Raw genomic sequence first — 141,546 nt, 5'->3', positions numbered from 1 at the left:
GGCAAGAAACAATGGGCAGACTATGACTACAAAGAAATTACTCATAAGAGATTTTCGAAAGGAAAAGAAAAATAAGAAAGCTCATGATCTTGGGTATATGTCTTTTCCAGGAAAGTAGAAATATTGAAGCAGATAAGGATATAAATGACCACACAGAAAAACTAGAGAGGATGATTAAACATTAAGGAAAAAGGAGGAAATATGAAAACAAGTTTAATTTGATTATAAGAAATATTCAGCTAATTTAGATTTTGTGAAAACTTTTGTTGGGAGCAAAAAAATAACTGTAAAGCAAGTAACAGTCACTTTAAAAAAAATGAGGTCTCTAAATATTCCTTGGAAGAGAATCAATCAATCAGCATTTATTAAATGCCTACTATGTATTAGGGACTGTGAGGACAAAGCTGAAAATGAAACCCTTGCTCTCAAGGAGCTTACATTCAATTTGGAAAAACAATATGTATATAAAAAAAGTGTATACAATGAATGTTAATTGAGTGAGGAAGGCACTAGCAAGCTAGTAGGAATCAGGAAGGATGGTGGAGAAGTGCACTTGAGCTTTAAAGGAAACTAGGAATTCTTAAGAGGCAAGGAGGAGAGAGGGCATCCCAGTCAAGGTAGATAGACTTAACAAAAGCAAGGAGATGAGGGATGGACTTAAATCCAGTGTTCTATCTACTACCTCAAAATTAAAGATAATATAATTATCAACATCGACAAGCACTAACAAAATTATGCTACAAATCACAAAATGTAAGAGATCGATGGTACCCTGGAGATCATTTTGTACAACCATTATACAAAACATTTATACAAATCAGTTATACAAACAATGTTGTACAAGCACAAAATTATGCTACAAATCATAAAATGTAAGAGATCGATGGTACCTTGGAGATTATTTCACAGATGATAAAACTGAGACCAAGAAAATTTAACTCCTTGAGCAAGGTCACATAGCTAGTCAGTGGCAAAGATTTGGAAGACAAACTGCCTGACTCCCAGTGATGTTTTCTTTCCATTGCACCAAACTGCTTCCCTTACTCAGTGCCCTATCCTCTATGTGGAAAGTGTACATATAATCATAAAATAGAACCATCGTCTCATAATCTTGACTTCTCAGAAACTAATGTTTGCTACAGTAAACCTAAAGCAATAGTTAACTAACAACTTGGCTTGTTATTTTAGAATTAAAAAGACCTTTGGGAGATAACTTGAATGTACTGCTTGTAATGGCTGGCCTGACTCCTTCTCTGTATCATTGCGTTTTCCACAGATGGGACCAATTAATGACCGCCTTTGAACTTAGATCCACTCTAGGACACAGGTCCTATAACCAGTACAACTTATAAGCAGGGAAAAATATGATGGCTCAGCATTGTCCCTCTCAGACCATATATCCTCATCCAGCTAACTGGCTTCCTTACTCCTTATGACCAAGCCCCTACTTTCTTTGTTATGTCCACTAAAAGGCCCATTTATTTTCCCCTTAGCTTGTTGTTCTAATTTGGTACCTTCCTGATGCCCTAGTTCCTCAATTAATCAAGCAGGTCTATTAGGTGCTTATCACTGCCAGGTAATATTCTATGTACAAGCAAAAACCAAAACCAAACAACCCCAGAGAAAAAATTAAACTGTCCCTGGCATTGCAGAGATTACATCCTAACCTCCAGGGCTGGAGTCCTAATTCTCATGAAATCTCTCAAAGATAGGAGTTCTAGGCTCCTCAAGCTTAAATCTAATGGTAGAGTCTCCACTACATCCCCAAATCCCTTCCTATGATTTGTTGCCAAAATCTGACATCCACCCACTCGTCCCGTTGTCCTGTTGTCTATTGCTAAGTTTTTTCCAGATTATTTGCCCTACCTCAGCAAGTCAGTCTAGTTTCCAAGTCATAACTGGAACTTCTTGCCAACTGAATCTTGGATGCTTCTAGAAATCTCTTAAAAACTATCCATGGAATTTTCATTTATGCCCCTTTTTTCCTTCTTTCCTCCCTTGTTTCTTTTCTTCCATTCATCCTTCTTTCTTCCCTTTTCAGTATACAGGGCATTCCAAAAGTCTGAATGCAATTTTAAGCTTCAGTAATTTAAAACTGCACTAAGATTTAACAAGCAGAGACATTCAAAATTATTTTATTAAACTTTTCCAATAATAGTCATTATAGAATCTATGTATTTGAAGGCACCATGAAGAATCTGATTAAAAGCAATCTTTTTCATCCGATGTTCTTGTTCTTATTTTCTTTGTTTTTCTATGGCTTCCTCTCTTCCTTAATTTTCATTAGTTTCTGTTCCTGCCAGGAGCAGCATTAGGGAGTCCTCTGACACTGGTAACCTGATTGAACCCCCTGACAAATTACTGAAGAAAGAAAACTAAATCTGGAGAGAGGAGGTTTGCACAGGACTTTGTACTGTAAGGCTCTGTCCTGAATGCCTGGGATCTCTTCCTCAAGTGGTCCTTTCTGGGTTGTCTCCCATGGCCAAGGGGGCACCTCTCACCCACAAAAGTCTCCAACTCTTAGACTTGGTTCAGTCCTAGGGGATATCTCACCTTTAAAAGAGGAGCAAGCTTCTTCGTACATTCTCCTATTAATTATGCTTCCCACCCCACAGTCCCAAAGAAGATCTTAAATAAATCTGAGGGATGTGTCCTATCTAGGGTCTTTCTGAAAGGAATAAACAGTTTCTTTTACAAATGTTTCTCAACATACTAAGTAATTATTGTTTGTCCTTTGTTTCTTGAAAATAATTATTTTATATATACAGGATGTATATGAGTGCTTATATTTTACATATACAGGGTGATTCTTGACTTGGTGAATTATAGGGCAGAGCTCACAAAAGTCATAAGTTTTACTCTTTCCTTCAGAGTCATCAAAGTCTAGAGGCAAGCAAAAGCCAGGACAACTGGCAATGGCCCCAAAATGTAATAGATGACCCTGATTTTTTTGATGTCTTCTGAGCCTCAGTTTTTTTATCTATTAAATGGGATAGCACTTGCAATTCCTTCTTTACATGGGAGAGGCAAATGGGATGATGCATGTCAGGTGATTTATAATTATAGCGTGCTGTCCCAGTATGGGAAAAAATCCAACTTACTGATAGTTTTGAAGCCATTGGCTACCCTCAACCCGATTTAGCCTGTCTGCTCAGATGTGGCCCCTTCACATGCTGCAGCTTCTTTTTTTATTTTTCTAATCAAACAAATATAATAACCTTATTTTTTTATTTCCTTTTTTTTCTTTTTTTATTAAAGCTTTTTTATTTTTTTTAACTTGCATAAACAATTTTCAACATTCAACATTCATGTGCAATTCTTTTATACATATTTCCACAATTATCATGCTGCACAAGAAAAATCAGATCAAAAAGGGGGAAAAATAAGAAAGAACAAAATGTAACATGTTATAGCTTCTTAGTGCCTAGGTAAGAGCTTCGAGCCAAGCAGAGAGCAAAGGTAAAAAAAAGCATCCCTGAAAAGGGCTCAGCAAGCCCTCATACCACATCCTCATACAAAGTAGTAGATATCACTGTAGGGCAGGCACTTAATTTCTTCACCACAAAAGAAATGCCTAAAACTCAAAACATTAATGATAATAAATGTAAATTAATGCATATCTAAAATATAAATTACAACCAATTACCTCTATTTTTCTCTTTTAGAAAAGATTCTAAGAAGACTTGTAGAACTACTGAATAAACATCCCTTTCTGCTAAGTTAGCACTGAGTAGTAATTCAAGGTTCATATCTTATGGCAAGCCAAAGGAAACATTAGGCTTTAGCCATTCAGCTCCTGAATTCTCCAAGCAATGGTGCTCTTCTTCTCCTGAGAGTTGCCCCCTTCTAGTAACTGGCACCTGCCTAAGCAACTACCAAATTCTGAAGTTCACAAAGTAGCCACCAAGTCCAGAAATCTCAGAATCGCTGTTTGGGCATTTGTTCCCAGGGGGAAAGCTACAGAGATTTAAAATCCAGTCCCAGACTCACCTGGGCAAGCACCTATATTTTTTGCCATGTGCAGATAGACACCGTAGATATTAGGGGGGTCAGGGAAAGAAATACTCTCCTTTTTCAGAAAGTCCAAAAGAGAGCCATCATCAGTGATGTCCCAACAAAAGGTCACCTCAAAGGAGAAGAAAAGTCATTTTCTATTTTCAGCAGCTTATAAAGCAGCTGCTCTTTCCTAATCATCTGGAACATAGCACTTCTCTTTCCCCCATCATGAGTAACAAGGGACCAACCAGGAGTCCTGATAGTACATATCCTTTTGCAAGGAGTTTAAAAATATAGACCCACAAGAAAAAGCCAAGCTTATTCTCATGAGCGCTTCATGAGATGGCTCCTGCTACAATAAGTGTATATGTCTTTACAGGTCAGAACCTCGGGCACTAGTGAAGAAACCATTTGTCCCCTTATGTCCTCGAGGGAGTAAGGATCTCTTGGGGATTAAAGGGAAGAGGGAAGGAGAACCTGATAACTTTTATCTATCTACAAGTAGACAAAATTAAGCTGTAATGAACTAGTCATGTTATAAGAGATAAAACTACTGCCACATTAGACTATCTTGTAAGAATATAATACTGAGATTCTCTTCTCTCAATCATCAAGGAAAATTACATAGGAAAAAGACAGTATGGCCTCCTAATGATCATCTGCTGTTAAAATTAGGAGTGTTTTTCTGAGAGATCATCTTGACAAAAGACAGATTGAGATGAGCAGAAAGCTTAGTTGTATTTTTGTGGTTTTTTGTTTTAAACTGCTTTGTTCTATTGCTTCTATTGCAGTACACTTGTATTCATGCATCTCGTTAGAATTTTGTATTTATCACTTTCTAGCTTCTCCATAACATGGATCAGCTGCTAGTATTCCAGACATTAAGTGAGAATCAAGAGAATAAAAAAAAAAATAAGATAGTTACTGTTTCATTTTGCTTAGTTTACTGTTTAGAATTGGATTAAGTGACCTTTGGGCTCCTTTCCAGCTCTACGATTCTATGATTTTATGATATATGAAATTTATTTTCATTATTTAGTGAGTGAATTGAGCATAATCAAGGGTCACCAGAAAACTGGCCTGAAGTCATAGTCCCTACTGACCTTTTTTTCTTTTTCCATCTATTAAAAATATTTCTGTAGTAATTCTATAGTTCTATTAGTAATTATAGCCTTCTAAGGTGATCCTTTTACATCTTTGTTGTTTCCTTCCCCACCCAATATACATACAAAAAAAAATGAGCTGGGGGCCAATAAGCAAGATTTATTTATTAATCCCTCCACTAATCTGGAAAATCATTCCTGGGAAAAGATGCTTGCTCTGTTATCATTTCTCTGCCTCACAGGCTTGAGTTCAAGGGAAATATTTTATACCTATTTTTACAGATGAAGAAACAGATGCAAAGAAGTTGATAACTTTCCCTGAGTCACATAATTGGAAACTGTTAGAGATAGGATTTGAATTCAAGTTTTCCTTCCATCAAGTCCATCCCCATAGCCACTGTGCCATGCTAACATTCTATGCACCAAGCAATAATTAATGAGCATTACATACACACACACATACACACACAGAGCTGACACTGTGCAATACAAATGAACTTTGTTCCTGCTCACAAGAAGAATACAATCCAGTTGAGAGGTTAAGCTTTACAAACACAGAACTTACAAGGGATCTTGAGGATGATATAGTCCAAATTCTTCAGTCTACAGATGGGAAAATCAGAGCCACTACGAGCAAGCCTTAGCCCACCTCTGCCATTAATTATTTTTTGATTGTCTGAGATCCTGCAAATAATTAATGGCAGAGTTTAAGCTAAAACACAGGCCTACTGACTCTAACCAGAATCCTTCCCAATGCACAAACTAAAAAATGAAAAAATGTAAAATGAACCGATAATTATGAGCCATAGACAATAAGTAATGGAGTAGTGAGGAGCCTCTGAAGCCTCAGTGCTACCAAACACCCATTCCCACCACTCTTAGACATACTGGATGCCTGAGGCCTTTGCTGTTCCTTAATTGTTTCTGCTGTCAGTCACCACTTGTGGCTGAGTATTAAATGGCCATGCTTATAATGGAGAATGAAATAAAGAACTGCTTTTAATCATTGTGACTTGCTTTTTTTCCTTGAGAAATTAACTGCTTCTATAAGGCACTGACCCTCATCAAGAGATTTATTTAAAGAGTAAGGGGAAAATTGTCAGCATTGTCCCTGGCTCCATCAAATTTATTAGGCCTTCTTCATAAAAGATGTTGAAATTTTGATTTAAAGAGGAAAAAAGCCAAGAGCTCACTGCTTTTCTAGAAGAACAAATCTACAAATTTTAAGGTGTTTTCCTTAGCATTTTGTCTAGTTAAATTTTATAGTATTACTAGCAGAATAATTGAAAACTCAGAAACAATTTCTTGGCATGATGAGACAGGCAGGAAGGGAGGAAGAGAAAGAGGGAGGAAAGAAGGAAGGAAGGAAGGAAGGAAGGAAGGAAGGAAGGAAGGAAGGAAGGAAGGAAGGAAGGAAGGAAGGAAGGAAGGAAGGAAGGAAGGAAGGAAGGAAGGAAGGAAGGAAGGAAGGAAATTTTTAAAAAGAGTTAACAGCCAGATAATTTTTTTTTTGCAACAAAAAAAAGATTAGCCACTAAGAGGTGGGGGGAATTATGATTTGAATTAACCCTCATTGAAAAAACTATGGCTATTTAAAACATCAAGATATGAATTATGCAATAATAAATGCAGCAAACCCAGAATACTGTGCTGGGCACACTCTAGTAGGAATATGGGATCATGAAATTCTCCATTAGAGAATGAAAAAAAAGAAAAGAAAATATTTAATCATAAAAGCATAGATATATAGCTTTAAGGAAGCTTGGAATTCATCCGATCCAGGCCCTTTCCTCTACAAATGAGAAATCTGAAGCTTAGAGAGCCTGGCCTGGGTGCCCAGGGAATGGACTGAACTCACACATGGCACCAGCTCAGTAGGTGTCCATCCACAGATTGAAGAGAATAAGACATTCACAGAAGGTATCCCACATGAGGACCATTCCCTCAGCTTTGTGCCAGGCTAAGTATTCAAGGTCCAAGCCTTGTGTCTGAGGCTCTGGTTGATTAATGCTAGAGCTGTCCAGCAGCAGATGTGGTTCTAATGCCCTGATTTTGGATTAACAGATTAAGACAATTCAAGTATCCACTCAGCCTGGGATTGCTCTATTATCAAAGGAAGGTCCTGAAGTGACATTAACTGACTTGTGTCAATCTGTTTCCTTAATGCTAACACAATTCAGCTCAAAATTTCAATAATGTATTATTTATATTATTTATAATTATTGCTTAATAAGTATGACACAATGCTAGATGATACAAAGAAGAAGATAGTGTCTGCCACAAGAAGTTGATAACCTGATACAATAGTAAAGGCTCTGCACAAATAACTATAACATAAATTAGAATGTAATAAGTACATAATGGAAATCAAACAGACTGTGAAAGCTTAGAGAAGGGAGAGATCACTTCTATCTAAAGGTACCAAGAAAGTAGTAAATAGAATTTGACCTATTCTTTGAAGAAAAAAAAAAGAATTCTAGCAGTCACAAAATGTGCAGATAAACCATTCTAGACCCAAGTTCCACATATGCAAAGATTCCCTGCTGTTCCTAGAGAATGTCCCCAACTGGTGATTTCATTGGTAAAGGAAACTCCCTGGAATATAGACTAGTATCTGCTATAGAAATGAAAGCCTTAACTACTAGTCTAGAGCCCAGCTTCTTAAATCGTGTTTTGTGGTCTCATAATCAAATGTGGGGGTCACAAAATTATGATTTATCATCAATAAAGGTTTGATTTATATACCTATTTTATATACCTTCATATCTGGGATCATATAAAAATTTCTCAGACAAAAAAGAGTCATGAGTGGAAAAAGTTTAAGAAGCTCTGCTCTAGAGCATTGAGAAGGGACTTGCCCAGCCTTGAACTCAGGAGGACCCGAGTTCAAATCTGGTCTCAGACACTTAACACTTCCTAGCTGTGTCACCCTGGGCAAGTCACTTAACCCCAGCCTAAAAAAAAAAAAAAAAAAAAAAAAAGAGAGAGAGAGAGAAGGGACTTGCCTAGAGTCCTAATGGTATCAATCAGTGCTAGTCTTGCACCAGGAACCTCCTGTCTTCAAGTCCACAGTGCCATGCTGCAAAAGTTCAGAAAGAGTAGTAGTAGGTAAGGGAAGTTAAGGAAGGAAAAATGGGGTTTTGGTTTCTAGCTATATTGGGAGAAAAAGGAGAACGAAAAATAGATGGTTATTTGCTTGGGGCAAATAGGATGATAACTCATGTCAGAGAAAAGTCAAAGCTTCTCAATGCTTATTTTCTTTGTTTTCTCTTTAAGTAAGGAAGACCTTTATACAAGAAATAACAGAACAAATTGTAATGTCCAAGATGAGTAAGATCACAAATTGGAATCTATCTACAAATATCATTCCAAATTTCAAAAAAGAGACAGGGACAGCTTGTGATCTCTATTTCAATTCATACAAAAATACTACAAAAGATCACTTAAGAGTTGGAAAGTGTTGAAGAGGAGGAGGAGAAAGAGGAGGAAGAAGAGGAGGAGGAAGAGGGGGAGAAGGAGGGAAGAAGAGGTAGAGGAGGAGGAAGAGGAGGAAGAAGTGGAGGAGGAGGAGGAAGAGGAGGAAGAAGTGGAGGAGGAGGAGGAAGAGTGAAGGAGGAGGAAGAAGAGGTGGAGGAGGAGGAAGAAGAGGTGGAAGAGAAGGAGGAGGAAGAGGTGGAGGAGGAATCAATTACAAAAAGTCAATTAGAACAGATCATGCCATATTAATCTCATTCCCATTTTTTAACAAGATTACTAAACTAGCATAGAATGGATTAGACAATGAGATTAATTCAGAAAGGCTTGAATGCCCAAATTCAAAGATTAGCTGTTAATTCATTGTCAATATGGATGGAGATTTATAGATGTCCCAGTGGTCTGTGCTAGTCTCTATGTTCTTTAAGATTTTTGTCAATGATTTAAATAAAGGCATAATAGTTCATCACATTTACAGATCAGTTTGATGGATTAGAGCAACAGATTAAATCTAGTAAGGTGAAATTCAGCAATCTAGCACTTGGATATAAAAAGTCAACTTCATGGGGCAGCTAGGTGGCGCAGTGGATAGAGCACCAGCCCTGAATTCAGGAGGACCTGAGTTCAAATCTTAACACTTCCTAGCTGTGTGACCCTCGGCAAGTCACTTAACCCCAGACTCAAAAGAGGAAAAAAAAAAAAAAAAAAAAAAAAGTCAACTTCATAAAGTTAAGATGGAAGAAAGCATGGATATCAGTTTTAAAGTTTAAAGGGGTCTGGGGTGTTAGTGAGCTCAAAGTTCAATATTAGTAATGTGATATTACAGGCAAAAATAATTATGTGATCTTGGACTGCAATATAAGATGTGGCTTCCAGAACAGGGAGGTGATAGTCACAATGTACTTTGTTCTTAATAGATCTCATCTGGAATTTTGGGTTCAGTTCTGATCACCAAATTAAACCTGGAAACTCTCTAAAGGAAGTTATTTGTAATGATGAAATGCTTTAGATCATGAAATATTAAAATCATTTGGAGGAACCAGACTTATTCAACCTATATGAAAAAAGATTCAGCAGGACCATGATAGTTATTCTTCAAGTGTTTAAAGGGCTGTCAGAGGGATGTCATTTGTTCTGTTTGCCCTCAAAACACAAAACCAGGATCTTCAAGTAGAGGATGAATGATCACTGACAGGCATGTCATAATAGAGATTGGTTTTGTTTATGGGTTTAACTAAATGGTCACTGAGGACACTTCTATCTCAAATGCTATAATTCTGGGATTTAGTTCTACAATTTCTTTGTTTGCGAATAGCTACCAAATTATGAATCTTATCTTCCCTGCTAGATTGTAAGCTCCTAGAAGGTAGAGACCAAGGCTTATTTATCTTTGTTTACCCCAAACTACATTGAATAGTCTTTCACATAGGATCATAGAAACAGAGATTTAGAGCTACAAGAGACCTTAGAGTCCCAATTATGTTGAAATACATTTATCAAAATATCTTAAAAATAAGTCCATAGACCCCAGCTTAAGAATCCTGGCTATAGACAGATCATATTATTTGAAAAGATAATAGCTCCTCTGTCACAGTTCCATGACTTTTGGCTACAGAGTTCTATGATCTCTTGCACAGGAATAACCAAGATAATAAGGGAGAATCAAAAACTGTTGTTAGCAATAGAGCTATTACTGACATATACAATACCGGGAAGAACATTGGCACAGAACTATAGTGGAAGAGTCATGGCAGATTCTAGACTTGTGTAATCTATTATGTACAAATTTCAGGTAGGGTTGCCAAAATAAAAATGCTGTCCATAACACGTCAGGAGGAAATAACTGACTTCTGCCTAAGCAAGATAAATACTAATCACTTGACAACCTTCATCTCAGCTGACTCTCAGTTAATTAACTATTTTTCCTCTCTCTATTTCTCTGTGACCATAATATATATTTAGTAGGCCAGACCAAAAAAAACCCAAAAAGACAAAAAAAAAAAAAAAAAAAAAAAAAAAAAAAAGCATCAGTTCCATGTGCTTCTGTGTGTAGGCAGCCCCAGAACAGAATAAAAGATTCAGGGCTATTACCACAGCTTCCACTTGCTGGGTCCTCTGCTTGGCTGCCATGGCTTCCTTAATGAGATAACAACCTCTAATAAAAATCATTAAACATTCAAATTTTAGAATATTTCTATGCTTTCTGTCTTGATTTTTCCTTGATGTGTAAATTGATATTTAAGCAGCAGATGGTATTGTGAATCACAAAGCTAATCAAAGACAAGATTGGGTAATTTTAACATTTGGGGGGAAAAAATGAATCGGAGAATTTTGGAAGTGTTGAGCTATTCATAGAATCTTAGAGTCAGAAAGTAACTTAGAAATCTAGTCCATCCTCAGCTCATTGAAAGAATCCCCTCTATTCAGAAATGCTTATAGGTGTTCATTCAATCTCTCCTTAATTCCCCCCCCCCCATTGGCAGGAAGCTAATCACCTTATAAAGTAGCCCATCCAATTTTGTTGTTGTTGTTCAGTTGTTTAATTTGTGTCTAACTCTTCATGACCTGATTTTGGAGCCTTCTTGGCAAAGATGTTGGAGTTTGTTATTTCTTTCTCCAGTTCATTTTACAGATGAGGAAACTGAGACACATAAAGGTTAAGTGACTTGCCCAGGGTCACATAGTTAATGTCTGCAGCTGTATTTGAACTCGGGTCTTCCTGACTCCAGGCCCAACACTTTTTCTCCTGTTCAGTTTTGTTCTGAAGGTCTTTCCTATGCCAATTTAAATTTTCTCACAACAAATTTTAAAAAATCTGACCATATGCCAAAGCAATTTTTAATACAGTAAACATTAAATTTGAAAGAGAATGTAGGATGCCCATGTAGCATTTTGCATATATTTCCAAGCATTCTAATTCTTCTCTCTGGAGCTACATAGAATGAGTCTAATTCCTCTTCCCTATGACTGCCCTTTAAATAAATTCAATGTATTTAAATGTTATTTAATTTAAATACATTGAATTTATTTAAATAAATTCTATTCAACTCAGGAATAATTTATTTAGTATCCACTATGTTCAAGGGAATGTATGAGTATTCAGGGAATACTAACACCTCCTTTTCAGAGCTGCTCATCCACCTTGATGTCTACCTAAACTGCCCAACCTCTTACCTGTGGCTTTAAGAAGCTGTAGCATGTGCAGGAACTATATGTTGTAAACTACTTGAGCCAATGAACTGAACCAGTTTGAGCGTGGCCACAAAAGCAGCTGAAACAGGTGCCCTTAGTGCTTGGTGAGCCATCAGAAACACGGAAGTCATCCACTGCATTCTGAGCCATCCCGGGTTGATTTGACTTAGTTTTACACTGGACTTCAATGACTCTAGAAGAGAGTGAGACTAATGACTTAATCCAACTACCTCACTTAAATCCAATTTATGAATGAGACAAAAGACATCAGCCATAACTATTTTATCCTCCTCAAAAGAAAGTGAGATTAAAAAAAAAGAAAGAAAGAAAGAAAATGAGATGTGCAAATTTGGAGACCTTTCTACTCCAAATGTCCACATGGACTGTTTGTGCCTGACCCGTAGTGGAGTCTTCTAGGCTCAGTTTGATCAGCCACAGTTGGACATACTGTACCTTGACCCCAATATAATGATGTCATTTTTCAAGTATGAAGGATAACAACCACCAGTCAGGTGACAAGCATTTATCAGGCACCTACTATGTGTCAGGCACCAAGCTAAGCTTTAGGGATACAAAAAGCCAGTCCCTATGCTCGAGGAGATTGAATTCTACTTGGGAATTCTTCTGGGTCAGTGGCTAATAACTGGTGTCAAAGAGATAACCAATTGTGTGTTCCCCATCACTCGAATTCAGATTATTATGTGTTAAGCCACATCAGGGAAATAAAGACTGATTGATCCTACATGCAACACAAGACCTAAAGAGATTTTATTCAGGGATATTCAAGAATATGACAGATGGACTTTGGACAGATTACAAGTGCAAGACACAGCTGATGAAGGACCTGGGCCAGTACAGGTACCTCTAGCCCAGGGGGCAAGTTATATCCTGGTCACTAGAATCTCTGAAAACATGGGGATACAAGCACTGACCTCTATGTGAATTTCATGGGACAAAGTAGAAGTGAAGGCTTAATTGTCCAATTCTATCATCTCTGATGTGCTACTTCTGAACTTTGCTTTAAATTCTCCAAAATTACAATTAATGGCATTTGATGACCTCTTTTATTCCAGTTTTCTTCATAGTTCATCACTGGTTACATATTTCAGTCTGTTCACATCTACCATTTGCCTGTCTATTGTCTTCTGTAGAGTATTCATTTTTAATTCTACAGAGAATTTTATATGCCATGTTTCACTGGCATACAATGACATTAGTATTAAAAAGGGGGATTAATATGAAAAAACATTCTGCATGATTCTATGTGTATATCCTATATCAAATTGCTTGATGATTTAGGGAGAAGGGAGGGGAGAAAATTTAGAACACAAATTTTTAAACACACAAAGAAAACAATGAATATTAAATTGGTTTTTACATATAGCTGGAAAAAATAAAACATTACAAAAAATTGGGTGATTGACTTGTAAGGGAGTAGTCTAAAAAGCAATTATACTCTCTAAGGATGACTAGCGGCAAGAAACAATGCTAAGTGGAGCCTCTGGCTTCAGAGGCAACTATGGAGGAAGCACTGGGTTTTTGAGAGGGAGTCATTCTCTCTGGGGAAAGAATTTAATTTCTCTCTCCTCTTCTTCCCTATCAAGGTCAATGTTGCAAAAACATATTATCCAAATTAGAGACACATACCAGCAGGGAGAATGCTCCAGAGAATCTGTGAGATCTAGTTCTGGCTTTTAGGAGTTAGGAACAAGCCCAGGGAGTCCAAAAGTGCCACAAAGAATATTGGGACCCTATAGAGCTAAAGGCTATGTGTGTTTCCTGGGCTATGTGTGTGTCTGTTATTGTGCTTTATGTATCTCCCCCAGTGTCTACTGTATGGTTATGAGAGTATTTATTCCAGTTTTATGGGGGAAAGAGCATTTTGTAGCTACTGTTATTATGATGTCATCTGAGTAAATACCTTTGCTTTAAGCTGACTATTATAGGTAAACATATCAAGGAGAATCTATAAACTATAATTTTAGAATTGAAGAATAACTTGAACCTAAAAAGAATAAGAGTAACATGATGAGGAGCAGTTACATAAAGTGAAAAAAAGACTTGGAGTTTTTGTCCTTATCTTGTCTGGAGAAACTGACAACCAAAAACTGGAGAATTCTGGAGACTCTTTGCCTGAAAAATTGCTCAACTGGATGAATATACCACAAGGCATAGAGGACCAAGGAATAGCATATTATTGGAGAGAGTGTAATAATTGCCATCCTGCCTTCAAACTTTTGACTGAAAGGGATTAAAGCTTAAGGAATTAAGCAGAGTTCCAATGATCTTGTGATGAAGAGAGCTATCTGCACCCAAAGAGAGGACTGTGGGAACTGAGTGTGGTTCACAACATAACCTTCTCACTTCTTTTATTGTTGTTTGCTTGTATTTTGTTTTCTTACTCATTTTCTTTCCTTTTTGATATGATCTTGTGCAGCAAAAGAATTGTATAAATATGTATAAATAAATAGATAGATAATATATATATATATGTTAACATGTATAACATATGTTGGATTGCTTGCCATCTAGGGAAGGGGTGGGGAGAAGGAGGGGAAAATCTGAAACACAAGAATATGCAAGAGTCAATGTTGAAAAATTATCCATGCATATGTTTTGAAAATAAAAAGCTTAAAAAATAAAAAAATAATTACTTTAATCCTAAAAATGTTTTTTTAAATTAAATTTTAAAAAAGGAATTAGGCAGGAGCAGTCACAGGAACCTTCATATTCAGGACTGATAAAACTTTCTTTTATAAGATTTTGAATTGAGAATTTGAAGAAGGAAGTGAATCTTAGTATACTGAGTGCCATGTATATATTTTTCCAGATTTCCTGTAGGGGCCATAAGTTGAAAGAGTGGGAAAATTTCTCAATGCAGTGGTACTGCTGGGTCATTAGAATCTTTTATACAAATGTTAGTCATTTATTGTGAAGAAAATCTACTATAAGCTTTAACATGCTAATAAAATTAGGTATTGGGGTAGTTGTTATTTTTGTTATCCACTTTTTCCTCTGGATTGACTAACTATATGAAGTTAAACAAAAAAGAAATCACTTTAAACTTCAGTTTATGTACCTATCTCATATGGTTGTAATGAAATTACATTGTCCAATTTTGAAAGACTTTAAAACTAATCAATGTAAAAAGTGCTATCTATCTCCAGAGAAAGAACTTATAGATGCCCATTAAGACATACTATTTTTATCTTTCGTTTTTGTGTGTTTTTTTCCTTTTTTTGGATTGTATCTTCTTTTATAACATAACATAACTAATATGTTTTGCACGATTGCACATGAACAACCTATATCAAATTGCTTACTCTCATAAAGGAGAAGCAGAGGGAGAGTGGGAGAAAACCTGGAACTCAAATTTTTTTAAAAATGAAAGTTAAAAATTGTCTTTATATGTAATTGGGGAACATTAAATATTTTGTTAAAAAGAAATTTCATCAATGCAATGAACAGTCATAATTATGACTGGTAGTAAAACAAAAAAATGCCTCTTGGGAAAGAGGTGGAGGGCTATGGATGCTGATTGAAGTCTTCATTATTTGGTGTGACCAATGTGTTGATTTGTTTCACCTGATACATGTATTTTTTAGTAGAGAGGGTTCTCCTGGGGTTAGTCACTGGGAAGCAAAAGTGATGTATTAAAAAGAAAGTAGCATCAATGAAACACCTAAAAGGAGAATAAGAAGTTTCTCATGAAACGTTATAGAATTGTGAGATTGTAACTGTTACTGTTATGGCTGAGAAGCACGGACTCTGCCTGGAGGTACCCTGCTCCCGCTCTTCCTGTGGAAGACTCTGAGAGCTTTGCTTTCTGTTTGTCCCACCTACCAAACAGACATTGCCCTCACACAGCATCTAAAATTCTTGCAAATTTAAATTTGCTGAGATCCTTGAGCTCCTTTCAGAGTTGAAGCCCCGCAGCAACCAAGACTGCCAGTTTGAGGGCAGAGGGGAGATAGCGATTACTACTTAGTTCTCTAAGAAGAAGGATTTTGACAGGGCAGCAGAGGTTTCCTAGGCAACAGCGACTTGGGGGGCACCCAGCTGGCTTCCATGATAACTGGCTCTGACAGCTTTGATTGCAATGAGAAGGTTTATGGCCTCAATTGGCTCCCTCAAATTGAACCCTCCCTCCTGGGGTTACTTTATTTAGAAGTGTTGTTTGGATGCAGAGCCTGAGATGCTGTGGGTGCTGAGATAAGAGTTCTTTGTGCAGTTTGATTTGCTGGGGTTCCTCACAGAATCCCAAAAAGTAACCATAGAAGAGTCTCAGCCACTCTGAAATGCAACCTGTATCAGAACAGGAATCTTTTAAAATCTTTGAAAAGTGTCCATCCACTTTCATCTGTCTCAATCAATACCTCCCAAGCTAACTGCAATAATAAGGATGTTTTCCCTTATATGGAGCTGGTTTGATTCTCTGTAACTTATACCTATCTTTCTTAGTTCTTCCTTTGAAATATTTGAAGACAATGAATAGCATATTCTAAAATTTTCTCTTCCTCAGACTAAACATCCCTAGCTCCTTTAATTGTTCTTTCTTTAGTGTAGTTTGTTCCAATTATTGTGTATTGGCTTTGATCCTCAGAGGACACAGGAAGGCTAGAATTAAGAATAATGGTCAGAGAAAACACTCCTTTTCAACAACCCAAAAGGTGATTCTACTCATGGACATTACTACATGGTTAATATCAAAATCTGATTGATTATATACTTTGAAACCAAAAGTGGAGAATCTCTATACAGTCAGTTAAAACAGCCGGAGCCATCTCCACTGAGATTATGAGCTGCTTCCTGTAAAATTTAGACTTAAATTGAAGAAAGTAGGAAAAACTCTATAACTGCATAGGTATAACCTCTATAAAACCCCTTTTGAATATGAAGTAGAAGTGATGAATAGATGTAAGGGATTTGATCTGGTAGACAGAATGCCTGAAGAATTACAGAGATTTACAATATTGTACAGAAGATAGCAACAACAACAACAAAATATCCCAAAGAAAAAGAAGAGCAAGAAAGCAAATAAAAATAGTTGAGGAAAGCAAAAGAGAAAAGGAGAAATAGAAAGATAAATTTAATTGAATGCAGAATTCCAGAGAATAACAAGGAGGCATAAGGATTTCTTAAGTGAGCAATGCAAAGAAATAGAAGAAAACAGTAGATTGGGGAAGGAGAGAGATCTCTTCAAGGAAATTGAAGAGGAGAATGTTTTATGAAAAATGGGCATGATGAAAGAAAAATGGTAGAGATTTAACAGAAACAATAGAGATTAAGAACAGGGTGATAATAATACAGAAGAACTAAATAAGACTTAATATCACTGATAATCTTGATGGTGTGGTTACTAGATCAAGAAGCTTACAACCTATAAAATTAAGTCAAGTGGGCCTTAGGAAACATTACTAACAACAATAAGGTGATAGAATCCCAGCTGAGCTATTTGAAATCCTAAAAAATGATGCTGTTAAAGCACCTCACCCTACATGCCTGCAAATGTGGAAAACCTAGCAGTGGCTACTAGATTGGAAAAATCAGTTTATATCTCAATTCTAAAGAAGGGCAATGGCAAAGCACAATTGTGCTCATTTCACATACTAGCAAAGTTATGCTTAACATTTTATAAGTTAAACTTCATCAATATGTGAACCAGAATTACCAGAAGAGCAGGCTGGTTTTTAAAGAGACAGAGGAACTGAAGATCAAATTGCCAACATTTGCTGGATTATAGAGAAAGCAAGGCATTCCAGAAAAGTATCTACTTCTATTTTTTATTTATTACATTAAAGTTTTTTGACTGAGTGGATCAAAACAAAATGTGGCACGTCCTCAAAGGGATAGGAGTATCAGATCACCTTACTTGTTTCCTGAGGAATGAGGGTCAAGAAGCAAATTAGAACCAAACATGAAATAACTGGTTGGTTTTAGATTGGAAAGTATAACAAAGATATATAGTGTCACCTTATTTATTTAACTTATATGCACCATGTGAAATACCAGGTTAGATGAATCAAAATCCAAAATTAAGGTTGTCAGGAGAAATATCAACAATCTCAAATATGCAGATGATTACATTTAAAGATTTTAAGTCTTTTGATGAGGATGAAAAAGAAGAGTGTAAAAGTTGGATTGAAGCTTAACATTAAAAAAAAACAAAACTAATCTCATGGCAACTGGTCCCATTCCTTCTTGGCAAATAAAAGGAGAAGAAATGGAAGGAGTATTAGTTTTTTATTCTTGGGTTCAAAGACTACTGCAGTTGGCAATTGAAATTATGAAATTGAAAGATGAATGTTCCTTGGAAAGAAAACTGGCAAATCTGGGCAGCATACTAAAAAGCAGTGATATCAACTTGATCAGAAAGGTCCATGTAGTCAAAACTATGATTTTTCCAGTAGTAACATATGGCTCTGAGAGTTGGATTATAAAGAAAGCTGAATGCTTCATAACTTGAATTATAGTGCTAGAGAAAAACTTTTTAAGAGTTCTTTGAACAGTAAAGTCAATACTTTAAACAATTCATTCAGGTTATTCACTAGAAGGGCAAATATTGAAGCTGGAGTTTAAATGCCTTGGTCACATAAAGAGAAGACAGGACTCATAAAATATCATAATGTTGGGAAATATTGAAGGCAAAAGGAAAATGGGATGGCAGAAGATGAGATAAATAGTATCATGGAAGCAGAAAACATGAACTTGAACAGACTTTGAAAGATAGTGAAGGGAGTAGTGTGCTATGGTCCATAAGATCATGAGGTGAATAAATGACTGAACAACAACTCTTGGCTTAGGTTCAAGCAAATTACTTTTTTAGGTAGTACACAATCCATGGTGGTGGACTGAGAGAGGGGAGTGGCACAAAAGTACTTCCTATTGATCCAAATAGTGTTTATAATAAGAATAACTAACTTTAATAAACTGACCTACCTAAAGCTTTATGAACATAGATACTGAGAGCTTGAGATTCTGTTGTTCAATCATTTCAATTGTATGTGACTCTTTTTGACCCCATATGGCTTGCTATTTCCTTCTCCAGCTCATTTTACAAAGGAATAAACTGAGGCAAACAGGATTAGGGGACTTGTCCAGAGTTACACAGCTAGTAAAGTGTCTGAGGCTGAAGTCGAACTCAGGAAGATGTCTTCCTAACTTCAGGCTGAGCATTCAATCCACTTTATCACCCACCTGCCTTAGCACTCTGAACAAAGCACAATCCTTTCCTTGAAATTAATTTGAACATAGTTAATGATGAGTATTAAAGAGAGCTCTCTGATTTTGGTTAAATCAATCCAGTTTTCTCACCTGTAAAAGAAGGAGATGAGACTTGTTAACAACTAAGGTGTCTTTTGGCTCTTTTTCTTATCTTTTTTAAAATTAATTTTATTATTATAACATTTTTGACAGTATATATGCTTGTACTCCCTTCTTTTCCGAATTTTTCCCCTCCTTCCCTCCACTCCCTCCCCCAGATGGCAGGCATTCCCATACAAAATATGTTATAGTATATCCTAGATACAATATATATGTGCAGAACTGAATTTTGTTGTTGTTGTTGTTGCAAAGGAAGAATTGGATTTGGAAGGTATAAATAACCTGGGGAGAAAAAGATAAGGTGCTCACAGTTTACACTCATTTCCCAGTGTTCCTTCTCTGGGTGTAGCTGATTCTGTCCATCATTGATCAATTGGAATTGGATTAGCTCTTCTCTATGTTGAAGATATTCACTTCCATCAGAATACATCCTCATCTAGTATTATTGTTGAAGTGTATAGCAATCTCCTGGTTCTGCTCATTTCACTCAGCTTCAGTTCATGTAAGTCTCTCCAAGCCTCTCTGTATTCATCCTGCTGGTCATTTCTTACAGAATAATAATATTCCATAACCTTCATATACCATAATTTACCCAACCATTCTCCAACTGATGGACATCCATTCATTTTCCAGTTTCTAGCCACTGCAAAAAGGGCTGCCACAAACATTTTGGCACATACAGGTCCCTTTCCCTTCTTTAGTATTTTCTTGGGATAAAAGCCCTGTAGTAGCACTGCTGGACCAAAGGGTATGCACAGTTTGATAACTTTTGGGGCATAATTCCAGATTGCTCTCCAGAATGGCCGGATTCTTTCACAATTCCACCAACAATGCATCAGTGTCCCAGTTTTCCCACATCCCCTCCAACATTCATCATTATTTGTTCCTGTCATCTTAGCCAATCTGACAGGTGTGTAGTGGTATCTCAGAGTTGTCTTAATTTGCATTTCTCTGATCAATAGTGATTTGGAACACTCTTTCATATGAGTGGAAACAGTTTCAATTTCATCATCTGAAAATTGTTTGTTCATATCCTTTGACCATTTATCAATTGGAGAATGGCTTGATTTCTTATAAATTAGAGTCAATTCTCTGTATATTTAGGAGATGAGGCCTTTATCAGAACCTTTAACTGTAAAAATGTTTTCCCAATTTAATTTAAAAAACAGAAACAAAAAAAATACAACCTTATAATTCCATTCATAAGTTTATCAATGCCAAACACCACTGTAAGCAACCATGAGGGCAACTACCTGTAGGGAGGAGATTGTGACTTCAAAATGTAATCAATCAACAATCCAAAGTGACTTCTATAGGCTAGTCACCATACTAAGTGCTGGGAATATAAGGAAAAAACTCCGAGGGCTTAGAAACTGCATGCACGTTTACATATGTGTGTATATATACATACATATGTATATGTTATATACTGTGATTTGAAAGAGTGAGAGTGGGAGTGAAACAGGAAAGGGAGAAAGAAAGAGAGACAGAGATAGAAATACAGGGTGACAGGGAGAGAGGGAAGAGGAGGAGCAAGAGAGAGAGAGAGAGAGAGAGAGAGAGAGAGAGAGAGAGAGAGAGAAGAGAAGAGAAGAGAAGAGAAGAGAAGAGAAGAGAAGAGAAGAGAAGAGAAGAGAAGAGAAGAGAAGAGAAGAGAAGAGAAGAGAAGAGAAGAGAAGAGAAGAGAAGAGAAGAGAAGAGAAGAGAAGAGAAGAGAAGAGAAGGGAAGGGAAGGGAAGGGAAGGGAAGGGAAGGAGGGAGGGAAGGAGAAAGGGGGGGAATAGAAAGTTAGCTGGGTTCTGAAATCCTAAAATGAGCAATCAGTAGTCCCAGAGATACATGTAAATCTCCAGATTCACTTATAGTTCTGATTAAGAGAACTTTCTTGGCAGACACCCCAATTCAAAAGTTCTGTCTTAGTCCTTTGCACCCAGACTCTTCCCTTGCACTAAAAAGGGGAGAAGAGAGGGTATGATTACTTTTTTTTTATCTCTCTCTACCTCTTGTCTCTGTATGTCTCTCTGTCTCTCTGTGTGTCTGTCTGTTTTTCTCTATCTTTATCTCTCAATCTCCTCAATTTCTTTATCTCTCTCAGTCTCTATCTCCCTCTCTGTTCTCTCTTTCTCTATATATATCTGCTTCCTTGTAGTCCTCACTGATTTATAGCATGGCCATACTGAGTATCCAGTTTCTCAGGCTAAGATGATTCTCTAGAGAATCTTCCTTTCTTTCAGTGCTATCTCCCAGAGTGTGAATTAAATGCAAAATCATCTTCTGGGTGTTTGTCTCCCTTTTCTGGTTGCCACTCTGCCTCTCCACCTTCACCTAGTCTTTCCTCTTTATTCTTTTCAATTGCCAGCTCTATCAAGTATCTCCTATATTCTCTAGGCCACATATTTTGTTTCACCTATTTACTCAAATTTGGAAGAGATGGGAAAGAAACAAAAATTTCACCTATTTTTACTCAAATTTGAAAGGGATGGGAAAGAAGCAAATGTTACTTTAGATGAAGTTAAAACTCATGTGTGAGATGATTGTCAAAGTTAGAAACCAGCTTTTCCTGTGAATCTGTTCCATTATCTAAACAGGATAGGCAGGCATGGGATGGGGGTAGATGTAGCTTTAGCTTTGATTTTGTAAGAAGTAAGAAGATTGAGAAATGAACAAAGCGTGTGGCATTCTCCCTAATTTTCCTTCCCTCCGGACCACAGCCCCAAACTCTTAATCCCTCTTTTTCCATCCCCCCCCCCACAAAAAAACTTCCCACAATCATCTAGACTGCTATAGTGGAAAAATCTTTTAAATGTAAGTTTAATAACCTGGGATCAAATCCAAGATGCAGCGTTTTTTTGTGTCTGAAAACAAGTCCCTCCTCTCTGAATTTCAAGTTCATAAACCTCAAAAAAATGATCTTGAAGATGCTTTTAAGCCCCAAATCCTATGATACTGACATATAACTCTCATTTGCTTCAATAGTTTCAGAGAGAAAAAAAGGTGAACTTTTCACAAGACTTTTAAAAAGGAAACATCCTTTTGTAAGACCAGACATCTTGATTTTTGATTAGAGGAATATGATCTCGCTACCTAAGGTCGTCCCAATCTTTCATTAACTGTACCCCTCTAAGGTCAAGGTCTAGGAATCCCTGTGTTCCAGGACCAGTTCTAGGACTAACTTGTTATATGATTTTGGGGCTACTCTGTTCAGTTTCTCTGCATACTGTGTGACTTAAAGGATTGTAGTGAACATCGTAGAATCCAAATCATAAGTTCCAGAGCTTCCCTGACCCAGATGTTAAATGATTTGCGAAAGGTCACAGGTCCTCTGACTCTTCAAAGGCTTTTTCAAAAATAGGTCACGCAAATGGAATTGTATACATGAAAGCATCTTGTGAATTGTCAAACGTTCTCTAAAGATGATGTGATTGCCAGCTACTTTATTCAGAAACAAGTCCTGGGATAAATGAGCTGTGAATGAGTGAGTTACCCTTAATTACTTTGCCTGCCAAAAGAGCAGGTAGGGCCACTGCAAGCTCCAGACCCCAGTCTCTCTCAGTCCGATCTAAAGACCAGAAACCACATAGCCCTTTTCACGGTACCCTGACCCACACAACTCTGAGAACAGCAGGTATTTCTGCTTAAGCATAGGATGCTACTAGTCGGTCCTAACTTGTCCCGCAGCGCCGTCTGGTGGTCAACGGAGAGAACATGTTAAAATTTTTGTAAGTAAGGGAATAACTCAGAAAGGACTTTTCAGACACATAGCACAGAATCTTAGACCTTAGAGATCACCTAGAGCACCTCCTTCATTTGACAGAGAAAGAAACCAAGGCACAAAAAGGGACAATCTTGTCCTAAGGTAATTACAGCAGGGAAGTAGTAACTCTAGCCCTAAAATCCAGATTTTTGATTCTTTGTACTGTACTAAGCTTGATCACTTTACCTTTACTTCAATTCCCTCACCTGTAAAAAGAGCTGGAGAAGGAAATAGCAAACCTTTCCAGTATCTTGGCCAAGTAAACCTCAAATGGAGTCATGAAGAATTAGACACGACTAAAATCACTGAATAACAACAACGAAAAGCATTGGTCAGCATCAAGTAGGTTGTCTTTAGTGGTCTCATTCAGCTAGAATGGAAAGGGACATTAGAGATCCTCAGTCCATTACTCTTATTGTATAAATATGGAAGCCAAGCCCTACGGAGAAGTTACTTGTCCAAAGTCACACAGAAAGTTTTAGAGCAGGACTAGAAGTCAGACCTCCTGACATATAATAAATATGTGCTCTTCCTGTTATAGCACAGATTATAAGGGGCACATTGGTTGGAAAACTGGATTTATGATAACTTGAGGGCAAGGTATCCCTGGGAGCAAACATCTGGGGGACATTTTCCCCAAACCCTAAGTTGGGAGAGGAGTGGAGTGGATAATGGCACTCCCTAGTCCTTTAAGGGGGAAAGGAAGGAAATAAGCATTTATGTATCACCTACTGTGTGCTAAACAAAAATCTCATTTGATCTTTACAATAATTTCACAAGATAGGTAATTTCACAATTTTATAGATGAAGGAACTGAAGCATGCAGAAGTTAAGTGTCTTGCCCCGGATCATATAGCTATTAAGGTCTGAGTTCAGCAATGCTCTATCTATTGTGCCTCCTAACTGCCTCAAGAAGCAGGCTATAGCTGTTTTAAAAAGAAGGTAATCAAGCCAGTTAACAAATGATTACATTTTTCAATTATTTTAATTTAAATAATGAATTTAATATTAAACATCAACACAATTAATTAAACTTAATTTGCAAATATTTAGATAGTGAATCAAAACTAAATATACAATTTAACTGGTGTAAGAAACTCCCTCAATCAAAGCAGGAAATCACCTTCTCAGCAATTTAATTTTCTGGAGTTACTTTAGGCCACTAAGCTGTGAAAAGATTTGTTTAGAATCACACAAGCAATATGTGTCAGAGACAAAATTTGAATTCAGGTCTTTCTGGTTCAGGCCAGCTTTTTATACCTTATGTAAATTTGTTTCTCAATAATAAAGACCTCAATTAAACTGGAAACAGAAAGGACTGGCAAATTAACAACTCTATCTGTGAATGATCTCTGGGTATAGGTGTCGAGTTTATTTAGTTTATTCCAATAACAAAACAAAATTCTGACAACTATTACATGTAAATTCATAAAAAGATTTTGCAATCACTTTCTCTAATTCCCTAGCAGGGGTCTTCATTCTTTCTTTTTTATTTTTCCTCTTAAATGATGATGATTTTTTTTTTTTTGCTCCTCTTTGCTTTATTTCAAAAAGTCATTCCATATTTTTGCACTTACATAAAAATCCATTCCTTTATATTCCTCATATTGTTCATTGTGGTTTCATTGTAGTATTCCATTTATTTTGCATTATGCTGTGATGCTTACTTAGTAAGTAATGTTGTTTGGGGATACCATTTACTAACAGATACCTCAGTGGTTATGTACTTCATACAATACCAGAGATTTTAGCAAGACTTTTAATAAAGTATTTTCTATTACTTTTTTTTTGGTAGAAAACATAAAGATATATGGGCCAAACAATAGCCAGACAATAAACATTTGACACAATAAGTGTTTTAATTAACTAGTAATATTTTCAGTCATATGTGACTTCTTGATTCCATTTAAGGTTTATTTTTGTTTTTTTAAAGACATTGGAACCCTTTGCCATTTCTTTCTCTAGGTTACTTTACAGATGAGGAAGTGGAGGCAAGTAGGGTTAAAAGTGATTTTCCCAAGATTACATAACTAGTAAGTGATTGAGGCCAGATTTGAACAAGTCTTTCTGGTTTCAAGCCCAGAGTCCTATCTCTAGCTGACCAATAATAAACTTATGTAAATTTGAAAAAGTCAAAGTCAACAAGTTGATATTAATACTCCAATGTCAATTTGGAAAGAAGTCTTATGGCACTGAACTGTAATCAGGAGGACTTGAGTCTAAAACTGGTCTCACTTACTAATTATTTGACTCTGGCCAAGTCACCTAAATCTGATTGCCAAAGAAGGAAGGAAAGAAAAAAGGAAGGAAGGAAGGAAGGAAGGAAGGAAGGGAGGAAGGGAGGAAGGGAGGAAGGGAGGAAGGAAGGAAGGAAGGAAGGAAGGAAGGAAGGAAGGAAGGAAGGAAGGAAGGAAGGAAGGAAGGAAGGAAGGAAGGAAGGAAGGAAGGAAGGAAGGAAGGAAGGAAGGAAGGAAGGAAGGAAGGAAGGAAGGAAGGAAGGAAGGAAGGAAGGAAGGAAGGAAGGAAGGAAGGAAGGAAGGAAGGAAGGAAGGAAGGAAGGAAGGGGAGGTGATGGAAACAAAATTCTCAGTAACCACATTTCTTGTTTGGAAACTAAGCAACCCAAAGCTCATTTCTCAGGGCTGATGACCTTGCCTACACTGATGGATTCAAGAAAACTGGCAAGTTTACAAATTAAGGGGAGTTAATAGAGATCCCAGAGAATGAGTGGAGCTTTCTGTTCCTTCCTGCTACCCCTTCTATGAAGGGGGAAAGGGTGTTGCACATCCTTATATTTGAAAGTGAACTGATAAGGCTTTCACCTCATCTCTCTTGTGTCACACACAGTAATTATCAATTTTAGGTTTTAACAGTGATAATCACTTCAAATAACTTAGTTAACAATCTTAGAATTTTCATAAGAAATAGTCACATAGTTTTAGCTGTAACTTCCTCTTAACTCACAAGCAAAGGTGCAAATAGCTAACTTCCTAAAACTACATTTTCTGAGTTAACAATAAAATATTTTAGTTTTTCAGTTTATATTCTAATAACAACCAGGTTACTGGACAACAAACCCAATCTGCATTCTGTAATCTCATAAGAATCCATTACATATCAGTATTCACTGGATCTCATCTTTCAGTAGTGTATTCAAGTGATAGGATTTTCTTACCCGGAACTATTACAACTCTAAAAGTTTTCAGGAGGCTTCTACACCTCTTACCTTAAACAAGTTCCCCTTTTCGTTCAGAGGAAAATTAAGACAATTCTTAAAATTCACAGAGAACATAATCTATCACAAAAAATGGATAGGAATTTTATGTAATTAACAGTTAAGTTTCCAATTTTAACACACATACTAATTTAAAAGTTATTTTTAAATTAACCAATATTTTAGTGAGATTCCTTAAATTGTAACTAGATTTTTCCATTCAAATAAGTTTGCCTTTTAGTTGTTTCCCAATTCACACAAGCTTTTTTTCTCTTTTTGTGAACAAAAAAAGAGTTAAGTACTAGCTTTTGCTTAAGATATGGACTTTTACCTTGAGATTTTCCTTGCCATGCTTCCACAAGCCTGAGAACCGATAATATAGTTACTGGTTCCTTGGTGGCTGGAGTTTTTAAAGTGGCAACATACTGTTTTCCTAAAAGTTCCCAAGCTCTCAAATCCCTTTCAAACCATGCTCTTTTCATTCCTGCTTTCTCACTTACCTTTCCGTATACATATCCTTTTAGTGGACTTTGATTCAAACCCCTTTGACAACTACATGATTTCTTTCTTTCCCTCCGATTTAGACATTTATGCAGTTGGGCATCTGTTTCTAGAAGGTTTGTAACTGGGGAATCCAGAAGTAGTGTCCAGGCGGGGAAAGACATGACTGAGCAAATCACCCAGCCCCAGGGCTCCCTGCTTAGTCTTTGTGGTGAAGTAGCCTGAACTGTACTGAGATCTGACAAAGGTTAAACTGTGATCCTACAGTCAGTCTACTGGGATTCTCTGGTTGTGCAAGGAGACTTCTTCCCCAAGTCTTAACCATGGGTCACCAAGGTGCCACTGACACTCATGTCCCCCAACTGCCAATTAATCTTTGTCACTGTTGTCACCAAGATTGGTCACTGTTGTCATCGCTTTTGTCACCTATGTCACCAAGATGCCACATTTGTCACCTCAGCTTAAAAGGTGCCATATTTGTCACCTACACAAACAAGTTGCCACTTTTGTTTCTGTGGTCACCAAGGTGCCATCTTTGACATCAAGATGCCAGATGTGTTCCCTATGTGACCAGGATGCCACTCATGTAACCAAGATTACAATATGTCACCAAAATTCCATTGTAGTCATCTGTCTTCAAGATGCTGCCTTTGTCACCAAAGAGACACATTTTTCAACTATGTCACCAAAGTGCAACTTGTAAAATATCTCAACAAAATGCCACCCTGACCCACAAAAATCCACTTTGGCCATTTAATGTAACCAGGTGCCACCACTGAAACCAAGCTCCTACTTTTTCACCTTTGCCATCTAACCACCGATTTGTCACTTAATGTCACCACAAAGCCACCCTGGTAACCTAGTTGCCACTTTAGGTACACCTGTCCCCAAAGTGTCATTTTTGTCACCTCTTACATTAAGATGCAACATTTTTGTCACCTGTTTCAAAGTGACATATTCACACTCCATCTAGAAGTTTCCAAATGTGATAATCCAGAATAAGGTTTGAGAAATGAGGATCCACATGTTTCCAAAAAGTCACTTTGGTCACCAAGATGTCATTTTTCTCATGACACGTTAAAAACAAAGGGGTTGTAATGGTCACCTTTGTCAACAAGGAGCAACTTTTGTCACCTGTAACACTGAAGTGCCATTTTAGTAACAAAAGGATGGGCTTTGCCACCAAAATAACTCCTTTCTCATCAGTGTTGCTACTGCACTCTGCCACTTTGTCTTCCAGACTCTATAGGGATATCCCCTTTCCAATCAGACTCCCAGCCTACACTCCCTCCTGAATAAGACAGCAGCCCTCGGAAACTTTCCTTGACTGATCTTCAAAACCATCCCTAAACACTCCTTAATAACCCCCTCAAACGCTCCCCAATCCCACTGCTAAATGAGCGCCCGAAACAGCACTCTAAAAACTAATGCCAGTTGCTGATTCTGACTTCTGCTTCCGCTGCCCTCCAGTCCCAGCCTCCTCTCCATCCTCTCCGTCTCCACCTAGCCCTAACCGCTCACCTTGACCGCATCCTGTCAGCCAGAACTGTCCCTGACAAGAAGCCTGAACTTGACCTTAATTGGTTTTAGCCAGACTTTCCAGGTGTCCACTTTTCAATCAGATTCTCAGCTTCAGCCTCTGAACGCTCCTCCTGCTTCATCTCTGCTTCTCCCGTAAGAACCACACCTTCCTCCATGTTCCCTGATTAACCCTAAAAATCACCTCCCTCCACCCCCAAACTCCACACCTCTATCACTCTAACTTTATCCCTCATTTGAACCCTCCCTGTGAACAAATAGAAAGAAGCCCTCGGCTCTTCCCGGAGTCTTGTTTCTTGTTCATGATTGCTCTGATGGCTGCTTTGGTTCCGTGTGGGGAGCAAATCTGGAGAGGTGAACATTTTCTCACCTACTCTCCATCTTTTCAGAATCTTCCCTTGGAAGTTTCTAGAAATGGGGGGTGAGGGGGACTAAAATGTTCTCGAGAGGGCGCCCGGATAGTGCAACCTTGTCACGGGTTGGTCTGGATGGAGAATTTTCCACAAGTGGGGTTTGGATCCAGAAGCTCCCACAAGTGGGGATTCCTTTGGAGGAGGTTCTGGAACTTGGGGGTACAGATCTAGATCTACTTAAGAAGAAACCCCAGGCTGTCCCTGAGAAAAAACTTCCCTTCCCTGTAGCTGAGGGCACCTCCCAACTCAGCCAGCCTCTGAGCTCCCCACTTGCTGCTTCTAGGGAAGTAGGCTGGAAGGGGTCGACTATTCAGAAAGGTCACCAGTCTTGAGATCTTTCTACAGGTCTTCTCTGGTTGTCCAACCAAGAGCCTTGTTTTCCTCCCAAGTCTTCCTCCAGAATGCCCCTGACACCTTCTGTCACCCATCTGACAATTCATCTTATGTCTCTGTTGTCACTACTGTGCCACTTTTGTCACCGATGTCCCCAAGGTGTCCCTTCCATAAACTTTGTCAACAAAATGCTACCTTGGTCTACAAGATGCCCCTTCAGTCCACTTTGTCATCAAAGTGCTACTTAGGGTCACCAAGAGTTGCCTTGCTCACCAAAAAGCCTCTCTGGTCCTATAAATCACCAAGGAGCCACTTTTGGCACCAAAGAGATGCTGATGTCACCAAGATGCCAGCTCTGCCATCAAAATGGTTTTCTCACCTTGGTCCCTGAAGTGCCACTTTTGTCACTTGTGTCACCAAGGAGCCTTCTTTGCCAACAAAAAGGCACTCTTGTCACCCGTGTCACCAAGGTGTTGCCTTTGTCACCAAAGTGCTGCTTTTGTCACTAAAAAGCCACCTCTCACAAATGCCACTTTTGCTACCAAGATGCCACCTCTGCCCCCCAAATGATACTCAGCTCACCTTTGTCACCAGAGTGTCACTTTGTCCCTAAGATGGCACATTTCTCATTTTTCATATTTGTCACCAAGATGTTGTTCGGTTGAACCTTTGTCACCAAGGTGCCACTTGTGTTACTTATGTCACATTGATGTCCCTCAGGGCACCAGGATGTCCCTCTTATCACTCTCACCTCTGAGGGGCCATTTTGATCCCTTATGTCATCAAGGGGCCACCCCATTGTCACATGTTACCAAGATGTCACTTTTGTGACCAGATGCTCTATTTGTCATCAAGTTGACACATTTGTTACCTTTATTTGAAATGCTCCCCATGATCCCCAAAGCCATTTCTGTGACCCAGATGTCACTTGGACCATGACACCCTCAGCACAAAAAGGTAATTTTTGGTCACCTTGTCACCAAAGTGACAAAATGTTCCTTTTACTACCAAAATGCCCCCTTTGTCTCCAACTGTGATGCTATTGAATTCTATGCCCCCAAGGCAGTACCTTTCTCCCCAAAACACCACTTTGATCAATTAGGTCACCAAAGGGCCTCTTTGTTCACTTATGACACAATGGGCCACTTGGCCCATTACTCCTGGATCCACTTACTCCTGGATGCCACTTTTATCATTATGCTGTTCCCAGTGCCATTTTGGCCACTCCTGCCACCTGGAGGTTTCCCTATCTGGCATTGAAGAGTCAAGCTTCTAGAAATGGGGATCCCGTTATAGAAATGTCTAGATTTTGGAGGCTGGATATACACCCAGGCTGTATCCAAGGGGATATTTCACTTAGGTGCCAACTTTATCACCATAAAGTTGCTTTTGTCATATATATTACCAAGGTGCTCCTTTTGTCTTCAAAATGCTACCTCTTTCACCAAAATGCCATTTTGTCATCAAGATCACACCTTTGTCATCAATATGCTGCTTTTTTTCACTTTTGTCACCAACATCCCACTTTTGTCATTTTTGTCACCCTGGTATCACCCATATCTTTAATGACATAAGAATGGGATATGGCATGCATACAGATAATGGTAGTACACAATATTGCATCATAGTTCATTAGAGAACTTCAGATTTAATAGTGGTCCCAAATATATGTTCCCTAGAAGGAGATCATTCATTATGAAGCTGGGAGTTAACAGATTTTATGGAGGAGTTGATCTTTTAGATGGGCATTGAGGGTTTTGGAGGAATTTAAGAGATTAAAGTAAGAGGGAAAATCAGTGTGACATAAGATCATAAATAGGTTCAAAGGCACCTTAATTTTTTGGCAGGCTCTTCATTTTCCAGATAAAACTAAGTTCTATAGTTTGTTTTACAATAAGTTTGGTCAAGAAAAATTGCATGAAAAGTGTGGAAGAAATTCTGTACTTAGAAGTATAAAAAATTTCAGAAAAACAGGATTTTTCAATCTTTATGATCATTGGTTCTGTCTACTTGAATTTTTCAACTCTTTTGCATCCTAAGACATTGCCAGGCAGTGAATTTTCCTGAGGAATTTTACTTTGTTTGGTATCAGACAAATATGAACTTACCCAGTCTAGTCCCAGGATATCCAAATACATCGAAAGCAAGGGTTAAGTCCCTTAGGGCTAGACAGGGGAAAGAGAGGAAAGTGTAACAAAGACCAACAGCATCAGTGCCTTCTCTTGAGGTCACAGGAAGATCAGTTTCTCATCCAGGCATTGACCTTAGGAGGTTTGGACCCGCCCTTAAGACCATCAACTCCTTTGGGTTAGAGAGTTTGCTGTGACAAACACAGATCTGAGCCATAGCAGGAGGAAGGAGTTGTCTAGAGTTAATTGTACCCTAATGATGTCTGATGCAGACTGAAGATTGATCAGATCCCTAACCTCAAACCTGCCTAGCTTCATTCTTAGTTCAGGTGCTACCTCCTCCACATGCCCTTTCCTTCTATATTCAATTGTTAATTTTCCCTCTATTTTTAAATCTCTTTGTATTTCCATATTAGACATACAGAAACATAGTGGTAAAGTAGAGATAATGCCACGCTTAAAGGAAATGCACAATTTGAAACTGGGGCTTCTGTACTGTAATAATCTGTAAAGTAATAAAATAAAAAAATAATCTATAACATGAGAGGGACTAACTAAATGATCTTTAAGGGCTCTTCTGGGGTGGCCAGATGGCACCATAGTGTATAAAGTGCTGGGTCTATGTCAAATGTAGCTTTAGACACTTACTATGTGATCCTGGTCAAGTTACTTAAATCTGTTTAACTCAGTTTCCTTATCAGTCAAATGAGCTGGTGAAGGAAATTGCAAACTACTCCAGTTATCTTTGCCCAAATAGGTTCACAAAAAGACAGACATCTCCAGAGATCTATCATACCTAACTTTTCTAAGTATTCTATTTTCCTCTCTTATTTATTTTGTAGTTTGGTTTATCTAGTTCTGAGAGAGCAAAATTGAGATCTCCCACTGTTATAGTTTTGCTGTCTATTTCTTTTTGCTCTCCTAATTCTCCCTTAGAATTTCTATGCTACACCACTTGGTGCATATATGTTTAGTATTAATATTACTTCATTGTCTATGCTACCCTTTAGCAAGATATAGTTTCCTTCCTTATCTCTTTTAATTAGATCAATTTTTACTTTTGCTTGATCTGAAATCAGGATGGTTATCCATGCTTTTTTTATTTCACCTGAAGCATAATAGATTCTGCTCCAGCCTTATACCTTTACTCTGAAAGTATCACTCTGCTTTAAATGTCTTTCTTGTAAACAATATATTGTAGGATTCTGGCTTTTAATCCAGTCTGCTATCCACTTCTGTTTTAGGGAGAGTTCACCCCATTCACATTTACAGTTAAAACTACTAATTCTGCACTTCCTGCCGTCTTATTAACCCCAAATTATACTTTTCTCTTTTCTTTTCCCCTTTCCCTCCTCCCCAGTATTTTACTTATGAGCATTACTTGCTTCAAGCAGTCCTCACCCTTTAGAGTCCCTTCCCTTCTTATACTTTTCCTCTATATCTATATTCCCTTCTATTTAGCCTACCCCTTTCCTTTTCACTTTCCTTTTCCACCTTTCAATAAGGTGAGAGAAATTTCTCTGTAAACCACATATATTATTATTTTCTCTTTGAGCCAAATCTGATGAGAGTAAGATTCACGCAATGTTCATCCCCCTCCCTTTTTTCTCTCAAATATGACAGGTTTTCTTTGCCTCTTCCTGAGATGTAATTTCCTTCATTTTACACCTCCCCTTTTCCCTTTTTCTGGTACAATCCCTTTCCACTTCTAGTTTCTTTTTTATAACAGTGAAATCAAATTATACATGCATTCTCTATACCCATAACAGAAATACAGTTCTCAAGAGTTATTTTCTTTTTGCCTTAAGCTTCTTTTGAGTCACTTATTAAGATCCTAAGATATTAAAAACTCACTCAGATAAAGAAGCTGAAAGCTGTCTGGCTCAATCACAGTGGGACTTGAAATAACAATACAGAGATCTAAGACTAGGTTTTTTTCTTCCAAATTCAACTTTTTACTCCATTTATACATGTATATGTATAAATAAATGTGTTGTGGTTGATATATATATATATATATATGTATGTGTATTGTGTGTATATAACATATAGTCTAGTATCACTGTTTAATATGTTTATTTCTATTATATATACATACATAATAGCTGAGCTTGTAAAGTCAGGCTGTATGTATATAATTAGAAGCAGACACAAGGATTATATGTATGAGTAAAATGAATCTGACACATTTGAAATTATTGAACAACAAAAATATAATGTACATATATGTATATATATACACAGAATCACTCAAGTTTGGCTTTATAAACTCAAAACTGATCATCTTAGAATTATTAAAACTGGGACAGATTCTCAGGGACTTAGTTCAATCTTTTCATTTTTTACTTGCCCAAGATTATTCAAGATAACAAACATCACCTTTTCTCAACCATTTGCATCCTATCTCGGGTCTCTCTAAAGCCCTGATAAAAAAAACTGTTGCTATCATCCCTCCCCCTTTACTCCCTTTCTCTGAACTTTGGCTTCCTCATTTGTATGGCAAAGAGAATTAGACTAAATAAATGTATTTTCCAAGACCCTTCCTCCTAGCTCTAAATTCCAAGAAAATATTTGGCTATATTCAAGATTTGATTCATTGCTTAGCCACGTGTTGCATTTTCTAGAAAACCTTCCCATGGTTACACAAGTAGTAATCAACTGAGAACATGAACCCAGTTACCTTCTTACTTCCAGAAATGAGAGCCATAGCTAGAGGGAAGTGGATAATGATAGTAAGTAATGGGGGTGAGGAGTGGAAGTGGTGATGTGCCTGGGCTTAGCCAGAGGGCATTAACAGAACACCAAGAATAATTCATTAAAATAGGAAGTTACTTTTTTTTTTTAGCTTATTTTTTCTGTTCATTGTGCTTCCTCATTAAATGTTTTCCACTGTGGAATGTGTCCTAGATTGTCTCCCCAGCTCAAATGAATGTTTTAAAAGGGTGATTGAAGAATACTTAGTCTACCAAATGGTTCCACAAAACATTTTTGTGCTGCTTCATTCAAGAGAAAAAAAATTTATTAATTTATCTGCTGAATTTTCTTTGTATTTTGCCAACAGGCGGCAACACTATTCCCCATCCCTTCCCCCACCAAAATAGTTTATTTTAATGCCTCAAATAAACCAGCAAAACATTTAGAAATTTTCAAATTTTATTAAGAATACTTTTTAAATAGTTTTAAATAATTATACAAAGGATAACATCTTCCCTGGGTTAAACTGTGACAGAGAGCCTTGGAATAACGCCTGCTACAGAATTTTTCATTCAAACAATTTATCATAACTATTTCAACAAAGTAGTATTAGTGCTGGCTGTTAGCCAGAACCAGAAAATAACCTCCTTAAAACATACTTTTCCAAGGGCACAACTTCACTCTTCAGTGTTGGGCAATCCACAATGAACTTTTTTTGTCCCTCAAAATAATTTGTAAATCATCCCTAGCTTTCGAGTATAGAAAATTTATATTGGTCTAAATATAGGCTGTTCCTCTCCCCCAACCTCCCAACAAGGTCACATCCCTAAAATGAAAACAAAAAAAAAAAATTTAAAAGCAACAAATCCACAGGCAATACACTGAAAAGTAACATCAATAGGGAAAGTTTTGGGGCCTACATTTGTATTGATTCAGCACCTTTCTTATGAGGGGCTTTTTTTTATATGAATAGGACAGAAGAATTTTTTTAGCAAAAACATTGTATTCAATGATCCATTTCTGAGACTATTCAATGCCCAATAGGCCAGGCTGGAAGCAGATAGGATGGGGTTGAGAAATGGTTTAGTGCTCTCTCTCTCTCCTCCATAGCTCCCAGGCTAAGCTGAAGACCTGTGGTCACCAAAGTCAATGGTTTTCCATTTCTTATGGGTAGGGACACGGTGTTCAAGTACCTTTGCATCTCCACCCTAGCATAGCACTAAGTCAGGGGTCAGCTCTTTGCTGGGAAGCATGACACTCAATCCTGAGCCCTTGGGATAGCTGGGGAGAGAGCCCCAGAAACCCTTGCACAAGAACTTCTGATGTAACAGTGCTCTGAGAATGTCTCACACTATGCCTTTTCCCTGGCTACTTCCAAGTCAGAGAAAAAGCACCACATTCTGCACTGGGAAGTTCTGTGAAGGAACCAGCTGGGCACTGGCTGAGAATAGCTATAACAATTCATAAAGGACACTCCTCACAACTGGCCAAAGGTTACGCGCAGTTGCCCTTCGGAGCTTTCCCGGCATTTTTCCAGGGATGTCCATTCACGCAGTAAGTCATCAAAACGAGCCCATCCTGGCCAGACAAAGCTATCCGGTGACTTTAACACACCACATTTGTAATTTTCTGGTTGGTTTAATTTTGGGAGACAGCCTCCTAGAATGGGAAGATCAGGAGTGAGAAGACCTGGTTTCTGGTATTAGTTCTATTAAATTTATTTCATGACTTTGAGCAAATCACTTCTATTTTCATTGGCCCATTTTCTCTAAAATAAGGGGGTGTTACTACATTTAGTGACTACGATTGATTTCCTCCAGGTCTAGCCTTCTTACTTCTAGATGCTAACGTTCCCTTTTAGCTCCAGGGATCTGTGTTCCATTACCCCACCCCAATATATTTTTAATTTGGTGAATTTAAAATTATCTAAAATTCCACTAAATTAGGGTTTGTTGTTTTGAAACTCTATTAGGATTCTCCTCGCTACTTAAATTGCATTTTCTCAAGGACATTCTCTATTATAAAAAAGTATTTCAGAGATCCCCCCGAAACAGGTTTCCAGATTTGTGCTCTTGCAATGCAAACACACAGAGCAGCTTCTCTTGGCACCCTTCTCGTGCCCAGCAGCTTGAAACTAAGACTTTATAAAAACATCCAAAAAGGGGTACCCTAGACACCAGGCTGAAGGGGTGCAGACATTGCCAGACACCATCTCATGCGACATATTTGTGCAAAAAAAGCCCAAATACAACTTGCCGGCAACAACTAGCCATACTAGCCGTCTCAAAAGATTGGGGTACGGGTAGGTTTGTGGGGCTTTTTGCTGTTTTTGATTGACCAACAATTGGTCATATTCTGAAACAGAAACGTGCCTGTGGGTCCAACTCCCCCAGAGCTGCAGATGGCGCGTCCTCCGGCTGAGAGCACAGGAAAGTGGATGGGAGCCGAGAACCGGGGATGAGTCTCGTTGAAGCGGCTTCGCTTCCCTTGGGCTCCTTTTCTTCTCTGTGGGGGCACGTGCAGATGGAGCATCTTGCTACGTGGCTTGAATTGTCCCAGATAGAGGGCCCCCGGCAAGGAGATGAAGCCCACCCGGCTGAGGCCCGAGATCCAGCTTCATGGCTGCGGATTGTCTCCCCCGAAGACAAGACCCCCAGCTGTGGGCGCCCCCACCCTGAGCCCAGCCACTCCCCAAGCATTCACAGGGCCCCAAGGAAGGAGTCGAGGAGACCCTGGGAGGCTCCTTCCCTCGGCCTCGTCTCCCCCCACGTCACACAGTAAGAAAGCACCCCCCAAGGAGACCAGTAACTTTGCTTTTCTGTCTTTGAACTACAAAATTTTATTTCCATGGACAGCCTGACCAGTTTTTGTGACTATGTACATAAAAGAAACTATAAATACAAAACATACTTCACAAATTACCTACAGTATCAGGATGAAGGTGCAGACTGACTTCACAGATTAAATAAACCTTGTTCTATAAACATACTTGGAAGATAACAGTATTTTCACTTCTAGAGAAAGGGGAAAGGAAGCCAGCAAACAGGCTCATGGCTTGCGGGCGGCTGAATGTGCAGAACAGGAGAGGCAGCCAGCCCCCCATTCCCATCTGGCTTCCAGGTCCCTCCGATGTGAAGCCAGTCCTCCTCTTCATGTTTCTGCAGACGCCCAGGATCTTGTGAAGGCTCTGCCGCGCCCAGGCCACAGCGATGGCTCCCGCCTCGGGCCTGGGGCTGAGGTAGGGATCCAACATTCCCCAGCTTTTTGGCTACTTCTAGGCTGTAGAGGCTAACAGCAACCACTAAAACTATCAAACATACACGTGTAAAAGATCCTAAAGACATGCACTGCATGCAGACTGGAGAGGATTCTGGAGCCCTCAAGGGTCACCGGTATTCATCTTATTCAGTATCACTCTATCGTGAAGAGGTTAGTAAAGACTGATGCGTTACTGTCTGGACTTGTGAATTTTATCCACAAGACACCTGGCTTAGCCTGGGGAGGTACAGGTTCTGGGCACTCAACAGAATTCTAGAACAGAACACTCAGGACAGAACTCAGAACCATGATGTCCTATCAAATAAAAAAAAAAAGGCATAGGAGTCTGTCGGTGACACGAGGGGATGGAGATTCAGCATGGTGCAAGTTCACTTACAATTTACCAAAGATTTTTTTCTTTAAAAAAAAAAAAAAAAAAAAAAGGGAAAAAGGAGGTGGCCAAAAAAGCTCCCTTCTTCCCTGGGCTCAGTTGTTTCCCTATCGCTGTCCCGCGTCTCGGATCCTGCAGGCCACAGCAGTGATGAGCGCAGCGCCCTTCCCACTGCCGTCCTCGGACTCCAGGAAGGAAACATCACATTTGGGAGCCAGTTCCTTCACTGTCGCATGCATGACTTTTGCAAAGCTGTCAAAGGAAAAAAGACACTCAACAACCTCTTAGTCAGGCCCTGGCCCACGACACCTGCAGTGGCCAGCAGAGTCCAGACTTTTCTGTGAATCTGCCAGGAGACGCCTGGAGCCTCTGGGAGGGGCTGAGACCGATCTCCATAAGCTCCGGAGGCCACAACTGACTGTTAAGTCTCTAAAGTCTCACAAGCAGATGGTTCCGACACTGATTGTAAACGTTAGGGCAGGACCATCACGGACCACAATGAAGGTCCAACAGGGCAACCTGGTGCAGTAGCTGCTCCACCTGGCAACCACTCTGCCTGGGCTACGGCAGAAAGGCCGCCGTCCCTCCAGAGCCATTGTGTCCCCGTAACTAACTCGGGGGATGTCTGCAGAGAGTGGAGACAAGCAGGACGCTCCGTGTGATCCTCACAGGCAGAGTGGGCAAGGAAACCAACGGCACAGCCCAATTTCAGGCAACAGGGAATGAGCCAAGGAACAGAGGGGGCAGGGAGTAAAGGCAAAAAGGGAGGCCCACAAGCGAGAGGGGCCATTTCCTGCTTGGTTTGGTGACGACCAAGACCCCGTAATACTTGGAACTGCCCCCCCAACAAGGCTCCCCCGCAGCTCTGTAGGCGCTGCCTCCCACTGGGCTCTCTGAGGGCAGACTCTCGTTCTTGTGGCTTTCTATCCCAGGGCTTAGCGCAGAGCAGGCTCCAGACAGAAGCTCATTGGCTGTGAAACAGCGACAGCTACTGATACTTCAACCAGGCACCAGCTGGTACCAAAACCTCAGACAGTTGGTCTTTGAGGGAAGGTGAGGGTAGGAAGAGGGAAGAGGGAAGACGGGGGAGATGAAATGAAAGAGGGAGGAGCTGTGGGGAGGAACTTACTGAGGGTGCAGCTTGTACAGAGTCCCATCGACTCCCACGGTGATTTTGAGGGTGTCCAGCTGGCGGTTCTCCCGAATTTTGTCCACCACAGCTGCCATGCCTGCACCACAAAGCTGCGCCGCCCTTCTCGCTACAACAGTGCAGACCTCTTTGACAATGATACTGTCATCACAGGTGCTCTCTAGTCCCAGGTGCCGCAGGATGGTACGGACTTGAAGCAAGGCCAGGCAATCACTAGGATGGGACAGGAAAATTAGTAAGAATTGTTAAATTGGTTTTGAATGAATAACTAAGTTAATAACAGCAGCTAAAAGCTAGCACTTATATGATACTTTATGTTTTTTAAAAGTGCTTATATCCATTTGATGCTCACAACAATTATGGGAGGTTACCCCCATTTTATATAGAAGAGGAAAACTGAGGCAGACCAATGTTAGTTAAGTGACTTGCCCAGGAACAAAGTCATTGGGTGTCTGAAGTAGCACTTAAACTCAACTGTGCTCACTTCTTGGTGCTCTCTACATACTGGTTACCATCACGTAAAGTAGAGCAGGACAGAATGCTATACTCTGAGCACTGACTGGTCACCTCTAAAATCAAGGACCTAGATTCAAAACCTACCTCTTAAACTTATTGCCTGTGTGACTTCAGGCAAGTCATGTAATCAGTATAAGCCTCAGTTTCCTCATCTGTAAAATGAGGGGATTATGTCATTTTCCCTCTCAGATTCTTTCTAGCTTCAGCTCTATAATTCCATAAACTCAGAAGAATTATCAGGCCTAAGTGGCATCTTGGATACCTACAAGTTAGCTACAGTTTCTACTGTTAGTTCTCTTATTGGCATGCTTTGAAGATCAACAACTTCTTAATTCTTGTTGTCCTCTGTGTAAAATTAAAGGACAATAAACCAGAATCCTTTTTAAGGACCCAATTTCACATACTCACTATTAAAAAAAAACAAAAACTATTTTTGAACTCAAGACACAGATGTCAAGGAAAATTCAAGGAAAAGATCCATTTTTCCTTAGAATATTAAGTGAAAACTTTTTAAATAACAGCTTCAATATTCATCCTTACAAACCCTTTCAAATTTTTTCTCCCTCCTTACTCCCCCACCCTCTCTCCCTTAGACAATAAGTAATCAAATATATGGTACACATGTGTATATATATATATATATATATATATAACTACTGTACATGTTTACCATATATATAAATATATATATATATATATCGATATTTATCATTCTTTATAAGAAAAATCAGATCAAAAAGAAAAAAAAAAAAGATTACAAAAACAAAAATGCAAACAAACAACAAAAAAAGTGAAATTACTATATTGTGATCCACATACAGTCCCAGCAGTTTTCTCTGAATGTGAATGGCTCTCCCATCACAAGACTACTGGAATGGCTTAAATCACTTCATTGTTGAAAAGAGCCAAGTCTATCACAGTTGATTATCACATAATTTTGTTGTTGCTGTATACAATGTTCTCTTGGTCCTACTCACTTCACTTAGCATCAGTTCATGTAAGTCTCTCCAGGCCTCTCTGAAATTATGCAGCTGGTCGTTTCTTACAGAATAACATTCCCTTACATTCATATACCATAACTAATTAGCCATTCTCCAACTAATGGGCAGCCACTCAGTTTCCAATTCCTTACCACTACAAAAAACACTGCTACAAATATTTTTGTACATATGAGTCCTTTTCCCTTTTTTATAATCTCTTTGGGATACAGGCTCAGTAGAGACACTGCTGGATCAAAGCGTATATGCACAGTTTATAGCCCTTTAGGCCTAGTTCCATTTTGCTCTCCAGAATGGGTAGATTAATTCACAACTCCACCAATAATGTATCATTTTTCCCACATTCCCTCCAACATTTATCATTATCTTTTCCTGTCATCTTAGCCAATCTAAGTATGCAGTGGTACCTCAGGGTTGTCTGTCTTAGCATTTCTCTGATTCATTAATTTAGAGCATTTTTTCATATAACTAAAAATGTCTTAATTTCTGTGTCTGAAAATTGTCTGTTCATCTCCTTTGATCATTTATCAATTGGAGAATGGCTTATATTCTTATAAAGTTGTGTCATTTCTCTTATGTATTTTAGAAATGGGGCTTTTATCAGAACCCTTGAATATAAAATATTTTCCCCAATTTTCTGCTTCCCTTTAATCTTGTCTGCATTGATTTGGTTTGTACAAAAATTTTTAAACTTAATATAATCAAAACTATCCTAAATAAAAATTTCTAAGATAGATAATTAGCAAACTAAATTAGAAAATTATTATTTATTAAAGCAAGTCCCCCCCAAAATTTACTTTTTTAAAAAATGGGAAAGCTAGAAGAACCTTTTGCAATCATTTACCAACTTTATTCCCTTCCCAATTTTTCATGTGCAAAATGGAAGCCAAAACAAAGAACATGATTTTTCCACTGGTTTCCTTGGGGTCAGACGACGATAGGGGAGGATTCTGATGAATATAAATCCCAATTTCCTATAAAAATCTTGTCTGATAATGTCATTCCCCTGCTCAAAAATCTTCAATGGCTCCCTAACATATCTCTAGGCTAAAATATCCAGCCTCGCATCTTCCTCCACACACACAACAAACTGGCTCCAAACAAGCTTTTCCCAGTTATATTCCCTATCAGTTCCCTTTACATACAGCTTTTCAGTCAAACTAACAATTTCCCAAATAGAAATTTGATCTCCCCTCAATTTGTCTTTGCAAAGACTGGTCTCTCATTGCTTCCTTGTCTGTCTCCTCTTGAAATCCTTCAGCTTCTTCAGTTCATAAATCACATCTCCTTTGAAATCTTTCTTTGTTTCCTCTAAGCTTCTAATTCTGCTTCCCTCTTCCAATTACCTGGCATTTGCTTACATATTGTACCACAACCTTCTGGTAGAATGTAGCTGCCTTTGTAACCCCAGAAAACAGTTAGTAAAAGAACACAGTTAATAAAATGGAGCATTGAATCAAGTGGACTTAAATGAAGACTGCACCTTGGCCAAATGGTTAATCTACTCCAATGCCCAGAAAGCTCTCTGTACATGGCAGCTTAATTTTCCTGGTTTGGATTCTTTTGTAAGGAGCTAGCTGAACCTTTGTCCTTCAGGCTAGGGATCCCCGCCCTTCCCAGCCCAGGCCCCACTCTTACCTCTCAATCTGAGACAAGAATTTGGTTTCAAATATCCCCCTTGTCTTCAGTCGTTCTGAGATTCGTCCACGGAAGAGCAGCCCTCGTTTGGTGAAGTTGATAAGGATGTTGCGTACAATCTCTCCCAGGTACATGCCGCTGATCATCTTCTCAAACCTTCAGGAGGAAAATAAGGGCATCAGTCTTCAAAAAATCCCGGTGGAGGCAAAAGAGTTTATTCTACCTGGTTCCCTCCAACTGCCCCATTTTATGGAATAGGTTTCTTTCCCAGAACCATAGCTACCAGGACTTTACTTCAGAACCCAATTGATAGCCACCTAGGAAGGTGATCTGGTTTCCTCTCATACACTAATAAGAATTTTGAAGACAGGGACCATGTTATTATTCATCTTTGTATCCCTAGCATCTAGCAAAGTACCTTACGAAATATGTGCTCAACTCCCTTTGGCTTTTATCATCTACTCTTATTCCTCAAAATCTCATTGTTGGGTCCAATTTTTCAGAACTAGGATGAGATCCATCCCCTGAACATCTTTATGAAAGACCATTATTAAAAATCAGGTTATAATCTAATTTTTCAAGACTTTACCTCTGTTTTCCTGGGTTGAGTGAAAGTTCATCTACAGCCAAGTCAAACTCAGTTTGGATGTCATCCAGGCTGCCATTATCTCCAAAAGCACCCCACTCCATGTTGACACACATCCGCCCTTCATCTCCTTCCACCAGCTCTATGTTGTGCATCTCCTCCATGTAACAGGCATTAGTACCAGTACCTATAAAAAGGAGTGAAAAGAGAAAGGAGCCTGAGCTCTCTTCCTGGCTTTCCCCACTTAAGGTCTGAACCTCTTTCCACAGAAAGGGACAACGTATTTTGCCATCTTACCAACTATGAGTCCTACTTCACACTGAGGGTCTTCATAGCCACATGTCATCATGGTTCCCACGGTATCATTCACAACAGCAACGACATCCAGATCAAATTCCTGCAGAAGCAAAGTGAGATGCTCAGACCCAAAGGGTCCCCCCTTTCCCATTAAAATGTTCAGATCTTTTTTATGCAATGTCAAATTATAGCTCTACCTACACTGCTTCTTTTGGAATTCCAACCATTAAGGACATCAGTACTGAGGCCTCGCACTGTTTGTATAACTTTATGCACTATTTCCCAACACCAATATAGACAAGTTACTCTCTCACTCTCCTCCTGACCTTTTGCATGCCACCATAAAACAGTTTATGCTCATATGCAGAATATGGAATTTAAAAGCTGAAAGAGATATTAGGTTATAAAATGGAAGAATGTTGGTTCTGAGCAGGACCTTAGAAAATAGAACCCTAATCTTGGAATGTGCTTCTGCCTATCTCTAGTCTATTGTCTAATCCGTGGTCCTAACAAGCCACTTTACTTCCCTGACCATTCCCATGATTTCTCCTGTTCCTGAATCCTTATTATAATAAGGATTTTATTTTGCTAAACACCTTCTTACTTTTAAATCACGAGGGTGAGTGTCACCATTGCGTTGTCTTAAGGAGAGAAACCAATGTATTTTAATGGCAGCCATAATTTAAAAAAACAATTTTTGCCATTGTTCCAAAAAAGCTGACATATATCCCAAAAAGTTCAGTGCAATAGTAAGCTATTAAGAATTAAAGCTACCCTCTTTGTAGTGGCCAGAAACTGGAAACTGAGTGGATGCCCATCAATTGGAAAATGGCTGAATAAATTGTGGTATATGAATATTGTGGAATATTATTGTTCTGTAAGAAATGACCAACAGGATGATTTCAGAAAGGCCTGGAGAGACTTATATGAACTGATGCTGAGTGAAATGAACAGGATCAGGAGATCATTATATACTTCAACAACAATACTATATGATGATCAATTCTGTTGGGCGTGGCCCTCTCCAACAATGAGATGAACCAAATCAGTTTCAATAGAGCAGTAATGAATTGAACCAGCTACACCCAGCGAAAGAACTCTGGGAGACGACTATGAACCACTACATAGAATTCTCAATCCCTCTATTTTTGTCCACCTACATTTCTGATTTCCTTCACAAGCTAATTGTACACTATTTCAAAGTCCAACTCTTTTTGAATAGCAAAATAACTGTTTGGACATGTACACATATATTGTATTTAATTTATACTTTAACATATTTAACATGTATTGGTCAACCTGCCATCTGGGGGAGGAGGTGGGGGGAAGGAAGGGAAAAAAATTAAAAAAAAAAAAAAAAAATTTACCAACTTTCACTGATAGAGGAAATTCTCCCACTTATGGCTTCCATATACTAATGAACATACAGTCCAATCTCTATATTTATTACTATTTATAAAATTATACACACACAAAAGAATTAAAGCTACACTGGAATGCCATGTTTATATCCCAAGGTAACTTTAATTCTTAATAGCTTAATAGTGCATTGAACTTTTGGGGACACTCCTTACTTCAGTCTGAATTATATGTAAAGTGTTTTCCTCAATAGAAAGAGACTATTTCTTTTTTATCTTTGTATCCATCTCCAGAGCCTGGCACAGAAGTGGAACAGTAGACACTTAAGTGCCCATAGATTAGCAACAATACTATAGAATAAGTACCATGGTACTATTATCCCCATATTAACCAAGGAAGAAGCTGTGGTTCAGAGGCTAAATGGCCCTCGGTGTCCACGGCATGACCAAAGTACAGATTTCTTCCACTCCGAGTCCAGAGTTCTTAGCATTACAATACACTGCCTCTTCCTTGATAGTACTGACACCGATTACAGGTATGACCACGATTGTTAGGGCTCCTATGATCTCTATTTACTGGGTGACTGGATGATTCCCTTTCAGCTCAGTCCTAGGCCTTTCTCTTATACTTCTGTATCTCTCACAAAACTTAGCATGAAAATGGTGCTCAGAAACAGATTCCTTTTAAAGCTATAACAAAGACTGATGTCACAGGGTAAATCTGTGTTAAAGACAAATACTGTGAAGGAGCAAATACCCTTCTTTCTATTACATTCAATTCCAGAGGTCCTCTTACTTCTCTCTTAGACCCCCTACTTCCTATCATAAAACTCTCTGGGGGAAAAAAAGGAAGTGGCTTGGGACAGTTAATGAAAGAAAAGAGTTTTGGAAATAGAGACACTCAAGTAAGGCCTGCTCCTAGTGCTGGTTTCTTCTGGGTAACTTCACAACTATCTACTGAAAAAACAGCGAGAAAAGAGATCATGAAAAAGGGAAAAGGACCCACATGTGCAAAAGTGTTTGTGGTAGCCCTTTTTGTAGTGGGAAGAAATTGGAAACTGAGTGGATGTTCATCAGTTGGAGAATGGCTGAATAAGTTGTGGTATATGAATGTTGTGGAACTTTAGTGTTTTATAAGAAATGACCAGTGGAATGACTTCAGACTGGCCTGGAGAGATTTATGTGAACTGATGCTAAGTGAAGGGAGCAGAACCGGAGATCATTGTACAGGGCAACAAGAAGATTATATGATTATCAATTCTGATGGGCATGACTCTTTTCAAGAGTGAGGTAATTCAGGCCAATTCCAATAAACTTGTGATGGAGAAAGCTATCTGCATCCAGAAAAAGGACAGTGGGGACTGAATATGCATCAAAACATAATATTTTCATGGTTTTTGTTGTTTGTTTCCTTTCTCTTTTTTTCCCTTTTTGACCTAATTTTTCTTGCGCAGCTGTATAGAAGCAGCTATGTATAGAAGAATTGCCCATGTTTAACATAAATTTACTGTCTGGGGAAGGGGGAGGGGAGAAGAAAGAGAGAGAGAGAAAATTTGGAACATAAGGTTTTGTAGGGGTGAATGTTGAAAACTATCCTTGCATGTATTTTGAAAATAAAAAGCTGTTATTTAAAAAAAGGAAAGAAAAAGTGGTGAAAAAACCAAGAAAGGAAATGGAATGTTTTTTTGAAATATACTTCTTCTGGAGCTGGACCTTTCCAGGATCAAAAAAAAACAAAAATAAGAAACACCAAAATTTATTCAGCAAAAAGAAGTTACCATAAGTATAAAAGCTCTAAAAAGGATGGAAAACAACCCTGCAAAAAATACCCAAACAAATTAGACAAAAGTCCCTTATAAATAAAAATTATCTTAGCAGGACTTTTGGCGATTTAAAAAAAAAAAAAATTTGACACAAAGCAGGTACCCACTCTGCCTGAGGACTAGTTAAGCAAAATGTGTGTGAATGCAATGGAACACTATTATGAAGTAAGAAATAATAAAAATTAGAAATTCAGAGAAGCATGGGAAGATCTGTATGAATTGATGCAAGGTACAATAAGCCAAACCAAGAGAATAATATATACAATAGCTACAATTATTAAAATTAAAATCAGCCATTTTCTGATTCATTCATGACTCACACCTCAGAGTCCTAGAGAACAGATCATGAAACATGTCATAACTCCCTCCTCTTCCCTGAATTTAAAGGCAAAGGATTATGGAGTGAATAATATTGTCTAATGTTATTAGACAAGCTTTCTTAGTCATATTTGGAAATGTGGATTAATTTGGACTGTGATGTAAGAACAAAAGGTACCAAACACAAGTTAAGCCAGATTATAAATAGAAACTTAAAATGGGCTGAACATATCAAATGAATTTTTAATATCTCTTTACTGACATTTTTTGTTGTCTTATTCCCTAAATAAGAGAACATATCATTAATTTTTTTGTTAAAAGAACATTAAAAAAAAAAAATCTCACATTACAGGCAATATTCTATACCTATATTAAGCAGTAGGAGTAGTTATTGAGATGATAAATTGAGGTAATTTTTTTTATAACTGTGTATCATATTCATAGCAGTTTTAAACTATCATTTTTAGTTTTTACAAAAATGCAAACAGGAAGGAGGAATGTGAAAGCCTAGCCCTTACTTCCTCATAATATTTAAAGCCATAAGCAAAAAATTATTTGATGCCACGGAAATGAAATAACTTATATCCTAGTACCCGGGATAGTCAACATCTAATAATAGCTGAGCCAATCTCTGATGTTAAGGGAGATCCTCAACTTGAGGAAAAGAGAGGAAAGGTCCAAATCAGTTTTCTAAGGGAACATCAAGCAGGAGGCATTATAGATAGTCTCAGAACTCAAAAGCCAGTAGACTGATACAGAAATAAAGAATCAGTGGCTGGAGTGGAAAATGAGTGAAGCCAGGAAATTTTAAAAGGAAGACAATGAGGGAAAATATAACTAAATGATTGGTTGAGGTAATTTGCCTCCACTAATCTTTAGCCTCTCATGGCCACAGCATTCTTTCCCAAACTTACTTTTCTATTAGCACAATCATGTATTTAGACCAATCCCTCCTAACTCAGCTGCACCTGGACAGTCACCCACACAGTATGGATCTACTCAAAAGTGAGCATGTGCTTGCAATTAATTGACAACAGAAACCTTAAAAGGTTCATGAACCCACATCCTTTTTATGGGAGACATTTTTTTCTTCATCGATTTCTATAGAAAATCTCCCGGGGGCTTCTGGTGTAAAAATGATCCTGTAGTACAATGCCCAGATCCATGCTTGTAGGAACGTATGGGCACGGAGGACGGAGGCACTGGTGAAACCATTCCTACCTCTCGCCGATGAATAGCTTCCTTCAGTAGGACGACCACATCCTCTCCCTCACAGCCAGTTGCTTTGAAGCCCTTTGTCCATTTCAGGAGAATGCTCTAAAGAAATATCAGAGATGAAAAAGAATAAGAATAGAACAGCCTTAATTAGTAAAACCCAGGGACTATTTAGGTCAGGATTCTATCTCCAATAAGCTTACAAAACACCTCTTAAGGGTAAGGCTTCTTGTTCTCAACCTCCCAAGTTGAAGACATGTCCCAAATAGTTTCATTCCCATTTAAACTCGTTATTTGTTGTTTTTATCTATCTATCTAACTTTGCTTGAAACCATATTTTCAAGTTAGACGACTCAGCAAATAAGTACCTTTCAAAATCTGCCACATAAAGCACTATTGTATTTATCTTCAGGACACCCAGGAAGCAATTTTAAAGCTACCTTATAAACTACATTGTTTTCCCTCTAATCCTTTTTTTGCTTTCTCACCAGAAAACTCTAGCCAAGAGAACTTTTTCATCTTTCCTCTTAGCCTCTTGGTTTAGGAAACTGAAAAGAAGCAAGGTTTCAAATGGAAACCTTCCTACTACATAGATCTTTATCAAAGGTCTGGTCTTAGGTTTGTCAGAAGCACGTAAGAATCTGAGAGAGAACAGGGGATAGTGCACAATGACTCCAGGACTAATGATTAAATACCTAAATAGAGCTTTTGCAGAGGCAGCCTGTTTTTAAGAACTGGCTGGTTCCAGTCAGGAAAACCTAGGTTCTGATCAAACTCTACTCCTGACTCTCCCAGACTTTCTCTATGCTGCCCCAAAAACCTCTTTATCCAGAACTCTTTCAGAAATCTCCTTTGCCCCTGTAGCCTCTCCCTCAGATTGGCTCATTTCTCCCAGAACCTCCATTTTAAGAACCAACTATGGTTTCCTTCCTCTCCAGGCTTCAATTCTGACCCTCTGATTTTCTCTTCAATTTCCCTCCCTTAAGAGGGTATCTTCATCAGGCTTTTTAGGTGTTGTCTTCTCCCATTATAACATGAGTTCCTTTCAGGGAGGGACTGCTGAGGTCAGGGCCTGTTCAATACAGTGCCTGACACACAACCAGTAGTTAAATCAATGCTTGGTGTGACTTGATACCTACTGGCTATGTGAACCTGCAAGCAGTGTGGGTCAACTTAACCCTCTACATGTCAAAGGCATTAGAAGAGGGAATTTCCTCATTGGGCATTGCTGCACTAATAAAACCAAGTAAAGAGCCAAACTAAAAATTTAAAAAACAAAACCAAAAACAGAGCATTTGCCGTGGAAAGCTACTGTTACAGGAGGAAATTGGCCAATATGCTTCTGCAGCAGCAATATTAGGAGCTTTGATGTAATAGCTAGTCAAGTGAGGTCCAAGTTCCAAATCTGTTACATATCTTCAATGTGTGAACCTGAGCAAGTCACTTAACCTCCATCAGTCTCAAAATTCTCACCTGTAAAAACAACAGCAATAATAGCACCTCCCTCACAAGGTGGTTGGGAGGACCAAATGAAACAATATGTGTAAAAAATGTTTCAAACCTTAAAGAGCTACATAAATCATGAGCTCTCCCCTTCCTCTTCCTGGGATGAATGTCCTGGGACATGGGAAGAAACCATGAAGGCAACCTGCATCAGTAAAGAGAGTCCCTGACCCGCCAAGAAAAGCACAGCTCTCTAGAAATGCACAAGTGTCTTAGAAAATGTAAGTCACCAGGGAGCCAAAACATGTAGGAACAAAGACAACCTTAGTGACTGATGCTGCCCAGCCTTGGGAATTACTTCTCACTCTCTAAACACAAACTTCATTCTTAAGTTTATTTGTAATTCAATTTTCCATGGAGGACAAGTCATTGGAAAACCTGTCTTTTGGCTTCTCCAACCCCACCCTTGAAGTATGGGCTGAAGAAACCCATGGCCTGGAACTCTCTGGATGACTATGACTAGAGTGGGGCTCCAGTGAGGAAGATGACTCTACAGCCAAAGGTGAACACCTAGCCGATTACTTAATTATTGCCTGTCTGGAGGTAAGACAATATTTGGAGAATTCAATTACAACAGTCAATGCAGAAAGAGACTTCATGTGTGTTCCCCAGCCTTAGGGAAACTGCTGGTCTGGAACTATTCTGTCAATGTGCATCAGCTACGCTGCCACAAAGTTGCCCTGAGAATAAATTCCACTGATTTGAATGGATCCCAGCTAGCTTGCCACGTCCCAAAGTCTGCCATGTTGACAGACTTTTGTGTAAACAGAAAAGGCTTTAAAACCTCCAAAGGTTCATGAAAATATTTGTCTTGATATCAAAAAGCAAAAAATCTGAGTAGAGCACCAGATAGCAAACTGGGCCCAAGAGTGACTTTCCATGCGGCCTAAACTGAATGACCTAGGAGACTACTTGGTTTGCTTCCATATTTTTAAGGTAAGCACCACAGGATACAATGATTCACTGGTTGGAGGCAGGGGGAGTTACACAGACAACTAAGTCTAAGCCACAGACAGACTTCTCCAGGGAGAGATGGGAAGAAAGCAAGAGTAGAGGCCAATGGATGATAATTAAAGAGTCTTTCATCTCTGGATGTCAAAGTCCTTTACAAACTTCAAAGCCCAACCCTCTCTTACTAGGGAGTTTCCTTGCCTCCTTTAACAAAGGGTTGGGGCAACAGGGAGGCAGGGAATGAACTGTATGCTTTGCCCAAGGCCACCCACGAATCAAGGGCAGAAAGCCAACCAAATCCAGCCTCCTTCACAGGGGAGCTCTGTTTCAAGTGTCCTTAAGGACGAAGAGGAACAGAAAGCCTGAACTAGAGCATCTTCCTGCTTGTTAATAAATGTGTGTGTTAAAATTTATTGTGACTCCTTGAATTATTTAGTGGATACTGGATATTGGAAATCTAAGCTTAGATTCTACAAAACCTGCACTTCCTACCTACTAACTTTATTGTTTCTTTTTTCTAAGAACATTAATTACTACACCTTCAGAGGCAAGATTTCTCCTCTACCATTTTCTCCTGCTTTCTTGGCTGGGTGCCTTTTCTGTGGCCTTTCTCGTTTAGAATAGATGCTTTCATAAGCAGATTATACAGACAGATTAAAATATTTATTAGATTTAGATATATAGAGTCCCCATTTAGAAGTGGCAGGAGGGTTTGGGGTGGAAATAAAAGATCTTCATTTTAAAAGTATTTCTCTGAAATACTAAGTATTGCACTGTGCTTATTAGGGTGAGTGGCACATAGTAAGCAATTAATAACCGTTTATTGAGTACCATTACTCTCAGTTTTTAAATGTAAGCACCGAGGCCCAGAGAAGGCTAATATCAGCCTCAGCCAAATTTATCTGCTGACAACACCCCGATTCATAGAATCCCTGAATATTAGCTCTAGAAGAGGTCTAAATTTAGAGAGCTCTAATCTCCTCATTTTATAGATGAAAAGCTAAATCCTAGAGGGGGCAAATGACTTGGCCAACATGCCCTATCCATTTGCTTTCATCTCCATTCCTTAAATATGACATTTCCTGCACCTGGCTGGCTGTTATTCCCATTCCACATGGCTTTGAATAGTTACCAATGCATTTTTCTCTAGGAACCCTTCTTAAATTCATTTACTTCCTCTTCTCCATTTCATCAGCATCCATGAAATCATTTACTCTAAAATGTTACAGTCTTTATTCAATTTAATTCAAGAAACATTTGTTGTCCATTTGATCTGGTACCTGGCATATAGTAAATCTGCTATACTATACTATATATACTATATATATATATATACTATACTAGCTTCTAAGAATATTAAAAAAAACCTTCAAAAAACCAAGATACCCCTGTCCTTCTGTAAGCTTTTCTTTGACTAGAGAAGATTCTTTGATTATCTCATCTCTCCAACAAGCCTTTATGAGATTTTCAGAAAAGGAATCATACTTTGCACCTGGATTTCCTTTGATGGAATCTGGCATAATATTCAAATATCAAAGGCACTCAATTAATGTTCATCCACTGCTTGATCACAATAGTTCATCTATTAAGAATCTGATAAATTTCAACTCAAATCAACTTAGCATCTAATCCAGGGGTTCTCAAACTAAGGCCCGTGGGCCAGATGCGGCCTGCGGAGGACGTTTATGGGGCCCGCCGGGTTATGGCAAATGGGCTGAGGGGCAGAGACAGAGTGTGAGTTTTTGTTTTTACTATAGTCCGGCCCTTCAACGGTCTGAAGGGCAGTGCACTGGCCCCATATTTAAAAAGTTTGAGGACCATGATAAAATCCATCTATTTTGGAAATGAGCTTAAATTCTAGGTAAAGCTTAAGTGAATCTCTAGTACTAAATTTCCCCATTCTATAAAATGTGTACATGGGTGAGTACTTATGCAGATACACATATATCCCCTTGGGAAACCAGATGAAGAGGTATAAAATACAAAGGATGGAAAATCTGCAGAAGAAGCCAGGCTAACCCAGAGAACTGTCCATAGCTAGCAGGTAATGATTCCCATTTCTTCTTAGCTTTAAGGTTCACACAAAGCAGGAAGTACAAGTTTTAACTGGTTTACAGACAAGGAAATGGAGATGAAGGGAGATGAGAAGGAGATGCATCTCTCCTGTTTCTAAGAGCTCATTTTACTGCATTTCAAAATAACTTTCTTTAGAGAGTCTAGATTTAACATTACAAAGGCAGAAAAATTAAGTTTCCCTGAATCACACTGAAATCACTTGCAGACACATTACCTCATCAAGGCGGTTCTGTTGGCAGGGGAAAGAGAAGGTGAATCCCAGAGGCAGAGAGACCCCTTTCATTCCCATATACTCCAGGAAGTCCGCGATGCACTGGACAATGTGGTCGAAGAGCTGTTGATTTGGAAAGGAGCATGTGGGAAGGCGTCATGGCTAGTACCATACATCTCCAAAGTTCCTTCCAGATCTAGCATTGAAAGGGGCCTTGGAGGTCTGCTAGTCCAAACCTTTTGTTAAGTCCACTGAGCGGTAGTGACTCATCCTTGGTAACCTAGCTAATTCATAGTGGAGCTGAGATTCAAACCCAGTGTATTATGTATCAATCTAGATGATTTTCCCACCATCCCACTGATCTAATTCATGGACTGGGTGACCACCTTGTTATTTGAGATATAAATGGCTTTTCTGGGATTGAGAACTCAAGGGTTGGAGAAGAGGGTATTGGGAAACCAATCTCCTAGAGTCTCTTACTGTCTTGGGGAATCAACTTCTATATAAAGCAAAAAGAAATAGTCTAGGACCCTGACACTACAGTGAAAACTTCCTAGTGACAAACACCTCCACCCAAGTAGTGCCAGGGAAGAATAACTAACTTGTTGCTTCCCCAGATTTAACCTGGCCTTTGAGTTGGAACGGGCTCCCTCACCTCATCCCCAGTGCCATGCATAACCTCCTGAGGAATGGAGTAGATCTTGTTATGCATCTCTACGCCTCGTCTCATCCCATTCCGCACACGCACCAGCAGCACACGGAAATTCGTCCCACCAAGGTCTAGGGCCAGGAAATCACCTTTCTCTGAAATGGAAAATAATAAATGATGCTGATGACAAGAGAGAAGACCCTTTGGTAGTGGGATCACTCTTCAAAGCAATTGAACCTCATTTCCTATTTGTTCTTCACACCAGCTCAGCAAGGGAGCTAGAGGAAGTCATTGAACAGTCAAGTCAATTGAGATGTTCAGAAAAAGCAAATAACCTTTTCATGGATGTCACCAATTTAGTTCCAGAATGAGAGGAGTATAAGGGCAGATAACCAAAATTTAGAATAATCAAATAACTATGGACACTAAGAAAACACAAAATAAAAGCCTAGAACCTTAAAGATTTCTGGAGAAAGTACATTTAGTGCTAGAATTGGGAGCAAAAAGGTATAACTTATTGATGGAGAAGCACAGTGGGGACTATTCCTGACTGGTGTGGGAAGCACCTAGTAACCCTGAATTTACCTGAGGCAATGATTTTCCAATTTTTTTTTCAGAATCTTTCTGCAACCAAATCCTGGCCACTTGGTCTACCAAGTCTACCATGGTCTACCATGCAGTATCATTTGACAAAAATGATATACTTGTCCCCTACCTGTACCATCAGGTGTTGCACACACATAAGTGGGCAGCATCTTGACAGAAGCAGCAGCATGTGTATCCTTGCCCAAGCCACGTTCTATCTCCCTTTTCATCCTCTTCTTCACTTCCAACAGCTGATCGTGGCTCAGATTCAGAGCTTCCAGGGTCTTCTGTCGAGCCCGGTGTTGATTTGCTAGACGGTAAGCTACTGCTGTCACCATGGCAGCTCCTTTGCCACTGCCATCTTCTGAGCGGAGAAAGCGAACATCACAATCTGGCACCAGACGTCGGACAGCCTTGTGAAGACGTTTGGCAAAACTGCAAAAGAAAAGATGGAACAGAGTGACTTGGGGCCTGTCTTTTGGTACATCATTAGAAACGTGCCTGTGAAAATTGTAAGACACTGAATGACAAAATCCTCCATGGGTACCACAGACAGCAGAGACACCATTATCCTTCTCCCAAGGGAAGGAGAAGAAAATCACCCTACCCCAAGTCAGTAGCTGGCAAGTGTCAGGTATACAAAAGCTCATCGACACCATTTCATAGGTCTGGAGGATTCACCATGAAATGCTAAAGGAAGGTAGATGTCACCTTCAAAAAATCTAGAGTTGGAAAGCAATCTCAGCTCATATTGTACAAATTTCTCATTTTTCAACTGCAAAAAAACAAAGGCTCATGGAGAGAAAGGTATAATGTGCTCATGGCTTGTAGGAGCAGCCAGATTTGAATGAGGCCCTTTAATGAGACTCAGTGCTGGCTGTTCTACTTTCCACTGGAAATCTTTGAGATCTCTGTTCACCACCTTGGTAATTAACTCATCAGATTCTAAATACATAAAGCAAATCTGAATTGGAGAAATAAAGAGCACATGTATAATAAGGATTTCATCTTATAACAATCTGAGGGGTCTTAGAGGTCATCTAAGCTATTTTCTTCATTTTATTGAAGAAACTTAAGCTCTAGGAAGAAAGAACCTTGCCCCAGGGCAGATTTGGAATTCAAAGCTTCTTACTCTGAACCTAGGTTTGTTGTTTTCCTACTACAGCAAATGCTTGGGAATTGTATACTCTTAGTGGCTGGCCCAAGGACCAAATCTAGCCATTACTGGGTTTTGTCCAGCTCCCACTAAGAATGATTTTTACATTTTTAAATGGAGAGTTCAAACTTTGGACCTTAATTTCCTGACCCTTACCTTAGTCCAAAGTTTCTTAAATTGTAGGTCACATGAAATTATGATGTATTAGCTGTAAATATTTGACTTGTATACCTATTTCATTTATCTACATGTATCTGGATTCATGTAAAAATGTCTTGAGTTAAAAGGTGTCATGAGTAGACAAAGCTGGAAGACAACTTGTCTTAAGTCTTTTTATAGAAAAAAGGCCCAAAGGAATGTGATTCAGCCTAGAGATTATCAAAGGTAGAGGTAGGACAAGAACCGGGCTTTCCAACTCCTAGGCCACAGCTATGCCTTCTCTACTCCCAGCCTCTGCCCCGCACCAAGGAGACCAAGCCTTTGGTTCCCCAGGCAGACTTACTGTGGATGCTTCTTGTAGACAGAGCCATCAACTCCAATGGTGGAGCGCAGCCGGTCATCACCTTTATTCTCCTTGATGCGCCGGAGCACAGCGGCCAGTGTGGACGCACACAGGTTGGCTGAGCGGGTGGACACAATCTGGCAGATGCGATGGGTGGCCACACAGTCCTCCTGGGATGGCTGCAGGCCCAACCTGGTCAGAACCTCAAGGGCTTTCTTGATGCCATCTTTTTCCCTGGAGGGATTGAATAGTCATGGAAGCAAGGGGGCTGCTACATCCAAAACATATGTGAAAGGGGCTAAAGCAAATGGTAGCCAATGAGAGGCAGGACTTGGGATCATAGGGCACAGACCTAAAGATGGGAGGGATCCTAAAGGTCAACTAATCCAATCTCTTCATTGGGGCAATGGCCTTATTAAAGATCCCATTGTGACTACTTCAAGCTCTCAAGACTACCATGTAGTTCCTTCATTGTAAAAAAATTTTTAAAAAAATTTTAAAGGACAGCTAAGAGTGCTCTTGGGTAATAAAACTGTCCTCAATTAGCCAAGCAGACTTAGGGGCTGCTACTCAATACAGGAGGACTTATACTTGAATTTTCAGCTTGGGAGGAACTGTCAGACCTTGTACCCCAATGATATAGCCTTAGAGAATGAGAGACCAGAACTAGACATGATCCAGATGGTATCTAACCAGAGGGCCTGGAATTTCCAGGAAAAGGTCTAAAAACACTTCTGGAAGAACTACAAATTTGGACCAGCCCTACACTTTACAGGAAGCAAATTAAAAAGCTCATTAGTTCAACTGCAAATAATAATAAATAAAACACTTCAAGCCTAAAATGCTTTCCAGATTTTTTTCCCTTAACAAAGTGGGTTAAAATTAAACCTAAACCCTTCCTCGTATATCAAGGATTTGTAAATCAATTAGCTATTTGAATTAAGGGTGATCACCAAACTTATTTCTTATCTTAGACACCTGTTTTCCCCATCATCTACTAGGTGGGAACCCAGCCAAGAGAAATGCTTACTTTGACAATTCAGAAGGGGAAAAAAATAGGAAAGCCTTGGTTTTCAATCTTTTCAGGTAAATGGGTAAAAAAAGAAGAGTATTCAAGAAAGGAATGCAGTAACTGAAAAGTTCAACCCAAATTGTATTTTGTCACAGTACTATGTTGTTATAGGATGTTCTGAAATGTTAACTCTAAGTTACATTTTAACACATTACAATATTTTCAAAATTCCATAAATGTTATTTCAAACCATCTTGAGGTAGAAAAAGAAGCTTGGTTTATGCTATTTTGGACTTTTTTTTTTCCTGGGATAGAAATATTTGTATAGAAATACAAGTGTTTCTAGAAAACCTATCTCTAAAACCCAGAAAATGGTATTTTTTTTCTTCAACAACAGCTACAAGACCTAAATCTCCATTTTGGGGAAGTAAGAGATGAGCAATAGTAGCAGTAAGGCAGTTATATCAGATTTTTTTTGGACAATACTCAACTTGTTATATGTTTTCCCTCTACAAATATCTACTATAAGATGAGATATTACCCTCAAAAAGCAGAAGAGGAAAACAGTAAAGAGGGAAACTTACCCTTCAATATCAGAAACATCCTTGGTCTCAAAGCGGCCCGTGGTGAGAAGGTCAGGACTCAGTTTTCCACCAAAGAGCAATTCCTCCTTGGCCATCTTTACCAAGATGAGTCTGACTAATTCCCCCATGTACATGCCACTGATCATCTTCTCAAATCTGTAAGAAATCCCAATGTGTAAAATTTATTAAAATCATATCAATTACAAATAAGTCATATTATATCATGGTTAAATTCATGTAATATCAGTTCTAATATTATGATTTGTAAATATAAAAATACCTTAACTATAAGGTATTTAAAAGACAGGATCATCTGGCCCTTCTATTTACAGGTTAGGGAACTGGAGCCCAGAAAGATTATTTGTTGAAGGCTACACAGCACTTGATCTTGTTCTACCCACTATACCTTGCAATCAAGTATTTATTCAGCACCTAATATATACTCAAACCAGAAGCATATTTAAGTATTAAATTACATAATAATGACAAAAGCAACTACACCCAACCAAAAGAAAATGAATTCTGGCAATTATAATAGCCCTGTTTGGCCCTAAAAAAAAAAAAAAAAAAAAAAAAAAAAAACTCTTGCTTCTTTACAAAAGTATGAAACACTGACTTTCAATGATAATTTTGCTGAACAATTTTTCTTCTTCTTAATGACAAGAAACTGCTTTCTAGAGGGGGGCTTGAAAAGAGCTATAGTGAGAAATGTTTTTTAAAAGTTATAAATAACATTTAAAATTTTTTGGTCCTGACAGTATCTGTTATTAGTACTGAAAAGAGAAAGTCAATGTAAAAAGGGGAATAAAGGGAGATTGCATGGAAGAAATGAAGTGATGAAAGACCTGGACCATGATCTCATTCAGAATAGAAAAGGAAGAATTGAGATAAAATTAATAAGTCTCATCGATTGATTTTAGCTATGTAAGGTGATAAAGAATGAAGAGTCAAATATAACTCAAGCCTGATTGACTGGGAAAAGGAGCAAATAATAAGGAATTTGAGAGAGGGTGACAGGAAGACAATGAACTCAGACATACTATTTTGATATATCAATATAAAATCCTGCTGGATATATTCTATAGGATAGATTAAAGCTCAGAAAGATGCAAATCCAAAGGAGATATAGGTAAGGAGGCCAAACTGGAAGTACAGATTTGGAAATCATTTCAAGAGATGAAAGTTGAAGTCCTAAGAATGGATGGTATCTAAGGAAATGATCATAAACTGAGAGAAGAGAACCTAGAAGTGAACAAAGTGCCAGAACTCTGAGTATACTACAATGCCATGAAAGTAGAAAAAGGAGACAAGGAAGAAAGAAGGGGTCCAGGTCAGAGAGCAGTCAGGACTTTTAGCCAATCCTTTCTTCTTGTGCATATAAAAAAGGCAGGTTGAGGTTTATGGATAGGAAGAGTCACAGGATTTAGACTTGGAAGAAGATTAACCAGTCTAAATTAACTAATTTAATTCCTTTTTTTTTTTTTTTGTGGTTGACAAAATTGATGCTCAAAGATACTGACTTTCTCATAGTGCTACTGATGGCAAGAAGCAGGGCTAAGATTAAAACCCCGGTCCTGATGACTCTAAGTTTCTTCTCCCTGATCTACACTGCTTCTTCTCATGTCAAGCCAATCAGACTGCATCACCATCACTGACTGACTTTTTCATCCCACAATAAGAGTCACTGTCACCTCAGGCTTTTAACATCCGTAATACCTGAGTACACTCTGGCTGTATCAGGGAACAGTCATGGAGCAGGGACACAAGTAAGAGAATCTCATTTCTCAACACTAGGTGCTGCTATTTTCCATGTTTTAGAAAACATTCTATTCTGGGCAAGAGTGAGCTCTTTGAGGCCAGAGACAAAGCAAAGATGTCTTAAGAATTTTACAAGGGAGAGGATACCAAAAGTGAATTTCCAGGGATCTGCTTATGCTTATTGGAAAGTGGGAGAGACCAAGAAACTGTTCAAACAGGACTACTGGGAAGAGGACAATTCTTCAGGATCTAACCAATTTGGGACATTTATTATAAAAGTGATTTTGTAATCACACACCAAAGTGATCTGGCAGCCCACTGGCTGAAGGAATCCTAATCCAAGCAACAGTAAAAAGTGCCAATGGACAATACAAACACTTTTTGGCCCATGTTTTCTTCTTGGAGTATAGTCAATGTGCTGCCAACTCCATCCCAAAATTATATTGTCATTAATGGCCCAAAGATACAGGGATCATTCTGAACCTTCTCCCTTCTGAGCACATCATGTTCCAGCTTCCATTGGACCATTAGCTTCCACTAATTCCACTAGTATTGTAGCAATATGGGCTATATTTTACAAAGAAGGAAGTAACTTGGGGAAGAGTGCTAGAATAAGGATCTTGATCCAAAGTCTGCATAATTACTGTGCTACCTGAATGAGCAGGTCAATTCCCTTCTCTAGTTCTTAGTTTCCTCATCTATTAAGATAAGGCTATTGAACCAGCTGATTCCCAACAATCCTTCTCCCTATCTCTAAAAGATCTTAGCAAATATATCCGACAGTAGGCAAGCTTAGTGTTAGAAGGAAATATATAACAAATTCTGTCGTAAAACAGAATCCGTTAATATGACAAATAGTGGTCATACACCAATTTCAATGTTAGTATAATGTGTTTCCTTAAAGCAAGAAGACCCCAATAATATTCTCCTCAGAAAGCTTCCTCCCCCTACCAAGCAGACAAAGATAGAAGTTTGAAGCAACACTGGTCATAAGCATGCAAGCAATGTTACTAAGGAAGGGCTAAATATGGGGCAAGACTGTTTTAATTTATAAATTCTAATTTAATTCAAATTTTTCTTCCCAAGATACCAAAACAAGGCAGTACTTTTTTTTTTTTTTTTTTTTTTTTAATTTTGCCATTGCCTCCTCCATTGACTAAAAGACATAGAATATCCTTTATGCTGGAAAATCTCATTTACTTGAAATGAGGACCCAAAGTCACCATTGGATCCAGGGTAAAGAGAAACTTAGGTTAATCTACTCTAAGCTCTTTATTTTATAGACAAGGCAAATGAAGGGAGAAGGCAATGAGTTGTAGGAGGTAACCCAGGTGGAAAGGCAGAAGACCAGGACTTGAACCCAGGGGTCTTCTGATTCTTAATCTCATGCTATTTCTAGTATCACATACTTAGGCTTTTCAAAGAATTTAAGGTGAATGAAAGAGCTTGCAAACCTCGCATGTGACTGCTACATACTACCCAAGTAGGGAAAAAATAATTTTTGGTTATTAAATACAAAGAGATATTACCAGATTTTTTTTTCTCCTGGATTTTGGTAAACAGGCTCTGAAGGTAATTCCAAAAGAAGATAATTTCTAAATGTAATACACATAGCTCCAAGAAAACTTGTTTGGTTTTTTTGTTATTTTTTTAAATATTCCTCTCTTCATTAAAATAATAAAGACTAGAAATGGGGCATATAGCTTACATTCTCCTTTCTCCTTTAATCCCTGTTGCAATATTGGATGTGAGATGGGATGGGGGCAGAGACTGGATGGGAGAATATATTAAAAAGTGCCTTCTCAAGGGCTACTGTGAAGAGGACAACAACTCTTCAGGAGGTAACCAGTTTGGCACATTTATCATAAAAGTTGTTTTATATTCACACACCAAAGTGGTCTGACATCCCAATGGCTGAAGGAAACTTGGTCAATCCAAGCACCAGTAAAAAGTGCCAATGGGCAATACGAATTTTTTTTTGTCCCATGTTTCCTTTGTACATAGCATATACAAAGTGTATACACACACACACCTTTTGTAACTATAGTATATGTGTTGCCAAGTCCACCCCACATCCTACAAAACTACATCATCATTAATGACCCAATTTTAATCTCCCCTCTCCCCCCGAGTTTGAAAACTCAAAGCAAACTACTCACAGTTGCTTGCCAGGATTGAGTGAGCCCATATCAATCTCCCTGTCAAACTCTGTGCGGATGTCATCGAGTACTCCATCATCTCCAAAGGCACCCCATTCCATGTTGATGCACATCCTCCCTTCATCTCCTTCCACCGTGTCAATGTACCTCATCTCCTCCATGTAGCAGGCATTGGTGCCAGTCCCTGGGCAGAGAGAAACATAGATGATTAGTGCTAGAAAAAAATCAACTAGTCAAACTTTCTCATTTAAAAGAATGAAACAGATCTAGAGAGAGAAAGGAACTTGCCCAAAACCATAATTAGTAAATAATACCAATATTTAGTAAATAAATAATTAGTAAATGCAAAACCAAAGGATTATGCTTAGTACTCTGCCTTTATTTTCTCCAACTATGTGATCGGCCACTTGGGAAAGAATGGTTTTTTATTATGTCTAATGTATATGTTACTAGTTATGATGAAAAAGTCTTACGCTTTCATAGTTTGAAACTGCTCTGACTTTTGGAACCTTCTGTTTTATCTTTCATTCTCATAACCTAAGCACATGGAATATACTTAATATTCATTAACTGATTATAGAAAAAGAATGAATGCCACAGAGGAACCTTGCTGCTCCTCCAGCTATTAGGACATTACCCTCTTAGATCGACTTCCATTTACTTTGAATGTATCTCATATGCATACTGAAGTATGTTAGCTCCCTAATTAGAATAAGAGGTTGTCAGGGGCAAGAACTAATTTTTTACCTCCTTTGTATAGTGTATTACTTGGCATACAGTAAGCCCTTAATTAATCAGATACTATATAATTCCCATCAGAAAGTATCCGATGAAAATATATAGTATGTTTAGGGACTAAAGAAAATGTGATTTTTGGACATAGTAAATTACTGGATACTACCGATAAGTAGTTGGTCATTTGTTCTGCCTAAAATATCCCCCATAAGATTGCAAGAAACACCTAGCAATGTGGTATTAAATATTCACATAGTACATAAAATTTACATAGCTTTAAAAAAAAAAATTAAAGAAGCCTTTCTTCAAAGTTTCTTGAAGCAAGGTTTAACATCCCAAAGAAAGTATGGAGAATTTTTCAAGACAGTGGAAGCAGTAGGGTATTTCTACTTTCTCACCCAACTGAGTCCAAAAAAGTCATCAAAAATTACAATGAATTAAAGTTTGAGGAGCAGATGAGAATTACCAATCCTGACTGTACTCTGGTGGAACTCACCCACTATGAGACCGATCTCGCAGTTTTGGTCATCATAGCCACAGGTCATCATGGTCCCCACAGTGTCATTCACCACAGCCACAATATCAATATCAAAGTCCTACAAAAATAATTAAGAGACAGAGATGTGCTGCTTTTAAAGCCACCTTGACAGCAAGCACCTTCAAAGATAGAGAGACAGCATCAGTGCAGAAGAGCTAACATGGGAGAGGAACAATTCTTCTCCCCTAGTGCTCACAAAAGGAGTCAGAACACCCGAGTCTGAATCCTGATTGTGCCCATTATTGTCTGTATGACCTTTTCTTCATCTCCTCTAGGCTTCCATCACTTCTATAAAATGGGGAGGGCTGGATCTTTTGGTCCCTTGCAGGTCCAGATTAATGAGCCTATCATTTTAAGAACCTATGCTGGAAAAAAATTTCATATATTTTCTTCTAATAGCTCTTTTCCCAATCTCCACACACACACACACACACACACACAAACACATACACACACACACACCCTCTTTTTAGTTTTACAAGTGAGGAAACTGAGGTGTTCCTCTCATTCCTTTCAGGACTTCTTACTAACTACCTCTTGCTACAATTCTCAACTGCTTTGTCTTGTCATTGTACTGAGAAAAACTCTGATCTGCGTCTTTCTGTCTCTCCCTTCTGAGTACCAAGAATGAGGATGAATCTAAGAGATCATTTTATTTAAAACCCTCATTTTATAAATCTGAGATTGAGATTGGCATAGGCTAAGTGATTTACCTGTAGTCACCTATGGTTTAAAACACCAGAGTGTTCAAGCCTTCATAAAAGCATCAATGTTACTAATCAAATCATTAGGATATAAAGGCATCTGGTTTCTCCATGCCATATAAATATATATTTATAAATATGTAATCTCTTAAACTCATTTGGAAATACAAAAGTAATTTACTATGTTGAAACATGTTCTACAAAAATTCTCTGTGAAGGATATGGAGCCTCTCATATTCATATTGGGTGTTTGCGTGGGTATGTGCAGTAGGATTCCAGAAGCAAAGAAAAAGCTTTATTTTCCTGTTCCTTTATTTTCTGACCATAATACTCTTTTGGAGAGTGCTTATCACTCTCTCATTCTCCCCACCAACCTTAAACTCACCCCACGCCTTTGGATGGCTTTCCGGATCAGGGATACCACATCTCTCCCTTCCACACCACTGGATTTGAACCCTTTAGTCCATGAAACCAGGTAACTCTGAAGAAAGAAAAAAGAGAATGGATGGACAAGAGTACAGAAATAAATACTCCAAGGTCAATGCCCTCCAAAATAAGTAGGAAACCTGAGGCAAGAGATGCTATGTTTAGCGAAATACTTTTTAGTAACTAGAACAGGGATGATGTCCTTTGTAGCACGAGTATGCTGGGATCCAAGTAAAATGGCAAAGAAAGAATATGGAAAAATGAGAGAAAGAAGGACTCCATTGAGACTATCTTTACACTTGCTACAACTTGGAGTGGGCAGATAATTAATACCTTACTTGTTTACTTTAATACTTGGATAGGTCTCACTGATGTAGGCACACTTTTCTAGTCCTGCAGAGAACATCCTTCTGATCCCATCTTCCTACTCTTTCAATATTGTGGGTACACCAATGTAGCACTCAGGGCACCCCATCCCATCTCACCCCTGAGTGATAGCCTGGCTCTTTTTCCAGATCAGATGTGTCTTTCCTCCCTGGTGAGGTCTTACTTCCTGACAGAAGAATCAAAAGGACAGTAGAGGAAGTGGGAGAGATCATGAACCCATAAGATAAAAACTCATGTAGAAGAAATCTTGCTTTGACTCCTGGTATCTTTACCCAGGGGCTTCAATCTAAGAATTCTCTCCCATTAGCCAGAATATAAATTCTTAGGCTTTCAGATAAACAGACATTTTATGTACATTACAGATGGGGAGAAGGTGCTTGTCTTTTCCCAGTCCTACCCAACCACCACAATTTCCTCCTTTTCTTCCAGGTCCTTTCTTTTCTACCTCTTCCCCACTCCTGCACCCTGATATGTGCTCTCATGCCAAAAACTGCAAACATGCTTGGGAACTTTTCTTACCTCATCCAGTTTGGTCTGATGGCATGGGAACGAGAAGGTAAATCCCAAAGGGAGTTTTTTATTCTTAATCTGTAGCTTGTCCATGAAGTTGGCCAGGCATTCAGCAATATGGTCAAACAGCTATAAATACATGAGGTTGGCAGAGTAAAAAGGGTTATTTTGGTTCATAGGATATCCAAATGGAAATATCATTTAGTTCAGCCTTTTCATTTTAAAAAGGAGGTCATTGAGGCTCAGAGTAGTGGAGGCTGGAGTCTTTTTATTTGGAAACCCAGTGCTTTTTCCACCATATCTTCATAACTATTCAAATAATCCATGTGAATCAGAAAGAATGGTAGCTTTGCCTCAATTTTCTTATATTATACAAAGAAAAACTACTACAGAATTTCTAGGGAAAAAAAAAACTTTGAACATGTCAAGTTATTCATAAAGATATGAATTAATCTGGACTATCCTTTGGTGATATTATCAAAATAACTTTCGGTTAACTGAAAGATTGGTCTGACATATTGTGGCAGCTCTTTTTTTCTTCTTCTAGCCTCATCCAATCAGTTCTCTTAGTGCCACTAAGAAACATTTATGGCAAAGCTGCTGGATAAGTCATTTTTTTTTTGCTGGCACTGCTTTGGTCCATCAGAAGACAATATAATCATGCATTTTACTTCAGGTTTCAGGGAAATGGCTTCAGGTGTGTAGAGACCAATCTCTTCACCTTCAAAAGGCCATAACACATAAGGAAAGGACTCCTAAGCTTGTCCTAAAGGCATAGTGCCGTATCATATTCATTCACTCATTCAAACATTTGTCAAAGGATCATTGATTTAAGAGCTAGAAAGGCTCACAGAAGCTAAGAAACAGAAATCTATTTCAGCTGCCTTGATGAGAAAACTGAGGTAAGGGGCAGTTAGGTGGTACAGCGGATAGAGCACCAGCCCTGAAGTCAGGACGACCAGAGTTCAAATTTGAACTAAACATTTAACACTTCCTAGCTGTGTGACCCTGGGCAAGTCACTTAACCCCAATTGCCGGGGGAGGGGGAGAATCTGTATTCTATAGAAACTTAATCTTGCTTCTGATCTCAGATAATTCATCTTTGTGCCTAAGTTTTGTTTGTTTGTTTTGCTGAAGCAACTGGGGCTAAGTAACTTGCCCAGGATCGCATAGCTAGGAGGATTAAGTGTCTAAGATCACATTTGAACTCAGGTTCTCCTGACTTCAGAGCTGGTGTTCTAACCACTGAGCCACCCAATTGCTCCAGCATGCAGAATTCTATGGTGGTCTCAAAAACCATGTTTGTTCATAGAAACAAACAACTCTAATATACAACATTCCAGAATCTAGCTGCAGTGGTAAGGAAGGGACTGATTATTTGACAAAATAGTTCTAAGAGGCCCTAGATACATGGATCCATACAAACATAATTATGGAATTGTACCCAAGGTATTTAATCACAAAGATAACTATAATACACAAATTCTGTGGGTTACTTCATGGGGGGATAGAGTGGCTATGACACCGGAAAGAGCAGGGAATTCTGATTGGCAACTATTGATTGAGCAATTCTTTCCTGTAATATCTGTGAGAAACAGCACAGAGGGTCAGTGGGGCTCAAGTCTTTCCCCTGAGGGTTCCATAATTAGCTGTGTTGTGTGATCATGTGTGAACTACTCTTCTAAGACTATGAATTATTGCAACATTTTCAATTCTTTGTTACAGGATATTTATTTCAGGTGCAGTTACTTTTAGCACAAACTATAGCATCACGTGCCAATTGCTAATGTGTAACCACAAAGCCTAAGGAGAAACTGGGCTAACTAAGTTATCTTGAAGTTTCTACTTAAAGATAAGAAAGACTGAAAAACTCAGTAAGGCTTTCCCTTGTTTACAAGACTGAGACTCCCTTTTCTTGAATCCAGGTAAAAGCTTAACTAAGAGATAGAAGTCCTAATAAGGATTCATGCTTGTAAGCATGGGTCACCCCTGAGGTCCCTTTCACAGGGGGTCTTGCAAGTGTCTACATTCTTTTGGGATGATGGATTTTGAACTGGAAGCATCTTCCGGATCCTTTATTTCAACCTCTTCATTTTCCAGATGAGTAAACTAAGGTCACACACAGATAGTGTGCCAAAAAGAATGTCAGTCCATGTTCTTTTACTTCAAATACAGACTTCTTTCCATTATATCACACAATGCTCAAACTGTGTTTATCATTGCTCTTTCTGAACCCGGTCACCTCTATGCTTTATATGCCCAGTATTTTTATCTTGCCCGCCACGGGCTCTATTAAAAAAAAGCAGACATTTAAATATGGTTTGAAAATAAACTGAGTGAGATTAAAGCAAGCAAGACTAAATTGAATTCTCCCTTCCTACCATACCCCATTCTTCCTATAGTAGAAAGCATTTTGATAAGGTTGCCAACCAAATAAAAGGTGCAGCTAAATTATGAAATTCTCTCTCTCTTTCACAGCAGCCCTATAAAAGCCCTTTTCTCCCTCCTAGCTCAACTCACTTGTATAATCATGGGGGTATAAATCCCTTAAGAAAGAGGCTTAAGGATTCACCCTAACCAATGGCATATGCACTTCAAAAGAAGGAAGGAGAGGGGGTGGAGGGGGAGAACAGTGAAATAGATTAAGTGAGGTGGGAGGGAAGCACCTGAGGGTGATTGAACTAGTTGACTCTGAGGTCCTACCAGGTCTAAACTTATGATCCCATCATCTAACAAAAAAGGATAAATGAACAAAATTGGGCAAAGCAATATAGATAACTGGTAACTTTAGGAAAGGGGGGGGGGGAGGAAGTAGAATAGTTTTTAGTAGGTCAACCTATTCAGGTTTTACAGAATATCTAAAATACCACTTTCTACAAGAAGTCTTTAATGATCCCCCTCCATGCTAATAGCTTCCCTCTGAGAGGTCTCCTATTTACCCAGAGTATATATATGCATAGTTTTATTTTTTATGTTATCTCTTCCATTAGACTAAAAGCAATATTGACTTTTGCTTTTCTTTATATCCCTTGCAATTAGCACAGTGTCTGGAACAGGATGGGTGCTTAAATGCCTGTTAACTTGGCTCATCTAGGCTTCCTTTATCTGAGTGCTCTTCCTCAGCCCCCTTTGCTGGCTTATAATTCACTTTATTAAAACTGTGGGCTCTTTAGAGAGTTGGAATTGTCTTTTGCCCTTCTTTGTATTCCCAGTACTTAGCTCAATGCCCCATACAGTAGTAGCTTAATAAATGCTTCTTGACTGGTTGGGTCTTTGGAAAGAAGAGAAGGGATGAAGGAAAACGAAAGAGACAGCAGGAAGGTTCTAGAACAAGGGCTGTACCCTTCTCAAAAATTACAGATTTCCAATAACTGTCATAAAGAGGCCACTAATATGTGAAATGACCATTTCTGCTGTGGTTCTAAGAAAAGCCTTTTTAGGAAGGAATTTTCTCTCCAACAAAAAGGGTAAGATATCAAAATGGGAATATTTCCTTTTCTTTCTTGTTCTGAGGATCTGACTATTTCCCTCCCCCTGCCCAAAGACTCTAAATAGTTACTGTGTGGTTGAGAGTCAATCTTTCTAAGGAAAAGAACAATTCTGTGATGGAGAGAAATTTCAGCAAAGACTCAAAACCAGTGGCCAATTTTAGGGGAAAGAGCAGGAAGAGAGAAGCTATAGATCATCTGAAAAGCAACTAAAAATAGTGGATGATAAAATTATAAATTATAAACAATTATAATTATATATACAAAAAATATTCAATTAGAAGAGACTTGATAATTTAATTCAACTTGCTTCCTTTACAAAAAGGGAAAAAAAACCTGAGATCTAGGGATGGTAAAAGTATTTGCCCAAGGTCCCAAAGGTAAGAGTGGGGATTCAAATTCAGTTATTTAGGCTACAAATCTAAGATTCTACCTTGTATTCCACAATGCTAGTGGAAGAACAAAAGAGCCTTTTTTTTTTTTTTAATTGTAAGCATGGATAACCAAGCACAGTAGCAGCATACTACTAAAGACTGAACATACTCAGATGACTGTTAAGACTAAATAAGATATATATTAATGAGATGCATATTTGTTTTGCTGTGTAGTAATTAGGTAATGGTAGGCAATTCACATTAATGACTGTAATTAGCATTACCCTTTTTTTTTTTTTAAAGGTGCCAGGAGGCTGGTTCAAAAAGAACTTTTTTGCAAAATCAAAATCACTTTTTATTTCATTTCTTCTTGCTTTCTAAATTCTCTATACTCAGTATTAGTAATGACCCCATTTAGAATTAAGCATCTGTCCTTCACAAAGGCTTCATCCTGATCTTCTGACAGTTGCCCAGGGCTAAGGTTATCTACCCTCTCTGGAATAGGGAGTCAGAATTCACAGTAAATTAGTTGCTGCCTGATAAGATTATGTGGTCTTTTTTTCCTGAAATAAATTATTTAGAAGCTAAAATCAAATTCTCCTTTATTTACACTTCCTTACATTAGCTAAGAAGCATTCATTTTTGAAGAAATGAGGTTTTTTTAAAATCTAGTTCCCCCACCACCATCACAAAGCCCCAGTGGTACTAATTTCTGATAAACTGTCCATTTTATGAAGGCAGGGACCAACCTAAACTTTGTATCTTCACCAGTCCCAGTTTAGGACTTAGCATACTCCATTCATTCCCTAAATCTAATTTCACTTCCAATTCAACTGCCAGAAATTCCTCGAATAACAACTAAAAGCTCTTCATTTTAAAAGGAAAGAAAGTTCCTCCTTTCTGAAATAGCCAGGAGGTGACCTGTCTCCAATGATTTCAAATCTAGTACCCTTTCTATACCTAGGTTTTTGTATTAACCTTTGCATGAGATTCAGAGGTTGGAGAACATTAAATAGAATATTAAAGTTGGGAGACTAGGATTTTTCTGTTCACAGCTCTGGTTTTTAAGCTTTAGAGTAGATGAGCCACAGGTGAGATAAGGGGTTATAACATGTAATTTACTAGTCTGTATGTTTGGGGGCAAACAAAAAAAGGGACAACTGAGGCGCAATGACAAGGTCCTGAAAGTTCATGCTCTTTGGCTTTCCCAAAGAGAATGACATCTTCATCCCAAAGAGAACTTTGGAAACCTGCTCAAAGAAACCTACCTGGGTCCCACTGCCCCTCATAATAGCTTCTGGAATGGCATAGATCTGGTTCTCCATTTCTACTTTCTGGAGGCCATTGTCTGTTACTTTCACTCGCAGAACTCGGAAGTTGGTTCCTCCAAGGTCCAGAGCAAGGAAGTCTCCGTCTTCTGCAAAGAGGAAAAGAAAATGTGGCAATTAGAGTAAAAACAAAAATACATTTAAGTAATTGTATACAATATATTAAAGAAAAGGAAAAAGAATATATCCAAAAAAGCTTGAACTCCATTTGCCTGAAAAGTCTCAGGGACCAGAAACTTACAATACTAACCACTTATAATTTTGTTGGGAAGAACAACAAAGTCTTTGTGATATATCCAGGCCTTTAAGATAGCTCTGAAAAGTGGGTATGTAGCCTGTGCTTGCAAATTCCGAGATGAAGCTCATTGAAGCCCAGGAAGTTCCCTTATTGAACAATAGTTCTAGTTACTTGGGAATGTCTTCTATTTACAGAATTAGAGCTATATTCTCTAATTTCCAGACAAAGGCTCCAGGTTTGTCCTCTAAGGTCACATAAAGCACTATATGGGTTCTCCTAAAACTTAATAAATATAACTGCCTATAGGCATCCACTGAAATATATAGGAATTTTAGGGCAAGTTCAGAGTTTAAACAAGCCAATTGTTTATTGTCTTGCAGGAGAAGCTTGGCCTGTATTCAGACCAATTCAGAAAAGCCATGTGGTCAAGTCCCTTAATTTCTCTGAACCTCAGTCCATTTTAAAATTAAGTATTTAAATCTCTATATGTGTAATAATCTGTAACAATATTGATAAATTTACATGTATATAGCACTTGAGAGTATGTAAAACACTTTAATCTGGTCTCCATAACTCCTAGGTTGCCATCCTCTGGACACAATCCAGTTGAATACTGACTCTAATACTCTTGAAAAGGAATATTGACTGGTACAGAATAACTATTCGATCTCCCTTGATGTGGATACCACCTTGTATTAATTAACACAACTCATGGCATTCTTTTTTTTTTAATTTTTAAGCATCCACATTCTAATGAACTCATAGTCAGATAAAATCCCTAGGACCTATTCTAAAGGGCTGCATATTGAAGCCAGTTCTTCCATGGTCTCTTAATTGTGTAGGACAAATGCACTTTTTTTTTTTAACTTGGTCTGTGGCGCCAGCCTGTGGAAATCCCTCCCAGATCTGAAACACATGATAATCTGTAAGTATGCTATATAGATTGTAAAGATCACAAAATTCCAGGTACTCTCCTTTAACCCATGTTTGTAATCAACCTAAATATTTGAGTTGTAGGAAATAATTCAAAGACAACCCACCTCCCTAATGACTCTATCCCTTGTGACAAGAGTTAGGGCAGATGTCAATGAGAACTTTCCAACACCTGAGAATTTCCTCAGGCCTTCCCTTTTCTGCCTGGAATTGTTCCCTACCCAGATGACCTCTTCAGATTGAGGTTCTCTGATGGATACTCGACTGCATTTGGATTACTGCACTATCACCCAGCCCACCTTGTGTCAACAGAAGTCATGCCAAATATTTTGTAATACCACTATGTCCATGGAATTCCTCTATCAAAAGGAAAGCAAATTCCCAAACGTGTATCTTTAGCCATGCCTCTCTTTAGCGATGCTAAAAGATAAATACTTGCTCCTTTTTCTACCCCACAGACATCTCTTCCATGACACATGCTCTTCAAATTTCTCCTAGCTACACTTAAGTGGTCCTCATGTACCACAGTCTTCTTTCTCTCAAGCTGTAAGAATAGGCTCTTTTACTCATATGATCTGTGAATGTATTTACATATACATATACTCATATACACATGCATATAGAAATGCATCTGTATGTATTTTTATACATCTGAAAAGATCAAGACACCAAGAGACCCAACTTGCCCTAGCTCCAAGCCCAGCACTCTGTGCACTACAGCACTAACTAGGTCAGGAACCACCATGGAATAGAAGCAATTTATGTTCTGGTATAAGAAAGAAATGAAGAGACAAGGGGAGTAGACATTAAGGGAAATTTTATGCTTTACAATTTATGAGCTACATCTGATTTAGTATTTAAAGTTGTTCCAGAATGGGACAGGCTGAAGCAATAATCCATCAATCCTCTCCTAAAAGATCTTTGAATTGAACTTAACTCATTATTAACTCACTACACATTACTAACTCATTGCAAAGTCCATGTCATAAATACAACCCCACACCAATGCATAGTACAATATTTTTCCAACATGGTAACCTAAATGTTTGTAAATCGAACAGAATCACTAAAAGTATAATGATGTTTTTGAAATGTCACGAGCAATTACTAATTTTCTTCAAGAAAGAAAAGTATGCAGCATTGTGAGACTCACTGAAATTTCAGAAGACCCAGGAAGAGTCATTCATATATGAATAAATATCGATTAAGCATCTTCCACTGCACTGAAAGGTATGGGAGATAGAGAATTTAGATTAGTCATGGTCTTTCCCTCTCATGGAGCTTAGAATATATTTAGGTGTAAAAGATACAGTGATAACAGATTAAAATAAACTGAAGAGGCCAAGGTTACAGGCTCCATTCCCATCAATAACCTTAAGAGCACAGAAGAATTTCCCAGATGGAGACAGAAATCCTAATCCTGCCCAGACAAATCTTTTGAAAAGCAGCCAAAAAGAGAGTGCAAGGAGTTCCACACAATCCAGCCCCACTGCTGAGTACTACAGCAATCCACTACTGGACCTAAACTCACGAGCACCAGTTCATGAGCAATTCTGCCTCTCAAAAAGGAAGGAGAACCAGTAGGTCATACTTCCTGATAACCACCATCTGAGGGTGTGAGCTGTACAATTATACTCTTACTGCAAACCACCCTTTATTCTTGATTTCTCCAATAAGGAACTTCCAGAAGGGAAGGTTCTTGTCATAAAAAAGCCTATTTATGTGACTATTTATAGTAAAGGGGACAGGAAGTAAAAATGTTATTTGAGTTTATAAATACAGAACAGATTTTGAGAGTACCTGATGGGGATGCTAGCAGCCCTGATACAGCATAACTGGGGAGCAATCACAATTTGCCTCTTCAATCAACAAATAATTATTAACTGCCTTCTTTATGCTAAATGCTGGAGATTGATACAAAGGATGAAGCAATACCTCACAGTGTTTATAGTCTAATAGAAAAAGCTAAGTACATGTAAAAACAGAGAGAATATAAACTAAATAAATAAAAATATGTATAGAGTAGTTAAATACATGATATTTTCTTATACTGTCTTCCCGAAACTTCCTTAATTTTAGTTTTCATCCTCAGTAGCCATTAGACTAGGCAGGCCTCCTTGACAGAAGGGATTGTCATTTGCCCTTTTTATCTCCAGAACTTTGCATGGTTATCTGGCACATAACTGCTGAAGAGATCAGAAAGGAAAGGCTTCATCTAGAGTTGAGTTGCAGCAGATCCTAAGAGGCAGAAATAAGGATAGCCCCATGCATTCCTGGCACAAGGGATAGTCATTCTATTTTGTTTCCCACTGTAGGTTAATGTATTTGACCAATATCTAAATGCCTATTTAGAGCAGACACAAGAGAGCCCCAATAGTGCTCAGTACCACAAAACATAATAGCTTCTCAAAAAATCCTTTTTTAAAGACTTACTGAATTGAAGATTTGGAGAAATCTTAAGAGCCAGCTATTTCAATGCTCCCAAATGACAATGCTGCCTGCAATCTCCCTAACAAGTGGCCACTCTTTGGCTGAAGGACATCCTGGGAGTCGAACTGCTCTCACTATACCTCCTCTCTCAAGGCAGCTTTATTCTCTGCTATGGAGCCCTAACCAATGGCCTCTGTGAAAATAAATCCTTGGCCTAAATCTAAACCTCTCTATAATCTAGCTCCTACCCACCTATCTTTCTAGGATCATTTCCTACTGCTTCTCTTTACATGTGACACCTAGGTAGTACAGTGAAAAGGGCATGGATCTGAACTGCAGAAGATTCTTTTTTCGTGAGTTTAAAACTGGCCTCTGCCACTTAGCAGATGTGAGACCCTGTTTGTCTAGGTTTCCTCATCTGTAAAACTATCTGGAGAAGGAAATGGCAAACCATTCTGATATCATTGCCAAGAAAATCCCAAATGGGATCATGAAGAATAAACAATTCCTTCATATCCTCTTCATTTTAGCCTTGTTAGTTATTCTCTGTCCATGTTGTTCCATCCCCTGTTTCTGTGACCTTCTCACAAGTGTCCCACATCTGAGGAGCCTACTTTCCTTCACTTCTGCCTTGAGGAATCCCTAAAGTTCTATCAAAGCAAAGCTCAGCAATCATCATCCTATCTGACACTTTTCTGGATTTTCCCCCTGCCAGTTATCAAGATCACTTAACTATTGAAGGGTCCAGACCCAATGAAACCCAGGTTTTCCATCTCCTAGACTTTTTGACTACCTGTCATTCATAATTCACGATGATTTTCTACTGGCAAACTATGGCAATACTAGTTATACTACATAATAACTGACATTACTCTAGTGGGTTAAAGTTCACAGAATACTTGTGAGAGTAAGTAATTATCAGCATCAACATTTTACAGAGAAAAAAAAATGAGGTTGTATAATTTGCTCAGTGTCACAAAGCTAAGAATGTGACTCAAACCTGAATCTTGTGAAGCTCTTTTCATTTGCCATCCTGGCAAAGAATTTAAGCACTATGAATTTTGCAGATGAAAGAGATGAAGACAGACTGAGGATCCCTTCAGCAGGCCTCTGGAATATCAAAGAGCTTTCCTAAAGTATCACTTATTGGTTCTTTCTCGTCCTCTTTAGCTCAGTTCATGTCAGAAAATTATAACAAAGTGAAAAAGGACTCTCAATCAAATAACAAGTTTTTTTGGTTTTGTTTTTTTTTTTTTTTTTTTTTACTTTATCATTATGAAAAGAGCTCAAAAGCCAACCTGACTCCCTGAACCCCTTCCTCTTGCTAGGCTGAGGAATATTATGGCTTGGAAGGCTCTTAAGTTGCACTCCTATGACTGGTCTTATCTAGTTGATAGGAAAACTGGGGCTAAAACTCAGATGCCTTGATTTTTTAAATACTAGCCATTGGGAGCAAGAAGAAACCTTAGAAAATATATAATAATTTAATCAGAAAGTTCTGCATCTCCTAATCCGAGCTCTTCTTACTATATTATACTACCTTCTTTTTGGAAAAAGACAAAAAAGACTGTACTAGGACTACATTATGGATGGCTGAGAAACAAAAACAAGAACAGAAGAATGCATAAATTCTTCTCAGAAATGCAACTGACTTTGCTCAAGAGTGATCTAGATTTGACTTCTATGTCCTGTCCGCCACTCTCCATTCTGGCATTTTAAAGACACCTTTCAAGGTCTCTGAAAGTCCAGGCTGACTGTGGAAAACTTGGGACTCATCCCCATGTGACTATATATTTTTTTCTTCTTCTCATCCCCCTTCTCCTCTCACCCGCACTGGCCTGAGGCAACATTTCTGAGTATTCCAGTTCTGAGTTTCCCTGGGTAGTTTAGGCCCCAGTAGGATTCTAGGAAAGTTGCACACTGGTCAATTAAATATCTGTCATGGGGGATAACAAATAAAAAGAAAGACAAACTGCCTCTATCAGCACTCTTAATTTCTGAACACAGTCAATGTGCTGAGCCAGCTACTCTAGAGGGATTAAGGTGGCTGGGGTTGTCTTTGTGCCAGGGTGATGCTCTCACGAGGACAGGAGTCCAAACTAAACTAAAGCTGGGCTCATTTAGGAATGAAACAGTCCCCAGAGATTCTGGTCAGAAGTCATTTTCATGACACAGGTCAATCGCCTAGACCCTCCTAAGCCAAAGAATAGGGAATAGTGGCCTTGGTTTATCTGATGACAAGAAAAACCAGTGAATAATTAATTGTTCTCAATAATCATTTCAATACATTGTAGAATCTTAACTTGCACAAGAAGGTTGTATATGGAATCAGGAGAGCTGGGTTTGAAATCTGGCTTAGGTATAAGCTAGATGACAACAGGCAGAGTCATTCAAGATTTCTGAGCTAAGTCTCAGTTTCCTCCTGTCTAAAAATAAGGAACAACAAAATTTGAAATTCTTACTTTACAGGGCTATTATGAGGAAAGAATTTTGCAAATCCCCAATCACCAAAGAGTTCTTAGTTGTTATTATATCCTCCTTTCTATGACTTCCCTCTGCACCCCGATGTCCCCAAGCTGGAACATTTCTTCCTGCAACTGGTTTAAAAGAAGGTAATGAGATACAATGGAAAGTACTTTCAGAGGAGTCACTTGCCCCTGAATGACAAGGTGACATAAGCACATCTTCATTTTCTGTCATCACTAAATAACTATTGGCAAAAGATGAGCCTTAAGATGGGCCTTAAAACTTCACTAAAGATGAATTTACTTACTCTGACTTCTCTTTTACAAAATGTGAGATTCCCTTCTCTTTTCCTCCTCCCTGACTCATAACTGGACTACGATAGCAATAAAAAAGACAAGGGTGGATATGACAAAGCTTTAATAGATTACAAGGGTTTCCATGGCTATTCAGTAGTTGTTTTAAAACATGAGGAATTGTAGAAATTCATTAAACTATGCATACCCTCTAATCCAATAAAACCTACTATTAGTCCATCTCTAAAAGAAATGGACCTATATATGCAAACATATTTGGAGCAGCAGGTTTGGGTTTTTTGTTTTGTTTTGTTTTAGTAGCAAAGAATTGGAAATTAAGGAAGTATTAATCTATTGGACTGAATAAATTATGGCAACATAATAAAATACTACTGTGCCATAAGAAATAATGAAAAGATTAAGTCCTAGAAAGACCTATAGAAACTGAGGCAGAGTAATATGAGCAGAACAAGAACAAATTACAATAATAGCAACACTATAAATTCAAACCACTAATTTCTGATGAACTCAATCAACCCTGATTCTGGAAGAAGATGCTGTTATTAACCTAAAAACAGAAAAGCAATAATGTAGAATGAGACATGCCCAATGCCAGAATTTTTTTTTTTTTGCTCAATTTATTATATGTGTTACATATTAAATTCCCCTCATTGGTTTGATATTGGAGAAAATTGATTTTTATTCAATGAAAATTTTTAAAAAAAATTTTTTTTAAATGCAATGGGTTACAAGGTTACAAATTGCAAAAGCCTCTGAAAAAGGCCAAGGAATTCCTTCAGAAATTATGGTTTTTCATAATTTCCAACCTGCCCCAATTTTGCTTAATAATAATGACAATTACATATCACTTTATATATACATTATCTTTCCTCCTAATTCTCTAGGCCACAGTTTCTTTATCTATGCATGAAGGCTTTCTATATTCTTATCATGATTCCTTTCATGAAAGAATTACAATTTATTGCACAAGAATTATAAGGGATTTTTAAAAGTCAGCTAGACTAACCCTATTATCAGACAAGGAAACCGTGGGGACCTAGAGTGGAAATCACCTACTATGGGACACAGACAACTAGTCAATGAAAAGGACAGAGCCCCCAAGTCCTGTGATTTTAAACATTTATCTCTTTTTCCATTAGACTAATATTGTATTCATAGGATGGAGGGAATATCACAGTAGACAGAGGAATGGTGATGCAATATGTGAGTTTCCTGAGAAGTAGCTGGCATCAGGCAAATTTTCATTACCTGTATTATGAACCTATCACTCACTTCTCCCTAGACTGTATGCCTTTCATGATGGAAAAATTTATCCATAAGCTTCAAGTTTATGAAATCAGATTTAAGTTTGGTTTAAGATTGCTAATTTAAATATTAATAAAGGGAAGAAGTTTTAGACTATATATAATTCTAGACCCTGAAATAAATTCCTGAGGAAAAGTGATGTAGAGTCAACATTACTAGACTGTAATTACAAGAAGTCTTTCACAAGACCACTTAAGTATGGTCAATTCTATGTGGTCCTGGGCAAGTCACTCAGAATTCCCGAATGTTAGATTGGAAATGAGTTACGAGTTCAAGTAATCCTGTGATCAAGTTTCTTACAGTGCAGGAGAAAAACCAACCAACAAATGGAAATAAACCTATATGTCTAACAGCTGAAATATGACTGCATAAATTACAGTTAATGGAATATCAATTATATTAATTAAATGACTTAATTATCAAATATTTATTTTAAGTTATTATCAAATATTAATTGAATATAATGTTCAATATGCTAAAAATTAATGAATTCAAGAAAATACATAACAAGCTCTATAAAGTTATACAAAATGAGATGAGCAAAACTGAACTAAGCACTGATCACAGCTACAAAAAAGTAAACAAAGTTAAAGATAGTGGGCATAGGCATTTTAAATTTGCTGTTCATTAATTAGTTGATCCTACTTTGTTAAATGATATTTTTCATGTAAAATTCTATGTTTATTAGTTTTCTTCATTAACATTTCCTGTATATTAACAAGTGGCTAACAAAGGTAACCCAGGAAATCTAAACTACATTTATATGTACATGTGTATCCATATAATATGTGTATATATACAAATGTGTATATGTATATAGAGCTCTAGGAGATATGATACACTGAGGCATACTCAAAACCTCCCAAACTTTACATCACAAAACTACTCATACTTTTTAAAGCATTTCCACACACATGGACAGGTAAGATACTACTTAATTAACACAAAGGCAGAAGTCACTATTCCTAGAAGTTCGAGGCCACAAGGGATTATCTAGCCCAGCTCTTTCACTTTCACAGATGAGGCCCAAAGAGGGTAAGTCACTTCCTTAAGATTATATATCTAATTAATAGCTTTCCCAGCTGACAAATGAGATCCACACTCAGATTGCCTTGATATCCAGTCCAATGTCCTTTCTACTACATTTTGGAACCTCTACTAGATCTCAGTCTCCTGACTCATAGTTTTTCCCTTCTTTTGCAATCATTACTCATGTGACTATAGACACAAGAATTAGATCCGTATTTCAGCCCTCATTCCCCATATAAGGAAGAACCAGGGGATCTATTGACTCTGACTTCAATGGCTTTGAAGAAGACAGCACTAGAGGAGAGGCTGGGCTACCAGTTAGCTGTGACTGTGGATAAGTCACCTCTTCTGCACTTCAGTTCCCTCCTCTGTAACATAAAAGGGTTTAGAACAGAGCCATGGGAAAGGAATCTGGGTCTGTTGGCAGCCTACTCCTTTCCTTTGGGCTCTCTTCTTTTTCTGGTTTCTATAATGAAGGGGTTAAACTAGAGGGCTTTTGAGGTCTCTCTGCAGCAACAATAAAAATTGGGATAGTCGACAGGAAGACAAAGAGAATGGGAACATAGGCCAGCAGAAAGGAGGAAGCATTGGCCCTCTTGTCCCCAGTGAAATCTTTAGAAGTCAGACCTTATTCTTATTCTTATTATGTAAAATGGGATTTTACACAAACACAAAGCAAACCAAAGCACCCCGTTTAAATCAAGTTTTTCAGTACATTACCCTGTATATCAGGATGTAGCAAACTCATGCTTTCTGATATAAGTTACCTTAAGCAGTTTTTTAAATGCATACAAACACAGTCATATATATCCTCAAACTAACAGACATGGCAATCTTCACAATGCAATGAAAAGTACAAGAAAACCTGAAGTCAGAAGTTACATGAGTGAGTAAGCCATTTCTCAGCAATAACATAAAGATAACACATACAGTACTGCTGAAGTCCTATGTCTGTTATAAATGAAACACTCGGAATATTTCAAAATCCTTATAATCATGTGAGCTATTGTGTTAAATAATGAAAATTTAGACTCAGATGAAGTGTCCTGAAGTTCAGTTTTAAAGGATTCAATTTGGAGTCAGAAGATCCAAATTCAAATCTTTACTATTAGGGGCAGCTAGGTGGCGCAGTGGATAGAGCACCAGCCTTGAATTCAGGAGGACCTGAATTCAAATCTGATCTCAGACACTTAATACTTCCTAGCTGTGTGACCCTGGGCAAGTCACTTAACCCCAGCCTCAAAAAAAAAAAAAAAAAAAAAAAAAAAATCTTTACTATTAGGCAAATTTCTTTCCCTTCTCTAGATTTTGATTTCTTCAGTAGTAAAATGAGAAGTCTGGATTGGATAACTTCAATGGTGCCTTTTCGATCATGAAAAGCTATGAATATGCTCTGGTGAAAGGAGACTTGAAAGCAGTATTGGGAGTCCTTAATGCTATAATATAATGCTATAAGAATTGTAAATTGTCTTGGAGTATATTTATGTAGATAATAAACATAAGTGGTCTACTTCTAGCAAAAGGGAGGCCCCAAATTAATGAAGTCTCCAGAATTAGCTAAAAATGAGCATTCTTCCCTTTAAAAGCAGAATGGGCCACTCAAGACAAATATAAATGTATGTAAGAAATATATATTATAGCTAGAAGTTAGAATTTCTTTAAAAAAAAATCTAGTCTCAAAGAGATCATAAAAAAGGGAAAGAATCCACATGTGAAAAAATGTTTATAGTAGCTCTATTTGTGTGACAAAGAATTGGAAAATGAGTAGATGCCCATCAGCTGGGGAATGGCTGAATAAGTTACAGTATATGAATGGAATATTAGTGTTCTGTAAGAAATGATGAGCAGACTGATTTCAGAAAAGCCTAGACAGACTTACATGAACTGATGCTGAGTGAAGAGAGCAGAACCAGGAGAATATTATAGACAGGAATAGCAAGATTGTGTGATGATCAATGATGATTGACTTACCCCTTCTCAGTAACTCAGTAATCCAAAGCAATTCAATAAACTTTGAATGGAAAATGCCATCCACAACCACAAAGAGAACTGTGAAGCCTAAATCCAGTTGTCACTTTTTGTTTTCTTTCCCATTTTCCCCCTTTTGTTCTGATTTTTTCAGACATGACTATTTGGAAATATTTTAAAAATAAATGTATATGTATAACCTTAAATAATTAAAAAAAAAAAAAAAAGCTATCTGCTAGGGTTGAAGTTGGTAAGAAATGAGCATACCACTTCTAGGAATCCTTCTATCATGAGCCAGCAATCTATGATCCAAGTAGTAAGAGGAAAAGATATAAAGGAAACACAGGGGTGAATAGGGAACCAACCAGACTCTTCAGGAACTTAGAACTGCAGATGGTGTGGGGTAGGGTGGGGTAAAATAGGGAGAAGATGGAGTTAGGAAGGCAGAAACCAGACCAAGTAAGAGATGGAAGTATAAGATTTTCCAGCTCCTCTTCTGATTATCTGCCTCTCTAAATCATCTCCTCTAAGCTAATTCTGCTTTCATATCTTTTCTTTTGAGTCTATAATTTCTCTTCAAAGTATGGAATAATAAAATATGAGATCTAATGTCCTAGAATGGGATTTAGATTTTTGGACCATGGCTTAAATAAAATACAGAAGCACTTTAACAAAGGCTAATAAAAATTTATTTGCCTAGAGAATTTTAAATCTAATCAGAAAAGCTATAAAACTAAAAAGGAAGGGGGAAGGAGAAAGCTGTCTAGGCATATTGTTAGTAAGTTAGATACCACAGAGAGCAGCAACATTACAGGAAGAATATAGGAAACACCCAGAAGTTCACAAAATATAAAACCCAAGAAATAAATCAACTATAAATCTCTTACCTTCAGATGTCTATATACAACTATATAGTATATTATAGATAGCCAGCAAGATGAATCAGATCCTAATTTGAAAATATAAATTTAGCTAAACAGTTATCATTGAGACACATGGGATGAGGTGCATGATTGGAACATGAACAAGATGCATGACTGGAACTGGAACATAATCTATTAAGTGTAAGATAGGTGAAGAAGGAGAGGAAGAAAAGGACAAAAGAAAAATTATGGCCACCATTCTCAATGGATGGAATGATGATAATGGACAATAGAGAAAACATAGACAAGAGCTAGTTAATGCACTCTTTCATTGCTTCTGTTTTCAGTCAGAATGATCTTTGGAATGAAAGGGGGAAAAATAAAAATGACCCAATGAGAATTACTGTTCAACACCAATAAGGAGACATTAAAGGTGTATCTGGCTGCCTTTCATGAGTTTGAGTCACTTGACCTAAATGAACTATATTCAGAAAGAACTAACAAAATGAAATTACTGTATTCCTATCTTTAACTTGGGGAAATGGGAGAGGTATTAGTAAGCAAACTGTCCTAATTTTCATAGAGAAAAAAAAGAAAGAAAAAAGAAAAGAAAAAGAAAAAGGGAGTCTCTATACCATATACCAAACTGAAAAAATTCTACAATACCCAGCACTAATGGAATGGTTAATAACGATCTAGAAAAGAATCAGAGTAGCTTCATCTAAGAACAGCTTATGCCAGACAAACTATTATATCCTTTTCAGACAGACTTACAAAACTATAAGTGTTGGGGACTTCTTCGTATAGTTTACATTTTATCAAAAAATCTAGCAGTCATGCTATTCTTATGAAACATGATGTAGAGTTGTATTCTGGAACAGGACTTCTTAAACTTTTTCCACTTGTGACCCCTTTCTGGTTGAGAAATTGTTACAATATTTCCCAGGTATGCAAATCAAACACTCACTTAATAAATCATAATTTCACAACCTCCCCTACATTTCAGTTATGTGACCCCATATGATTCCAACCCAGTTTAAGAAGGGATATGTTAGAAGACAATAAATTAAATGGACTTGGAATCAATTTATGGGCAGAGTCATTAGGGATTCAATGTCCATGTAGAAGAAAAAGGCAGACATAATATGTATGTCAAATGTAGAGATAACCCAAGGTTCTAAGATATACAGCTAGCATACTGGGTAATCAAGTCAGGACCCAAAAAAATCTTGATGGCTTAGAATGGTGGCATCAGACTCAAAAAGAAATGAGCCACTAAATCTTATATAAGAGATCCCTGTGGCTATTAACTTAGAAAAACCATAAATTAATATTATGTATGATCTACAATATTTTTATTTTGTTAAATATTTCTCAATTAAATTTTAATTTGGTTCAGGTCCTATTAAGTAGTGCTTGACACTTGGCCTAGAATACTGAGTCAAGTTTACTGCTTAAAGTCATTTTATAAAGGACAGCTAAGGGATACACTGGGTCTTCAGTCAGGATGACATGAATTCAAATCTAGCTTTAGACTAAAGATAGACATATTTATAGATATAGGTATATATATACATACAAGTTAGCGCTTCACTATTATTATGCAGAATAGGGGAAACATAGTTGGGGGAACACAAAAGGTATTCATTTATATGATACCTACTATGAAAGGCACTATGAAAGTACTTTTACAAAAATCTCATTTGAAAAACAAAAATCTAACTTGATTCTCACAACAATCCTACAAGGTGGCTGCTTTTTATTTTATCTTCATTTTACAGCTGAGGAAACTGAGGCAGGAAGAAACGAAATGATTTGCCCAAGATCACATAGCAGTGTCTGAAGTCATATTTGAACTTAGGTCTCCCAGACTCCAGTCCCAGCCACTATCCATCTGGTAGGGATAGGGGATCGAGGGTCAAGGAGAAGTGAAAGGAAAACCTGCAGAAAACCTTGCAATTCAACTATTAGATTAAAGATAAAAGTGTATTGTATACTTTAAGAGAGCCAAGGGAGAATACAAAAAAAAAAAAAAAAAAAAAAAACCCAAAAAAAAAAATCAATCAATTTCTCCCTAAAGAATGTTTTATCAGGGTAGTAACAACATTATGAAAAGATAATTCTCAAAGTGGCTGTAAACAGGGAGATCAATTAGGAGGGCCTTTAAATTTGCAAATATAGTGCAAATATTATCTCTATTTACAGTAACATTTTTGCATCATCCTGGTTAGCCAAAGAATGAAAAAAAATCTTTCAACTAAATTAACAAATATATCAAATCAGAGAGCATATTTGTTCCATTTTTGAAATACTTCTCCCCCCTCCCCCCTTGGCAAAGGATGGCAAGTATATCCTCATCTTCCTTCTTGGGTTCAAACTTGCCTCTGAGAATTATGCTGCATTATGGCTATCATAAGTGAGGATAGTGATAGAAAAGGTCAGACAGATATAATGAAAGTCTGGATCTGGATGGAGAGGACAAATCTATAAAAGACTAGGTTATACTGACAGAATTTGGCAACTCATTCATTTCACCAACATTTAGCATCTATAATGTATAAGGCACTATGCACTACATCCTGCCTATATCAAGACAAAAACAAAACAATCACTTCCCTCAAGGTACCTGGGAGTAGGGAGATGCCACAAGTAATTAAATTATAATAACTGAGTGGATAGAGGATTAGCCCTGAAGTCAATAGAACCTGAGTTCAAATCTGGCCTCAGACACTTAACACTTCCTAGCTGTGTGACCCTGGGAAAGACACTTGACCCCAATTGCCTTAGGGAAAAAAAAATTATGATAACTGAGGTAAAAGGGTGGAGGTGATTTGGTAGGAGAAGGCATCTGATCAGAGGCTTGAAAGGAGTTGAGGGTTCTGAGGTACAAATGAAGAGAAAACTAGCTCCAGAAAACAAATTCTATGCAAATAATTTAACATATGTAGATCAAAATTGTGTCCAAGATTTTAAATATGGATGCATGGGAGAAGCAAAGGCAGAACCATTTCAATTTCATAAAAGTCAGAAGAACAAAAAACCTTTTAAACCTGAGAGTATGAAATGTGGATAGGACGTCCAAGTGAGGATGCCCAGGAGGAAGTTAGAAATCAAGGATTGTAGATACATGCAGATATAGGGTTTGTCACAATCCAAATAAAAATTGAAACCTCAGGAATGGAAGAAACTGCCAAAGAGAGAGAGAGAGAGCTCAGACAAAGAAGAAAGCTGATCAAGCACTGGGCCATAAGACAATAGTTACATACCTGACTAGGGGGAGGACCAAGAAACAACCACCAGAAGTACCAGTCAAGTTCCTGTAAAAATCAGGGGAGAAGCTCAAGGAACATGGTGGCCATTGGATCTGATAATTAGAAGTTCACTGAAGATCATCTAAGAGTAGTTTTAAGTAAAATCTATTTTTTGAAGGGTACAGAAATTCACAATGCAAGAATTTAAAGAATGAATATGTAATGTAATGAGAGAATTAAATCTATATGTGTAATTGTTTTTCCCCCAAGATAATACATCTTGTAATTAGATTAAATTGTATCAATTGAACTATGAGACTTATAAATGTTTCTATACATAGAAAATTCAAAAACTTAAAAGACTGAAAGATATTCAATTAGGAGAAATACTACACATCAATCTATTCACAAACAACTTATTTCTTGAACCACTCATTGTCTAGTTTGTTTTTGTAGAAAATTTGATATTGACTGGTTCACAGAGGAATAGTTGTTTTTACAACACTGAATGAATAATACAAGAAAGCATCACATTGCCAAAAAAAACAAGTGTAGCTAATACCAATTTTTGTATGGAAGGGAGAAATCTATGGTACATTTTATATTTCTTGAAAATGTATTATTTATCTGTCAGCAAATAAAATGTATTTTGTTTAAAAAAACTTACATATATATATATATATATGTGTGTGTGTGTGTATGTATGTATGTATAAACTCTCTTTTCTAGAGGCCTGGGAAGGGTACTGGTTCTGTCTTTAGAGTGAAATGCTTTACCACCACCTAGATATACTGATTAGCCCCTTGGCAAACATGATTTGCCAGATATTCACCTGTTCAAATTTAAAGTGCTAGAATTGAAATGTCAACCCAAATCGATGGTTTCCAAAGACAAGACATATCTACTCCATAATATTGCCTAAAGACCTTATCACTCTCTGATATGTTGCTTTCTGTCTTGAAAAGAGGCAATTTACAGGAGTCACTGACTCTGTACCCTATAAGAAGGCAAACAAGTGTCCAACCAAAACAGAGAACTGGGCAAAAAAAGATGAAATTAAGCCAGAAGCACTAAAGTTCTCTTCCCTCACACTTAGATTTGAGGAACTGAACTTTCCAGAGGAAATTCTTTTCACAAGAGGTTGTTATCTAATTTATGTACTTTATGTATCACAATTTTCTTTTCTTCCCATTTTCAGTATCTACCTTATCTGAAATACAAGGTCAGAGAAATAAATTAGTTTCAGTTTTCCTGTATCCTGGAGAATTCACAGGCCTAGCAAATATTCAAATGACATTTTACAGTTCAGAGTAGTAATATACAAAGTCAATAATATACATCAAAGCAATTCACAGCACAAAGTAGGAAAAAACTAATTCTGATTAACTAATTCTATGTATAAGTATTCTTATGATAGTTAAAAAGGCTAACAGGAATGAAGAATTTTCTAAAAGGGTTCGTTTTATACCCTTAGGTCCTTGCTGTTACTGTTTAGTTACTTTTAGTCAAGTTCGACTTTTCATGACCCCATTGAGGTTTTCTTGGCAAAGATACTTGGGTGGTTTGCAGTTTCCTTCTCCAACTCTATTTACAGAAGAGGAAACTGAGGCAAACAGGGTTAACTGACTTGCCAAGGTCACACAACTAACTAGTTGTCTGAGGCTAGATTTGAACTCAGGAAGATGAGCCTCCAACATCCATACTGTATGTACCACCTACCTGCACTAGGCCATTGGACTAGTTAATTTTAAAAAGACTAAAAATATAAAAGGTAGAATGACAAAGCTGGGAGGAGTCTTAGAACAATTTATTTTGCTTCATCATCAGTCCCTTGCTAAAATTAAAAACAGACCACCAACATGAAACATAGAGGGAGCTCAACAATGTTGTAAACGAAGGAGATCTTAGGAGTCTTCCAGTCTGACATCATCATTTTACAGGAGACCCAGAGAAAAAAAGTCCAAGTTTGGACTCGATACCATAATGATTTAGTAGAATGTCAGCTCCTTATGGGCAGAGATTTTTATTTTTGTCTTGTAATCCCATTGCCTAGCACAAAGGAGACATATAACAAATGTTTGTTGAATGGAATGGAATTTTGCTCTTCAACTTGCCAACTATTTCAAGGACATTTTTGAGATTTCTGAAGAACTTTGTGAGACCTGGGAGACACTGGCACAGAACCATCCAGCATGAAGTTTTCAAACCAAAGAAGGCACTGTTCTCTATGAGAAAAGCAGAACTACAGTAACTCAAAAAAAAAAAAAAAAAAACAACTGTGAGATTCATAGATTTAGAGTTATCTCCACTCCACATGTTCATATTCTTATGTGCTCATATGGATATATGGAGTATATCTCATGTATATATGGAGTCTGCTTAGTCATAGTTGGACACAATGTATATCTTGACTCCAATATAGCAGAGTCATTTTGATTCTCTCCCAGAACAAAAGACAATAACCATCAATCAAGTATTTCTAGTTTCATAGACTAAATTCTTGGACACTAGTGAGGACTATAAATTCAGGGTATATTACAAATATTTCCCAAGGTGTTATAAAAGTTACTATGTCTTGCCTTGCCCCAAAGAGGGACTCACCCAACAATACCAGTATCACTTTTGAGAGCCTTCTGAGGATTCTGACTAAAGAGGGAAAAAAGGGTAGGTATAGAAAAATCCCTCATAAAACCCTCATTTCTAAAATATATAGAGAATTGACTCAAATTTACAGAATTCAAGCCATTCTCCAATTGATAAATGGTCAAAGAATATGAATAGACAATTTTCAGAAGAAGAAATTAACCATTTCTAGTCATATAAAAAAAAATGCTCTCACTCACTATTGATCAGAGAAATGCAGATTAAGGACTCTAAGATACCATTACACATCTGTCAGATTGGCTAAAATGACAGGAATAGATAATGATGAATGTTGGAGGGGATGTGGGAAAACTGGGACACTGATACTTTGTTGGTGGAATTGTGAACAGATCCAACTATTCTGGAGAGCAATTTGGAACTATGCTCAAAAGTATATCAAACTGTGCACACCCTTTGATCCAGCAGTGTTTCTACTGGGATTATATCCTAAAGAGATCTTAAAGAAGGAAAAGGGACCTGTATGTGCAAGAATGTGTGTGGCAGCCCTTTTCAAGTAGTGGCAAGAAACTGGAAACTGAGTGGATGCCCATCAATTGGAGATTGGCTGAATAAATTATAGTATATGAATGTTATGGAATATTATTGTTCTGTAAGAAATGACCAGCAGAATAATTTCAGTGAAGTCTGGAGAGACCTACATGAACAGATACTAAGTGAAATAAGCAGAACCAAGAGATCATTGAACATAGCAACAAGATTATATGATGATCAATTCTGATAGATGTGACTCTTTTCAACAATGAGATGATTTTCAAGCCAGTTCCAATGATCTTGTGATGAAAGCCATATATGCCCAGAGAGAGGACTGTGGGAACTGAGTGTGCTCACAACACAGCATTTTTTGTTTGTTTTTTGCTTTCTTACATCTTATTTTCTTTCTCATTTTTTTTTCTGGTTTGATTTTATTTTTCTTGTGCAGCAAATATAAATATGTATGCAAATAATGGACTTAATATTTTTATCATATTTAACATATATTGGACTACATGCCATCTAGAAGAGGGGATAGGAAAGGGGGAAAAATTTGGAACCCAAGGTTTTGCAAGGGTTAATGTTGAAGAATTATCCATGCATATATTTTGAAAATAAAAGGCTTTAATTAAAAAAGAAAAGAAAAGGAAAATCCCTCAGGGTCTTTGTCAATATAGAGAGAAGATCTAAAGGATATAGTTTGGAGGAGAAAAAAGATTGAGTTAGTTCTGTTTAGGCCAGTGTTTTCAGGTCTTGTCACTTTCATTTGAAAAACAGTAATTCCTGTTCCATTTTTCCCTTCTAAAGATTTCTGTGGAGAAATAGCAACTTTGAATTGAATATGAAATATATTTATGATACTTCTTCCAGGAATCAATCTAGTCTTTATACAGTATTACTCCTTGGTTATTAGTCAAATATTCCATTATGCTATATACACACAAGAATGATCCCAGATATTAAAAAGGCATCATTCAGGTCATTCTCTTGTAAATAAATAACCTTTAAGGTGCCCAGTCACTCTATACATAATAACCAGCTTCACCTTGAGGCACTCCAGGTTACACACAAGGTGCCAAGTTCTCTGTGAGAGTAATGCATGAAAGATAATTTGTTAACAGCTTGGCAACTTACTACCTGTGTGTTTTGGGAAACATCTTTTATCCTCTCTTGCCCTCAATTTCTTAATTGGTAGAAAGAGGGATTTGAATTAGATCTCTAAAGTCATGTCCAGCTCTTACTTCAAAACATTGAATCTTAGAAGTTCCAATGAGAGACTTCACAATATAAGTATCTGTTCCATTTAACTTGCTGTATTAGACAACAAAATATAGACAACTTGTGTGTCAGCACAAGTCCTCCAGCAATGCTTCACTTGGCATGGAAGTGACCCCTGTGAGTTAACAGTCAGACAAGGCTTCCCATAGGTGCTTACAGAGACAAAATAGCCTAAGTTTAGATAGGCCCATCTTCAAAAGCTAAGACCACTAAGTGATGAACTGTCTTTGCCCAGGGAAGTTAATAATAAAGAATGGAGAGTTATAGTTTTAAAATGAAAAGATGAGCCTTTGCAACAAAAAAATCAACCACATCTTTAAATATGATACAGTTGGATCTATTTGCTTATACTGATTCCTAATTAGTGGTATGATTTTAGCAACAGTAATATACTTCACAAGCTAGCACCCTATGGCCATTTCCCAATTAGATATTTTGTTTCATTTGCCACTATATCATTTATACTAGAGCTAAAACTGTTGGTTGCAATGCCATACAGGGTCCCTATGGGGGCTGCAAAAATCTGGCAACAGTAAAAGGCTTCTAAACAAAAATTAATTTAAAATCTAACATGTAATGAATGAATCCAGGGTGTTTCAGGAAGTGCATTCTAATGATGCATTCCATATTACATTAAGCAACTTCACTTTAGACTTGGTTCTGAACACACAACATGTACATTTTGCACTATATGTGCACAAACACTGCCAGAAACACCTTAGCTCAAATTGGAGAAGGGATCATGTAAAACTTCTCCAGTGAAAAGTGGTCACAAGTGGGAAAAAGTATACAAAGCCCTAAACTGTACAACACATAGGGACTACCAATTTTTAAAAAATATTCTATCTCAATTGAATTATTATAATCATTGTCATTCTGATGAATAAAATACAGGATATGTGGCAGCTTTTACTGTATTTGATCTATTGAGCAGAATGTTTTAATCTTTATTAGGTAGGTTCTTAGTACAAGTGGTTATTTATCCCTTTATTCCTGAGTTAACAATTATGTTACCCATTGGGGCTAATTCCTGATGGATAACCTTAGCAACAGTATTGAGTTTGTTGGTATAATTAAAAGGTGGCAGCTAAGGTAAGTCCATTCTTCAACTCCCTATTTTATTACTTCCCTAACCACAATAGACCATATGTACATAGTATCAATCCAGTTTCCCTTTATCATATATTACTTCCATTGAACTAGCCTGTTTGGTTCCGAATTTTATTTGACCAAACCTTGTTTTCCCAGAGACCAGAAAACAGGGACCAGGCCTTATTTTACCTTTCATTTTTTCCCTCTAATCCCAGCCAAGAAACCATAAAGCACTAAGGCAGTCAGAAGCAACCTAGCATTATGGATTCATAACATAGACATAAAGTCAGAAAGTACTCAACTCAAATTCTATCTGAATTCCTTATCTCATCTGTAAAATGGAAATAATATTCACACAATTGACTAGGTTGCTGTAAGAACCAAATTGGAATAAATATAAAATATTCTGTAAACAGGAAAAATACCACATAAAAATCAATTCTCATTTTATTCATAATTCCCAGCCTAAAATCATTTGACTAATACATCCCCCACAACTAGATAAGAAAGGATACAATCCATTTAGAGACACATGCTTTGATTTTTCAAGAAACTGTGATTTTGTTGGTATAGATAACACTTTCTTTGATATTAATAATTATAAAAATGATTTGATATTTATTATTACCACTTTAATGATGGAGAAATTAAGCTTCAAAGAAATGAAATAATTGGCCCATCGTCAAACATCTAAGGAAGTTCCAAAAGTGGAATTTGAATGCAGGTCTTCTTAAGATAGAATAAACAGAACATAATCCCTTTGAAGATGATCTCTGAGATTTGCTATGACTAAAAAATCCATAATCCTACAGGATAACAGGTTATCCAACAGAGTTGATCTCCATACTACAGTTTGGAATTTGAGATTTGATGGGATTGGGTATCAGAAGGGGTAAAAACATAAAAAATATGAAGCCATACAAGACTGTCTGATAAATGACAAATGAGTGGCACAGGAAATGAGACAGAATGAATCCTATACAATTGACTGAGGAGAATGGTAGGCTATCATAAAGTTTTGTTCCCCTCTTCCCCCCCTCCCCCAGGGCAACTGGGATTAAGAAACTTGCTCAGGATCACACAGCTAGGAAGTGTTAAGTGTCTGAGGTCAAATTTGAACTCAGGTCTTCCTGACTTCAGAGCTGGTACTCTATCCCCTATGCTATGTAACTGTCCCCATAAAACTATTTTTGTTTCTAAGACTGAACTACAACTCCTGAAGCATTGATAAATTTTCAACTTGGGTATTAGGGTGGTACTTCTTATGTCTGAATGATACAAAACTGATATAATTTGATGGCCTGTTTCCGAAGAGAAAAATCAGCTTTGCTGTAGTAAGCTCCTCATTTTGCAATTTTATCCATATTAATTTAATCTGAGTATCTTAAGCAAGGATCTGTATTTTGATATTATAAAGACTTTTCTAAAATGAACCCAAAGCAGGGGATTTTGTATTTGGCTTCCATGTTCATTGGATGGGTTTCAGGATCTGTGAATCTGTGTGGGAAAAATTATACATATGCAACAAAACCATTCTCTGGGCTAGCTCAGGGTACCAAGGGATCTAGGACACACAAAAAAAGTTAAGAACCTTTGGCCTAGAGCAGGGGTTCTCAAACTATGGCCTGTTGAGGACATTTATGGGGCCAGCTGGGTTATGGCAAATGGACTGAGGGGCGGACACAGTGTGTGAGGTTTTGTTTTTACTACAGTCCGGCCCTCCAACAGTCTGAGGGACAGTGAACTGGCCCCTATTTAAAAAGTTTGAGGATCACTAGAGTTTCATTTACTTAGATGCCTAATGGAAATGAGGTGGGTTCTCAGAGGCTACACCAGTAGAACATAAACCTCTGGCAGCTATCAGCTATAAATATTTGATCATAGGACCAAAAGACACTATTATCTACTGTTCAAACATCAATCTAAGTCCCGAGATGATCATTGTGGGGTGAATTATTTTAGTTACAGCAAATCAGGTGGTAGTGGTGGTGGTGGTGGTGAAGAAGATGATAACAATATTACAGTAAATCTTTGAAGTTAAATACTATGGATATTATTCTCCCCATTTTACATAAGAGGAAGCTGATCCAAGGCTCAAGTGACCCATTTAGAACCAAGCCCAATTCTTCCTCATTTCAAGTCCCAATCTGTATTATACTATACTTATTTGCACTGGAGTGGAGGAACCCACACCCATGAAAATGGCAGTCTTTAAAGTTACATATTCAAAATAATCTACATAGATTAATGACACTTTTCTTCTTAGCAGATGCATTTCCCCAAAAGAACCATAATAGATATAAATTCCATAAAATATTTTCCATTTATAGAATCTTCATTTTATCTTAATTAGTATTCATTACTCTAACGAATATGCAGTGCACAACAACAATTAGCTAGACCTTCTAGAATTCACAGATGGGAAATAGGTCTTGCTTACAATCTCCAATGGGTCTGGTGAATTTTAATGAACATTTGCAGATCTCAAGCAAAAATGATCTTACGTGGTACAATACCAGCCCTGTACTAGCATCATTCTGTCTTTACCAATATTAGCTGTGAGTTTGCTATGAGCTATTTCAAAAGGTCTTATCTATTCTACATTAATTGTTCTTAAATTCCCTTACTATTACAGGCCCCAACTAATTGCCTGTCCCTGGACATTCATTCATTCTCTAAATATTTACAGGCACCTACAATGGTGCACAGCTGGCTGCCACACAAAATTTAGATATGACTAGGTCTTCACTTTTAATCAATAAAGTTAGGTAGGCATACAATAGCAAACAGGGGATTCATTGGAAAGGTTCAAAACAAAGGATTATCTGAAGGAATGAAGAGAGCCTTACTGACTGAGGTAAGGAAATGAAGTAGAAACCAGGGAAAGCTTCCAGAAGAAAGTGGCTTAAATTATAGACAGGGAAGTAATTGAACAAGTCTGAAGAAAAGGAAGAAGGAAATTAAAGGAACCAGGAACAGAATAAGCAAAGGTAAGAGGTAAGAGAAGTAAATGTAAATTTCCCTGGGGGAAGGGCAGAATACAGAAAGGATATAGTTTGCCTGGGGCAGAGAGTACAGTTAGAGTCCCTTTCAGAGATTTCTATCACTATCACAAGATTCCTCTCAACACTTACCATAAGAGATAGTTTTTTTTCCAGATTAAGTGTTTCATTTTTATTTTATTAAAATTAAGAGGAGAAGGGAACTTTAAAATGTGAAGGATCCAAGTAAGCTCTTCCTTCTTGTCTGGAAAGCCAGCTAATTCAGCTTTCCTCAGAGTGAACCTGAAACCAAGTCAGCTGGGCCAAGAAGCAGTTATGAATGGAGCCAGACTTACAAAAGTTTGCTACAGATTCAAGTCTCTAGACAATCTATATTTGACAAAGCTTCTTTGGACTTCGGTTGCTTGGTCTTCAACGGGACAGATAAAACCCACCAGGGGACTATGAGCTATCTCCCATGCTTAGAATTTTTTCCTTCTCATTGCCATCTTTTGGCATCAAGTCTTAGCTACAAACTCTATCCTTTGTCAGTCCTTCAATTTATTTTGTCTACATCTTATCTGTTTATACTTGTTTTCATAAAGCCTCCCCCCCATTAGCCTGTGAGATCCTCAAGAAGAGACATTATGTTTACCCTTCTTTGTCATCCCATCTTACCATATCATCTGGCATAAAGTAGGCACTTAACAAATATTTGTGGCCTTTTGATGTAGCTGGGCCCTTCAGAGCTTTTATTCTGTAGGTCTAACCTTTAAGCCAAAGTGGCTTCCACATCAACATGAAGGAGCTGAGAAGGACTTTTATGAAGAACAAAGGGGGTGTCAGATCCCTTCCTGATATCATGTTTTTTGAGGGGGAAGAAAGGCTCTGGGCATTTGAAAGGATAGAATTTAGAGGGATCTGGAATACTTTCAACATCATCATACATCAAGCCTGGTTGCTAAAAAACAATATGTGTTGGGAACAAACTATTTTGAAGCTACTAAATTTTACATGAATCTATGTTAAATTTTAGCTAATTTGAATCCTGAAAACTATCTTTACATGCAATTAGAAAATAAAATACTCTTATGTGAAAAAAATTTACCTGATTTTCTGACCACCTCTGTTTTTGTAAGTTAGAAAAGTATACTTCTGGAAAATAAAGGATATTTATTTTTCTCTTACCACAAAGCCAGAGCACATACCCAGCTCTAATAATCAAGGGTAATGATTTTTTTTATTATCTCCACTAGTCCTCATCAAGAATTTTTATAATCAGGAAATTAAGACCCTAAGAGGTTAAGTGACTAGCTCAGGCATAGTAAATGACAGAGTTCAAACTGGAACCCTTGAACCTATGACTCAAATCCTGTAATCTTTCTATTATACTATCATCCAGTGCAAGTTATACCTGAGTGTAAGGACCCTTTAAATGGGCGGACACAGTGCAACGGGAGATAGAGTGCCCCAGGAAATATTCTCTGTGGATATTAGGACTGCCTTGTAGGTGGGATCTTGGCCATACTGAGATAGCTTTGTAATGGGTGACTCTCTCGCTGATTGGCTGTGTGTGTGACCTCACAGGCCTTTTATAAGCCTACTGCAGACAGCAGGTCTTCTGACCAGGTGTTGACTACTAAAATCCTTACCTCTCTGGGCTATCCATCCACTTGGCTCAGGGAACCAGATTAAAGAGAGCTACTGCTGTTTGCAGTGGGCTTATAAAGGGCCTGTGAGGTCACACACACAGCCAACCAGCGAGTCACCCATTACAAAGCTATCTCAGTATGGCCAAGATCCCACCTACGGGGCAGTCCTATATCCACAGAGATTACTTCCTGGGGCACTCAATCTCCTGTTGCACTGTGTCCGCCCATTTAAAGGGCTCTTACAATTCCCTTCTCTTGTTTTGCGGGAACCGCATCCTTACACCTGAGCAAGGATCTTTGTACATTAGTCCTCTGGAGCAATTATCCAAACCTGGCTTTCTTCTATGGCCAACTCTCCCCAATGTCCCTATTTTCAATGGGGACAACAAACAACTGCAAGAATTTTTTTCCCCCTAACAGAGTGATTAAAATGTCTTTTAACCTTTGGCCCAGGGACTATTAGTAAGAAGTAAATGACAAAAATGAAATGCAAAAATATTTATCACAGCAAACAATTGGAAGAAAATAGATCCAAAAAAAAAAAAAAAAATCAACCAAGGAATGGATGACTCAACAAATTGTGGTTCATAAATTACTGTGCCATTAAAAAAATTATGAAAATGAAAACTAATACGAACTGATGTACCACCATGAAAACTACAACAATGTAAATAGAAAGAATCATTACCACCACCACAAAACTAACAATGACCAAAGGAAACATGAAAAGGGGCCTCCACAAGCTTCTCTCCAGAGGTGGGATGCCTCTTGGGAATGGCATATTGCATATAATATCTATTTTTTTCAATATCTTGGTTAGTTTAACAGAACTTTTTTTTTCTTTTTCATTTTTGTTCTTTATTATAAGGGTTGATCGAGAAGGGAAAAGATTGGAAAATATGGTTGATGTAAAAACAAAAGCTACAATACAGAGGGTTTTGGGGTTTTTTGTTTTGTTTTGTTTTGTTTTTAAATGTCATTCTTCCAATTGAAATCCAGCTATGGATTTCCAATTAGTTTCCAATTCCTTCACTACCTGGTTTCTCCTTCCCTGAACACTCTCCAACTTTAGCAATTTCTTTCTAAATAAAACACAGAACCCAAATAATCTAACTAGAATGTTAAAAAACATCTACAACCACTACTAAAGTCTAGAGAACTACAAAATTGAAGCCTTTTTTGTAGGGGGAAGTAGTACACTGGAAGTGAGATTAGTTTTTATATATTTAAATCTAACCTTAGGGAATGAGATAGTAGACTCCCAAGGAAAAACTTTCCACTAATTACAAGTGTTCTGAAATATGACAAGATGAAATAATGAGCTTCCTATCCCCTGGACAGGAAACCTGTGAACTACAGGTTGATAACTAAAGAGATCTTTAGCACTGAGACAAATATCCACCTCCACCCTCCTCTAGTTTACAAGAGGACTTCACTAGTCTCAGAAAACAGATTTCCACAGCTGGCACATACTCCACAGATGGAAAGCAGGGCATGAACTGATATAGCTTGATATTTATAGTTCCTTTAAGTTCAACGCCCCAAGAACAGAAGGTGGAGCCCTGATTTGCCCTACTATCTACATCTAGTCTTCAGATGCAAATTTCAGTGAGGTTAAGACTATTTCCTGCTGGGCCTATCTCAAAGCCCTAACATTTGGTAATGATGAAGTTATTTTGAAATTACTGCACCACTCCCAGTATACTGGTAAAGATGACAAAATATGGAAATAATGTTGAAAGACTGAAGTAAAAGCACAGTAATGTAGAGTTTTGAATTCACTTAACCATTCTGAAAAATAATGCTTTTTGCTTTAAAAAAAAAAAAAAACCAGATCCAAATGTCAAAGTATTTGGATCCTTTGGCCTGTTAAAAAGTCAGAGACAAGAAAGACCAATATACACTAAAACATTAATAGCACTCTTTCTGGCAAACAAAAGGCAGGGAACAAAGTAAAATACCCTTTGATTTAGGGAACAGCTAAACAAATTGTGGCAAATGAATAGAATATTTAAAAATAGATTTTTAGTTATCAGTAAAATATTACTTTTAAAATAAGTTTTGAAAAATTTAGATTAGAATTAATAGAAAATAACTGAATATTATTGTCTCTTTGGGCAAAATATGAAGAAAGAGGCATTAGAAGACTTACATGATGATACAGAATAAAATAAAAAAACCAGGAAAACAGTGATTACAGCAATGTAAATTACAATAGCTGGGGCAGCTGAGTGGTGAAATGGATTGGTGCCAAACCTTGTATCAGGAAAACCTGAGATCAAATCCCACCCTCAGATATTAACTAGTTATGTGACCCAGGGCAAAGTCAGTTAACCATTTGCCTCAGTTCTCATCTGTAAAATGAGGTGGAGAAGGAAATGGAAAAACATCCCAATATCTTTGCCAAGAAAATTCCAAATGGAATCATGAAGAGTTGAACACTAAACAAACAGAAAGAATAATGAAAACAAATTCTAAAAACTCAAAAAAGCTCTTACAATAATGAAGAATAGTCACTGAAAAATTTTAAAGAAAAAATCATCTTGTTTTTGCAGAAGTATGGGACCTATTATGTAGATTATTTCATATATTCTGAGGCAGTTTGGTAATCGTTCTTTTGGTGAAAAATTCTCCCTCCTCTCCTCTCTCTCTCTCAAGGGATCTATCTGGGAAGGAAGAAATAAGGGAAATATTCAGAAATAAAGATGACACAAAAACAAAATATGTCGGTAAGATTTTTTAAAAAGAAGGCAAAGCAAATATTACTCCTGTGAGCTAAAAGTGAGTATAAAGTTGGATTTGAATTCAAATCCTGTCTCTGATAACTTAGTAATTAGATTAATATGGGCAAGTCATTTAATTCATCCGGATGAATATTCTACCAGAAATGCCATGTTTATGTTATCTGCCTTCTCCTCTTCTGTCATCTCTTTCATACTTTTACCAAATCCTACATCTCTTATTCATCCCTTTCCCTCAACGCATGATCAATATTACCATCATCATGTACAGCAGTTAACTTATTATATAGCTGGTCTTCATTCCAATCTCTCCCTTTTCTAAGCAATTCTCTATAGGATTTAGGTTTTTTGTTGTTTTTTTTTAAATAAAAATTTAAAAAGTCTAGCCATTGCTCAAAAATCTTTTATATTCAGGTGTCTTCCAATAATTCCTTCTTAAACTAGAATTGTAAAGCCCTCCAGACTCTGGCTCCAATCTAATTTATAGTTCTATTTAATATCATCCTTTATTTTTCACTATGTGTAAGACGATTTCATCCTGTCCATTTAACCTCACTTCTAAGTCTCAATTTCCTCATCTGTAAAATGAGGAAATTTGCATTATTGATCAGAGAAATGCAAATTAAGACAACTCTGAGATATTACTACATATCTCTTAGATTGGCTAAGATGACAGGAAAAGTGACGAATGCTGGAGGGGATGTGGGAAAATTGGGACACTGGTACATTGTTGGTGGAATTGTGAATGAATCCAACCATTCTGGAGAGCAGTTTGGAACTATGCTCAAAAAGTTATCAAACTGTGCATATCAAACTGTAAGAAATGACCAACAGGATGATTTCAGAGAAGCCTAGAGAGACTTACATGAAATGATGCTAAGTGAAGTGAGCAGAAAGAGATCATTACATACAGCAACAACAAGAGTATATAACTATGAACTCTGATGGGCATGGCTTTTTTCAACAATGAGATGATTCAAACCAGTTGTAATTGTTCAGTAATGAAAAGAGCCATTTATACCAAAGAGAGAGAACTATGGGAAATGATGGTGGACCACAGCACAGCATTTCCACTCCTTCTGTTATTGTGTTTTTGTTTTTCTTCTTAGGTTTGTTTCTTTTTGTGCAGCAAGATAACTGTAGAAATATTTATACATATATTGGATTTAACATCTGCTTTAACATATTTAACATGCCATCTAGGGAAAGGGATGGGGAGAAGCAAAGTTGAAAAGTTGGAACAGAAGGTTTTGCAAGGGTCACTGTTGAAAAATTACTCATGCATATGTTTTGTAAATTAATAAATTTTTTATTTATTTATTTGAGTTTTGGCTACTTGACACCTCTGAGGTCCATTCTAGCTCTCAAGCTATGATTTTATGATTTATCTCCCACTTTTCTACATTTGGACATCTCTCATGTCTAAAATACTCCTTTCTCATTTGCCTGTTAAAATTCTTTTTCTTCAGTACCTAGATTAAGTGCATTTCCATGAAGTCTTCCAGTACCTATCTCCTGACACAGACCTCTCTCTACAAATGAACTTAATACTGTGGATGATTCCTTTGAGGCAAGATGGTAATATGGATAGAATATACAATGTGGGATCAGGAGGAGATGAATTCAAATCCTCCCTAGCTTAGTGATCCTGCACACAAGTCTTTTTAATTTCTCTCTGCTTCAGTTTATTTATAAAAAAAAGCAATGTCTATCTTACAAGGTAGGTAGGTAGGAGGCTCAAATGGAGTAACATATAAGTCACTTTGCAAACCTTATTAATAACTATTAGTATAATCATTCTTATTCATATGTATTATGTATATATATATATATGTGTGTGTATATATAAATATATATGCTCTAATTTCATTAGTGTACAAAGCTTTTGAAAGAAGAAACTGTCATTTTTCAACTATCTTCATATCTATAGTTCTAAGTACAATGTCTTAAAATAACCATTTTCAGAAGGCATAAGACCCAAAGAAAGCAGACAAAAAACCTTTCCAAACTCAAGCAAAAGTTCTCTCTCACTCTTAGGAGATGTAATTATTTGCCAATACACAATACAATGAAGAATCAGTTCCCCTTTTATAGACAAGGAAACTCCACTTTTAGGGAGTTAAAGTCACACAGTTGTGATCTACCACACTCAGACTAGAAGTACTTGAGAGTCTCTAGGGATGTTCTTTTCTGTCCTTCAAAAGGTATAGGTAAACCCAACAGTCAGAGTAAATAACACTCCCTCAGAAAAACCCCATTCCATTTAAAAGGTAGACATCAGAAGTGATAAAGAGGAAATCTGTTCATACATTAAATCCCCACATTTCTCAAGAGCAGGAAGTAGGACAGAAAGATCTTGAAATTTCTGCATGAGGAAACTGTGGGAGACACTCTCAGACTCCCTTCCATCTAGCAGAGAAAGCAAAAAATGTTGGTGTGTTTGGGGATGGGAGAGAGAGAATAGGCTCAGATCAATCCACCCCACCATAGAGGCCCAATGTCCTGGTGCTAATTCCTAGTTCATGGGTACAAGGAATGTCAGAGGACAATTGGCAGAGACAGAAAGAGAAAGACAAGACAGAAATAGATGGATAAGAGACAGACATAAAGACAGAGCACTACATAAGCAAATAAATCATGGCAGTACAGGATAGTAAAAAAAAAAAAAAAAAAAATGAAGTTGGAGTAATTGTTTAATATTTGATTTAAGTAATGTTTTAAAGTTGAAAAACACTTTCATTTCATTTAATTCTTCTAACAACCCAGTGGGATTCAGTGCTAGAATTACTCCTATTTTACAGTTGGGAAAATTGTACAGAGAGTAATTAAGTGATTTACTCATGTTGTACAGCTATGTGGGGAAAAAAATCTAAGTCTTCTGACCCCCCCCCCCACACCAAACTCTTCCCCCTAAAATAAATCACAAACTCTACCCACTATGGCACACTGCTTCCCATATCCTCCCACAGATTTTAATTAGAGCTCTGCTACTTATTAGACTTGATAACTTTCAGGAAGCTCACTAGACTTTTATGAGCTTAATTTTCTTCAATCTGTAAATTTTTTTTTTTGAGGAGTGAAGGAAGACATGGATGAAGAGGATTCATAAGGTAGACAAAGAAGTAAGGTGCTTTCCTGCTTTAAATTTTGTGACCTTGAGAATAAATATTTTAAGTGGGTCAAAAGCCTATTCCCAAGACTCTCAGAATCCTTGTCTTACAAAGTATATAACCTTGTCTTTTAAAAGCATATAATCTCAGACATTAGCAGCTTAAACAAACACTCCAGGGTTAAGGAATGCTTGGTAGAAATAGAAAAAAGCACACCAATGTTTCTTAAGCTAAATTCTCCCTATCTCTGGTCAGAGCCCAGAAATGGTTTTCAAGTTAAGTCAACAAGTTAGAAGGTTCAGAGTCAAAAGGGATTGTAGAGGTCATGTCTCAAAAGTATTACTTTATAGATGGTCTTGAAGACTTGGCTTTTAGAGTTGGTAAGGTCTTTAGAAATCAGAGAGGCCATTCTGAAGGTGAAAACTGAGACCTGAAAATTTTAAATAACTTGTCCAAGGTCAAGAATGAGCAAGTTCAGTGCTCTTTCCATTATGCTACACTCTACTTGTCTGTCTTGTGAAAAGTAGGTTCTCTTTAATTACTTCAAGGCTTTGGATGGAATCCAAGGTGAAGGCAGAATTCTGCAAGTAATGTTACAATGAGATTTCATTAACGATGCCAAATGGAAAATCCCTTATTACAAAAGATATCCCTACTCATCTGCTCAAGGAAAAAACATGCTACACTAATTAACAATTACATAGCACACTAGAACCAGCCCCTTTTTTTCATTCTCCAGCTCTTTCATTACCTGTTCCATCAGGCGTAGATCTCACAAATGTGGGCAGCATTTTCACAGAAGCTGTGGGGTGGGTGTCAGCTCCAAGCCCTTTCTCCATCTCCTTTCGGAACCGTTTAGAAATCTCCTCAAGGGTTTCATCTGAGAGTCGCATGTGATAGAGATACTGATCAACCTGGAATAAGAAAAGCAAGATGGCTTAACAATAATCCTATCTGTGGCCTTCCCCCCTCTCTCTTTTCTTTTCTCCCTATCCCTTTCTCTCTTTTCCCTCTCCCCCCTTCTCTTTTTCCCTCCCTCTCCTCTTCCCCACTTTCTTCCCTCCCTCCTCTCATAGGCAGTAATCAGAGCCTGGAAAAGAAAATCTTCTTAACATTTTTTGTCTTTAGTTCTCCAGCGCTTTGCATATAAAATACTTGCTTCATATAAAGCTCATTGATCCGAAAAGAATTGGAGAATGTACAAGTGAAAAAACTATTAGGCACCTCCTATGAGCCAAGTCCATGAAAAGAGAAGACTCCTTAATACAAATAAGAATTTTCCCAAAGTAGAACCAACAAAGAAAAAGCTGGTTCTCCTTTGAAAGTCTTCAAACTGAGGGCCAAAGAACCCATTGTCAGAACTGTGGTAAGAGGGGATTCCTGGTCCTCTTGGATCAGCATCTATGACTCCTTAACATTATTTACTGGAACATGAAGCAATATGCCAGTTTCCTTTGATCTTATTATCAAGTTGTTAATTGGCTCAAACTTCAACTTACTCAAAGTCCTATAGAGCAGTAATTCCCCATCTGTGGACTATATCCATGAATTGCCTTGGAGCTATTATTACAAGATCCCAGGAACATGAATTTAGAGATACATTTACTTAGTGATTTAAAATGTACAAAACACTTTACATAAATAATCTCATTGATCTTTATACAACCATCATTATTATCCCCATTTTCCAGACAGAAAAAAACAATGAGGCTGACAGTCACCAGCTAGTAAATATCTGAACAAGGATTTGAACCCTTTTTTCCTGACTCTAAGCCCACAATTCTACCCATCTACACATGCTGCTTCTCCCAAAATAAATTTTAGAGGACATATAATCCAATTTCCTTCATTTACAGATGAAAAAACTGAGGCCCAAATGCATGTGTTTTTCACCAAATGATTATGTACAGTAAATGAGGTAACATGCTTTCTGAGATAAGATCAAGGTAACATCTCTGAGCATTTCACACCTTACAAGTATAGTTTCATAGATGTGGTCATCACGGGATTGTGTCTTCATAACCCCTTATATCATAGCACACCAATATTGTCCCTGGGATTTTCTAGGCAAAAATGCTGGACTAGTTTGAAGTTTCCTTCTCCAGCAACCTGAGGCAAACAGAGGTTAAATAACTTGCCTAGGATTACAAAGTTGGTAAAGGACTCAACAAATTAATAATGATAATAGTCTACCTTTCTATGGTATTTTAAAGGATCATAAAGCACTTTAATCATTCACAACAACTTTATGAGGCAGTGCAAATATTATTATGTAATTTTAGAGATGGGGAAACTGATACCCAAAGTCCACTTTAGTCTTTATCATTGTATCCCAGCTACTAAGTTTCAGAAATAAATCAGAAGCAGTTTTGTTTTATTTTATAATTGCCCCCTTGGATTCCACAAGAATCTAAGAAATAACAGCACAAGATTTAATTCTCCTTATTAAATTTTCTCTGGTTCAGGAAACCAAAATCCTTTGCAGCTGAAATCCATCACTCTCTCCTATGATCAAGCCTATCCAATTAAATGTTACTTATTAATTGGGATCAAATTGCACAAACCAGCCCTCTGCATTAATCTCATTAAGAAGCCTTCACTCCTCAGTATGAATTATAGCAGCAGCAGGCTGAAAGTTAGGAAACAGCTAATCTTGTGAACCCTTATTCAGCCCAATGGAAAGGATTCAATCATAAATGACATAAATGGGCAGATATGTCACAGAAGTAGGATCACAGGGTAGACATGTAGAATCACAGCATTGGTAAGACATGAAGAGAATAAAGGACGTGGACTCTTCAGACACAGATGAATGATCAGAACAGAGATTGAGACCAGAAGAATCCTTGATAATGTGAAGAACCATTAAGAAAAAAGGGGGAAAAGTGTCTTGTAGCACTTTATAAATATTATTTCATTTGAGGCTCCCAATAACTGTATGAAGTAGGTGCAATCATTAACCTTTTTGGAAATGAAAAAACTGAGGCAGAGAAAACAAGTGTTTGCCCAGGGTCATACAGCAAAGAGAGAGAGCTCAAATCTGAATTCCAGACCTAACTCTTTATCCCTGAGCTAGCTACCTAAGAAAAAAAGGGAAAACAATCTGTGTTTAGAGCCTGCCATATGAAACCCTGTGGGTTTTGGATTAAAGAAAAATTAGATAAATGTCTTCAAGTATTCGAAGGGTTCTCCCTTTGGAATAGGGACTACACTTACTCTGCTTGGGACTCTTTCTGCCCTGAAATTTGTACCCAGATGCGTTAGATCTTCCTGGACTCAAAAGTTCATCTGAGGTGGCCTGGTGAAGTGCCTGATGATATCCTTTCTATTGCTCCTATCTAGTCACTTGGAGGGATGTATGAAGATAGAGGTGTGAGTCAGGCCCTTCTCTCAATAAGTATACCGTAGGAAGAATATCTCAATTCTCAGATCAAGGTCTTGGCAGCTCACTTCAAGGCCTTAGTCCAAGACCTTGATCACCCACATGTGGACTGCTATCTTAGTTTTCGTAGACAAGGCCTTCTTTGTCACTGCAAAAATTATTTTCATGGGCACATTAAAGCTTGTTAAATAGTTATTGAAACTGAAGGAATCTTGTGTGTCCTTGGAAGACACACAATAATCCAAAGGTCCACAATACCAATATCCAAGAGAACGGGTCCATCAGTTTGTGACCAGAACTTTTTGATCCTCCTTTTGCTGCTGTGCTGAGCAGGAAGAGTCACACAGACTACAGACTAACAGAAGGGATAGAAGGTTATTAATACTCTACCTGACTCCCCCAACCAGCTCTCCTTTCACAATACCAGGCTTTTTGGTTTTTGTAGCCTAATATTAAAAAACAAAAACAAAAAATATTGCACATGGCTCTGAATTTTGCAGTGCTACCTCACAATTAACATACAACAGCAGTTCCATCTCGGTGTGCAGTGGCTGTCCACAGGGTGTTCAATGACAACCCTGGAGCCACCCAAGATTTCATTTCACACCCTAGAGAGGGAAAGAAAGGAGCCATCCATCTACGAAGAATTTTTCTTTAGACTTTTAGTGGTGGCAGAGGCTATGTTAATAACCTATTTAGATAAAGCCCCTTTAGTAACCCTTAGATAAGCACTTCCTGGTTGAGTAATCTTCCCCACAGCATTAACACCTCCCCCCCCCCACTAGGCTACTTCCTCTACTGGTGGGGGAAGGGAAGGTACTGACATTGATAGAATTTTTTATGGAATAAAGACTTGGCAAATACACTAGTGAAGATCCAGATTTCACAAGAAGTAAATTAAAAATAATTTCCAGGCTAGAAGCTGGAAAATGAATAGATTCACATCAATTGGAGAATGGTTGGATAAATTATGGTATATGAATGTTATGGAATATTATTGCTCTGTAAGAAATGACCACCAGGATGAATACAGAGAGGCTTGGAGAGACTTACATCAACTGATGCTGAGAGAAATGAGCAGAACCAGAAGATCACTATACACTTCAACAACAATACTGTATGAGGATGTATTCTGATGGAAGTGGATATCGTGGACAAAGAGAAGATCTAATCCAATTCCAATTGATCAATGATGGACAGAATCAGCTACACCCAGAGAAGGAACATTGGGAAATGAGTGTGGACTATTTGCTTTTTTGTTTTTCTTCCCAGGTTATTTTTACCTTCTGAATCCAATTCTTCCTGAGCAACAAGAGAACTGTACGGTTCTGCACACATATATTGTATCTAGGATATACTATAACATATTTAACATGTATGGGGCTGCTTGCCATCTAAGGGAGGGGATGGAACGAAGGAGGGGAAAATTCAGAACAGAAGTGAATGCAAAGGATAACGTTGTAAAAAAAAATTACTTATGCATATGTACTGTCAAAAAAAAAAAAAAAGTTATACACATTTAACATGTATTGGTCAACCTGCATGGGGGGGGGGGGAAGGAGGGGAAAAATTAGAACAAAAGGTTTGGTAATTGTCAATGCTGTAAAATTACCCATGCATATATCTGGAAAATAAAAACTAAAAAAAAAATAATAATAATTTCTATATTCTTTTGCAGGAGACCTAGTTTCACCAAGAGCAGGAAAAATAAATGATTCATGAATTTCTTTGGATAATATTGGTAAAGCAATGTGACGTCATGAATAAAAAGCCCCAAAATGAAGATTTGGGTTTAGATTCTTTCTCATACACTGGTTCTGTGATCCCAGGCCCTCACTTGACCTCTATGAGGTAAGCCAGTGATGTCAAATTCAAATAAAATATATAAGGATCTCAGCTAAGCTACATAGACTTAGAAAACCACCTGTTAGCATTATCTACAGACTAATTAATTTTTATTTATTTTGTTAACTATTTCTCAATTACATTTTAATCTGGTTTGAGACCATAAGGAATAGTATTGCTCCAAGAATCTGATGGCTCTGTTCTAAAAGATATATAGATACATATCTATTGCTAGAGTCCCCTATGCCAATGAAAATCACAAGTCTAGTTCCTGCCCTACCCCAGATCATATTTGTTTTCACTTTGCCCAATCTTGTCTTACTCATCTAAAAATCCTACACTTTAAACACATCTTCAAAGATTGAGAGTGAGGGTGATAATGAAGGACAAAATACTTGAAGCTCTACTCTGATCTTTTAAATCTTATTCAGAGAATCAGTTTTAGGATGGCGCCACCTGTTCCAAATCATTCACACACACAAAACCTCTCTATACAGCAACACTTAGAAGTGAGTAATCTACCCTCCATCTAAAGACTTCCAATAGGGCACTGAAGATGCATTTCACTTTTGGATGTTTCTAAATGTTAAGATGTTTATATCAAGTCTAAATCTACTTTTTTGCAAATTCCATCTTCAATGACTTTAGATCTGCTCTACAGAACAAATTCAAAATATCTTCATTTAACTAGTACTTATTTAATATGTACAAATGAAGAGGGGACTCCAGAACTCTGAAAATCCTTAAAGGAGAAAAATCTTCAACTCTGCCTCAGTGAGGGACCCAGCCCCAGGGACAAACAGTTTCACCTTTGTTATCTGGGTGAGGTTGGCTCAGTCCTAAAACTCATTGAATTCAATTCAAATTCTACCCATGGGCTCCCCTTTAGCTAAATCTCTCATTATAAAAAGACCCAAACTAAAATCCTCTTTTGGCAGAGGTTCCAAATATGCCATGCTTGACAAGCCAAGGGCCTCTGCCCACTGGAACACTCTTTCCAGTGCAACCCTCTCTTTATCCTCACCTATTTCCCTCATCAGACTTTATGCCTGTCAGGATTTCTAACCTTACTTCCAATCCCCATAATAAACCTCATCAATATAGGCTTTCAGGTCTGTAAATTCCTTTACAGAGAACTTCTGTACCACCAGAAGGGAGTCCCTAAAACTCCCATCCTGCACCAAATCCCAAGAGGTTGCAGGGGGAGCTCCCTTTGATTCCCTGAACCCCAAACCTGCTACTAGATCTCATTTGATTCCCTGACCACCAGAAACCCTAATTTAATTTAGATTTCCCAAATCTAAACCTCATTCACAAGGACCATGGCCAAGGCAAATATTTGTAAACTGGGAACTTCCCTCCAGACATTTATAATATATTTAGGGAAATCAAACAGGCAAAACTATCTTATAAGGAAGTCTGTAAGTGCTATGTGAGTTGTATAGGCAGTAAAAGCTATATAATGATCAAAGTTTAAAGGAAAGAGAGGAAAAGAAATGGTGTTATAAGAATCAGATTAGACATTCTGAATAGTGATATCCAATTAAGAAATGAATTGTTCTTGGCTAGTGTGGTAAGATCAATATCTTTGGCTCCATAGGCTGGTCTAGCTTTTTCTGGGATTCTCTTCCTTATGGGATGCTCAACTGAAACCATTCTAGAGCCTTAAATTGGCCTCAGGATAAATAAGGTTTGAATTATTGATTTAGCTTCCTGATGGCCTGAATACAAAAAAAAAAAAAAAAACCAGCCCATAAAGAGTCCAACCCACCTCAAGGCATTCGATTCTGGCACTAATGTAGCCAACAAAGGCAAGGAAGCTATATCCAAATGAATCAATGCTGTGTCATTGCTGAATATCCTTTCCATGCTCTGGTTATATAAGCTTCCCTTTGCTAACTATCAGATGGTCTATGAGTGTCTCACAGAATTTTATATCTACAGCTAGAAGAAACCTTAAAGTCACTATTGACAAGACCCTTATTTATAGATGAGAAAACTAAGGCCCAGAGAAGTTGCTTGCCCAAGATCACAGAGGTACTTAGTGGCAGAGTCACAACAGAAACTCAGGTCCTTTAGTTCTAAAGTTTGCACTGTTTCCACTCGAACCTGCGGGTTGTGGTAAATGTGAAATATCTATCATAAAACATTTTGCAGACTTGTTTAAAACATTATATAAAAGGGAATGACAGAGCAAACTGTGGTCTCTGAAGAGAATGGGACACATTACATTGTGAAATGAAATGGAATACATTCTTACACTGAGCAAAAGTGAGTGGGAAAGATAGTCTCAAAGAGATATGAGGATACTTAGGTAAAATGAAGAGGGAAATAAGCAGAACAAGGAAAACATGTAACACATCAAGGGTACAAAAATGACAATTTGTAAAAACTTGATCAACTAAACAATCAACCATGATTCCACAGGATTTTAAAAACAAACAGAATTTCATTTCATGACAGAGAATTGTATTTCTTGAACAAATCTTAAGAGGCCAAGGTCTTTCCTTTTAGGAATACTATGAGAGAAACATACACACAGTATGTCTAGATTTCAGAAAGGCATTTGGATGAGAAAATCTAAATAAATGACAACACAGTTGATTAAACCCAAAGACTGATGATTAACACATCTCAGTAAACCTGATAAAAGGTTTCTTATTAGAATGCCCTTAAGCAAGTTCTGTCTTGTAGATGGAGGTATAGTCAAGTCAATAAGCATTTATTATGCCCTTATTAGGTGCCAGGCATTGTGCTAAGTGCTGGAGATAAAAATACAGACAGTTCCTGACCTCAAGAAGCTTATAATCTAATGGGAGAAAATGACAACTTACAAAAGAACATTGAAAAGCAGGTGGTTCGGGAATAGAGAAATGGTATGAGGGAACTTAGTCCTATTCTACCTCTTTAAATGGAAGGAGTCTATGACTCTACCCTCCTATCAAAGAGGTTAAGGAGAATATTGATGGAGTAGAAATAACTAAGCTTGACTGGATGTTGCAAGATAAAGGGAATTTCCAATGACATTTTTACTGGAAAATAGGTGAAGAAGCCAAAGAATCAACTATTCTGAATGGCAAAATTGTATTCTAAAAGGATGTTGTTGAGAAAAAGTGAACTGAACAACTGAATCTATGTAAAATCCTACAACTGGATTAAAAAAAGCCAACTACCAAAGTATAATAAGTTAAGCAAGATATGCTCAGAAAGCAATTCATGCTTTCATTCATTCGTGTAGAAAAACTCTAAGGGTTTTTGTTGGGCAGTAAGCTTAATGAATTAGAAGGATTCTGTGGAAACAAAAAAGCTAATAGGGGTCTTGCTGTGAATTAATAGAAGAATAGTGTTCCAAACAAAAGAGGTGACGTACTGGTTCATATCCTGTTCTGGGTATCATGTATTGGGAAGAATACTGACCAAGTTCAAAAAGCTGGAAGTGTAACATGGCAGCCAAAAACATTATAATCATTATTGACATTCACATGTCCCTTTAACTTTTGCAAAGAACTGTGCATGCATTATCACCCTTGATCCTCACAACACTGAGATATACATAGGATAGGTATTATTATCCCCAAATAATTCAATTATGATTTAATATTACTACTTTTGAAGAAGAAACTGAAGGTCAAAGGTTAACTGTCTTGCCCAAGTTCATATAGCAGGATTTAAATCCAGATCTCCCTCACTTCAGATTCTAATATTCTTTTTCCTACACCACATCCTATCCCAGGGAGGCCATATCTACACTAGTATACCCACTTTTAGAATGTAAATTGACATGGCTAGACACAGATTCTGTCTGGCTGTCTGGGTAAAATCACAGACTTCCTTCTCAGAATAATGTTTCAAATATATTTTAAATAATGTTTTAAAATGTAATAAAATGATGGAATCAAGGAAAATAAAGATCTAAGTTTTTACCAGGCAAGTTCATGGACCCCAGGCATTCAAGAATTGCTAAAACCTATTCAGAGAGGGTGATCTGGAGGAAGAAGTGGCTGATGTCACAGAAGGATCCACTGAAAGAACATAAGGACCTGAAGACTACCTAAATCGATCCCCTTGTTTTTACATATAAAGTCTAGGGGGGCTAACAGCAATAGACTTGGAATTAGGAAGACCGAGTTTAAATTCTACCTCAAATAACCTGCTAATTGCAGTAGGCAATTAAGCCTGTTTTCTTATCTATGAAATGGGGATAATAATAGTATTTATCAACCAGAGTTGTTGTGAAGATTAACTGAAATAAAATAAACCTCCTATTGCCCAATTATCAGACAGGTGATAAGCAGCACAGACTATGAATAGAGGTAGTCTGTCTCCAAATCAAACATTTTCCATTAAACCATACTGTCTACAGAAAGCTAGGAATATTTATTTGGAAGAAAAGAAGTCTTAAGGAAAAGTAGAGAGTAGAGGGAAAATAAAGACTAGATATATTATGCATATGTAAATTAGACTTAGAATTTAAAGTTATAGGGACATAGCCCCAAAACCAACAATAAAAAAACACATCCACACAAAGCTATCTCATAGTAGAACAGATTGCACTAGAAGAATAAGATCCCCTAATACTGGAAGTCTAAAAGCAGAGGTTATCATTTTTAAAATACATAAATAATTTAGTCAAATTTATAGAAATACAAGTCATTTCCCAATTCATAAATGGTCAAAGTATATGAACAGGCAGTTTTCAGATGAAAAATAAGCTATCTAGAATCATAAGAAAAACTGCTCTAAATCACTATTGATTAGAGAAATGCATGTTTTAATTTGTATCCTTTCAGAGTAGCTAATATGACAGAAAAGAAAATGATAAATGATGGAGAAGATGGGGCAAAACTGGAACACTAATGCACTGTTGATGTAAATTGTGAACTGATCCAACCATTCTGGAGAGCAATTTTATAGCCCCCAAAGAGCTATAAAACTGATCCACCAAAACCACTACTAGGTCTATATTCCAAAAAAATCATTTAAAAAGTTAAAAATATATATATTTATAGTAGCTGTTTTGGGATGTTATATGAATGTAATGAAAAATAAAAAATTTCAGAAAAACCTGGATAGACTTACATGAGCTGATTCTCATTGAAGGGAACAGAACCAGGAGAACACTGTACACAGTAATAGCAACATTGTGTGATGATCAACTAAGATAGGTTTAGCTCTTCTCAGCAATATGGTGATCCAAGACAATCCTGGAAGACTCATGATAGAAAATGTTATCCACATCCAGAGAGCACTGTGAAGTCTGAATGCAGATCAAAACATACTATTTTCACTTTTGTGAAAATATGTTTAATATAATTGTACATATATAATCTGTATCAGATTGCTTGCTATCTTGGGGAATGGGAAGGTGAGAAAGGAAGAAGAAAAAAAACTCAAAATCTCATAAAAGTGAATACTGAAAATTCTCTTTACATGAAATTGGGAAAAATAAAGTATTATTAAATAAAAAAAATAAATAAATAAAAGCAGAGGCTAGATGACTAGTCATCAGCAGATTGTGCAGGGAACAAATGTTTTGAGAATGAGTTAGAAAAGTTGACCTCTGAGGTATCTTCCAATTCTAATATTACCTCTCTATGTTTTGGGTTAGATTCCATATTTAAGAACTCAAGGAACTAGATGGAGGCAAAGATATCACAGGCTAGTCACATTACTAACACACAGTAATACTCTGTCTATATTTAGTCATGAAATGCTATAGACTATATATATATCCTTTAAAACATGGGACAATATAGCTAATTATCCAAGCAAAGAATCTGAAAATTGGATGCCAGAATCACTGAATCTTAGGAGTTTAAGGGATCATCTTATCCAATCTGTAACCAAATAAGAATTCAAAATACTCAACATAGTTACCTAGTCATTGCTTGAATGAGTGATGGCTGGCTGCTATTTCTTCCTTTAAACACACACCCACTTACTCCTTTTTCACCCCTCTTTAAAAAAGAGAAAAGAACTTTTTGTGAATGTTCAATAACTTAAGACTGAATAGGGAAGGTCAGTGCTCTTGGCTAGTTTTCCTAGCCTCTTGCTGTATAAACCAGTAATTCTTAGGACTCATGGGAATGTACAGGTGAGTATTATCAGCCACCATCCCATACAAATCAAAGAATCTCCAAGCTTCTATTCCAACTGTAGAGAATGCCATCTGGAAGGCCACACCCTTCAGTTTATAGATGAGAAAACAGGGCTAGACAGAAGAGGTGACTTGGCCAAGCTTCCATAGCTATTAAGTGGCAGAGGGTGGATTCAAACTCAAGCCTCATGCCTTCCAACCCATGGCACTACTCCAGTCACAAAACTGCTCTTTCAAGGTAGTCCTCTGTAACATGTGAAGAAACCCCATAGGATTAGGTGTCATTGAGGTTGCTTCCAATGCTGACATTTATCAATGGTCCGGAGATTCTGGTTCTGGGTCCAGCTCTGCTAAAACTGGCAGATACAATAAAGAGAGTACAGAATCTGGAATTAGAAGATCTGCATTCAAATCCTGCCTCTTCAATTTATTATTTATGTGATTTAAGTCCAATAATATTTCTGTTTTCCATATATAGCTTTAAAAAAACACATGAAGGTTACATCATGTGTGAATCAGAAAGAATTTTTAGCAATTGAAATCTGAGTTAATCAAAGAACATTAATTTCCAGTGATTTCCCTAAAAGTCAAAAGAAGTCTCAATTAGATGGTTTCTATAGTTCCTCTGGGTTCTTTATCTATTATATAATAGCTCTGAATTTCCTAAGGTTCAACCTGAAAACATTCCAGTTTATTTCTCCATTGACTCATGAAAAATGCTATTCATTACTCTTATATATCACTAACTCTGTTTTGTCCTGTGGTATTTACAGCAGTTCAATTTCCTGTTTAGGTAAAATAATAGTAATAATAAAATCCTGACAATGGTAATGTAAATAAGAATGCTTTTTGATTTAAATCTAAATTCAGCTACTAATACAGACTTTGATTGCCTCCTACATGTCAACATAATATATATTTACATATTATAGTACATATAATATATATTTATAGTTGGATTTTTAAGTTATTATGTTTGCTAAAAATGGACTTAAGAGAATTCTGCCAATGAGAACAATTCTAGAAAGATTTAAGTTCCTTAAATATAAAAATATATTCTCTATATAAATGTAACTATTATTAATATACTATAATGTGTTTGTATTTTTAATCATTTAGAGTGTGCTATGGATGAAGTGCCAGAACTAGAGTCAGAAAGACATCTTCCAAAGTTCAAATCTGGCTTCAAGACATTATTTGTATGACCTTGGCAAGTCATTTAACCCTATTTACTTCAAGATTGCTCATCAGTAAAATGAGCTGCAGAAGGAAATGGCAAACTACTCCAGTATCTTTGCCACGAAAACCTCAAATGAGATCCTAAAAATCAGACAAGACTGAAAACTAAAAAGCAAATGTATATATCTATTTATAACATATAATTATGTACAATTATATATTTAAATAAACATTAAAATTCTCCAAAGTAATAACACATATCATGTATGTAACTTGATATATAAGATGACAGAGCTGTCATGTGGGGCAGTCCTCCAAGATCCTATAAATAAATCAATATATAACATAACATTTTAATGTACTTCATATCATATATTGTGCATAAAATAATACTATATATGCATTATAATTTTTTAGATTATATATTACATGTTACATTCTATTATAATATGCATTAATACCAGTGTAATACATAATATTAAATGATTTAATAAATATTATGCTATATATTATGGTTCTCAGGATTTGAGAAGCTATGAGGCAGCATTGTACAATGGAAAGGCTGCTAAATTTGAAATTTCAAAAGTTAATATATTAGAATTCAGATTCTGCCATTTAGTGCCTGTGACCTTAGACAAGTCACATTTAACCAGTCAGAGCCAGAACTGCCTAAACCCTTAATTAAAGGATTAGATTACATGTCTTCTAAGAGTATTTTCCAGGTGCTAGTTACATAATCCTAAGAGTCCAAATTCCTATTAGTTCTCAGAAAGAAAAGGAAATCCAAAAATATAGATAAAATGCAATACACTTAGCCAAAGCCTCCAAAGGATTGATGGGTTTCTAATGAAACTCAGATTGATATGCAAGGTTTTGTTTGTTTTTACTGATTCTAGATCTAAGCTTTAACCTATCCCCTTTTATGGATGCGGAAAAGAGGGTGGGGAAAAGTTAAGGAAAGCTCTGGACTCATTAAGTTCCCTGCAGAATGAAGAACATCCTAAAATCTATAACTTCTTTGTTTTAACCGCAAGGCTGGGGTTACCCATTTGGGATTGTGGCTGGAAGTTCTATGACAAAGCACCTCTTTGAAGATACATGTGGACAAACTTGGTCTTTAAGAGACGGCAATACAAAGAGCAGCAAGTTTAAACTATAAAGTTGCCAAGAAAATACTTCTGATAGTAAAAGGACGAATGGCACATCACACACACACACACACACACATACACACACATACACACACATCTCCTCTATCTCTCTCCCTCTGTCTCTTGTCTCTCTTTGTCTCTCTCTCCCTCTCTTCCTGTCTCTGTCTCTCTTCCTGTTTCTCTATCTATATCTTAAGCCCCTTGACCTAACACACCAGTGTAAGAACCTAACTTTAGTTTCAATCACCTTCAGACAGTAAAACCAGAGCTTCTTTATTCAGGGCTAATCTCTTCCTCTCATCTGCATGAGTCCAACTCTGACATACCACACCGGTCACAAACTAAGCTAGGGTGGCTGTTTAGGTGTGGGAATGACAGAGCTGTCATGTGGGGCAGTCCTCCAAGATCCTATTACAACCATCCATGAGTCACAGAGTTTCCTGTTAATCCAGTTCTCACTGTCTGCAGCGTCATGTTTCATACAAATTTCATCCAATGGCATAAGGGAATATAATCTGGTGACCCTGGACCATGGGGGCTACCCAGGATCCTAAAACATGCAGTTAAACAGTATATAAACAGTATATTATGTGTACTGAATGATCCTGAATACAAAGAACTTAAGCAGCATGACAATATGTAAAGCACTGAAAAATCTGAATATATGACCCTGCCAAAAAATGATTGGGATAATCAATAATCTACCTATGTAATAACTGAATGGCAATGGAAAAGTTAGGTATGAAGTGTAAAAAAAAAAGCCATTTGGGCTCCATAATGACTCAACTGAAAGGAAATACTACTCTGAACCAACCCTAATATTTACTGAACTGTTTCCAAGGAAGGCAACATACCAGGCATTGAGGGAAAGGGAAATGGGGATGGTGTACCTGTGAAGAGGGGTTAAGAGGAAGATAAGTAAACACAAATGTCTAAGACATGATCTCTTCTCTCTGCTTATAACCTGACATTTTGGTTTAACAGAGAGAAAAGGGAGGGGCAGAACAAAGGTCAAGGGCATGTTCATCAGATGCCTCCACCAACTAAGCTACTTCTGTGGAAATTAGAATTCATTTTGCAGATGAGGAAACTGAGGCCCATAGAGAGGGTCACATTATTAGGGAGCCAATAAACAAAACTTGAATTTCAAACCATTGACTGTATTGACTGTAGATAAAGGGGTCCCAATGTTTTCTTTTGGCTAAGCAGAAAACACCATTTATAATACTGAATCACTTATGTTCTTTAAAAAAAAAGTTGGTGGCTCTAAGAGGGGATCCAGGCGGACTTTAACATATATTCACAGAAAGAGTCTTTAGAGTGTAGAAGAGAGGAGGCTGAATTGGGACTATAAACCCATCCTATCAACCATATAACTGCAATCCCTTCCTTTCTGAACCTCAATTTCCCTCATTATTAAAATATGGTGGGAGGATGGATGAGATAATCTCTAAAGTCCCTTCAAATGTTAGTTTCTATGTTTATGTTATCTAAACTTAAATCTATGAAATTCAAAGACAAACACAACCACCTGCACCATACAAAGCATTACAAGTGGGGGGAGGGTATGGAGGGAGGGGTGTTTTCTTAAAAAAGGAGAAAGAGGAAAAAAGGAGATTACTGGAATAAGTTGGATAGGGAATGTCTGGAAAAACCAATTGGATGAGTTGAGAATCAAGCACAGTTGCAGGGAAGATAGACAAAAGGGAAAGTATTCAATATAGACAAATAACACATAATGGGCAAAGAAAAATAGCTTTAACTTCTTTCCTTCACCTAACAGCTGAGCTGTTGATCTAAAAACAAAGACTTTTTAAAATTCCTCCAAAAGTCTTAGAATGAGGGACCACAGCTAGTGAAGCAGTTGCTCCAGTAGGGGTGACCAGCTGGCTTAGGCCCAAATCATTAAACAACCCCTGCCTCTTTCCCCAAGCTCTACAGTGGCCTGCTGGGTGACCTCTGGCATTGTCCATCATCTACTCTATCCTCCCTGCAGGGAGAGGTTCCTAAGACTGGTGCTTGGGAAGTGGAAATCCACAAATAAAAATGCAAAAATTTTCAACACCTAAATAAGGGCAGCATTTTAGATGAATTGGGGCTCAGTCTGCCAATCCCCTAGGAAAAAAGCCAAGACTCCTGACTCATTCATTGCACAAACTAAATGCTGTCTGGCCAGCAGCAAGTAGGGAGTGATCTAGAATCCTGGGGTTGAGGATCCACTTGAGATATTTAACTGCAAGTACAAGTTATAATCAACCAAGACAAAAAAAGAATCCTCCCTCTACTCTTAAAGAGTCCCTGGCTGAGCAAAGAAAATGATAAAAGGCCCAAATCCCTCCTGCACACTTAGGCCACTTTCTATCTTGGAGTACTTTGTAGAAGTATTTGTCACTATCTTCTGCTATATCAGAAATTCCTGAGAATACCTTAAAGGGAGCAAGGGTAGCACTTAAATGTTGTTGAATTTAGAATGAAATGACCAGATCTGGAGGCACTAACATAACTGTTTGGCCTACAGGGGATGTGGTCAAAGTTAAACTGGAGCTCACCTTAGCCTTTGAGTGAGCCTGGCTCTATTACAGGTCATATGGGAAAGTTGAGAGATAAGAAAGACCTGAAAATAGTATGACCTCCAGCAGGTATCACAGCACAATCCATCCACGAGTTTCTGTCACGTTGCCATACAAACTTACCTTCCCAAAGGGAGAAACTGGGAAACATTAGCCTAAAGGGAGCAAGTATGACCAAGCAAATTCTTAATTACAAGAGACTAAATTGGATTTCTTGACTTCTGTTAGTCCCTTGGAGTCAGTCGGCTGAGGTTCAATTCCAGCTCACAGCTGTGTGATCTTGGAAAAGTCACTTCTGTTTTCTGGGCATCAAATCAATTTCCTCAGCTGTTAAGTGAGGGGGCTGTTATATTAAGTCATTTTTAAGGTCCCCATTTATAGTAAGAGTGGGATTAAAAACTGTACTGTAGCTTCTTGTTAGGTAGTTGTTATGAATGTGTTTTACAAACTTTTAAAGCACAAATAGATATGAGCTATTTATTAGATTCTTGCCTAATAAAACCAAACCAGTCTGTACCTTTGGGCCAGCCCTCCTGCCATCATTGCTATTTATTATATTTATATAATAGCAATAGGAAGTTATCACTGAAATGAGAAGACACACACTCATTTTAGTAAATACAAATCAAATGACTGATACACATGTATATATATATATATATATATGTCTACATATGTATAGATGCACGTATGTATGTATAAAGCTTCAAGCTTTTGAAAATAAAACTGTTTTTGTGAGAACAGCAAGAGCTACTTGGGGAAATGGGGAGAGGGAGGATTATTTGAATGCAAGTGAAATGTGGCTCCCTGCAAGAACTGTTCCCACTACAATGTAGCCTCAAATAACATGACTGCTGAAATAACCACTTCTTAGAAAGCAATTTTAAAGATCTATGTCTTTTTCTCCAGCACATGGAGACTACAACTGGGACCCAGCAGATATCCCCTCCCCCCACCTTCACAAGGTCACTGGGAAGCTGAAAGGGATCAGTTATTGGAATTCTACAGAAACAAACAGTCTTAATCCAATGCTACTTAGGTCATTTACTGATTTTTTTAACTTAAAAAAAATCAGAATAATCTCTTCCTTTAAAAATTAAAATTTTTCCCCACTGATAAATGGTAGAAAGTATAGTTAACAAATGTATAGATTTTTTAAATTCTGAGCAATTAAAAATTTAAAAGAGCTTTTTATATACAAAGCACTGTGATAGGCACTGGAAGTAGTTTAGAGAGGTTAACTTCCCTGTCCTCATTCAATTTCAGAAACATTTATAAAGTATCTATTCTACTTCTAGGCACTTTATGGGTTTATTGGGAGGATATAAAAATGAACAATGTACTTCATGGCTATTGGGAAGAATATACACCCATTTAAACTATTATATAGAGACATATATGCATATAAATATTGACACACACATATATATGCACAAGGTACTAACCCAGTGCTACATGAAAGCTGAAAGCTGAGAAAGTTATCAATTGAAAAAAAATGAAGGAAAGCCTTCAGACTTCAGGCCAGTGAATTGGGTTAAAAGATAGCAGGAAAACAGAGGAAAGGAGAATATTCCAATCTTGGGAACAGCGTGGGCAAAAATGTCACAAATAAAGTTTAGGGACACTGTATAGTTTGGCTGACAAGAAAGGAATTAAGTGTTAAACAAGCTAGAAAGCTGACAAGCTTTAAGACACTGAGCTATAGAAATTACAGATTCAGGAACTAAGGATATAAGACCAAAAAGAGAAAAGAAAAAGAAAAGAAACAGTCACTGACCTCAAGCAATTTATATTCTCCAGGGTAGATAAAACAAACAAAGTAAATACTCCAATATGGAGCATCAGGTGACCAGAGTTCTAGTCCTAGGCTCTTAAGTTAGGCTTTCTGAACTTGGACAAACATCTCAACCTTCCCGACCCTTAATTTGGGCAAGGGAAGGCATTTCATGGAAGATTTTGAAAGGTTTTGAATAGCAGGACCTTCAACTTACTGATGAGGCCTTTGGGAGCCAGAGAAGATTGTTTAATGGTGGAGTGACTTGACCAGACCACTAGGGATTCAAAAATTGGCCTGTTGAATTCCTATTGCCCTAACCCAGACAAGTGTAAAGAAGTAATTGTGACCTACAGTAATATAGTAGCATTGGGACAAACACAGAAAAGACTGAAAATAACTTCAAAAATTATGAAACATTCCTAAGATCACAAAATTTGGAACTAAACTTGAAGATACTTTTAAAATCATTTAATTCAATGTTCTAATTTTTCTGATGAAGATCCCAGTAATATAGATCTTGAGATGCAAAAAGCTTCAAAGGTCAGATAGATGCAACCTACTAATTTTACAGATGAGTTCCAGAGGGGCTAAGAGCAACTCAAGCAGACTAATAATAATAGCATCCTATGTTTATATAATGCTTTAGTGTTCAAAGTACTTTCATGTGCTAATTTTTTCACAAAAACCTAACCAGGAGATAGGACAGACAGCTATTATGTGAGGATAAGGAAACAGAAGTTCAGGATAGTTGATTTAATGGCACAGCCCAGTTTAGGGCCAAGCCTTTCAAAATCCCATTCCACGTTCTTTCTACCATCCCCCACTAGAAGCACAAATTCATTTATAATCCCAAAGGGTAGGAATTTAAATAAAATAAAGGGCACTTTAAACAAGGCCAAGTGCTTTAGGGACTGAGAATATTCCTCAAACTGGAGAAACCTCGAAGTGGATAATATTTCTTCCCTTTTTCTCCTTTGTCTTTACCAATTCATTAGTGATTTCTCCAAACAAAGTTTAAGGAAAAAAATTCCTCCAAAGCATAACTCACATATCCACTATCTTTCCGGGACAGATAGGTAATCCTAGAAATAAATAAACAAGTAAATAAATCTTGGCAAGAGCAAGTTGGCTCATTGACTTCGTTTCAATAAAAGGATATTAAGAGCTGAGCAGGGGGTGGAATCACTGTTTTCCTAGAGCTACATTCCAGCACTGAGTTGTGGGCAAGTGCTACTTATAAATACAGGATAAAAATTCAGCAAAAACACTCCTTTCCTTTTGTTGCTTTTCCAAAATGAGGCCCTATGATGGTGTGGCTTATTTACAGGTTTATTTTGTCATAGTTCCAAGAGCAAAGTTTTAACTGATTACATTTTATTTTTCTTTTATACTCTTAGCTGTGTGCCTTTTGCCCACCTGCTCTCCTGGATGTATTATAACTGCAGACTCTCTAAAACTCTCTAAAACTGACACCCAAACTTTTTCACAGAAGCTAAAGGAATGTCTTAGGTAGACAAATCATTTGATGTGGAAAAGTTTTTTTTTTTCCTTCCCCCACTCCCTTCCCTAAAAAGTGTGCTCTCCAATCACTAGACTGCAATTCTGAGCCAATGCCTGCCTTTTCATTCAGTCTCAGAACACATCAATTACTCCACAATTATTCCCTATCCCTACCCCCCCACCCTAAGTTCTGCAGGAGACAGTCCAAGTTCATCCCTCCCCCCCTCCCCCAAGCCTCCTAGCCAAGAGACAACTAGATCCAGGTCATTTGAAATTCTTGAACTGGGGGAGAAAGGATTATGTCATTCCTACAGATTCAGTGGAGGGAAGATTTAGCAAGAGAGTAGAGGTTAGAAAAGGGACTTTTTTCATGGAAATCCATGGGAATTTTATAAAGGAGGGTCAGAACCAATTCGGGTCCACAGTTGGGGCAATAGAGACTGTCCACAGAGGTGCCAAAAAGGCAGAAAGATTTCAGTACTGCAGTCACAAAACCCTAGAGGCGAAGGCTTTCCCTAGAAACTTTTGAAAACTAACTTTAAATCTAATGTCCTGCCATCCCACTCCTCACTTTTGCAGAGGTGAAATAGAGAGAAATGAGAGGTGAAATTAGGAGGAGGAGTGTGGGGATAAATGAAGAAAGACTTTCTGAACTTGGGTGGTTAGGCAGAAGGGACAGGAGGAACTACTTCCCTTTGACTCACTCCTACTCCCAACCCATGTCACCACTGGGGACAAAAGAATCCAACTTAGAGCCTGCCTGTCTTTTTGTTGAATTTGTTTAAATAAAGTAAAGTGATGCCAAATGGGACTCTAGAAATACCACGCTGGGGAGACCTCGCAGTGCAGTAAAAGGGACCAGCCGAGAGTGGGGAGGTGAAAGACAGAAAAGACACAAGAGGAACTTACAAGAGAGAGGTTTTCTTCCCTCAAATCCACACGCACTGGGGACAGCAGAGCCCCTGTCACGCTCCACCCCGCCCAAGTCCCACGTCAGGATAAGTTTGCCCACACAGTAGTTTTCTCTATTCTCGTAGGAGGATTAAGTTAAAAACCTCCCGTAATTTTTTCGGAACCTACAGGTCGCCCGAGTGGAACCGAAGCTTTTCCAATCTCTCCCATAGTTCCATCAGTGGACTCCCAAACCACGTGCGCAAAGACTTGGCCCTTCCAAAAAAGCTAAGGACGTGTGCGGGGCTTTTCGGCTGGTCTTAGGGGAGGAAAACCCGCTCCTGCGGTGTGCGTACGTGTACACACACTCACACAAACAGCGCTAAATCACACGCGCTCCCGCGCACACACTCGCTCCCATCCACCCAAGTGCGCGCACACCCCCGGACTTCGTTAAGCGGACGTGGCTTCGGCGGAGGAGTTTCCCAGTAGTAAAAGTCTTTTCCGGCTCCCCGGGGCAGGGTGGGGGTAAAGAAGGGCAGGAGGGGTCTGTCCCCTCGACTAGTACGGCAGCCCCGAATAAAATGAGTCCAGGATAGGAGTCCTGCTCCCAAGCCTCCGGGAGGAGATAGGAAAGCCCAGGCAAGCAAGGGTGCAAGATGTGATCCCGCTCGGTCTTCGGGAGCCGGCGGGCCCGCGAGAGGGGAGAAGAGCGGAGATAGGATTGTTCTGCCTTCCCGGCCCTCGCTTACCTTCTGTACTTGATCATGGTTAAGTTCCGTGAAGAAGTAGGCGAGCAGATGCGAAGCTATCATGTTCCAGCTGTTCCCGAGAGGGCTAGTCGGAGCCTGTGTTAGGGCAGAAGAGGAGCGGAGGCGAAGGCGGCGTGGATCTAACCGGCACGGGGCCGCGCGTGGAGAGGCTGGTTGTGGAGGCCGGGGAGTCCCAGACACTCAACCGCAACTGGACCCGAGGCCAAAACCCGCGCTCAGGACGCCTGCACTCGGAGGAGGTCGCGGTGCCGCTTAAATAAATGACGGAGCGGACGGATGAAAGGGGAAGGAAACGAGTTAAAAGTTTAAAATCTGTCCGTCTCAAAGGAAAAAAATGGTGTTTTTTTTCGCTGAATGGGCAGCGTTCGCTAAACGGGTGAACTGTTCCAGTGATAAGTAATAGACCCCCAAATAATCGTCGGCCAAAGGCAAACTTAAACCCAACGCCTCCGGTTTAGCAAACTGGCACCGGCCCTAAGAAACACGAGTACTCAGGAGCAGACAGTGAAACTCGGGATGGGCGACGCAGCCAATCATCGAATACAAAACGGCCTCTCGGGGCTCCCCGCGTGTCCGGATCCCCCGGTGCTTCCCGCCCGTCTACGCTCTTCGCCTCAGCACTCTCCAGTCCCGCGGCGGCGGCGGTGGTAGTGGTGGCGACCGAGGATTCGGGAGGACTTCTAGCTCTCGCCCGAGTTTCACGCAACAATGTGGCTCATTGAGAGGCGAGCCCGCCCCTCGGCCTTCCTCTGACGCGCCCGCTCCCCGCTCGCCGCCCATTGGCTGCAGCGGGAGGGTGTGTGTTCCTGAGGCCGGCCGGCATCCCCATCGCGGCCAATCCCTATCCGCGGGCTTCCGGGCCCCCTCCCTCTCGCCTAAGGCGGGCAGTCTCATGTGATGCCCCGTCTGGGGCCCCCAGCCCCGACCGGCAGGCAGCATCCCTCCGGGCTGGGAGGCGGGGACGGGGACGGGACACGTGGTGGGGTGTGAGTGTGTGTGATGGAACGTGATGGTCCATCCCGAGGGGTGAGTAGTGAGTAAAGATGAGGCTGTGGGTGTGTAAGGCTGGAGATTATGGGCGTGGGGCGCGAGAAGTGGGGGGATTGTGCATACTGGAAGGGGAGGTGGAGATTCTGGCTGGAGGTAAAGGGGGAGGAGTGTGGGTGTCTGGAAAAGTACCTGAAGATGAGCCATCCTTAACACAACTGAAGGAAGAGTAGGAGCTTAGTAAACCGAGTCTTTCCTGTTATATTCAGGTGTTACATACACACACACACACACACACACACACACACACACACACACACACGCACGCGCGCGCGTCAGAAATTGGGAAATGGAGTTTCTTGTTTGGGAAACGGCCGGAAATTGAAGTCCATCTCTCAATCCACTATCTACATCACTTTTCCTCTCTTGATTCTAAATTATATATACACCTGTGCAACATGCAATAATTTAACTTTCTACCTTTCCAACCTTCTTGCCCACCTGATAGCCCCCATATACTCTGCTATCTGGAGATTATGGGCGTAGGGTGCGAGAAGTGGGGGGATTGTGCATTCTGGCTATCACCAGATATCTTTGGCACAGTTAATATTGTGAGTTAATTAATCTCTCAATGCTCTAAGCGACTTTACAGAATTGTAAATTGAAGTGAAGATGCTGGCCTGCACTCAACAATCATTTATTAAGTGCCAGCTATGTTCCAGATACCATGTAAAAAGCTTTCAAGGAGCTCATAATCTAATGGGGGAGACAGTGGGACAGTTTTCCTCACCTGGAAGTTCTCTATAGGAATGTGCTCACAGATCCTATTTCCTACCACCATCATCATCACATTAATGGCACTTAATACATATGAATTGAATTCAGAATAGAAATCCTTAACTCTCCTTTTTCTTCCTGGAGAAACTTCCTCCTCCCCCCACCCCATATTCCATACATACATAAGCAACTTATTTTACTTTGGACAGCTCTATTTTTAATAACAATAATAGCCCACATTTATGGAGTGCTTGCAGTACTCCTCTCTCCAAAATACTGTGAATTAGAGAGTAGAGATACTATCACTTTCATTTTATAAATAAGGAGACTGACATTCTGAGAGATTGAGTCTTGTGTTATATTGGGATGAAAGGAAATTCAGTGTTCATGTCAGTTTAATAGTAAGTATGAGACCTCTTCCAGGATATTCTGAAGCCAAAGACAAGGATCATGTACATACTCAATAAGTCTAAGCATCCCCAATTCTTTAGTTTTTTGAGGTTTAATGTACTAAAGATGATTTTTTTTTCCCAATTTCTTTTTCCAGGTCCCTTCTGTCTTAAAACCTTGAAAGATCTATGTAGAGAACAGTCCCATGAAATGTAATGAATGTGGATGAGTGAGCTTTGTTTGTAAAGATAAATTGGAAAAATGGGGCTTTAGATAGGAAAATCTGTAACAATATGTATGATTTTGGATACTAATGTTTAAGGGCTAATAGAATGATACTGCTGAGAAACTAGAAACAGTAACAGTTCAGGCTATGCAAAGAATATATAGACTTCAATGCTTGTTTTACAGATTTGCCTAGTTTCAGACAAAGATTTAATTTATCTGTTAAAATTATTAGCAAAGCTTCCTAACATGTTTCTATGCCCCAATTTTTCCTCCTTCCAATTCATCCTCAGGGGACTGCTCATCCAATTCAGAGGGTTTTTTTTTTTTTTTAGTTTCATGGCCTGCCACATGGAGTTCACACACCTTAATCTGGCACTCAATCATTTACAATTTGGTTTAATTTGGGGTTTCTAACTTTATTTTATACTATTTATTTCCTTATCTCCACAAAACTATATCAGTTGTCATCTCTTATACTCTCCCTATGCTTTCCTAACTTTAGGCCTTTGATCATACTCTTCCTTGTCTAATCTTAGGATCTCTTTTCTACTTTACTCTCTACTTTACCTACTTCCCTACTTTACTCATTGAATTTCAGTCTATCTTTATCGCAAATATTATCTCCTCCAAAAAGCCTTCTCTGATTCTCTACTTGATAACCATTTTCCTTCAGAGTCCACTTTATAATAGCATTTTGGCATTTCTATTATTATATACATGTATAATCGATATCTGTGACATCTTCTACTTGATGGTGATCTGTAAACTATTTCCTCACATGGTTAATATGATGCTCTGCATGCAATAGGCATTTAATAAATAACTTTCTGAATTTAATTAAATATGTCAAAGGATTGACATGAATATCTGTTAGGTTCTTACTGGGTGCTAAGTCGGTACTTAACAATTCTCTAGCTCAGGGTTCACACCTTTAGTTCACACCTTTAAAAGTTTATACCTTTAGACTTCTGAAAAGGAGTTTACACATTTAAAGGAGTTTACACCTTTAAAAGGAGCTAGTTCATTGGTTGTAGGAGTTCCCACAAGCCCCTGGGAGTACCCACAAGCCCCTGGGAGTACCCACACAAGCCCATTTTCTGGGGGGATAAAAAGAGGCAACATTAAATCTGGAGAGCAGTCTGGATTGGGTCAAAGACAAGACTTCCCCAGGAGAACTTCAGGAAAGCTAGAGGAGATTCAGAGCCAGGATTCAGGAAGAAAAGGATAAGAGATTCTACCTTCATGCTGACTGGAGGCTTTGGATTCAGAGGGAGCTAGAGACTGAAGTTGGCTGGAGAGATTCTGACAGGAAAAGATTCAAGACTTTGAAAAACACAGTACAGAGCTAAAGCCAAGGCTGCCTCTCCAGAAGCTCCCCAAGAGATCTCCTCCCAGAGAACGATCTCGAATCTAGAGACAACAGAGCATTACAAATATCTACTATTATAGTCCATGATCTTAGGAGAGGTTATGGCCCCCTCTCCCCTACTCCATCTATTTGCATGCTTTTTGACTGAAAGTTCTATATAGACTCTCAAAGTCACAGTAAATGATGAAAACTAGAGGGACCATTTCATCAGTAAAAAAGAGATAAAGTCTGGCTCTATCCATCCTGAGGAGTACACGTGACTTCTGGATCCCATGCAGGAGATATATATGGTTGGCTTGCCTATGTTTTCACCACAGGTCTCTTCCAAAGGGAGTGTTTGTTTGACAACAGATGACACATAGACCAAAATGGGAGGGAATAGCAGAGGGAGCCAGCAAAATCAGTTTAAATATTCTTATGGCTACTTGAGTATTTCATACCTCCCTTGTTCTGAAATGGCTACTTCTTAGGTTGTCTACCTTGCAGCCTGACTTAGGCTCACAATCTGAGTGTGTAATCCTCAACTCATTCTCTCATCCCCATATCCAATCTATTGCCAAGGTCGGTCACTTTTATCTTTATAATCTTCCATGTGTACCCCTTTTCTCCTCTGATATTTCCATTGCCCTAGACTATTGCAATGGCTTCTTAGTTAATTTTTCTGCCTCAAGTCTCTTCCTACTACAGTCCATTCTCCACTTTGCTGCCAAAAATGATCTTCCTAAAGTGGTCTGACCATGTTATCCACTTACTCAATAAATTCCAATGGCTTCTCATATCTCCGGGACCCAACAGAAAATTTTCTGTTTGGTGCTGAAAGCCATTTATAATCTATCTCCCTCACTTTCCAATCTCCTTATACACTTTATAGCCCTACCATGTACTCTCCTCCAGTGACTCTGGTTCCCTGCTCTATTCCAAACAAGAAACTCCATCTTCCTATTTTGATCAATTTCACTGGTTGTCCCCCTGTGTCCTGAAATGTTCTTCCTCCTTATCTCTGTCACTTGGCTTCTTTCAAAATCAGCTAAAATCTTTTCTTCTACAGGAAGCCTGGGAACATGACCTTCGTCTCACACATAATCTGAACTACCTTGAACAAAGGTAAACAATAAAAGAAGATCCAACTATCTCATGGGAACATTTGCATGTGATTCTCCTTATATTTTGAAAGATGTCTTGAAGTTCAGTTAATAAATGATCAAAGACTATGAACAGGCATTTTTCAGACAAAAAAAATCAAAACTATCTGTAGTCACATTAAAAAATGTTCTAGATCACTATTGATCAGAGAAATGCAAATTAAAATAATTCTGAGGATCACCTCACACCTATCAGAATGGTTAATTTGACACACACAAAAAAGGAAGATGTTAAATGTTGAAGGGGATATGGGAAAATTGAGACACTAATGAGCTGTTGGGTGGTAAAATGATTCACCTATTCCGGAGAATAATTTGGAACTATGCCCAAATGGATATTAAAACTGCATACCTTTTGATCCAACAAGACCAAGGCTAGGTTTGTATCCCAAAGACATACAAAAAAAGGAAAAGGGATTTATTTGTATAAAAAATATGTACTGCAGCTCTTCTTTTTAGTAGTTAAGAACTGTAAATCAAAGGGATGTTCATCAATTGAGAAATGGCTTAACAAGCTGTGATTTTAATGGAATATTATTATATTGTAAGACATAAGAATGATTTCAGAAAAACCTGGAAAGACTTACATGAACTGATGTTTAACAAAATGAACAGAACCAGGAGCATACTGTTCACAGTAACAGCAATATTGTCTGATAAAGAACTGTGAATGACTTAACTGTTCTAAGCATTTCAGTTATTCAAAATAAGCCCAAACGATTAATGATGAAGCATATTATCTGCTTTCAGAGAAAGAATAGATATTGAGCATAGTCTGAAGCATGCTATTTTTCACTTTCTTTCCTTCATTTTTTTCTTTCAAGTCTTCTTATATAAAATGAGTTATATAGAAATGTTTTACATAATTAAGCATGTGTAATCCCTATCTGGTTGCTTAACATCTCAGAGAGGGAGAGAGATAGAATTTGGAACTCAAAACTTTAAATAGAAATATTTTTTACATTAAAATTTTTAAAAAAGAAAGTAATTGAGAAAAGGGTCAGTATTGCAGATTGAACTTTAACAAAAGATGTCAGAATTTGGTAACTAGATTTTTTTAATTTTTTTTTTTTTCTTTTTCAAAAAGCTGGGACAATTAACTGTCTGTCTTGGGCAGTTTACATTTATGATTTCTTGAAATACAGCTTTGGGGAAAAAAAGGCTTTGAAAAAGCTCATTGTGATTCAAAGAGAGTTGCTTTACTATGCCTTTAAATCCGGATCACTCTGGCTTTCCTTGAATGTTCAGTAATAGGTCCCAACTCAATCCCAGACCTGGGTTTTGATGGCTCAGAGTGAATCTAAATAGCAATTGTTTTCTGTTTTGGCTCGAAACCCTGAGGGTCTTTCCCTTTCTGATTGTCTGTTTTGTGATGGCAAACTAGGCCATCTTTTTGTGTCAATTCTTACCTATTTCTTATTCATTAAGTGTTACTTCAGGCAGACTGGGGCCTTGGAAAGACCTTAGGTTAAAAAGGCCGAGGTTAGACACTGCATCCTAGGCCATCACTGATCATTTTAACTTTAATCTTGTCACTGGACTCTAATAACTATGGAAAAAAGAATGAGGCTGTTGACTTTGCACAGCTCTGCCTCACTTAAATCCAATTTACTAGAAAGTCAGGACAACAAAGGTTGAACAACAGTAACTCGAATGTGACCCATGGCCCTCTAGTATGATGCTTTCCTTGTTCTATTTCTATATAATATTCTACCTGGCCTAAGGATGGTACAGGGATTCATTTCACTCAGTCTTGTTGCTGCCTGGGAAGCCTCCTTGTAATGCCAGAGAAACTGAGGCAAGATAGAGATTAGAGAGTTTTTAATGTTTTATTTGAAAGGGAAAGATTTACTGGAACCAAATGGATCCATGGTTTGGTCCCAGGGTTGAATGAGACTATTGTCTCTAAGAATCCAGCAAATAATCTGAGTTCTCAATGATTTATACACATGTGGCTCAGATATAAGGGGTAGACCAAGGCAGGGACAGAGTCAGAGTGCTAAGAGTGGGAAAGGGACTCTGACTGGGTAGGGGGAGGTACAGGAAATGGGGAGAGGCATCTGGTAAAACAGTATCTGATATTCTAAGAGATTGGGATGGGGAGAGGCATTCTCATATTCTAAAATATAAGATTTTATCTTTGTCAAATAGTCTGATGATTAAAAGGGAAGGGTGGTTTTGTAGGATTGAGCAGAACAATTAGAAACTGAGGCAGAACAATTCAGGGAAAGTGAGTCAGGATAATAAAAGAGAACTGTGGCAAAACATCCTGTAAGTAAACTTCCCTAATTATCCCCAATGAAATATATTAATAAGCATGCTTACATAGGTTCATCTTTCTTCAGTACCTATGTATTCTCCTAGACAGTCAGTCTGCACTACAATTGGCATAATCAGGACAGAACTGATTTTGTGCCTTTGCAAGAGGCATTGAACCCAAGTTTTCCTGATTGCTCTGTACTTATCACAGGTGAGAATGGAGTATATTCCCCCATTCCATCTGGCACATTCCCTCTATGCCATCTTTGAACTGTACAAGGATTTTTTTGAATGGCCGTAATTATAAAGAAGCCTTTTCTTATATTGAGTTGAAATCTCTTTCATAAACTTTATCCAATGCCCTTAGTTCTAAAAGGCAGACCCAGGGGAAAGGCCATAGTGGGTAGCTTTGGGCAATCAGAAGGCCACAGCATGGTAAGAGAGAAAAGACATCTTTGTTACAGGTTTGAAACACACTCTGCCATTATGCTTTCTAAAGCCTTTCTAAATCTATGGTACAAGAATGGTTGGACCATTCTTACTGACCCACAGGAAATTCAGTGGTTTTAAGAATCCCATTCCCCTTCATTGGGTGCTGTGTGTACAAAGCTACTCAACCATAAAATGAAGGAGTTGTATTGGATGACCTCTAACATATCTTCTGGCCCTAAATTCTGGACCCAGTGAAGCCATGATTAAATAATCTCCAAGGACAGAGAGCTTATGGAACAAGGCCCCCTGCAGCTTTAAAACCTGTATGCCCAACAGAACAATGAGCACTTGGGGGTAATGGTTGAGGGTAGTTTGGAGGACATCAAAGCAGATTTCCCACTCCCCTCCCCATCATTTTGCCTAGAGCTAGCTGTAAAAAATACCCATTTCGAGTGGATGGCTACAAGAATCTTCTTAAAGATAGAGCCCTATAGAGGCAGCTAGGTGACACAGTGGATAGAGAACTAGACCTGATTTCAAAGACAGCTGCAGACACTAGCTGTATGACCCCTAAGCAAGTCACTTAACCACTATCTGCCTCAGTTTTCCCACTTGTAAAATGGGAGCAGTAATACCTAATTCCCAAGGTTGCTTGTTTGATCCTCAGATCAAATGAGATAATATGTGTAAAATGCTCTGCAAACCTTAAAGAAGTATATAAATGAGCCTCAATTTCCCCTTTTGTAAAATGAGTGGATTTGACTAAATGACCTAAAGGCCCTTTTCAGCTATAAATCTTACAAGCTCCCATTGCACACAGGGAAAAACAGCTTGTATTTTGAACTATAAAAGTGATTTACAGTTTAAAAATATTTTTTCCAGTGCATAGGACACACAGAATTCATCAGACTCTCTGACTCAGGAACATTCAGAGTGGTAACTAAGCTCTCTTCAGACCTTGACAAGAGCTTGTAAACATATTTGCAAACAGTGAGCTATTCAAAAGTCAACTAGGAGGTGACCAGGTGGTTCAGTCTTTCCAGGTATCCAATGCTACAAAGGACACTTTGTAAGAAAAACTCTTATTGTTGCTTGCCCCCATTAGAGGTAGAAATCCAAGACTCAGAAAGGTCCAAGAAATTCTCTTTTGACATCTTCAATGGATCAGTCCTATGTTCAAGGCATTGTGCTAGATGCTGTTGAAATAAATGTTCTCTAAAGTCCCACCTAGCTGAAAATCATAGAATCTATTAGTATCTCCTTCTTCTTACAGTTAAAGAAACTGAGATCCAGAAAGCTTCTAGTGATATTTCTCTCAGATGAACTCTACCCCCTTCCATAAAAAAAAAATTACCTTGTGTATACTTTCCTATATGCACATTCCTTCTCCCCAATAGAATATCAGCTTCTAGAGTTAAGGGAATCTTCATTTTTGTATCCACAGTGAATACTTGGCACTTAGTAGGTCTTTATTGAATGTTTATTTATTAATTGATATAATCCTTTCACTCCAAATTCCGTGCTATTTCCATTACACTATACTGCTTTTATGGAGAGGAGGTGTGAGATTAGGAGAAAGAAGCCTACTATGTGCTAGTCAATGTGCTAAGCACTTTACAAAATAGATTCTCATCTGGTTATATAGGATACCAGTATAATCATCAGCCCTCCCCCGCCCCCATGACCTAATCAGTGAAGAACCATTATATCTACTATAGACACCAAAAAATGGTCTCCAAATTGTGACTGGTCACAAAGTAAATGTGGATGGCAGAATACCACTAGTGGAAAACATTCACAGATTACATGTGCCCCTCACCAGGGTCATAAATCATAGTAGTTACCATTTATACCGAACTCTGTGACATCTGAGAATTAGAGCACCTCAGGTGGTCTACTCTAGACCACACCTGAACAGGAAGCCCTTATCTGGGCTCCTCAACAATACCTTTAAAACAGCCCTTCTCAAAAACCTCTGCTATTAGGTCACCAACCATCTGGGAAACCTAACAGGAACAGTTCTAACTAGATGCTAAGTGGCTTCTTAATCAAGTTCATTGGATTCAATCAACACCATTCAAGAAACAGAACCTCCTATATCCCAGGAACAATGTTCAACTCAGTATACAAAAACTAAACAATCCCCACCTCATGGAATTCTTTGTTTTGTTTTCCTTTTTGCAAGGAAAGAACATATACATAGAAAATGAAATGCAAAACAAGTACCGAATATCTCTCCCTCCAGGGTGTAAGCATTTACACAATTCCACACAAGTTGAAATTTGCCTTTCTGAAATATCCTCCTCCTTGCTACTACTTCTGCCCTTTGGAGCAGGCAGAACAAGTCTAATCCTTCTCTGGTGTGACATTCCTTAGAATACTTTAAAGACAGTTATCATGGGCCTCTTAAATCTCCTCTGGTCCAGATTAAACATCCTTAATTCACTTAACCCATACTTATATGCCACCTTGGCTATCCTCCTCTAGAAATATTCTAATATGTCAGTGTGCAGAAGGAAGGAGTCTGACAAATGTTTAATAACTGATTGGGGAAGTAGGGGATAGGAAGGGAACTGTACAAATGAAATATGTTAAAGCATAATCTGCCATATTAACATTTTCTTCACCATTTTCTTCAGTTTTGTCAAGTAACAGAATAAATGAAACCCTAAATTGCATATGCTGATTTCCAAAGTATAAAATCTCACAGTAAAAATTTAACAGTTGGCTCTTAAAAGCCAAACTCCAGGACATCCCTATCAATAATCTTCCTAAAATGTAACACCCAGAACACAATATGATGTCCCAAATTTGACCTATGAAAAGTACAGCAAAGTTGATCACATCTCTCATTCTAGACAGTATGCCTCCATGTAATATAAGATGACATTAATTCTTTTGTCCATCCATTGAATTTTTGACATATTGAGCTTGCAATTTAAAAATCCCAGATCTTTTTCTCTTTTTTTTGAGCTTTTAAATTTCAAAACACATGCATAAATAATTTTCAACATTCACTCTTGCAAAACCTTGTATTTCAAATTTTTTTCTCCCTCCCTTCCCTTCACCCCCTCTCTCAGACGGCAGCAATCCAATATATGTTAAACATGTGCAATTCTTCCACACATTTCCACAATTATCATGCTGCACAAGAAAAAAACAGATCGAAAAGGTATTAAAAAAATAAGAAAACAGAAGGCAAGCAAACAACAAAAAGTGAAAATGCTATGTTGTGATCCACACTAAATCCCCACACTCCTCTCTTGGTGCAGATGGTTCTCCATCACAAATTGTTCTCCACAATGGTTAGATCTGTTCACAAATCCACCAACAATGTATAAAGTGTTTCAGTTTTCCCACATCATTTTAGCCAATCTGAGAGATATGAGATAGTACACTGAGCTGTTTTAGTTTGCATTTCTCTGATCAATAGTGATTTAGAGCATTTTTTTCATATGATTAGAAATGACTTTAATTTCTTTGTCCATATCCTTTGACCATTTATCAACTAGGAAATGGCTTGTGTTCTTATAAATTTAAGAAATGAGGCCTTTATCAGAACCCTTGGATGTAAAAAAAATTTTTCCAGTTTACTGCTTCCCTTCTAATCTTGTCTGTATTACTCCTGGTCTTTTTCACACAAACAATTATCTAGTCAAGTCAGTCTCATCCTTTATTGGTGTAAGGTTGATTTTTGGACCTTCCCATTTACTGGATTCATTATATTTTGAGTTGGAAGACCTGGCTTAAAATCTTAACTCTGCTGTGACCTCATTACCTCCATGACCTTGGAGAAATACCTTAGCCTCTCTGAGCCTCCTGTCCTAGATTCTAAAATTAAGAGATTGGATTAAATGACCTCAGATGTTCCTTGCAGTTTGAAATCTGTGATCCTGTGATTTTATATTGTTCTGAAATAGAATTTACGTGAAGTGGAAAGGCCACCAGCTTTGGAATCAGGAGGACTTAGAAGTCAAGAGCTAGGATCCATTGTCTAACACATATTGACTATGTAGACTACAGGCAAGTGACTTAACTTCTCAGTACCCCCAGGAAACTCTAAGAAGATAAATTATGGTGGTGGGGGGATAAGAAAATTCTGATGATTGTAGGATCTGCATTCATGAAGAAGTTTCTATAACAAGAGTTTTCAGCATGGTACTATGATCACAGTTCCAGGTGAAACAAAACAAAACAAAAACAAAAAACTCATTGTTTAATTATTTCACATCTTTTAGGACCACAGATTAGCCACCACTCTTACCTTTTCACTATCTGTAAATTTGATTTACAAAGCACTTCTATTGCCACAATCCCATAAAATGAGTAGTGTGAAGTATTTTATTTTTATATTATCTTTATTTTATTATATTATATATTATTTTATTTTATAAATGAGGAAATTGATCTCAGAGAATTGAAGTGACTTGCTCAAAGTCATTAAACCAATAAGCACCAAAAAGGGAATTTGAATTCAGATATTCTAACTTAATGAAATAGAGTATTTTCTGTGGTCCAAGAGGCTAATTATGGACTTGGAACTTGAATCCCCATGATCTATGCAACTGGAAAGAAAAGTAACTAAATGCCTTGAAAATTTATTTTCCTTATCTGTCCAGTGGGATGATATTTGTATTTCCTTTCTCATAACTCTATGTCTGTAAGTAATACACTTAGTAAATACATACATACATGTATATGTATGTATACATGAATGTATGGCAATAGAGTGGAACACTGGGTTGAATCAGAGGACCTGAGATCCAGTACTGACTTTGACTGCTTATTACTTGTGTAATCTCCCAGGTGAGACAAAATAAGTGAATTAGGATTAGATGATATCTCGTCCCATCCCTAGCCAGAGACAGCTAACTGACAGTGGATCAAATGAGATACTAATTTTAAAATTCTTAGACTAATACCTGGATCATAGTAGGTGCTTAATAAAAATTTGTTCCTTTTCCTTCCTCCCTTTTCTCCCCGAATTAACAATTTATAGAATTATAAAAGGGAACAGGGACATCCAGTTCTTTGAGTACTCTCTGAGAAAGACTTCAATGGCAGCAGGAAGTGAAGCTCTAATTACCCTTTAATAAGGCACAAAAGGGTCAGGGTAAACAGGCATAGAAAGTTCAAAAGACAAGTGAAAGAGAGGTGGGCAAGAGCAGAGGCAGATGTATGGAGAAAGGCACAAGTTGATACAGGAAGACAGTGGAAGGAGAACAGTGAGGATCCCCTCAAAGTGAACTTCATGAAGATTATGGAACCGTGACTTAGAATTGGGAGCACTGGACAGCATGGACCCATAACTTGAGGCCTCATTTTTATAATTTTTTTTGCTGAGGAACAGACTAATTTTTCTCTGTGCCATTTTGAGCTTAGTTTACTAACATATACAAAACATATACAAATCATCTCATGGTCATTGCTTCATTTTTAAGTTAAACATATCTGTCATCTCAGTTTTTAGTAAACTTATTGTTCTGCATATTTAATTGTGGATATCTGGAATTTATCTTAGATTTACATATCAGAGGATCAAGAGGTCCTGAGAGCAGAGTCTAGATGGCTTCCCCTAATTTAGCACATGTTACCAAGATGTTATTTTTGGTTAATATATGACAATTTGCAAATTATGGTCCTCTGATTTTTGCGATGGTTCACCAATGACTTCCAGGTTCCCCTTTGCAACCTTACTTTTTGCTAATGTTATATTTACATTGGTTACCTATAAACCTACTTACTATACTGTCCAAAAGTAGGGGAGTGGTCAGGGGACTAGAACAAGATACAGTTTTAGTACATTTCCCTTTTAGAATGTCAGCTCCTAGGGGGCAGGAAATCTTTTTTTGTTTTGTTTTGTTTTGTTGTTGTTGTTGTTGATTTTGCACAACTCTTCCTCACTTAAATCCAATTCATAAGAAAGTCAAGACATCACCCATGATTCATTCATTGGTCCTCTTCAAAAAGAAAGAATAAACAACAATCTATATCTTCAACTCTTAGCTTGATGCCTTGTACATTGTAAGCACTTATTAAATGTTTTGTTCTTGTTTTTAAAATTTATTTATTCTAAATCCAATATTCTTTCCACTTTATGACACTTACAATAGGCAGGATTTCTGGGGTATAAATCCAAATTTATTTCAATAAAGTGATTATCCCCAAATCTTAGAGATGGTGTTGCATCTTGAAGATCAATTTACCCAATTTTGTTATTTTACAAACTTAGAGACTAAGGTCTAGGTCACCCACCAAAAAAGCAGCTTTGGGAAGAGAATATGTTTCCTGCCTTCCAGTTTGGAGTCGTTTCTCTCACATAGTACTGATTCAGGATTCAAGTTTAGAGTTTCCAGCATAGGGAAAAATTAACTTGGGCATAAAGAGACCTGTAAGTGAAAATGCATAATGGATGGATTTCAGGGGAGATGAGCACAAATGCTCTTTTGTTGCCTTTTCTTGGTATGCAAAACTTCATCCAACAGCACAAGAGAATGCAAAACAGTAGACACATCCTTCAGGTTGGATTATATCCAAGGGTCAAGATTTTCAGTATCTTTTTTGCTCACAATTTCCCTTAATAGAGGGTTATTTTGGAAAGAAAAAACTGATAATTCCAGGATATCAAAATTTTACACATTTATAATGGAGAAAAGGTCAGAATTCCTAAGGAACAAATGTTTCAAAATGTTTCCCATTTTTCCCCATATATACACACCAAACTTCTTAAACTGTGGGCTGTGACTACAAATGGGGTTGTGGTAACTTAATGTAGGGATCATGAAATTATAATTTATTATCAGTAAATGTTTAATTCACATACTATTTTACATACTTATGTACCTGTGGTTGGATGAAAAGGGGTCATGAGTGCAAAAAGTTTAAGAAGCCCTGCTATATACCTCTTGATGGGAAGAAAGGGAATAATTGGTTAACATATCCTCCCCCAGGGAGATCAAAGACAAAGAAAGGTCTAGTTTTCACTTACATATACAAAGCCTCCCTAAATGTGACAAGACATTTATATAAGGAAAACCCAGAAGGCCTGTTTGTCCAGTTCTGACCAAAGAGTTTCTAAAGAGAAACGATATTAATAAACCTAGAAAGGTAGGATAAAGGCAGATTGTGAGGGACTTTAAATGAATCAGTAGAGTTCATATTTGAAACGAGGTAACAGAAAACCACGGGAATGATGTTTTATGTTTTAGGAAAATTATTTTAATATCTGGTAGAATATATAACAAAGTGATAGATTTGAACAGGGGGTGGAGATGCCAGGCAGTGATAGCCAAGTGAAGTAAAACTAGAGACAGCTTAGATATTGTGGGCCACATAAGTCACTTGGCAATCAAGATGGCAAGGGTCCTGGAGGAAGAGTTCTAATGCTTAAGTTAAAGGGTTAAGTCCTTCAGGGCAATATCTCTGGTCTAGGCAAAGAAATAACCAAGGCGATGATTGAGGTTTAAGTATAGATTCAAAACTCTGAGACCTCTGTTCCTTCCATACTGCTTCCTCATCACTTCAGATCTCAGAGATGTAAGTGTTGGTAGACCACAACAGCTATATAGTTACTTCATATGCAACAAGAATCCATTAGCAAATCCCTCTCCAGTTGATGAGATTTTGAATGGTGTGTTAGACAGAGGGAAACTAAAAAATTAATCCCTGAGGCAAACTGGAAGAAGGCACTGATAGAGATCCATTTAGCTCCATGGTCCTATCCTCAGTTAAGGTCCCAAACAGTCTCATCTTGCCATGTCCTGTCAGAAATCCCAATCATGTCCCTGAGGTTAAATTTTCCCTATAAAATCTACTTATGAGCCATCTAATAAAGGGCTGAAACTCTGAGTTGATGCACTGAGGTTGGACAACTGAGCACGTGAGACTAATTACCTATTGGACAATACTCTATTAGCATATGCTTGGAAAATGGCCCTTCTCACTATTCTGTGCTGGCTCGATCTTTTGATGTATACAGATAATCTTAGGAGGGATTAGGGGGTAAAATAAGACAAGCCAGAGTCACTTTGGAGGAGGACAATGAGAAGGGACATGAGTGGAGAGTTTGTGGCAGTTTTATCCATTCCCTTAACTACTTCCCCTAAAGACCAAGGACTTTTGCTTATTCTGACTCCGGCTGATTCTGAGGCCTCCAGGGAATTAACCTGGACTTCACACTATCCCTTGGCTGCTGCACTCCTTTGGGTTAGTCCTCCATGGCACTCTTGCCTCAGAATGTCTTTTTCCCTTCCCCTTCCCCCATACCACATGGTATCTCCCTTAATTCCATTATGCTTCCCCATCTACTTCTCATAATAAATTAACTCTTTTAGGGTGCTAAGTCCCTAACAGGATTCTTCACATGACTGAACCCCAACTTTTGCCTAATGTCTACATCACCCACATCATTTTGGTGCCAAACTCACATTATAGTGGTTACTCAGTCTCTGTTTAAAGACCTCCAAGAAAAGGAAACCCACCATCTCTCAAGGTGTCCCATTCCATTTAGGGACATTTTTGATTTTTATATTTGTTTTATGACAACCCTTCAACTATTTAACCCAGTTTTTGTATCATCCTGACTTTTAACTTTTTTTTAAAACTAAATATATCTTACATTACACCAATTAATGCATGTGACCAAGTTTTATAAGTATTAGCAGTTTAAAAAATGAAGGTTCAGACAATTATACACATGATACTAGCATGATACTGTTTTTTTTTTTTATCTTAATCATGTTTTTATAGATTTTATTTCTTTTTATCATTTGAGTGCCTTAAGAAGTCATAGTTTCATTGATGCGGACATTCTTTCTATCAACATTGGTTATAGCCCATGCCTATCATGAGTTACTGGGGAAAAACACCAAATCATTCCTTTGTTCTCTCCACACTTAGACTGGTCCAATCCCAGCAGATTGTGGCCATTATCATTCAAACCTCAAAGCCTTTGCTGCCAGAAGGGAGATGTTTCTGCTTCCCTGTCTGAGCCTTGAAAGGCTCAGCAACTTATCATGGTAAAGCATTGGGAGAGACCTTTTAGAGAAGTTCTTTTCATTCATTCTCAAAAAGTAATGTTTTATGGGAAGTAAAGTGGGGAAGCAGATAGTCCACCTTGGAGTCAGGAATACCTGACTTCAAGTCCTGCCTACAACCCATCCCCCCTTTTTTGCAGAAATTGGAGGTCCATGGGCATGGAATATTTGCATACAATATCACAATATCAGATCTTCTTTCTTTTAATTTTTGGGGTTTTTTTGGTCATAAGAGTTGGCTTTTTGGGAGGAGAAAAGAGAGGATACAGGGAGAAATCTAGGTGATATAAAAACAAAAGACAAATAAAAATCTATTTTAAAAAATTCATTCTATGGTCTAAGGGTTCCATCTAACTCTATCTGTGTTTCTGTTTCTCTTCAGCCAATCAAGGTTCAGCAAGCACACATGGAATTTTAATTACAGTTTATCTTCACTATTTACAATCCAGTTCCCCATAGCCAAGTTGAGAGCCTCCTCACCTTTGTTGTATGGTCATCAAGATCATCTTTCCAGTTAATGAATTGCTTCTCAGCCATAAGGATTTCTCTGGGGCTGACCAAGACAATGCTGATTTTGTTGTTGTCCTCCAAGACCAAAAACAGACTGGAAATTCCGTCCAATGGATCAAAGCAGCTTCCCCTCTGCGGGCTACCTTCAAGAAGCTGAATGAATGCCTGACCACAAAGCAGAGATCACTGGCTGCTTATTTGGAAAGATAAAAATGGGATTTGGCTTCTTGGGGTTTAATCTGCCTGTATGGATGAGCTCAGAGATTTGTGTTTTTTCTTTGCAGGAAGCCAAGAGACAAAGTATCAAATCCAAGGCCAAGCAAATTTTCTGAAAATGTTTAAGACAGATACTATTTATCTCCAATAGGAAACTGAAAGAAACATCCAGAATCAATCTGGCTGGATACCAAATTGTCAAGTAAGCCAAAATTTGTCTTGGAGAATACTCTTGGAGAGACTCCTAGCAGTCCTATCTTCCAATTGTAGTTCCTTTATCTGTGTAACCAAAGATAATTCTACCTCCTCAGTTTCTTCATTTATAAATTGCACATATTGGACAGATGATTTCTAATGTCAGCTTTAGGTCTAACTTTTATGATCAATGGTCCTTGATTCAGTTTCTCCTGCTGAAACCTATGGCTCTCTTCTATTGTCAGGCTTTTTTCTACCATCTAGGGAAGAATAGAGTTTTGCTTAGAAAATAGGTTGTGGAAAAAGACCCTTGGACTCTAGTGGAAAAAAAGCACAGTACAAGTCAATAGCATTGCTCCATAGACACCAAAAAACTAATGCAATTTTAGGCAATGTGAATAAATACTTAATGGCTAAGATGAATGAGGTGGTGGTTCCAGTGAATAGGATGAGATCATCTGCACAGCATGTTGCTCAATGGCAAGGGAGAGGACATTCCAAAGAGAGCAAGAAAGATGGTTAGGAGATAGGAAACCGTGGCTTTTGAAAAAGGAACCCAAAACACTTTACCTGGAGACTTTTTTTTTCTTTTCTTTCTTTTTTTCTTTTTTTTTTTTCAGAACATGTTTTAAAATGTCTGAATATCAAACAGCTAAAAGCAAGATTAGACTTGTTCCTGTAACTCCAGGCAACAGAACAGACAGTGAAAAGACCAAGGAAGTATGTTTAAACTAAAAATAAAGAAACACAAGCAGAGCTATCCAAAAATGGAAAAAGCTGTCTTGGGAAACAGTAAGATTTCTGTCAACAAGGGGTTAAGTCAAAGTATAAATGACAACTTTTCAAGTATATATGTAGAAGAAATTTATGATTTGAGTAAGACTTTGGACTAGATGACTTTTGAGATTCCTTCCAAATATCAGTATTCCTGAATTCTATGATAAACTCATTTATGTGAATTAATTAGTGACTTGATTAGAGATGACAGTTTATTTCCCCTAAGTATTTACCTACTAATTAGTTGCAACATTTATTTCATACTCAATATTTGCAGAACACTTGGTATATGATTGTGGTAGGATACAATTATCTCATAAGAAATGACAAGCAATGCATTTTTGTTTTCCTTCTCAGGTTTTTTTCTTTCTTTCTAGATCCGATTTTTCTTGTGCAGCAAAATAACTGCATGAATATGTATACATATATTGGATTTAATATATACTTTTACATATTTAACATGTATTGGACTACTTGCCATGGGGGGGGGGTGAGGAGAAGGAGAGGAAAAGTTGGAACAGAAGTTTTTGCAATGGTCAATGTTGAAAAATTACCCATGTGTATGTTTTGTAAATAAAATCTTTGAGTGTCTTTACCACCAAAAAGCAAATAAATAAATGACTAGCAATATGCTTTCAGAAAAGCCTGGAAAGACTTATATGAACTGATACAAAGTGAAGTGAACAGAACCAGAATGTTGTATACAATAACAACAACACTATTTGATGAAGAACTTTGAACAAGTTATTCTTAACAATACAATGATCCAAGATAATTCCAAAGGTTTTATGATGAAAATTGCTATCTAACTCCAGAAAAAGAACTGGTGGACTCTGAATACAACTGAAATGTACTATTTTTTTTTTTAATTTTTTGTGTCCTTTTTTTTTTTGTCTGTGTTTTCTTTCACAACATGATTGATATAGAAATATGCTTTACATAACTGCATATGTGTAATCTACATCTAATTACTTGCCATCTCAGGGAGAAGAGACAAGAGAGAGAGGGAAAGAGAATTTGTAATTCAAAATTTTTTAAACAAATGTTAAAATTTTTTTATTGTAATTGAAAAAATATTATTTAAATTTTTTCTAAATATATAAGCAGAGCACTAGTTTTAGATGTTGTGGAATTGACAAACTTCAGACAACATATGGATCCTCTCCTCAAGGAATTCCTGGTTTAGTGGGGGATAAGGCACTACACAGATAACAATAATATACAATATTTGCAACAAGAGCATGAAGGGACAACATTAACCAAAAAACCTGTGCTATGAATGTAGTTGGAAAGATCATAAATATTTGGAGACCTAATTGATAAATACAATGCAAAGCAAAGAAATACAATGAAACTATGAAGTGAACTTTGTGGTTGCTTTCACACAGGAGTGGGAAGGAAACAAATATTGTAAATAGAATCTGTGCCTATTGGGGGAGACAAGAATATTGTGCAACAGAAGGGGAGGCCAGCCTGACTTGGTAAAAAGTGAAAATTATGAAATATTGAAAATAACATTTTCTTACTTTTCAGTCCAGTACATATTGTAAAGATAAAAATGGATACTAAAACAACAGGAAAGTCAATCCAATGTAACATTTATAATTGCATTTAAATTCTCTACAGAAGTTAAAGATCTGTTCAAAGCAAACTTTTTTTTTTTAATTTCTTGGTTTGAAAAAGTTTCTGACTGTAGACTGAGACAGTGTGATTTAGTGGGAAAAGTGGGTAGAAGTCAGGAGACCTGGGTCTTAAATCTGGCTTGTTCTATGACCTTACACAAGTCCTTTAATATCTCTGATGTTTAAATTTTTCATCTGTAAAAGAAGCATGATAATGCTTTCACAGTGGCCCACCCACTTCATAGGGTTGATATGAGAATAAATTTAAAGTTATAAGAAAGCTTGGGAAGGTTAAAGGACTATACCAATACAAGGATTTATAATTTATATATTTCTCAAAGGAAGAAAACCATGTATATTAGCACAAGTTCTGGAGTAGGAAGGATCCACTGTATTTATTGTTTATTTGTATCTGACTCTGGGATTTTCTTGACAAAGTTACTGGATTAAAATGCATTTTTCATTTAGTAAGTGTCTGAGATCAAATTTGAACTCAGATTTTGCTAATTTCAGACCCAGCACTTTATCTACTATGCCACTTATGGTCTCTCTAGACATTGGATGATTCATTATAGGATCCCTATTTTCCATCATAAAATTCTTCTATTTCTCCCTGACAGTTTTCATCAGTGGGACCTCCCATCCTCTTTTTTTCCTCTTCTTTCAATTCCTCTCATTGTCTTCTCACCCAGTCCCTGTAGAACCTCTTCTTTCTGAGAGACTGTAGGAATTATTTTACCTTCATGGTTAATTTTTAGTTGGATTAGATCATATCATATATTCCCCTCTGTCCTCTTCTTCCTCTCT

The 141,546-nt window shown here is 37.8% G+C and overlaps 1 protein-coding gene and 1 long non-coding RNA gene across 2 annotated transcripts; one reads left to right on the top strand and one right to left on the bottom strand.

The window, feature by feature from the left end:
• Window positions 1-34,106: 34,106 nt before the first annotated feature.
• On the bottom strand, window positions 34,107-121,467 carry LOC141554853 (hexokinase-2). The gene is made up of 18 exons (XM_074287203.1): window positions 120,780-121,467; window positions 100,387-100,549; window positions 68,790-68,938; window positions 63,669-63,788; window positions 62,722-62,817; window positions 61,591-61,690; window positions 60,360-60,543; window positions 56,443-56,598; window positions 54,847-55,080; window positions 53,319-53,623; window positions 52,610-52,758; window positions 51,958-52,077; window positions 47,220-47,315; window positions 42,500-42,599; window positions 42,206-42,389; window positions 41,617-41,772; window positions 38,444-38,677; window positions 34,107-37,566 (listed from the first exon to the last, which is right to left on the bottom strand). The coding sequence occupies exons 1-18, from the start codon at window positions 120,840-120,842 to the stop codon at window positions 37,422-37,424; spliced, it is 2,754 nt and encodes a 917-aa protein (XP_074143304.1). The 5' UTR covers window positions 120,843-121,467; the 3' UTR covers window positions 34,107-37,421.
• Window positions 121,468-121,596: 129 nt separating this feature from the next.
• Window positions 121,597-140,472, top strand: LOC141554854 (uncharacterized). Its single transcript, XR_012485984.1, has 2 exons — window positions 121,597-121,826; window positions 137,802-140,472. It is a non-coding gene; the product is annotated as an uncharacterized LOC141554854 (long non-coding RNA).
• The last annotated feature ends 1,074 nt before the right edge of the window (window positions 140,473-141,546 follow it).

The sequence above is a fragment of the Sminthopsis crassicaudata genome, chromosome 2 (genome assembly GCF_048593235.1).
Source record: "Sminthopsis crassicaudata isolate SCR6 chromosome 2, ASM4859323v1, whole genome shotgun sequence".
Lineage (NCBI taxonomy): Eukaryota > Metazoa > Chordata > Mammalia > Dasyuromorphia > Dasyuridae > Sminthopsis > Sminthopsis crassicaudata.
This window is presented reverse-complemented; position numbering and strand designations above follow the sequence as displayed.

Coding starts and splice junctions, on each gene's coding strand:
- LOC141554853 (XM_074287203.1), bottom strand. CDS start 120,842: ATGATAGCTTCGCATCTGCTCGCCTACTTCTTCACGGAACTTAACCAT. Junction 62,818..63,668: donor ATCAGACCAAACTGGATGAG/GTAAGAAAAGTT, acceptor TTCTTTCTTCAG/AGTTACCTGGTTTCATGGAC. Junction 42,390..42,499: donor TGAAGTAGGACTCATAGTTG/GTAAGATGGCAA, acceptor TCCTTTTTATAG/GTACTGGTACTAATGCCTGT.